This window comes from Gambusia affinis, linkage group LG12, assembly GCF_019740435.1.
Source record: "Gambusia affinis linkage group LG12, SWU_Gaff_1.0, whole genome shotgun sequence".
Classification (NCBI taxonomy): domain Eukaryota; kingdom Metazoa; phylum Chordata; class Actinopteri; order Cyprinodontiformes; family Poeciliidae; genus Gambusia; species Gambusia affinis.
Window position 1 is genome coordinate 15,144,074 of NC_057879.1, and position 144,179 is coordinate 15,288,252.

The 144,179-nt window shown below is 37.8% G+C and overlaps 1 protein-coding gene and 1 long non-coding RNA gene across 2 annotated transcripts; both read right to left on the reverse strand.

Annotated features, from left to right (window-relative positions):
• Window positions 1–30,215: 30,215 nt before the first annotated feature.
• cdh2 (cadherin 2, type 1, N-cadherin (neuronal)) lies at window positions 30,216–102,989 on the reverse strand. Its single transcript, XM_044134342.1, has 16 exons — window positions 102,643–102,989; window positions 100,303–100,411; window positions 60,246–60,454; window positions 54,868–55,035; window positions 52,126–52,281; window positions 50,839–50,983; window positions 50,438–50,610; window positions 49,285–49,422; window positions 48,655–48,840; window positions 47,243–47,496; window positions 45,490–45,632; window positions 44,278–44,511; window positions 43,153–43,386; window positions 42,775–42,914; window positions 35,872–36,036; window positions 30,216–31,787 (listed from the first exon to the last, which is right to left on the reverse strand). Exons 1-16 carry the CDS (start codon window positions 102,700–102,702, stop codon window positions 31,581–31,583), a joined length of 2,721 nt encoding a protein of 906 aa, XP_043990277.1. The 5' UTR covers window positions 102,703–102,989; the 3' UTR covers window positions 30,216–31,580.
• Window positions 102,990–130,946: 27,957 nt separating this feature from the next.
• Window positions 130,947–134,071, reverse strand: LOC122841565. Its single transcript, XR_006372403.1, has 2 exons — window positions 133,770–134,071; window positions 130,947–133,688 (listed from the first exon to the last, which is right to left on the reverse strand). It is a non-coding gene; the product is annotated as an uncharacterized LOC122841565 (long non-coding RNA).
• Between the last annotated feature and the right edge of the window lie 10,108 nt (window positions 134,072–144,179).

A 144,179-nucleotide genomic window follows, 5' to 3' on the forward strand; every position in this document is an offset into this window, starting at 1 on the left:
CTATAGTGCCACAAAATAGTCCTTCAAGTTTGTCACCTTTTTTTCACATCACAGCAACAAAGTTCTAAACTGTAAAATTAAATGTTTGTACAAACATAGATGTTTTTGAATATGTCTAAATTTTGTTATTAAATTAGTAAATAAACATCATCAAAAAGTCCAAGGAACACACAGATAAAGAATAAAACTGTCAACATTTTTAATACACGCAGATAAGGAATAAAATTGTGAAAATATTTAATGCAGGTTTAGGCTATAAAATCATATTGCATTCTCAGCTGGAATACTGAAATTAATCAGTAATTCATTTTAGGAAAGAATATTGCAAAATTGCCAAGTTTTAGAGAAGGCAGTGAAAAGCAGGCCAGAATGAAACAGTCATGTGGTTCTCTGTTCAAACATGTCCAAAAACGAGCATTTTTTTTTTTTTAATGCAAAGGTAAAAAACTAACCTTGGTGATAAAATTAACACACTGGCGTCCACACTGTAAAACATGGTGGAGGCAACATTACGCGTGGGGGATGATTTTCTGTAGCAACAACAGGGAAGCTGGGAGTGGTGGGAATATGGATGGAGCTAAATACAGGGCAACTATTCAAGAAAACCTGTTAAAGGACACAAAATAGTTAAGACTGATGCAGGACATGGTTTGATTACTAGTAAAACAACAAGCCAAAGATGCAACCAATGGAATTGTATTGATAAAATTATATGCATGTGTAAGGATAGTTCAGTGAAAGTCCAGATACAAATCTAACTTAGAATCTGTAGCAAGAAATTTAAAAGTGAAGCTGAGTTCACAGGTTATCCATCCTGAGGTATTTAGCAAAGAGGGTTGAGCAAAGAAATTAGTCTCTAGATGTGCATAGTTGGCAGAGAAATATGTGCAGCTGTAACTTCAGCAAAATGTGTTTTCTTTACTCAGGGGGGCTGAATGCAAATGCACATCACACTTCCCAGACTGTTTTGTTTGCAAATAAAAATTAAAACCCTTATATCCTACTTTGTATATGTGTGTGTGCTTGCGTGTGTCTGCCACATACAGACACACTAATAAATTACACAAATATTTATGGCTATAATGTGAAGATCTGTGAAAAAGTTCAAGATTTGAACAACGTTGCTTGAATATTTCTGGTTGACGTCAGAGGGAAGCATTGTGCTTTCAGTCCACAATTTGAGAAGAAGAACATCCTTCTTTGAGAAGAAGAACATCCTTCTTTGAGAAGAAGAACATCCTTCTTTGAGAAGAAGAACATCCTTCTTCTCAAATTGTCACCCATGCTGTGCTCATCACATCACAAATAATACAGTCCTCCATAATAAGGAGCAATCTAATAAAACGCTCTGAAAAGGTCCATTGCAGAAAATTGATTTTTTTTTTTTTCAACAGTAAAGCTGATTTTTACAGTCCCACTATCTGCCCTTCAAATGGCTTCAATATTGAAAGCATTATCTCCCACGTTTCAGTGGGACAAAACCACACACACTGCAAATGCAATTATAAGATGTAACTGTGTCAAGCTTATTATTTCCATGCATATTCTGACTCCAAACTGCATACATTTGGCTGCCTGTTATATTCAATAATGTGTTAGTTGATATTTAATGAGTAAAAGCACTGTTGAACACATTTAACAGCTTAAGCTTTTAGCATTTTTCTATTTCAAAATGGAGATTTAACCTAAAAAGAGATCTGGCAATGATTATTGCAAAGCTTATTTTAGACTGATTTCACTGTGAAGTAGGCTTGCTTCAGAAAAAAACAAAAACAAAAAAAAAAAACTATGCAAATTACAAATGCAGGAGATTACTTTTACCCAGCCAATTAAATATTTCCTATATTACAGACTTTAATAATGTTATGATTTAAGAGAACAAGAACAAGACAATGTCCAGTTTTCTAAACTCCTTCCACGTTAAATTCGGAAATTGTTTTGAATTCAAGAAACAAAATATGAATGAAGAGAGAGGGTCAGAAGCACACATTTTAAAAACCAATTGTGCTTCAATTCTGGAGTCAAATTGAATAGTTGGACAAAAAAACGCACATTCTGCAAATTTTACATCTAGCCACTTAATCCTACTTTGTACAATAAATAAAATGAAATACAAAGGCATGGAAAGGCAAATAAAGAATCCATTTCCTCTAACTGCCTAACATGCAATAACATAGCATTCCTCTAGTGCATGTAAAAAAGATGCATTTGCAGCAAAAAAAAAAATAAAAATAAAATCCTCTAATATCGTCATGTGAAAAGCTCAGCTCTTTCTGCTTGATTTAACATGAATACAGTGTAGGGCTAATCTGGTGACAATGCTTTTTGATTAATCAACTAATAATTAGAAAACTAAAGGTGCCAAAGAGGACTGTTTGTTTTTATTTATTTTTTTTAGAGAATTTGAACTAGCTGAAGTTAAAGTGCGCCACTTGAGGAGTTCTGTGCAAAGCATATTTACAAACAAAGGTTGTTTTTTTTAATCATAAATGCAAAGTGTATATATTTTTGTACAGCTTTAATTTTACTGCTCTGCTGGTGTTGTTCTTTCAGTAAATGCCGTGTTTCAGAGTCTGTACAATTCAGTTGACAATTATTCTATTACTAAATTACTTGCTGATAATTTCCATAATCAATTAGTCATGATTAAATGGATTAATTGTTTCAGCCATAAAAGATTCAAAAGATAATACTTCAGGAACACTTCAGAGATGAGAGTTTAAAGGTTTCGTGGCTCAAAGGAACCAGAATGAGGTTTGTTCCAGCAGATTGATCAATAAAGGAACATCTTACCGCACCTATAAGAAGATAACAGTTTAGAAATAGCTTAAAAGGTTTTCCTTCAAGAATATTGTTAAACTGTATCTCGTACACTCTCGTAATTATGTGACACTGAACACATCAGGGTAATGTGCTAGTTAAAGCAGGTTAAGTTTAAATATTGTCCTATAAAAAGGATAGCTAAAGTTTTCTTTACCACTACTTGACTTCTCCTCTCAGGTATTATTGTCGGAAGTCCAACGAAAAATTAAAAATTAAAAAAAGTGAGCAAATTTTAGAAGAAAGGGAGAAAAATTCTTACAAAATAATTTCCAACTACAAAAACTGAAAAATAATTGTATCCCAAACATTCCAACTGTGATGAATGCGTATTTATCATAGCTGCTGCAGAGAACCAAGAAAAAATACTTTAAGTACCAGTGGGTTCCACTTTGTATTTCTTCCTGGCATTAGTTTCAGTGGCAGCCGGTGATCATGGCAACGGCTAGTCTTTGGCGGGACTGCTCAGGTCTAGACTAGTCCAAGCTGGAATAGTAGACTGTTGGCTGCGGTACTGAGGCACTGTGTTTAATTAGGCCCGTGCTGCTGAGCTGCTGCTGTTTATTTCCCCTGTGACACAATGCTGATCTCCGCAGACCAGACAGGGAGCGCTGGATATAGTCATTCTGCACACACTTCCGTGTCTTCACTAACGGCTCTATAGGCACGAAATCTGCTCATACATACACATAATCTGTATGCTGTGCCAGTACTTCTGTTTGTGGCTATTCACATACCATCCTTTAGTAGAAAACAACAATTACACCTCAGCATCGTCAGTCTCAGCAGCATTTTCCAAAGTATCACCTTGTTTCACTCTGCAGTCCTTTCACATCTCTTTGGAAAACTTCCAAACTTCTTGAACTTGAGACAACACAGTTTATTTGTTATGCTTTTTTTTTTTTTCATTATTTTGACAAATGATCAATGATTAAATTAATTGACTGAGTGTCATCCTTCCTCTGAGGAAAGAAAATCATAAATGAAAGGTTTGATATTCTGGGGGAGTTTGCTTTTTAACTTTCTCTCTGCGATTTAGGCAACAACATCAAAACCGCTGGGATATGCGTGCACTTTGTGAAACTGTAGCCTGCAGCCACTTATCTTGGATTAGTGCAAAAACTTCAAGGGAAAACGTCAGCCTGAGGGGTGTACTACAAAGCGAGATTAATAGGTTTTGTGAGGAAAGTTGAGCTTAAAGCCACAGCTTTCGGTGTCACAAAGGTGGCTCTCTTTTAACCTGGCTTGAGAGCCACGGCCATGCTGGATGTACAAAGTCCTCTGTGCTCAGACTTTTGGATTTGAATCAGATTGAAAACACATCACGCTCTCAATGGTTCTTTTTTTATTTTTAAACAATATAGGTCCAAAGATTTATTCATGACCTAATATAAAACGTTTTGTTTTTCTTTGTTGCCAATGACAAATCATTGGGCTTGAAATTGAAATACTGACAAATGATCTTTCAGATACTAATTATAATGTTGGTTGCTGTTTTCCAAGTAGAAGTGGCAGAAGATTCAAATATCTTATTTTCATAAAAAATAAAAATAAAATATTGAGTTTTGTTTGCATTGTGTAACTGGATTATTATTCAGATGCTGCAGGCCAAGGTGTCAACGGCGTGTGAATGAACTGACAAGAATACCTAGCTTCATCGGGCTGTCACTATATCAGTACCAGCGAGAAAAGTTCTGACACTCTATAGCTGATGTGTGGTCTTACAGTGTCCATCAGTTTTTCCCAGCAACTCTGAGCTGTCAGTCTCTTTGCATGGGTTTTACACAGACATACTGTAGCAACAGTACCTACTGATGATCCAAAATTATTTAACTAACCTTCTCAAAATCATTAAATAACTTTAAAAAGTCTTAAATGGAAGTGTCCATATGAGTTTTGTACAGAAAGCAAAGAAAACCTTACAAACACTTTAAAGTTTAAGGAGGACCAAGATTTATGCATTTTTTTTTAAATACCTTGCATAACATTTGCTGCAAGCATTGAGTAGATTCAACCTCTGGCATTTTTATGAGGCTGTCTGTGGTCTGCTTCCATCTTACCTGATGATAGGACCCAACTTAACCATAAAAAGCTACTGCTTGATTTTTTTATTATTATTATTGGCTTGTTCTAGGAGGGATCACACAACCATCAATAACAGAATCCTATTGGTACTGTCATCACCAGGACATGGAACTGACTACTTGAATTGAAAATAAAATAATAAAACAACAAAAACAAAAACCTGAAAATTAAAATCTGATTTGTACCTAATTTGTTGACCACAGAATGAAGTGGAAGCATTTTTTCTTGCCTTAACTTTCTAGTAAACATGTGAGGGGAACATAACCACTACATTTAGCAATAAATCAAACTGATGCCTTATGATTTTCATTTCTGAGCCCACTAAAAGTCTATGGATACAGGTTTGCTTGTCCATAGAGGGATCTTTTTTTTTTTTTTTTTTACTGAACCATTCATATTGAGAACATGAGTCCATGGCTGTTTGCCAATTGTAGATAACAATATCTTTGAACAAGAAAATAATCTTACAATGAAAGATTTAGACCAAACAACAGATGCAAATATGATAATCAAATATCTATATTGGTAGATAGAATTATAACAAGATCTTAATATTTTTCATCAAACTCACCTCTTAAGTTTGAATTATGGAGGTGAGTCTTTAAAGCCGGACATTCTTTATTTATCTTTTTTTCTTTTTTTAAAGTAAGACAAGAGGTAGTATTTTTATTGTTTTCTTGTGTTTGACGGAAATGACAAATGTAATTGCTTGTTGGATTGGCTGACCCTTGAAAAACAGGCTTCCTTTCTCTACTCTACACAGTAAAGAATCCTTAGTCCACTTTAAATAGTTTTTCTGGCAGAATTGTGTATGCTTTGTAAAACAAAAAAGAAACAGTATCGTAGTGCTCAAGAAGCTACTTACAGTTTGCAAGCAGTGTGAGAAAACTGTGATGGAAAAATTGTTAATGCTAATGAAGCTAAAATTGCCATCTGCTTTAGAGTTTCCTAGCAGCATCAATCCATTATTCTATTTTTTAAATAATTTAGATTGTGCTTATATAAGCAACAGTTAAACATTTAATTAAGAAATGTTACTCAGAGAGGAAAAGAAGTAGCTGTGCTCTCTGTTTTTTTAATTAAAAGATAGAAACAATGACAGCTTGTAAGTAAGACCAGATAAAAACAGCCTATAACCACTGTGAGAATGCTGTAACTGATTTACGATTAGCCACTAATTACATTAAAGTTGTCATCTGCTTCAGAGCTCCCTATAAACATCACAAGGTTACATTATTGCTTTGAAGCATTTTGCAATCTAGTTTATCTAAAATATTTAGAGTGGTCAACCCTGATGCTGAAGTTCTGTACGCAGCAGGTTTTCTTAGAAATGCAGCTGAACATACAAAGCATTTATACATTAAAAACACAAAAGAAGCATTTGGAAGGCAGAAAAACCCTTTCTGGCAGAGCTCTTCATCAGAAATATATGAACATTTGTGTTTGTTAATTCATAGCACAAAGAACCATGAAAGCTTAAATTTGTAAAACACAATGCTAGTCTTAGTATTTTTTAGCTATATTAAGAAATTGACATAGAGGTGACCTGACATGTTGACATATAATATATAGATGATGAAGTATTTAGTGATATGTAAGAGATGGAGCAAAATAAAAATCTTTAATGATACATGTGAAGGATGTGAAACAATCAAAGTAATTTCAGGCTGAACCTGCCTATGATTTGGGTCTAGTGAACAGTCAGGTCATTTGTAGCTACCCATTTGTGTTCAGTATGTGTGCATAGTTAGGATAATAACACTAACTTGGCGCTGCAATCCAGCAGAATCACGTTTACCATGTAGACATTATAAATCCAAGGAGGTGCAGAGATGAGCTATCTCTCATACTTTTTGTGTGTTGAATATTGTATAGATTTCAAAATGTTTCAAGGGCATATATCATGACATCAAAAATGCACACACAAACTGAAAATTGAGGGCATGACACCTGGGAGAAGAGTTCCCACATCTCCTCAGTAGCCTCTAAAAATCAATCCTGGAAAAAGGCAATAATGTTGACAAACGTTACGTTGAGTCTCAAGATCGTTGCAGGGCATAAGCGCTACTGAGTTCTTTTAAACAACATGTTTAATTTAGAAGTGGATTCAGAGAACTGTTTCTTATTTATTCCTCTCAGTGGAGCAGAACAGAAGATCGGGTCAGCATAATACTACAACCAAATGAGGACACAGAGTAAGTTAGACTGTCAAAATATGTCAAAAGCAAACATTCAGTTTAACAATTTTAGCCTAGCAAGTCGGAGTGAAACTTCGATGATGGACAAAGTGCTTCTATATTTTTTAAGCTGTATTTTAAGAACAATTGCAGCCCAAGGCTTGACAGAAATCAGTTTGACTATTCTGGCACTAACCTAACAGTGAAAGTAGGCCTGGCAGACAGACCATATGTTATGTGCCAGATTTTGCTTTTTTTCACACTTGTGATTACACAAACAGATGCACAAATGTTGAGGAGGAAATGTGATTAATTTCCTGCCTTTTGGACCTTCACTGCTGCATGCCCTCAAGCTTTAATGTCAAGCAAATTGCTGAGTTTATATAGATTGAAAAACGATGTAGTCCCTTTCTCACAGTCCCAATATTATGGCATGATATCAATATCAAAGTCATTTAGGTCCTTTTCTGTTTAGATGGGTAGCCCCTCAAATCCATATTTCAACACCAGACACATAATTGTTGGCATTTTAAATTATATTTCTGTTTTCTGCCCTCTTGCAGACATTTTTCCTTTCTCATAAAATGAGAGGGACTATTTTTTCATGGTAAATGCCACCATGTGTCCTCTTTGGGCTGAATATATTCAAAAAATAATTCATGAGACACACTTTTACAGTGAGAATCCTCTTTGGCTTGTGATTCTTTTGCCATATGGATCCATTGTGTCTGAATGATGAAGTGAGTGAATGCAGCCAAAAGGACACCCAGAAACTCGTTTTGAAGTGCGCAGCTGTGTGCATATCAGAGGTTTGTGAGGCAGGTAATGAGGGAACTTCTTGTCACAGTCACCAATAGTAAACTCAGCTGCCTCCAAATCACAGGGCTAATGGAGAGATTCTCCATTTGGATGCAAAAAAGAAATACTGTTGTTCGAGGTTACAGTGGCATGAGAGTAGCAAAATGGGATGCATAATGGCAGATTTAGTCATGGTGTTAATGTATCTGAGAGGAGCTCATCTGTCACTGTGTGTAATAAGCTAAAGGAGATGGAGATAAGTTGCAGAGTCAATGTGACATTTCTGTCTGTTTTTCCTCCTTTTATGTTGGTATCTGGTTCTGTTTTTTTTTTTTTTTTTTTCACACAGTCTGCACTGGGTGACCATAAACTTTTTCATTTAGCCTTATCTGCATTGTGCCTCAATGCTGACATTCGGAGTAAAAAAAAAAGAAGAATAAGGTACTCAATTAAAAGCAGTTTTTCCCCTTAATGTTTACCTAAAATGTATAAAAACTTTAGAACAAGCCAATACACCTTCAGCAACTGTCCACTTGATCAAATGCATCTACTAAATTGCATTGCTTGCTAACAGAAACAATAAATCAGTCAATCACAGGGTAACAACTATTTACATTGAGATATCTTGACATGGAGATGACACCTTGTTCAAACCAAGCATCAGATTGTGGAAGAAAGGGGATGTTCCTACGTTCTACAGAAAATGCTAATCACAGATCTGCTGTCCACAGCAGTATCCATCTTGTCTTGATGGGTAAGGTTGGTATTACAGTAATGGAGTCAGGATTATTCTACTTGTAACACTTACTGTCATAGATGCCAGTTAATCTTCTTCTATTTTATGAACCAATGACTCTGATGAATACATTCAACGTCTTTGCAAATTTATGTCTCAGAGAGAAAAAGACACCTATGTATTTAGTTTGAAATAAAGGGCTTCTTGTGTTTCTTAGCGTTAGCATGTGAGTCATAAATGCAAATGACAAAAACCTCACAAAAGTTAATGTTAGTAGATTAACTTCTTTTGGATGTCATCATCAAGAATCAGCAATGATTCCAAAGAGCTGAAGTAACATGTTCTTAGTGCTAATTTGGTATATTTTGTGGTTTCATCCGATGTTGCTTCAGATTAGTTTATTTGAACTTTGGACATTTTTGGCCTTCTTCGTGTTATCTTACTGTCCAGCAGACAGACACACTAATGATGATTGTTCTTTCTCAGTTTTCCTCTTGGCAGAAAAATAATCTAACAGCCAAAGCAATAAAACGATAACTAGACGCCCAGCATATCAATGTTTACATTATGATTTGGGGAGACTTGCTTTTTGGGAAATAGACTCTAGAATATGAAGCCAAAAGAAACACATTACTCAAAGCTGTGGAGCCAAAAGTCAGTTAAACTATACTCTAAGGAACATCTTATCAGCAACTCCCACTGCATGGTTCTCCCTCTTTAGCAAATACAGTCCATCAACATTTCTTTTTGTCTGTTTAGTACAACACTGTAGAGTTAGAAATGATTGGAAGACGAAAGGAGAGCTGTGACAGACTTGGGCAAATACTCACAGCAAGATCAAAGCTGCTGAGTGGAGGAGAACTCTGTGTATGATAAATGGGGAGTGGCCAAAAGAGGGTACTGTATGAAAGATTTCACTGACACTGCAGTTCATGCAATGGAATTGGGGGGAGGGCACAGTTACGACCCATTAATCATAGCAACTAAAAGGTTTTGTGTTAGCATTAGTGTTTTTATTGGCTAATATAATAAACTTTGGGAATTTTAACTGTTTTAAAAGAAAAATAAAAACACTTCTCATTTATTATTTCGTGATTGTTTTCTTATGTGTTTTGTTACCAAAATCTGCCTGTTCTGTTACAACCATCCTCCACAGCATTGGAGTTGTTGGAGCTGAATGAGGCGACTCTTGATGTAAATTCAATATTTAGAAGTGTGGCCAACATGGGCTGAATGACTATGTTCACTTCCTTCGCTGTTATTGCTAAAACTACAGCAGACAACGATTCTAAAACAGCGTAGAAAATCACCGTCATCGTTCACAGCTTCTCCTTCTGTTCACTGATTGGTCTGGTAGAAATTCTATGGGAGGAATTCAAGTGAATGAGAAAAAAAAGCCCAAACTGTGCTGTGCATTGAGATTTGAATTGAGCAGAATAGTGCAGGAAGGCAATGGTTGAGCTAGCTTAGCACCTTGACAGGGATAATTATGCTCTCAGTGTAAGGATGTTGCAGAACAAAGTGGATAAAGAAAATGTGTTAGACCATGAACAGAATAAGAAGAAAACAACAAAACTTGTTTTAAAGAAATACACGTACTAAAAATCTGAGGGCCGGTTTGTGAAGCCTGTTAAGCAGTGATTTTAACTTGGATGAGCACTTACTTAAATTACTTGAGCCTGATTGGACATCGTCACACCTCCTAATCCTAGTTTTCCCTTAGAGGTGACAAATAAAGTCAAGATGCACTGACTGGATCTTGTTTTTGTGAAACATCCCTCTGCTGTTTTCCCTGTGTGGATAAGTTAACTCTTTAGAACAAAAGGGATACAAAATCTTATTTGATGTATAGTGAGAAGTTTCTATTCTTTCTTTTTTGTTTTTTTATTCTTCTCTTCTGAGTAAATTGTGTCTAATCCAGTGCATTGCTGCTCCCTATTAGGCTGTAGAGAACACAGTAAGCTATACAGTGTGTTTATTTGGATGACCTGTTACAACTTGAGAGAATATTGGGAGTGACATTATTCCAAAGAGGTGTAGTTTAAACTGAAAAAGAAGCTACAAAGCCACTGTACAGTCGTCTTCTGACATGACATTATATACAGACAAGGTGTAGCGTCTTACAAACAAAACCACCAGTTCTTTCAATTACGTTTGTGTTGCTGGCTGATCGTGAACTCAGCCTGTAAAAAAATAATAAAGTGATGCATATTCCTGTAAACTGTGTGTAAAAGTTGTTATGTATGCATCCAAGCAAATGGTGGACACTTCTGGGTCAATTGTAATTTGAATCTGTTCCCTCAATGTACAATTAAAACACTACTGAGGAGCGGTGTGCTCCAATTATATTTTCCCTAATGTTCAAACATTTCAACAGTGTGTACTTCACTCCCACTCAACATCTAGAGTTCTCCGACAGGCCTTAGGAATACTTCATCTGTAGAGCTTTTCAGAGTGCCCCAGATCTATCATCGCAGGGCCATTGAGGCTCATTGTGTGCATCCATTAACTGTATCTGTGGCAGACCTTTACAAAGGGCCAATCTGAAGAGGGTCACTGGTGCATGGGCCCCAGCCATCATAAATCTGGTGCAGACCAGAGATGAACCTCCCCTGTGTTCAACTGTGAGTGGTCTAATCAGTGCTACCACTTCTTGGGTGGGATGGTGGGGATTAAGTAGTTGATGGGAACTCGGGACACAGACACAGGGTCCATAAAGCATCACTCTTTTTTTTTTTTTTTGCCAAGTTCATAGACTAATGACTGCAGACTAATCATTCAGCACGTGTGTATTGCTTGAAGGTCAATTAGTTTTCAGTGCTGGGCAGTCCCAGTACCCATACAACCTTAATGTACACCATAATACAAGAAAGACTGTCTGGAACTTTTGCAAAATTTCCATTATCTTTGCTTTCCACATATTTTAACAGAGTGTTGCAATTTGGTGTACCATAAAGTAGAACATGGTACAGAATGTTTTGCACATGAAAACCAGAATCTTATTTGATGCTTCCATATGCAGCCCCTTTTAATTTGATAACCCCAAATACAATTATATAATCTAATTCCTTTCATATGTCATCTAATAAGTAAGCATATTCCCCTTATGGGTAATTTAATCTCAGTATAAAGTCAGCTGTTCTATAAGGGTTTCAGAGGGAGAGAGCATCATCAAGAAACACATCAGAAAGGTCATTGATAAAGTTGTGAAAAAGTTTAAAACGGGGTTAGGTTAGAAAACAATATCCTGAGCTTGTTTTGGGCACTGTCCCATCAATCATCTGAAAATGGAAAGAGTATTGCACAACTGAAAACCTTCTAAAGTACGGTCCTCCACCAAAACTGGCTGACTGGGTAAGGTGAACATTAATCAGAGAGGCCAAGAGGCTCGTTGTAACTCTGGAGCTTTACAGTTCAGGCGGGGAAATGGGTTGACAGGACAACTATTTGTCATGCACTCCACAAATGTGGTCTACACTGTAAAAAGTAATAAGTTCACTTTACTTAAAAAAAGTTAGGAAACCGATTGCCTCAAAATCTTCAAGTAAAGTAGCTAAAAATAACTATGTTTAGACCACTCAGATAAAGGCAGTAAACCTGAGTACCGTTAACTCAAAATCATTAGTAAAGTTGACTATGAAATGTCAATTATGACTACTTCAAATTGTGAGTTATGTCAATTAAGCAGTACTCATAAAAATAAGTTATGCTTACACGTTTAAGAGTTCACATTACTTGCAAAATATCAGGAAACCAATTGCCTTGATATGTTCAAGTAAGATGAACCAAAAGTGTTAAGTTATTGGAACGAAGAGCCAACAGACAACAGTTTGAATGGAAAAAAATATTTAATAATTAAACAAGTTTACCTTAAATACAAGGTTCTCAAGTGTGGTTACATACACACTAACCTGGAAACAAAGTTTTCCATAGACTTTTTTAGGGAAAAAAAAATGACAACTTTTTTTCTAGGGTAGCCTTCAATCTAATATTGAATCCTTCAAATGGCCCTCAGTCTTTAAAATTTTGAGAATCCCTGCTTAAATGTCTTTGTTGACTGGTGTGAAACAAAAACTCAATTCTCAATACTAGAGCCCAACATTTATCATAACATTGATAAAGTAAATAGTGAAGTAGTGAAGTGAAGTAATGTTTCTCCTCATTAACATAAAACCATTTAGTAGTCTGCAAATGCAATGATGCTCTCTCCAACAAAAAAAGAATCAAACAAGAAATAAAAATCACTTTTCCAATAAGGGTAAAGGCATCAACGTTGATCCATAATGTCACATCACATTCACTCATTGCATCAGAAGATTTTTGAGTGATTGTATTTTTGGTTTTAGGGATTTATGTCCAAGTGAGAAGCACCCTTTGGATGAAGTCAAAGGTGTACTTCAGTTGTTGAGGGTACTCCAAATTCAGAGTATAAATAAGTCCAAAGAGCAAGCACATGGCATGTGGAAGATTCCCAAGATCATTCATGACAAGACTTCCTTCCAAAATGATGGCAGTACTTGAAGACTGGAGGTGCAGTGAGTCAGTGGAGGCCTGCCTGTCCTCAGGAATGATGGTCAGGATCCCAATGGGGTGTGAGACACGTCTGGGTCTTCGCAGTCCTAACAACAATAAACACCACAATTACATATCAACATAACACTTCTTTAGGGTGACCAGACGTCCTCTTTCCCGGACATGTCCTACTTTTCAGACCTAAAAAATGTCCGGGGAATTTAAAAATCGTTAGGATTTTGGTCAACTGCCTCAAAACACATTACATAGCTTACAGTGCATTGTGATTACATTGCCACTCCGTTCCACTACTCCATTCCAGGTTTCTTTGTATGGCAAGAAATCGGTGCACATGTACACACATGTGCTACCGATTCTTGTGCTACACTAGTTCTACCCCACATCTCCCGTCTCCCCATCTCCACCCCCGTTGGCGCATGTGTGTCCATGATTCTACCCCCGCCAACAAAAAAAAGAAGTCTCCTCCTTTTCAGAAACCCAAATCTGGTGACCCTACACTTCTTCATCACGGCAGCTTCTCCTACAGTTTACAGCTGCCCTACCTATGGCAGTCTACTCATCATAAGCCTTCTATAACAGTACAGCGGCTTTTTAACCCGCCAACATCTTTATCCTTATCCCTTTTCCTTTTTTTGTTTTGCGCCCCGGACAGCGTTTTTGCACTGCCGCTCCATCTTGTTGCCACTAAATAAACATGATATTTTCGACTAACGTTAGTCCCAGGCATCGCTAAATCATTACACATAAAGTTAACCTCAAAACCTGGACTTACGGATGAATTATACGGCCGAGATAACGAATATAAGTTTGCTAAAAAACAGTGGGACTTACCGTGACAAAACTTAGCTGCAGCAACCGCCGTATTGTTGACAGTTCTTCTTTCAAACACGTCGTCACTCGTCAGTGTCCAATGCGCATGTGCGTTCAACGAGAGCTGCCGAATGATGCCGAGTTTTCTGCTGGTTATGCAGATGCGTTTTGCTCACTCATAACTCCAAGTTCGGGTTACTTGCTGCTGATAAGTTTGATTACTTGCCTCAGTAGAAAGTTGTCTTTGCTAAGTTTAAGTTAGTATAGTCAACAGAGTAAGCTGGAATGAGTTCAGGTCACTTTTCTTTTTGAGTACACTTTACTTTTACATTTTACAGTGACAGGGAAGAGTGGTAAGAAGAAAAACACTTTGAAAGAAAACCAAATAAAGTACTTTTTGTAATGTCTGACAGCTCATGTATTGGATACAGATAACATGTGGTGAGAATGTGCTCTGATCAAATTAGACCAAAATGTAACTTTTGAAAAAGGCGATGTGTGATAGAAAACTAACACTGCAAATGGCCTTGAATACACCATCAATGGTAAAACAAGGTAGTGAAAGCCTGAGGTTCATGTGGGAAGAAAAGCTGGTCAGAGTTGATAGAAAGATGGAAGTGGAGCTAAAACGACAAGAAAGTAGTTTGCTTTATTTTGCTTCTATTTTGTTTTATTAAAGCTCTGTCAAATTAAAACGACTTGTGCCAAAATCCCAACCACCATTTGTAAAATTGGCATACATTATTGCCTTGCTAGATTTGCTTTCCTGCTCTTGGAATGCTAAGCAGTATTCCAGAATGTTTTGGCATGCTTATAAAAGTGTCCCGCTAATTTGCATACAAGGCCTTGGGAATAGCTCATTTCTACATGCAATAGATCATTGTTTGAGTTCAGTTGTTCTAAGAAAAATCAGCAGGAGGAATTTTCCTTAACACTCACTATCTAACAGTTTGAGGCCAATAATTTACATTTTATGGCTTTGCATTTCTTTCTGCTCTGTACCTCCAGATTTGGAGGCATCTCAGTCAGCATATCTCCCACTGGAGTCTGTGGGTGTCCTCTTAAGCGAAATGAGCTCCTATTGGTCTTCCAAATGCCTTCTACCCACACACATCAAAACGCTCCCCTCTCATCTCCAATCGGTTCCTTGTAAATCCTGGCAGTCATTACAGTGTCTGAAACACAAAAGAAACGTTTCTACCTTAATACTGTCCCCGGGTGCACAGAGATGAAGAGCGGCTATTGGCAAAAAGAGAAGAGTGCCTCTGCAGAAGCCCCGGTCCTCCTCTTTTTTCACATCGTGAATGATCAAGCCTCAGAGGAAGATTCAAGTCGAGTGTTTGGAAGTTAGTGGCTTCTTTTGCTTCCAAACACTGCAGGGTTATTGATGAACTACAGTTCATCAATAAATCACTTAATTTCTCACATCAGTTATACAATTCATCATGTTTGGTGGTCGATGTCAAAAAATGGTTTTAATAAGGCTCTGATGAGATGAACAAGATCAGAACTCTGTAAGTATTGATGCTAAATTCAGGTTGACGGAATGTGGTCACCATAACAAATCTCCTTCCCAAAATATGTACTCCAACAAACATGTTTTACTACTGTTTTAAATCAGTCTTCAATCTGAAATTTGTAAATTTGATTTTAGCTTCTACCTCACAGATTTCCAGTGACCTGTCTGTCTCCAATGAAGTTCTTATGTAACACATATGTGCTAGACTAAACAAATTAAGCAGGACACACTTCAAACTGGTGTACTGAAGCAGTTTATTGAAATGCAAGTACGTTCTAATTTTCAATGTAGTCTATTGGTTACCATAGGGCTTTTATCCAGGGACAAATGTATTATGAAATAGATTGATGAAGCTCCAAATTTTATTTTCATCACAATAAATGCCATTGTGATAATTTTGCATAGTCCATACCTAGTGCTCAGTACCTAAGCATTGCTGAAGAGCATGTGCCATTTCATTGGAACTGTATTTTTTGATGACTGTCACATCTTTTAGCATGATAATCTGCCCTACTGCAAAGCTAAACTGGTTTAGGAATTATTTGGGAAGCACAAAAACAAGTTTGAGGTCCCAGCTTGGCCTCCAAATGACCTAGGAGTGAATAGAATGATGTATCTTTGGAATGTGCAGGATTAAAAGACTGACACATGGATGCCCCACTTATCAAGTTTCAGGAACTAAATGATCTGCTGCTAACATCTTGGTGCCAGTGTCCATGACCTAAAAATAGCAGTAATCAAACCACTGCTGAAAGACAAAACAATCTGGACAAATCACTACTGAAAATTTCAAGCCAGTCTCCAATATTACATTCATTGACCAGGTTAATAAAACAAAAGTAGAAACGTTAAATACCTTCTTAACAATTACCAACTGCTTTCATGTCTTTAATTCTGGTTTTTCCAGACTGAAACATCTTGGGTTCCATACTGAACCCAAGATGCTCAATCTTGTGCTCCAGTCTTGTCAAAGAGATAATTGACTTCTGCGTAAGTACAGGCTGTTACTGTGTGATTTCAGTGCAACATTATATTTATCTTTAGTTCAACTGATTACTGTAACATTGTCTTCACAGTTCTGCCTAAAATATCAGACAGCCACTGTTGATCCAGAAAAATGCTGCTCATGTCCTCACTAAAACTAAGCAATAGAGCAAATTACCCCAATTGCCTGGCTTAGCTCCAAAGTACATTAAACCACTTTAATTAAACAAACAATAAAAGAAGCAGATACTTATGAAAAGAGCATGACCAATGTGCAAATACGAATATTGTCCTTGATGATGCTGTACTCCGTAGACTGCTTCAGTGATCCACTAGTGGGATCAGCAGCCGAGATCCCCATCACCGGATACCTTCTGGTGACGGAGGGAGCATAAGTTGGACAAAATATGATCTGTTTGCATAGACGACTGAATTTTTCCCATTATTCATTTCTTGTGTTTGTAACATTGATGACTTAATAAGAAGAGGCACAGGACATAACCTGCAGAGAAATGAAGCAGACATTATGTTTTTGTGGAAATCAAAAACATATATAAAGAGAAACTCAACATGGCTTCCTGTTTGTGAATGTTTGGTATAAAATTTAGGTTCACTCATGCATAACAATGTGTTTTATTAAATGGCAGTCATATCTGGTGTAGTTTAAGGAATTTCCCTGTCTGCATTCAGTTGGAGATAAGATTATCCCTACTGGTGTACAATGGCTCATTTTACAGCTAGTAGAGATATTGTCAAAAGAGATTATACATGTAATCCCTTTTCAGAGTCTCTTCTGTAAAATCCACAGAATATACATTGTGTGCTGAAAAAAATGAGAAAACAGAGTCAATTTTTTTAGGCTTAGCAACTTAAATTTGAATTGCGCCGCTTGCTTACATGCTGTTGTCAATGATATTTGGAATCTTCGTCAGAAAGCTGAAGTGATTCTCTCCCTATCTCTCCTTCTTTGTGTATCTTCTTGCATTTTCAAATAAAAATGCTGAGTGACATCTTTTCCCTCAGGCTTTTACTTAAAATGGACCCGCTATGAAGCTACACTGGGCTTCAGAAGCTGTACAGTGACAGGTCTGGGTCTCCAAAATGACACCAGCTACAGAGGAGAAGCACTGTTTGCAAAAAAAAAAAAAAAAAAAAAAAACGAAACATAGAGCGAAACAAAGCAACTGTAAGAGTTGTAGTGCATGTCAGAGAGCAGACAGATAAACAGCAGAAACGTCTCAAAGAGGGAGAGCCGATCATCCAGCTTTTTGTTTTTTTGTTCTCTGCTCTCTGGTTTGCAATGCTGTGCCATATGCTATGTTGGAGCTTAGATCTAGAAATCCAGCAAAACAAGGTCATTCTGCAGCACTCCCACGCATCTCAGTTCTGTGACAAGTTGGGGACATACAGTGTCAAGAAAAAAATGTTGCCTTCTTTTTTTTTTTCCTTTTTTATCACACTTTTAAATTTTAGTCATTGAAATAATTGTAAGAGGATAACCTGTGTAATTACAAAAGGTTGGTTTTAAATGAGGAATTTATTCATTTTTAGGAGAAAACACTTTAAAATAACCCCGTGTGAAAAAGTATTTGCCCCTCAGCTTACTGCTGTGTGCTGGGTTAACTGGTATGTTTATATAAAAAATTGTCTGTTCAGGGATTTACTATTAGCTCCCTCTTGGAAGGTGAGAGGTCAGCATTCTCAGCAAAGCCTGCTGAGAGTGCTACGATAAACTGACAGCCACTTTCCTTAAATAAAATTCTGGTTTCTTAATGTCGTTTTCTACATAATCTATGCATCTGTGCTGATGGTAGAAACATTTAAGGAGGAACAGATTCACCTTTAAAACACCTATTATTACGGTGCAAACCACTTCAACAATTCACTATACAGAACTACAAATTAAAAAAGACACCAACATATTCAAAAACACACCGACATTAAGTAAGCAAATTACATATTACGAAAACATAACATCAACTGAGTACAATTACAAATTAGGAAAACACAACATTGACATGGAAGTCATAGGTTCCAGTGAGAAACCTGAGGCATTGCTAACTGGACGACACTGCTGGACAACTTTTGACTTTAGAAATGAAAGTTATTCTGGCATTTGACCTGACATTTGTTTTACCAGATTACAGCTGAAGCTATTTCACATCTGCAGTCCTCTGACTAGTCATGAAAACGTATACTCAATACAACAATAAAACAAGACAGAACACATGACACTACAAATTGCTTTCCAATCACAACACACACGCCCACACGCACGCACACACACACAGTTATGCAGTTAATGTTTGCAGTTTCCAATTTACACTGTTACAGAGCAGACATGCATGTTTTACTGTCACCGTACACCAAGAAATTAATTGGCATTGCTCATCCAATTATTGATTAATGTGTCCTAATGATGTCTCACTGTTTTCTATTTCAGGTACTAATGGACAGCAACAGAACCCAAACTTAGCATGTTGATTTTATAATTTCAATACCAGAGAATCTGCAAAAAAATAAATAAATATTACCCCTAAAAAGTAGCCTAAAAATGCAAAAACAGACCAGCATTTTCAATTAATTATGGCTAAAACTCCTACTGAAATAAATTAAATCAAAATGTCTTATTGAATGTTGAGCATCTCTTGGTGTTGAAAGGTGAAAAAAATTAACTAAAATTCTTGTGCACTCCATAACTGGTTGCCATATTTCCCCCCTAATCAGAATATATATGTATTGTTGTTTAGTCTGTATAATTAAACACAACATTGTAGACATGAAGGCATTCATGAGACCAAGCAGCTTCTCATGACACTTGTAGTTTAGAATAAAACTGATGGCCACCTCTTTTCATTTAACGCTTCCACTTCCCACTCAGGAGCTGACCCAGTTGGCACGTCTGCAGTCACTGCACTTCATCACTGTGCATGTTCACACTATAGAGACAACAGCACTGAAAATGATTGGGCACACTGCAGGCATGCTCTCTTCTTTGACGTGTTATATTGTTCTTGTTTGTGTCCATGACCACTTTCAGTATGCAGAGAACACCAATAATAAAGTCGCTTTGGATGTCTGAGCTCTGTGTTTGGGGCTTTGAAAGCATGGAGATGAATTATTCTTGTTGGCAGGCCTGCATAACTGCTTGTTTATAAACTGAAGCATTTATAGGTTTCTTAGTTTTGGCACCTCTATCCTCATCTGTCTTTTTTGTTCTGCTTTTCTTTTCACAGATGAAGTGATGCTTATAAGAAGGGAAACATCACAACATAATGCCAGGGTATTTAGAAGAAATGTTGGTATTCCATTATCTTAGAGCACATGACACCAGTTTTTCTGTCTGGTCCTAAACAAGCAATATTACAGAGCAAGACAAAAAGAACATATAACTTTTGAGTAATCAAAATATGCTTTCTGCTGCAAAACTCTGTGCACGGAAACACACTGGTGTGACACAGGAGTCAGAGACAGGTCTGCAAAACTGAATTCTCATGACATATTTTGCTGTCATGCCTCCTGCCTCTTATGGATGTTGTTAGTTGCTCACAGGACACCATTTGCTCTGGCATCAAATGTTGCTGTAGTCAGTGAATCACAGTTTTTGCACCGAAGGACACCTTGTACATACCTCAGAGACGGTACCAGCTGTGAGAGAACAGCAGCATTTATGCCCTTGGGAATGAGAACAAGTTGGCCTTTAAATGTCTTGAAAAATATGTGAAAACAACGCTGCAGCTTTAGAAGCTTCTGACAGGCTCATCAGCATCATTTGAGTCAACCTAACTTGACCTACATAAGTCTGGTTCAACTTTGAAAACAGTTTACAAATGTCTCAGGGTACTAAGTTTATCTTCGCAAACAGCAGCGTATACCACAGAACTGTCAATTTCAAACACATCTTGATAAAATATGTGAATAAATCACATATAATAGGATAATGGAGTATTTGAATGGATTTTATGTCTGTGCAAAACCAAAAGCAGCTAAACAATATTCCAGTGCTCCAAAACTGGAGCACTGGTTAAAAATAATCTAAATTTGTATACATTGTTGCCAATGACTGATAAATAATCTAATTGACATGTGTCAAACTCAACATCCGTAGCAATGTAGCTTTTTCTGTTACCATGTAAACTCCAAAAACTGAAGACTTTAGTTTTCAACAAATCTGCAAAACTCACTCAAAGTTCACACAAAATCTACAGATTCCCAAATTCTTTTCTGATTTTTGCCACATTTTTTTCTCAAAATTGGCCAAGAACATTGGGTGTATGTGACAGTTGCCTCAGCCTTCCTTGATGTCAAGTTATAGTCTGTAGTTCATACAGCAATTAATTAAAAGTCATATTTAACATCATACATTAGCACAATCATAAAAATAGCACAACCGGCCCTTTAAGAACATTCAGAATTTTGACATGGCCCAAAATAAAGATGAGTGTGACACCCTTGATCTAATTGTTTTGGTATTTGTCTGAGACATTTCCCTATTAAAAGATGAAATACTAAGTCAAATCAGAGCAATAAAATGCATTTTGCAATGTATTTATTCAAAAGGCTAAACAGCGTTTTAAAGAACCTCACAGAGGATGCCAAAGAGTGTTGCCAATGAGCAAACAGCATCATTCCTGGAGTTCCTTGAAGGGCACGTATGTTGACAATTTAAACAGCAGCTTAGCTGCAGTTTCGGCATGCTGAAACTACATTTAAATTACCTGCTCTCTGAGCTTATGTTTCTTTAACCAATTCTGCTTTATTTGTTTATTCATGATGTTCCTAAAAGACACCTAAGGTAAACTTCTCCTGTTTCACTTTATTCCATTTACAGTTACAGAAGCTTTATGGTTCAGCTAACCTTCACGGTACAATGGAGATGAATTGGAAAATAACAATTCAACATGTTTTTTCATGTTTTTACCTTTCTGTTAATTGAAAGCTGGAGTTATTCTACTGTCTGTTGTAGAGTACTTTGGAGCTGTTACTGATTTTTTGTTTTAGGTAAAGTCTTATCTTCCAGCAAATGTATATTGGACATAGATTTGTCTAAAGCCTTAAAGTCATCCAGAAACCTAAACTTCAGTTGGTAAATTGTTAATCACTGCTTTGTAGCATGCCCAATAAATTAAGTAGAATATTGATTCTTTTTTTTTTACTAAAGTATTAAGCTTGACTAAGCTTGATCTGTTTAAGAAACCAAATTGCTGCGATTAATAGAAAGGATCCAACTGTAAAGTGTGTCCTGCAATTTCCATTGTCTGTGTATATTGTTTTTATTTTTTCCTATGAATAAATTTCTTTAATGTCATGCATTTTTGGGGGTTTGCATAAATTTGGCTGCAGCAACATGCAGCAAACCTACATCAGCCCTGTTGTACGGAGCACCAGCTGGTCTTTGTGTCTCTCTGTGAGTATTCGTTTGCCCGCAATAAAATTTTTCCATGGAATAAACAAGTTGAGCAGGGAGTCCTCTCACTGTTTCAGGAGAACATTCTCCTTTGTGCTGTAAGCCACTTTTGCTCTTTGTTCTTTGTGCTAAAAATAATTGCTTGGACAAAAACGGGGAAGGAAAAGAAACAGGAATTTAAATTATTCTGGTAAAAGAGATGAATGTTGTATGGAAAAGTTATTGAAGATTTATTATAGCTTTAAAAAGAACAAAAAGTGTGTTTGATTTTCAGCTTTAAAAGCTTTATAAGTATATTAATAATAACCTTCCGGTAACATTTTTTACAAGAAAAAAAGCTAGAAATCAGTACTGTATAAGCATCTTGTTTAGTGCAGAGGTATGTCTTTTCACATTTAGAGTCTGAATTGTTGTGCCTGTTACAAAATACTTCAACTTTAGACAGATTTGGTGAAGAGTGTCTGTGTAGGTGCAGTGTTGGTCTAGTCTATTCTAATACTTGAATATTGTTTAATCTAAACCATTCCAAACATAGCTCTGGTTCTTGACTCATGTCCTGTCAACAGATTTTCCCACTGAAGCTGTAGTTCTCTGTGGTCCTCCAGCTTTACTAATGCCCCTTTGATCAGGTTTAGTCTATGGCCATATCTTTGTTGTTTTGCAGTTGTTCTATACCTGTTACATTTTTTAGAGGGATTTAAACTTCTCCACAATCCTAAGTCTGACATGTCTGCTGCACTCTTTGCAAAGAGCTCTTTGCTCTTTGTGCACTGGATTTTATTTGGGAGTATCAGGTTAAAAGGGTCCTTAATACAAATGTAGTCAGGTCAGCAGTCAGGAGCTACTGTGAATCTCCGTATGCTCGCGTACTTTGATTAAGGAGTTCAAAAGGACACTAAACCAGGAGTAAAGCTATCCCCACTGTAAGCTGCCCTGCCTTTGAAGCTTGTCTCTATTCAGCACTGAGGGCAAAGAGTGAAATCAAAAAGACGCAGGCATTTGTGAAAATGTTGATCTGAGAAGGAATTAGCCCATACAGGGTGAAAACTAATTTAACATCATCCAGTCACGGTGCAAATCTGCTTTACACCTTCTCAGAGCCGTGGAGTCAACTTCAGCGGAGGGGGAAAAAAATAGTTAAAGCTATTTATTAAATTATGGGAATTTGTTGAATTAAATTTTAAAGTCAAGCAGACAAAGGGAGTCTTATAATTCCCAGTTTATGACTGCTTACTGTTACCAGCTGACATTTGTCAGAGCTGACTGATTATTAGTAGTTCTGCTTTACAATAAAGAGCTGTTATTCACTCAATGACAAACTACAGATGTCAAACTAATAATAGGTTGATTAATGCTCAGTAAAATTGATGTTCACCCTGTAGTTTTTTTTGACAATGTGTGAGTGAAAACTGATGTTCTTTGAACTGACTAAGCTTTGGAGTTTTGTTCCCAACTTGGCTGATGGCTCATCACTCCGGCTCTGAGCCATGCACATAAATGGCTGACTACAATAGAGTCAGCAGACAGGAAAGTCAGGACAACCTAATGCCCTCTTTTCTCCTCCATACAGACAGTTATGTCGCCAACACCCTGTGTAATCAGCTGCACATTGATCTGAGAGCCATCTCCCCATCAGCGCATTTATAAATCACTGATCACAGAAGTCCTGCACTGCAGTAGGCACAAGACACCGTAGCCAATTTGTTACTGGTGGCAAAAAATTATCTGGTTATTGTGAGAATTTGGCCAGGAGGGACTCAAAGCCATAACGACAGCAGGGTGATGGGATGTCAAGTGTTTAAAAGCATGAATAAATTTCGAGGCTTTCACTTGTTTCCCACTATGCCCTCCCTGCTTTGACTTGCTTCTTTGCATATTCAATTTCACAGGAGAATAGAAATATCAAAAGTATTTCTTAGGAGTGAGCAGCTGCTAAATGTGAATGCTTTGCTTAGCCGTTTTCAGCTGTGATAAAGAAAAGTTAGTGAGTTTGTGTGTGAGTAAAATTAAATGAGGAAAATAGATGGTCTGGGTGTCTTTTAATGCGTTTCCATGGTTTATGATTACACATCCTTTTGTGGAGCAGCTCAGCCATTCATGCAAGAGAAACCACAGCAAGATGAGAAATGCCTTGTGAGCACTCACAGGCGGCAGAAAATGACATTGAACATTGGCGTACAAGCTGAAAATCCCCCGCTTCGCTGATATAGATCTTTCGAGAGGAAAGGCGATCATCTTTTTTTTTTTGTCTCAGAGTTTCTCGCACAGTCAACGTGTGCCCTCTCTGCTAGCTGTGACCACACCGTCAGGGGCTGTGTATGCACGGAGACTAATAGCAGGAATGGGTGGGCCCTGATAAATGAGAGCTGATGAATCAGAGAGAGAACAATATCAGCAGGAACGGAGATTTGAGCTGCTGGAGAGATATACGGCTGAAATCTACCACAAAACAAAGCGACGGGAGGCAGCACAATGCCCTGAAAAAGCATTTGTCCTCCAAGGATTTATGTTGTTCCTTTCTTAGTCACTCTTTAATGTTCCAGATGATCAAACAAGGATAATAGGATTAAATCCACAAAGTAGTTTTCAAATGATGATTTCATTTACACAGTAAATAAAACTACCCAAGCCTTTTTGCTCCGCATGAAAAATTATTTACCTGTACACCATATATCTGGTTATGCCATAAAATTGCTGGATGCTGTCTGGTGGGATTTTTATGCAGAGATCAGAATTCATGGTTTCATCAATTATGCCATTTTGCCCAGGTTCTGACCTAGAAATGCAGCTTCAAACCATCTTACCACCACACCACCATCATCTTCTGATCTATCTCATCTGTCTTAGTTTTGTGGCCGATGTAAATAGAAGCATTTCTTCCAAAAATGTTCAGCTTTTGTTTCGACAGTCCATGGATTCCACTGACTTCCTGGATGAGTTGCTGATATATTGTTTGTAGACCAGGCATTCCTTAAAAGCTTTTCTTCTGTTCTGTTTTTTCTACATTTGTGGATAATGTCTCACTCTGTAGTCCTCTGTACTTGCAACATTTTGTTTATCAAGTCCAGAGGACCCCAAAGTCTTCTGGACTCATCAATCCCTCATCAAAAGCATACCTGAATTGTTGCTTTGATTCTGTCATGCATGTTTGAAGAAAAATGGCCTTCTACAGTAATAATCTCAGTGACTGATTGTCATCGGTTCCTAAATTTCTAGATTTCCAGATGCATTATGTTTTCAGCTACAGACAATCTGCTTCACATTGTTTAAAAAAAAAAAAAAAAAAAAAAAAAAAAACTTCACGGCTCTCAGAAGTAAAATCCTCATTTGAACTCAGACAATTTTTGTGTGATATTAAAACCGAAACATTTTGCTGTGACACAAAAAATAATAAAATAAATCTTTAAGGGCCAAAATGCTTATTCAAAGCACAGTCGATCAAGGCTGGATGGAAGAAAAGCTTGATTGAATAACAGGCCTCCTTTTACTGCTTGTGTAGAGGAAATGCAAACACACTGATCTAATATTACACTTGGAGGACAGCTGTGTAGAAATCAAATTGATTGATTTTACACAAGTGACTGGGTCCATGCACAAATGCACTAAAGAGTGCATGTGCCCTGGTAAGCACTCGCTGTCATCTAGACTACTTACTTATTCATTCAAAGGTAGCATGCAGGGGTTGAGAATTCATATGAAATATGTTCTTGCTGCTCAGGGCCAGAAATTTCTATCGATGGCCTGGGCGGCATCCATCTTTTCAAAGTCCACCAAAGGTCACAGGCAGCATAACTCAGAAGCTGGTTTGCATTGGATTCTGGTTTGTATTCTGCATGTTTACCGACACCCCCACCCTCACCCACCGAGGCTGGGTGGCTCTCTCTGTTATACTTGTTCAGCCTTCCACGCACTCATACTTTCTCACAGACACGCAGGCTGGGGAGCCAAGGATGGCTGTCTTGTAAATCTGCTGCGGTGAGGAGTCGCCGGTGGAAGCATTGTTTCACAGTCAATAAAAGCAGCCCTGGGGTGCTTGTAAGAACAGGCAATCTGCAGCCATTTTCCCCTGGAGAACATCCCCGGAGTGCTCCGAGAATTACGAACCGACTTTTTCCTCACATTTGAAGTTAATACTTTGAATAAAACCTGGAAAAATAATAATAATAAAAAAGAATATCTACCAGCACATATTGCAGCATCTAATGAAAAGATAGAGGAGTGAGCATCAGAGCCAAGTTTCACTCTAGGAGAGACAACAAAGCACAGAGAGAGAGAGCCAGCAGCTGATAACACATTTATTATTTATTCATCGTTTTGTATTACTGAGGTGTTCGCTTGCTTCTTTTTTTTTTTTTCTTTTTTATTATTGTGCAGTTTGTATGTAGAAGGTATTCACAGATATTGGCAGAGCAAAATGGTGTCATTCCTACCCGACTTAATTAGCTTGGCAAATAATTTTCTGCCTATTTAAACATGCTTGCCATTTACTATTTTTATCCATTCTTCAGTGAGCTGAAATGTGTAAATGAGACACCGTTTTGTGCAATTATATCACCCGACCTCACTGCACCATCTTGCAAATACACAACGAAAACATGCCTCTCACACAATGGTCATTAATTACGGCTCAGGCTGTCAATTTCAATGATTATTATCCTCAAAACATTCCACATTGTTCCTTAATTTCCTATGTAATGCTTTCAAGCAGCACTCCTGACTGAAGCAGTTTCCACTCTTGCATTATTACAGACTCTCCCAGCACATATCTATAAAAGGGAGAAAGCTGTATGTTTTCAGTGCGGATATTGAGGGAGGTGTGCAGTATTCGCCTTTATGTCCTGGACTCTCTTAGATTGCCAGCGTACCTTCGGGGATAATCTATGTTGTGAAATTGAAGTGGGGTCCAGGAATATCAATTCTTTTCTCCACCCTCAGCAGGCGGAGAAAAAGAAGAAGAAAGAAACAAGACCTGACTGCCTGGTGGATTTGAACCAGTTGGGGCAATCTCAACATCATGATGACAATACAGCAGGGCAGGAGATCTCAGAGGCGATTTACAGCAGATGGAGTTTTAACCATGCGCTATTCTGATGCTGAATTTCTTTGCATTTCCAAGAAAAAGTTTAGCATTTAACACTGACATCAACAAAAAAAGATTCTCACATGCAACTTTTCTTCATAAGACCATCTCATTGGTCAGCGTTTAAGGGGGTTGTTTCCATCTTTTAATCTGTTTTTTTCAGCCAGTAAAACACCTTTTGTGAGATTATCTTTTCAGTTATGTTTCCCATTGAACCTATTTGGTATGGGACTGCTGGATAGCAATCATGGACCTCTCTGTAACCTGAAGAAAGTGACAGTGATATGAACAGTCACAAAGCAGACTTTGCACAAGCTCGATGCAATTTTAAAATGAGCAGCAATTTGACAAATGTTTTCTTTAGAAACTGAAGCCTACATAGCAAGTCCTTTTCAACACAGGCCTGCTTTTTCTTGTCCTGCTCCAATTTATATAAAGACCAAGGCTGCATGAAGAGCTGAAGGTAGCTCCCACTGTAAGCCAACAGGGAATTTAGAAGCAGTGAGTTTGGTGCCACATTATATCCACCGACAGCAGTGTTGACGTCATTTGTGTAAACATGTACATTTGGGGCATATGGGTGGTACAAGTAATTGGCCTGTAAAAGGGGGGCATATCTTTACTGCCATTCTGTTGTAGGAAGTCACTGGATAATGTTCTCTGTAGGAAAGGCAACGCAGGTAGATTGTGATAGCTTATGTGCAGTTGAAACCAGATGTTTACGTACACTGATTAAAAAGACACAAATACATTTTTTTCTCAGTCTGAAGTTAAATCAGACCAAATGTTTATGGCTTTAGCTTAGATAGAATTATCCAAATTATGTTCCAGATGAGCTTTGAGACCAGGTGCAGGTAACCATCGGAAAACAGATACGCTGACACCATAAAGGTATGGAACTGGCAAGTCTCAATACCATGGTAGGCTGTGCATTAATAGATGTTAAGACGACATGCTAACCATGTTTGTTTTTGTGCAGGCAAGGCGTTTTCTCCATGGTTACTAATGGTTAGGCATGTACCTATTCCATATAATTGAGAAACAATATTTGATATCTTTCTACACTTACTTATAAAGTATATGAACATTAATCTTCATACCTTGTAAAGTGTTCGCTGCAAACCCTTGATTACACTGAGGGCGGTCAGTCATTATGATTGACTGCTGCTATCTATCATCTCCATATCTCTCCACATTAAAAGTTGTACAACAAAATGACAAGTTGGGTTTGCATCCTTATCTGTTTGAGCAGCCAATTGCACAACACACTATGTCCATTTTAAAAAGTGAAATCAACAAAATAAAAGCAACATTAGGCTACCATATGTCTGTCTTTTGACAGGGTTTACAGGAGTGCATATGTTGTTTTGACGCATGTCATGGCGAAGTAGGGAGAGTTCTGAAGAGTGTGATGTCATGTGCAAAAGGTTAGAAAGTAGAAGTACCTGCCACTGCCTTTCATGCCCAAGAAATAGGGGGTCTTGGATTAGCTATGAAATTGGTCAGCATTGTCTTTATCAATCTTAATGATAGTAGACAGCTGTACTGGCTAGTACATGGAGATAGGTCCGACCATTCCCTTACATCTTGGATCGGAACTGTGTCATAGATTCATAGCCACTGCGTTGTTTTACCTGCAAGGAAGGATGGTAATTTCTAATACTGCTAGTATGTCCACCTGTATTCAGAAAAAGCTGCAGTGAACATAGTCAAAAACAATGTCTATCTTCACATACTATGTGTCGGATGTGTAAATAATACATTTCATTAACCAAGGAACTAACATTAGCATTGAAAACTGTTTACATCCAGTGTCCTCCTGAAGTCAGCAGGACATTATCTCAGAAGTTTCTTCTTGATATCATCCTGTATCATTGTCCACATATCAGTAAACGTCCTCCTAACCTCCACTTCAAGATAGAATAAAAACCCTTTAAAAATGCAATGTAACACAACATTTTTTTCTGGAGAAAAAGAAGTTGCTGTGAACAAGAATGTACCATGAGAAGATACTGGTAAACTAATAACTCCATGTTAAATAATTTTAGCTATGACTTCAGGGTGTTGGAAATGTGATCCACATTTATTTTCTTTTCCATTTTCACTTTTTGTGTTCCCTAGCTGCTGCCTATTGTTCTACAATGGACAGATGTGTGTAATTTAATAGCCCCCATTCACTCATCTAGGCCTCACAAAGCAAACAAGCAGATGTCTAAAAATGTCAAACTACTTCTTTAATGGTGCACAATCTACTCAAAGTATGTGCTGCTTCAGTGCACACATTGGAAACTTCATTAAAATGTTGAATCACTAAACACATGTCTGCTGGCTCAAGATCAAAGCCAGCAAAAGGGGTTAGTCAAAAGTTAACCTCTTCCATTAAGTGAGTGGAGACAAAAAGACAAAGGGAATTGCTTCTGTTTGAAAACCTCAAGGTAAAATGGAAGTGGCTCGATTGAGCAAATGTGAATCAGCTGCAGTAGAAACAGAACCTGGAGGTCAGACAGTTTGTTTTTTCAACATTAAATCTCGCTCTGCAGTGTAACATTTTGTGTCAACTATAGGAAATGGAGTGCAGAGCTGTGCACACTCTGAGATAAGCTCTGCACACCACAAGGTCACTTGAAAACAAGGGTTCAGTGGCTCTCGAAGGAGCCGGATGAGGATGTTTAACAAAAACACCAGCTAGCCAGAATTTGCTCAGTCTCATTTTACTTAGTCTTTCACAATTGAACATGTAAGAGAACCTAAAGCCTGAAAGGGAAAGAGGAAACAGGGGATTTTCATCAGACAACTGAAACTATTTCTCCAAGTGATTCTTGTTTTCTACCCTAAGAAAATACAAATGGAAGTCTTAAGAGCCAGCGTTGGGATTAGCAGACAATCTTCATCTCGAGGTCAAGTCTAATCTGACGGTGCCCAACAGAACAAATCCCATATAGCAGACAGGTGTGGGATGAGTTTGTTTTCCTCAAGTTTCTGCCCTTGACTGGGAGACACATTGTTAAATCTTGAATTTACAGCTTAGTTTACAACCCCAAAGCAACAAAACTACCATGCAAAAGATTTAAATATTTTTTTTTTTTTAGTTTTCTATAATTTTTGCAAACAAGAAAAAGGTATTAATGATTATCAGCACCTTTGGCAAAATGTCCTCCAGAGAGTTATTTTTATGGAAAAGCTATTGTTCTCAGACAGCACAACTCAAAAAGTAATTAAGCCTCTGAACGCTGTGTACAAGAAATAAAGAAACAGGGGCTTTTAGCTCCAAAATCAGCATTTTATTTGGATGATTGGGGGGGGGTCAGAGATGTATAATTTGTGTTCCAGTACACACCAAAACCTTTTCCAGTCTTAAAGCTGAATCATTAGTCAGTGCCCATTGGCATGTAACCCAGCCCACTCTCCTTTTTTGGTACAAATTCAAATGTTGTGCTGACAAGATCACTACTTTTCTTTTATTTTTTTTTGTCATTTTATTTTTTTTATTTCTTTTTTTATACAAAAAAAAAAAAAAAAACAACAAAAAACGTTAACTTCTACACATGTAATGTCACCCAGAATTGCATTTTTTTCCACTTTTAAATAAATTTGGGAAACAGTTTTTCTTCTCAAATTTTTGTTGTCATGAAAAGATAAAAACATGCAAAAAACTTTAATTTGTTATCCAAATTATACATTTACAAGTTTGGAACTTTTGCACTGCTTCATAATACTACATCCAAAGGAAGAAAAAAAAAGAGAAAGTAAAACAAAACAGTATGTACACACACACATCTTTTTACAGTGAAGTAAATGTTGAAAATATCAGATTATGACTAAGGCAAATTAAGTGTACATAGATCAGACCAAAACAGTTTTTGTTGCATTTGTAAAATACTACATCACCTCAAAAGAAAAAAAAAAATTGAAGGGAAAACAAACAAAAAAATGCTACAAAAAGTGTGATTTATAACTCCCTTTATTTGCAATCAGCTGCATGATTTTAATTTTTTAGTGAGAAACGCTAAAGGTCTATCATACTGTACAGTGCTGCTCTTAATCATTTTCCTTCTTCAAAACAGGAGCATTGGATAATCAAAAAAAAAAAGAAAGAAAGAAAAAAAGCACGTAGAAGCATACCAGAGTGTAACATACTTTGTTTGAAATCACTCCAAAAGTCAGTACCATTAAAGCCTTGAACATAAAACTAATCATTTAGATCCAAAAAAATGTACAAAAAGGCACGTTATATCCCCAGTGCTTCTGTACTGTGAAATTCAAGTTTAACTGAGCGCATTCAATACCGACAATCTGAGTGGCGACAGTCCACCGAGCGTCATTTCCCCACATTCTTCATACTTGGAGCACAGGCTATGCCTAAGCTTTCGACAAGCGTATGTATGCGTATACTACAACAATAAGCCTAGGTTGTTTGTTTTCTTTTTTTTGTGTGTGTGTGTGTGTGTTTTGTTTTTAGAAAAAAATTCTGAAATCAATGTTTATTTGTATTTTTTCAGTCACAGTTCTATCACTCTCATGGGAATATCAGAAGCTGTATGTGTCCTTCAATGGGAAATCTTTCCTTCTCTTCGTTTAAAAAAAAAAAAAAAAATCGTAACTTTTTATCCGTCAAGGTGAGCCTGCGTCTCCTAATCGTCGCTTCCACCGTACATGTCTGCCAGTTTTCTGAAGCGAGGGCCCCAGTCGTTCAGATAATCGTAGTCCTGGTCGCCCCCGCTGCTGGAGGAGTTGAGCGAGCTTAGGGAGCCAGCCGTGGAGCCGCTGCCCTCGTAATCGAACACAAGCAGGGAGTCGTAGGGAGGAGCAGTGGGGTCATTGTCAGCTGCCTTCAGTCCCTTTGCAGAAAAACAAACATAAAAACCCCATTAAGATTTATATTTAACATACAATGTATGAAAAAAACTCTCATCACTGCTTGATATATCAACTAAATAACTCCTGTTATACCCCAGTTAACATAGCCAAAAAAAAAATTTTTTGATAAATGCCAAGACAAAATCGTTGAGGTATTTTATTCCAATGCACTCACAAGCTTATGTACATTTCCTTAATATTTGATACAACTGCTTTAAAACTGTGTGACTTGGGTTAAATTCTTTGGTTATGTCTCCAAAAGCAATTTCTTAAATCTTTCTTAAATATTTCCACACAACCTTTCCTCATGATACCATCTATTATCCCACCACTGGTCCATCCAGCACAAACACACGCCTGCACACGCACACACACGCCCACACACACTCAACATAATGTAAATACATCAATAGATCAATTATTGTGCTGTTCTCAGGCTTCAAGCTTCTCAAATTTGTCTTCCAAATGTCATAAAAATCATTACAATCCAACACTTCCAATTTCCTTTTATCATACCACAAGACATGTCTCATTTAGTTCAATTAACGGATTCTCCATCTTAGAGTGTCCTTGAAGCTCATATTGGTGAGGAAATTACTGTAGATGACAACGCTGTTCTTGCTACACAGCCTTTGTCCAGCTTTTGTCAAAACTTGCTTTTTGACAAAAATTAGTTGATCTGTGCAACACTAAACCATGCATCCCAGCACTGTTCTGATCAGTAGGGCATTCTAACCCCCAACTTACAATTATACAATTTTAGAGGCAGACTATATAGCTTGGATTTCAAATGCTTATTTTTAAAATAATAATAAATAATAATAATAAAAACATTTCTCATGTGAGCCAACTCACATGAGCCTTAAGCTGGACTTGTAGACATCTCAGCTGCTGGATGTGAAGATAAGACCACAGAACCACCTGCACCAAGGATTGAGGCCACATAAACATTGCTCTCTCTCAAGTGCTACTTCTCACAAACAAGCCAATTTACCGTAAAACCTTTCAGCGGGTCTCCCTCCACTTGTTTAAGAAATGAGGTTCTTGCCAAGATTCATCAGACTCGCCTGCTCCTTGGAGAGCCCTCTGCTTTTACTCAGATCATCTTGATGTTTCTAGGATGTAGAAAAATCTGCTTCTTGAAAGCATGACTGGCAGCTTCAGATGCCTGGTAGAATTTTTCTCTCTCTCAATAACCCTTGTGACTGAGACCCTTGCCCTCCTCAGCCATGTCTGTATAGCTCTGATAGGATGTCATCTGCCATCTAGCTCAAAACATCTTTAATATTTTATAGATATCCAGCTCTATAAACCATAGATCCAAGCAAAGACGAGGGCAAGTGGGTTGTTTGCACACGCATGCGCATATCCAGTGTCATCTCGAAGCTCATGATGCAGGTTGGGAGTGGTTCTGTTTTGAAGATTGTACTTGACATTCCCAGAAATCCTCATAGCAGCACCAGAGGTCCTTATGGATTGTTATTGATTTCCAGCCTCATTCACTAACAGGACTCTGGAGACTTGATGGATTGCTAATCTAGGAGTTGAGATGTGCTTTGGCCATGAATCACTTTTGGATGCAAGCCTGGTTTCTTCCTCTTACCACTGGAACTGAGGACACTCGACAAATAATATGTGAATTAAAAGAAGTACATGAACATAACAGAAATGAGGCCTCAGCTCATTGGGCCTTGTCAAAGATTTATAGTTTCCGCTATACAGCCACTATAGTGCTGAAATGCCCTCAAATAAAAGATGGAGTGTATTAAAGTGCCTGGGCACTTAGCCATTATTTTCCACTTGTTAGCTTTGGTTAAGTATTTGCTCAGGGCTGTGATGCTTATCATTTTGTGAAAAATATGACAGATGGATAGTTCATTTCAATTACAACCGTAATAGCTCTGCGGGATATAGCCCTCTCCATCTAAAAGTGGCAGTTTCATAAAGTTAGTCAATAACTGAACTCAGCATTCTAATAAAAGATTTCATTATAACAGAGTTATTCCCTGTTGTAGAAACAATCACAGCCCGTAACTGTGAAATCATGAACTGCCCTCACATTTTGGAGCAGCTCCGTCCTGCAGATAAAGAGAAGTGCAATCAAAACCCCTTCTGCCACAGAAAACCTTGTGAGGGCTGAAATGAGCCACTATGTGAAAAAAAAAAGAAAAAAGAATGCAATCACTTCAAGTTCTCTGCCTGTGTACACCTGTGAACTACAGCGATGTGAGCAAGTTTGTGCTAATGTTTTTAATTTTGCTTTCCTCTGTGAGACCAGGCCAAAAGTTGACTAATGGAGTACTGTTTGTCCAACTAAGAAGTTAGCGTCCTTATGGTAAACATATGCTTGATTTATTTCTGTCCTTCTAATTTAATTAAGAGGCCTGAGCTCTGAGAGAATGTGCACGATTCAGGATTGAGATGAGACACTCTCCCCCTCACTCCCTCCCTTCCCAACTCCTCTTCTTCTCCCCTCTCTCTTGGCAGGCGGCCCTATCAGTTAGGTCATTCCAACTAAATGAGTACGCTGCAGCTACCATTACTTAGCTTTAGGAGTTGTCAATTTTGATACTCTAGACCGACCAACATGGGCATATTCAAGTGAACACTTTTTACACCTGAATATGTTCTGATCTAAACCAGCTCATTATTGCTGAGCTGGCTGTGTGGTTCGCGCTGCTGTCCACCCAGGAGGTAAGCATTCACCAGCTTCAGACTTTTCCAGCATTGATATGTATTTAGTGCCATCAATTGTCTTGCATCAGCTCCAATCACCTTCCCTTTCCCTGCTAAAGAACTACAACTCCACGGTATGATGTTGCCACTACTATACGTTATGATGGGCATTGTATTTTGGCATCAACGATTTTCAGAAAGGGTCACAAATAATACTTGATCTGTAAAGAGATTATCTTTACACGAGATCTTTACAGCTCCTCCAGAGTCAACATGTTCAGGTCAGACTTGCAGTTTTGCAGCTGTGCCATATACTTTCTATTTTCAGGTGATGAATAAGACAGTGCTCTGTGAGATACTCAAAGTGTAGGATGTGGTTTCATAATCTAAGCCTGGTTTAAAGTTATCTAAGGGTGAACTCTAATTGGGTCATTTTGGATTTAGAGGAAATAAGGGGCAGAATATATAAGCTTTCTGCACTTCAGATTTTTCTATGTAAAAAATGGAAACTAACAATTACCTTTCCCTTCACAAAGATTCACTACTTTGTGTTGACCCATCACATACTAGCCTTATACAATACCTCAAAGTTTCTTGTTGATAAATTAAATCCTTGGGCTACGTAAAAATTGCTTTTCTCTTTATATGAGCTGTTGGGACAAGTTTATAACTTGTTTTCATGACTCACAACCGGATGGGGGGGATGGCGCCCGGTTAAAGGGAACTGAGAGATAAATGGTTAGGCAGCAGAGCTGAAAAGAACGAGCTCTAATCTAAAAACATGGGCGCCATCCAAAAACTAGGAGCGAACTTCATTTGTAATGCAGTGAAACTCGTCTGTTGGAGCTTGTGAAAAATATATGACTCCTCTTTTCATTTTACATTCTCCCTTCATGCCGGAGTCAATGATGGCCTCAGGCAAACGAGGGCACTCTGAGCTGTGCACGCCGATAGAAAGACGATGCATTGCTGCTCTCATCTTCTATTACTATGCTGACACATCTCTATCTCCACTTTTCAGAAAGAGGAAAACAATTATATCCAAGTGTGTTAGTATCGTATACATTTTGGGGTTTGTAAGCATCGCAGCAGTGACAAAATTAGAAAGGTTTCTTGGTCTCTGCTGGGAAAACAAACAAAACAAAAAACAGCTCTAATAACTGAATTCAAAGTGTCTGTTTTCCAGCTAAAAGGCAGCCCTTGATGCTGCTCACTCATAAAAGTCTGTTTACCTAGGAAGAAATGTCATAGGACACTCATTCAACTCGAAAATGAAATTCAAGCTTTTCGACTGCGTTGCCATCTTTGGTCTCTTCCTCGGATTTAATTTCACCTCAGAGAGACCCGGCGTCAGTTGTTAGTAACTGTATTCAGCTAATGTGTTTTTACCTCATTGATGAAGTCTCCGATGTCTCCTGGATGGGGTGCTGCTGACCTCATTGGATACTGCGGCTCGGGGTGGAGGGGTCTCTCGTCTAGACGGCGGATTCCCACCGGCTTGATGGCATCAGGCTCTAACGTGTCTGGCTGCTGGAGCTGACTCAGGTCATAATCCTGGGGAACACGCAAACAGATGGAGCTTAGCTGAGCTGTGCGACAAGACCCTGAACCAAGTGAGATTATTTAAACAGATAAAAAAATATCCTGTGCTGCAAAGAGCGTGAAGACGTTCAACTCGGGGGACAAAAAATTTAAAAGTTAAATTGCAGCATGGAGAGTTGAGAGAACATGAGAGGGGACTTTAATCTTCTTTTCTTTAAGGGAACATGCCAAGGAATGACTTGACACATAAGAGCAGCCAGCACTGAAGGGGTTCAAGCTGAGGAGCACATCATACGCTGCAAACTCTCTGTACTCATGCACAGTGCAGCAGGAAGGATGTGCAGGCAACTATTTCGCTCTAATCAATGCCCAGACACGGGATGGTGGATATGCATAAGCCACTGCTAATCCTATTAACATTACCAAGGCAACCTGAATGGCTCGCAGTTTGTGCAAAGTCATGGGCAGGAAGACAGGATGAGAACAGAAGGAGGTGGGGAAAAGAGTTGGAGAAAGAAGCTGTGATGGAGAGCAGAGCAGCTGAGGTGAATGACGGCTGGATGGTATGAGGGCGACGGCAGATATGATAAAGATAATACCATTTGAGAGGCAGTGTGTGCCTAATAGGCGTGCATGATGGATTGTCCCTCTTTAAGAGATTTTCAGTAATCCATCCATCTCTAATATCCCACTTCAAAATTATCTTTGCTCAGCTGCAGATGTACATTCTCACAGTTACTCCCAACGGAAACAGGGATGTTAAAATAAACATGAGTGCAGATAAACCTTATGCACAGGAAACTCAAACGTTGCAAAGTAAGTATGCACACTGACTGTTATATTCATACATGAGGTTCACTAAATTGGTGGACAAAAAGTTATTCCCTTTATATAAAACTATAATAAAACAATGTGATTGTTAATACTGTTTTGGTTTGTCTCTTGGATGTGTTACCAGCTTGACAGATTTGTGGAGTATTTAACTTGTAGCCAAATGTTAGGATATACTCAGGACAGCCAAAAATAAAACTGGGATTTATGCCTAGAGTATTTTAAAAGGTGTCTGTTTATTCAGAACTATCAGTTTGGTAGATAAACCGGGACAGCCATCTTAAGAACATAGCGCATACAAACAGTTCTCTTTTACAAAAATTGAGATTGAACCTGTAGATGATGTATGATGAGTATGCCATCATACTCATCCTCATGAGTATGATGGCAAACTAATCAGGAATTGTGCAGTTTAAATGTTAAATTTACTGAACCTAAGTGCTGCACATTTCTGCCCGGATATATTTTAATGTTTGGCGAGTTGTCTTATTGAATGATGTAATAGTTCTTTCAAGATGGGGTCTTGCATGTCAACAAACCCTGCTCTTTTAATCTGGAACATGAAATGTTCACATTTCTTGTGAACGAACACTAGACCTCAGATATTGAGTTATCATGGCCTTTCAAAAGCTTGTTGTTCCCCATAGGTTAAACACCTACGAATAAATAACACATGATCTCAGGTGCAACATGACACACCCTCTCCGCCACCTTGTAATACATTCTTTTGTTTCAGCTGCAGCTGCCATGTTGTGAGAAAACTATGCTAGTCACATGGATATGACAGCCATTTGGAAAATGCTGTTTCACACACACTTTTATTTCCCCCCAGATTCTCACTGAGCTGATCATTTGTGTACATCTTGTAAAAAAAAAAATGTAGAAAGTCTTTGTTGCTCTACATTCTATTCTGCTTTATAAAGGAGTAGTTATAACATGTATATTCCTGCTGTGTTGTCTATTTTTAAAAAGTCCTTGAATTCAAACGTCAATTAATCTACTTATAAAAGTCGGGTCTGTTCAGAATGTCACACACAGGCTAATAAGCATGGTTGCTTTCTAATAGCTAGACTTGTTCCTTTGTTGCACAGCACTAATGCTGCTCTATAAAAAGCATACCTATGTTAAATCTAAAGTACCATAGCTTCAGCATTTTACTCATTCATAAAAACAGAATTAATGTAATTGTTTTGTGACATTTAATATAGGGCAGTTGTCAAATGTGTTCAAATTATAATTCCCTGCTTGCAAAAGCAACCTCAATACTATTGATAAGTGGTGAGTAATGCCCCGCAGACAGAAATTAGGCAGTTACTATGGGTGTGACGAGATCTTTTGGCACAAGATCTCACAATATGACATGGCTTTTATTGCAGAGCTCTATTTACTTGGTGTCAGCATGTAACTTCCTCTGGTGAATTAAGTAAGTGATTATCATGCGCTCAAGTTATTTCAAAGTAAGAAAAGTAGTTACAGCTTTGCCCCTGTTGTGTAGATAGATCAATGTCATACAGTCCAAGCTGATAAGAAACAGTGATTGACCGACAGTTGTTTACAACATTAATTTGGAATGTGGTTCAGAAATCATCATCTGAACTGAAGTGCTGATTCCATTTTTTAAAATGAGGTAAAACTGCTTACTGCTCTGGTTTATAATAATAATAATAATAAAAACATAGACCTTCAATATGTCTACAAGGAAAAGCAATTCCAAACATTTTACACAACAATAAAATCTATATCTTATTTCTTATATCATAAACATGCGTCTATGTAATTATGATGGAAAACTGAGTAGATATACTAACTTCAAGAAATATTTTAAGGTGCCAATTTCTAATATTCAAGTTCCATAAAGATCTGCATCAATTGCAAAATATTTTCAAATGTTATCAAACTCAGTAATACAAGGGATTTAGTTTTCATTGGAAAGGAAAAGGGGTGACGATAAGTTGGGAAATCCATTTGTCTCAACCGCAGTAAAAAGCTGGTTGTCAGCAGTGCTCAATCCAAAAAACCAAAAATGACATAATGACATAGCAACTCTCTGTGGGGAAGTGGCTTCTCAAACATTCTGTTCTGCTGAAATGGTTGCCCATAGCACTCATGAACCACATTGAAACATAAGCATCTAAACATCAACATTCCATAAACATAATCTGTGGCGAGACACATTTAAAAATGGGATCAAGTTAAGTGTTATGGGCTGTTAGAGCAGCATGAGGTTAATTTCAATACTGTAGAAGTTTACTGAAATGTAATTACAGCAAGCTGCAAACAGAAGTTGGCATTTGTTAATTTCATTTCAATGCATGCCCAAAAATACAACATTTATAAGCAATTAGCCATATTGATTGCTGTCATCTCAGATTAAGGGCCTACAAAAGGCATATTGGTGATCATTATGAGAGGAAACCAATTTCTATGCCAATAGAGGAGGCCAAACTGCACTTTCAGATAAATCTTACAAAACAATTTTGGATTTATCCAACTTTGGATGTTATTTGTAGTGGTAATATTATATCACAATCTGAGGAGAAGCAAAGCAGTTGCTGGTCATATAGTTGTTAAGAACTACCAAGAACATAATTTGATGCATCACTGCAGATTACTGTATGGCAAGCACAACATTTTATTCATTCATTAAACATGCACTCTTTAAAGCTAACCTCAACAAGCACCACCATTTCTACAGTTTTAAGAACCTCTAAAATGAGGCCAGAGAAAGAACTGGTGTGACCAAAGCCATCTTCTGATGTATGAAACATGTAGTAATGATCAAAGCAATGATCAAGCAACCTGAAAAAAAAAAAAAAAACACCAACACCATTTTATTTCTCTGGAAAGAACAAATCCACCAAAATTTGTAACCACTTCAAAACTGCTTAATATCATGTTTTTTTTTTGTTTGTTTGGTTTTTTTTTAGATTTTTGCCTACATTTATGTAAAATAAAATAAATTCATACATATTACTCTTGTAATATTCTTACCAAGAGTAAAAATAATGGTTCATCGTTTTTAAATGAAATTAATTAGAACATTAAGTTATTCCAGTGTTAGGTAGTGATATCCAAAAATAACAATGCTATCACTATATGCAAAAATAGTGATAGTATTGTTGTGAATAGCATCATTAAAATTAATTAACACGTTTGGAGGCCTTAGTCCTCGACACGGACGTCGCGGGTTCGACTCCCGGTGCCGATGACCTTTGCCGCATGTCTTTCCCCCTCTTCTCACCCGCTTTCCTGTCTGCCTACTGTCACAAAAGATACGAGCCACTAGCGTCGCAAAAACTCTTTGAAGAAAAAAATAAAGAAACAAAAAAAGTAATAATAATTAACTGATATTTAAGGGGGTAAATAAATAAATACATTTCAGAAATGTTTTGAACATTCTTTTGTCTTTTACAAGTTTATCAAAATTACTGTAGCTATACGTTGTAGTTTGTCTGCCAATAAAAAGCAGCCTGTGAGGAAACAGCTGTGAGCGTGTAGGACAATGGAGAGGCTAAAAGGACACCATTATTGGTGCAAAAACAAACTGCAAGGACTATCTTTCAGCAGACAACTGTGGATTCATGTCCTGTTTAATCTGCCTGCCAAGTAATTTCATCACTTTACCAACATCGCAAATAAACTTGAATGCTGCTTATGCCTTCAAAAGCTGAAGAAAATCAAAAATAAAGAAAATCATACCAGCCTCTGCCAACTACGTACATTCATTCAACTACTACATTCATCATAATACCATTCAGAGTATTTGCATGTCTAGATAAAATAGATTTTGGTGTTATACATTATTTGATTATCCAGCAGAATTACTTGTTGACAAATGACGAATGGAAACATGTGCTGGTCACCAGATAGTGTGTTTTTTTTGGCAAACTGCCCCTCTTCTCATTCTGGGGTTAAGTAGTTTAAATACACAGTACCACCTTTCTCATTTAACTTTCAGTAATAACATTTGGATGTTGACGAGGCAATTACTTCCTTTGGTTCAGTGCTATTAGAATTAAGTTACGATAACTGCAAAAAGCAAATCTTGTGTTAAATCAAAGTAAGCACAATTTCTTTTAAAATATTATAAATGCAATGGCAAGGCCTTCCTTTCTTTGAAGGGAGAAAACACTTTCAGAGAAGATTTTGATTTGATTCACTTGTTGCAACAGAAAAGGGGGAGGGAGAAAACCCTGCCTTTTTTCACAGCATGTCTCCCTGAACCCTATCAAAGGTAAATATGAATCAAATCAATCTGAGGTCATTTTAAGGAGATGAATCACCTGCCTCCCCCCCCATTTCTCCTTTCTCTAAAGGGAAGCTGTGCACAACCACTTCTCATTTTGCTATTTATTCTTTTTTACCATTTCCTGGGAGCGAAGGCTGATCACCTGCCTCCGTTTGATGAAATGAGGTCTATACAAAGCCGTACAAACCAGGACGATGACAGCGGCAACTAAAATCACATTCTGTGAGAGCACCCAATGGTCTGACACTTCAATTTCCTCCCCAGTGGGAGATGGGGAGAACAGAGGTGGGCATTATAAAGACTACATCGCTGGGAAAGTCGGACCCATTTTTTACCCAACACTGACTCCGCTTCCCATTCCACAGACTAGACCATTTTCTCCTGACGCCCTGGCCCCTCTCTGCCAAACGGGAAGCTTGTTTTCCCTCAATAAATCGCTGCACCCACTCATTTGCCTTTGAGGGGTGTTATGTGCCACAGTTTCCCTTTTCAACATGTTCTGGTCCACAGGTTTGTGCATTTTATGAGTGAGACTGAGAATGTTAATAGACAAATGGGTGTTCTCCCTCCTGCCTAATCACCGGCAGATGTGTAATGGCTTTCCAGTCATATTGTTACCTTAGACAGGGCTTCATTATTGCGCCCCAGCAGATGTCTGTCTCTAAATGACATCAGCTCACCAATTACACGTCTCTGAGGCTAATTTGGCACTGCGATGGGTCAGGCTGGGGTCTCCTGCACATTTCTGTTATACCTAAGCCACCAAAGCACTTCAGCCAGCAGCAGGAAAATAGCCCATTTGGTAAAACCCTGCCTTTTTTATGAAATGATTCCGTTCTGCTAACAAGGGGTTATTAGGACAATTGAATTCTGTGCGTGTCTGATCAGCGCAGGAGAATACAGAGATGGGACATTATTGATGCCTGTGGCACTGCATTTCTATTGTTTGTGTGCGCATTAGGGCTGTGAAGCGGGAAGCTGTTCCAGTTGACAAAACATTTCCAATACTTCCAGAACCAATTGGATCAAAATGTATTTGCCTTATTGATTCCAGCCTTTGATTCCCAGCTTTCTTTGAGAGGGGAGAGAAAAAGTCTTCCATTTTCAATAAAGAAATACTGTACAATAGAAAAATGTTTTTCAATGCGAGTGATTCAGAAGTGTATCTTGGAGCAACAAAAAAGCAGAAATATTACAAGAAAGAAACAGTGAATGTAAATGTGCTTGCAGAAAGTTTCTAAGAGGTGCTTTTTGTTCCCATGTCGATTCAGCCTGACTGCACATGTGTGTCAGAGATGGAACTTGAATAATTCTCCTCAACAAGAGAACATTTGCCTTGTATTATCTTTTCAATAGTGGTTTGAAGCTTTACTTGGAATGGTATGTTCCAAGAAAACATAGAAATAAGACTACAAAAATAACCTTAAAAGCTCTCTTATGCCAAGTTCAGATATGCTTATGATGAAACCTTAATAAAGGTTTCATCATAAGCAAACTCAACTTTTATTCTTGCTAAAAGTTCTTTTTTCTTTAACTTACTGATTGAAGAAAGATAATAGACCATGCAGCAACTGTTTGATTTTATTTATCGTTTTCTGTGGAGTTAAAGAAAACTGATCTAAGAATCAACCACTAAGAGACTAAGAATAAAATAGGATAGTAGTCCTTACTTGATCCTCTTCTCCACCACCTTCTTCATCATACTTGAGAATATTGTCTCTCACGTCATCTTCGGGGTCGATGAGCAACTGTTTGGCCTGACGCTCTTTGTCACGACGCTTCATCCACACCACAAACATTAGCACGAGAACTGAATGATACAGTAACAGAGAGAGGTCTCATGTTACAGTAAGGAAATAAACAATTTGCAAATTATTGTCAACATTTAAATCGGATCTGATATGTTAGGACCTTGGATGTGGGCCTGATCAAGGCTATCTATTTAGTAATCCGACAGTAATCTAGAGATATTGTGGATATCTTCCTTCATAATCCCTGTGTTCGCTGATGTGATGTGCAGTTTGGGAGGAAGATGCAGGGATACTCACTGAGAAGGATGATGATGCAGAGGAGGATGGATATAATGGCTCCCGTGCCCAGACCAGCGGCCATGATGTGCTGCTGGTCAGTGCAGTCTCCATTCATATCGCACTGACACACTTTAATCCGCAGGTATGAGGTATTAGACATGGGCAGGTTGCCCGAGTCTGTGATTATGATGGGGACCTCATAGATCCCACTTTCCAGGAAGCCAATCTTAAGGCTCATCTGAGCATAGTCACCTAAAAAAGGGAGGAACAGAGAAAAAAGTGACTGTTATGCGATTCTAAATGTATCCTTAAAGGAAAAACATTTGGAAAGGTGACAACCAAAATTAAGCAGCTCAGTGCGTTTTAATATAAACTAATATATTTGTTTCGGAGATCAGGTTTTTCACAGGGGATTTACTCCTAAACTCAGAAGTTGTTTGTCTAGATGCTGTTCACACCATGATTACACTTCTTTTATCATAAATATGCAGCATAAATTCCTACCTGGAAGTTGCATCAGCATATCTAATCCAAAACATGGTCAGGATTTGGATTTGAAGCTTATAAATCTTCTGAATACCTTTTGATAATGCTGCTTAGGCTAAATTCCCAGCTGCGATAATCCAAATGCCATTATCCTATTAAGATTTATTCACTGTGTTTCATCTCCCACTATCTAATAGCTGAACACATAACAAATGAGTTTGTCTGCTCATGGTTTTGTTTTAAATTGGCATAAATAATTAAAGCCTATTTGGTAAGATTAATAAATTACTAAATAGGTCTGACACCTCCAAGGTATGTTTTTACAAATGTTTAAACATGTTTTCCAAGTTTCATTCAGGCTAATTGAAGATTAAAATCTTAAAGCTTTAATGACTGAAACTGCTCAGTGATCAACCTTGTTTTTCGTTTTAAACTTTTATGACTCACATGCCCCTTCTTAAAAAACCCCCCCAAAAAACAAACATTCTTTTCTGCTTTATTGCAACAACTTCAAAGAGCAAATGAAAAAAGCTGACTCATCATGTCTAACATTCTGGGAATTGCAATTTGAAGATTAATTTAATCTCATTATCCCAGGGGGGTTCAATGGCCCCTGTATGGATCTGGCACAGGATTTGAGATTGTTCCATGTCTCACCGTTTAGTCTTGTAAGGGTCCAGTTCCTCTTGACGTCCTGGGGCCTGTGGGGCAACTCGAAGGCGAAAGGGCCCGCATTGGGGTTCAGGTCTCCATCCAGCGCGGTGATGTTGATGGCATTTGGCTCGGGTTTTTCACATATCTCTGCCTCATGGGGGTACACCTTTGGCGCATTGTCGTTGATATCCACCAGGTAGATCTGAAGAGTGCCTGTGCCGCTGGCTGGGATTTTTCCTGGATGGACAAATATCTTTAGTCAAATACAGGAAGGATTTCTGAAAAATACCTAAAACATTTCCCATTTCCAGATACATATGTAAACAAACGGATATCTCTTGTTTCGCTATCATTACATAGCAATGGAAACTAAAGTATAGAGTTTCTTCATTGGCACATTAAATCATGATTTACTCTCGTAGCCCCATACAAACTGTGTACTGATCTCAGACTTTAATCTCAAGTGAGGAGGTGCAGAGACAGAGGTGGATATCAGAACATTTGGTGTGTCTGTGTTCCTGAAGAACGTCTTCCTGATGAAGGACTCGGATAGGAATACTAAAGCATTCAAACAGAGCCCACTGTCGTTCCTCTCAGGCTCCTCTATGTATTCACCCAGCTAAGAGGCTTTTTTGCCATTCAGGCCACGCTCAAAGGAGCTAGTCATCCAATCCTGACCCATTAATGCTGAGAAACCTCTTTATTGGTAGAGTTTTTAAGCCTATTGGCCTAAGCTATGCCCCGTAGAACAGGGTAAACCTGAACAGAGGTAAATCCTGCCAGTGCAAATAGAAGGTGAAAACATCCACATGGTGGATGATTCTGGGGATTGCTAACATATTAACCTCCAGCTAAAGCGGTCAGTGCTGCTGATACACCAAGCGCCACGTTCATGATAGTGCTTCAAGCTTGGAGAACATCTTTGGGGCTTGTAAACAAGGCAGCTGCTTCAGGTGAAAAGCATTACAAAAGCAGTCAAAGGAATGCTGAGTGGAAGACTGACCCTTGAGAGCTGGGCTACATTAGACATCCACTGGGCTTCTGTCTGAAAAAAGGAGGCATTAGCTTCCCTTGAACACACGAGCAGTAATGGCCTTTAAAAAAAGGTGCTTGTGTAACAGTCTGAGTAAAACATCCAGACCATAAAACCTGTGCATCACATAAGCTCAACAAGGTATTTTTGGCAACTGCAGAAGCACTTGAATGCTTACATACCGTTGTCTGTGGCCAGGAATGTTGCATTGTATAAACTGTTCTTCACATAGGGCGACTCTCTGTCCAAAATGGCAATTGTTGAAATCCGACCAGTGTTGGGGTCAATCCTCAGCCAGTTGGCCAGATCTGAGAGCTTGGAATATCTGAAACAAGAACAGGAAAATACACAGATGTTTCATTTCAGTTTAGCTGTCCACTCTCATCTCTCAGTGTTGTAGAGATACAGGTTCCACAATTTATCTTATAGAATGTTAAAATGGTTAAAAAGCAGTTTTGTTTAAGCAGAAACCTTAGACATATTTTACAAAACTCTTCCAGCGACTTGCATCACCCAAATAAAACAAGCAGGTTTTTTTTTTCCATTTTTTTTTTTTATATCAATTGCGAGAAAAACTTCATTTCTAGTAGACTACTTTAAAGCTGAAAAAAAACGAAGAAAAAAAAACAAAAACAAAAAAAAAAACTTGAGCCAAGTAGCTATAAACAATTGTAAAAACAGAAAAGGCTTATTGAAGAACAGGACAAGCTGGCTGCTAAGTGTATCTTTAACCAGAAACACTAAAAATTGAAACATACTTTACTAAACACTGTTACTGACACATATTTCAATTATGGTGTTCCAGCCTCTGGTAAGGAATGGCGTAAATAAAGAAACTGAGCAAAGTAAACATATTGCACAAATCAAAAATATACATTAGGAGTTAAATATTAGGCAGAAAACTGGATGGCATGAAATGTATTTTATGTACTCTACAATAACTGAAAATGTATTTCCTTTTCTTTTTAACTTAAAAAAAATTTAACATTTATTTTAATCATATAAATTAACTGCTTTAGCAGACCTTATGAGGGTATGCATACGGTCTGCTTCCTACATGCACAGACTTTTTACAAAGCATTATTCTTTGCCATCACAAACATAAAGTGGTCGTAACACTGCATCTCAGTTTAAAATTAGGACAAAAATCACTAAATACATGATATAACAACTTTGTGCAGATTTCAACCAATTTCACTGTAACAGCATTAGAAAGTGATGTCAGCTCAATGTCGAGCTCGCTCAGAGCTGACACATTACACAGTGACACATGAAGCCATATTTCTAAGGGAGGAATTATTAAATCATTTTAGTACATCCAACCATGCCTTTAAAAAAAAAAAAAAAAAAAATCTTGAATAATTGAATTAACGGTTTTAACTGAGAAAAAGAATTGTAATCAATCTAAAAAAAAATTATGCTTGTTTTTCACCAAATGAACTTCCAGTTCTACATCAATTACTGAGACTTTAACTCAACTGCTTAGCATAAAATAAGCTTAGAAAGAGGCAGAACTTTAATTGCACAGCAGATTTTATAAGAAAAAATAGGATTCAAACATAAGCCAGAAAAAGCCAATATTAATTCCATTTTAATTGCATAACTGATTAATGCTTAGTACAGAACAAAAGAGTTATATTTTTAAGGTTGGTTTAGGAGAAAGAACTAGATTTACTTTCTAAAGCCTCCTTTTCTCAGAATTAAATATTAATTTATCATAAATGGTGCAAAGTTGGTTAAAGCAGAGACAGCATCTAAGTCAATTTAGCTCTTGAATTATATAGAAGCCCAAACACAAAAACCTTTGAGAAGCCCTGTTAATAATATAAAAATTGCTCTTAAGGATTATTATTATTTTTTTTAAATTCAATGTCTGTGCAGTCTTTTAATGACATTTTAACAATGCAGACTTTATTTTATCTGCATACTGCCTACCTAATGGTTTGCTGCATGAATCGATCTGGATCTTGTGCAGTGAACATGGTCAGCGTCGACTCGGGCAACATTCCCTCTTCCAGCCTGATCAGCTTAGGGTTGGGATCAAAGTAAGGACTCTCATTGACATCCGTTACTTTGATGGAGACGGTGGCAGTGGACTGCTTGGGAGGGTGAATACCTCTGGCCAGGGAAACCTCATTTCTCGCTTCTACTGTCAGCACATACGTTCTGCTGATTTCATAGTCAATGGGCTGGAAAACAGTGAGGACGAGAATAAAGACTTGGACTGAAAAGAAAAGTTATCACATTAGAATTGTGTTTATATGATATGAAGTGCAGAGCAACCTACAAAAGAACATTTTCATCAAGCCTGAAAAATACTAGGATAGCCAAGAAATGTGAAAAGAGATGCTATATCCTGTTATAATCAGTTCAAAGAAACAAAGCTGATATGAGTTCAACCATGTTAACATGAAATGTGTCTGCAGTCCGCTACTTCACAGACATGCTGCTCAGTCAACTGTAGATTGACTTGGAGAATATTATAAAAAAACAAACAAACAAAAAAACCACACTAAACCATAATTATGGTAAGTCAAATATAGTTTGTATGTATTTCACATCGTGGCAACAGAGCTATTCAAAGTGCTTTACATTATACATGATTAAGGTTTTAAAATTGTGAAGTTTTAATTATTTCTTTGCCTTGAAAGTGGCAATTAGAGCTGACTGAAAAATTTAAATGAAAAACAAGGATAAACAATTAAGAGTTGGATTTTATCTATGTACAGTTAAGCTCAAAATTATTCATACCCTTAAAGAGGTCTGTTTTTTTTATCTTTTAATTATACCAGCATGTTTCTTCTAACTGGACACAACGTTTTGGCGGGACCTAGCCAAAGTTTTGAATTGAATCTGATGGAGAATCTGTAGGGGGAGCTATACATTAGGGTATTGGCAATGAGATCTTTCAACAACAAAGACAAAGAACTTATTTCTAAACAGAAATCCTCAAAATACCAGTGGAAACATGCAAAAAGGTGATTAGCAGTATAAGAGGGACTGGTTCCTGTAACGTCAGAGATTTCGCCACTGATTCTAAATAATTTGACATGAAAGGCGTAAAACACATTTTTCTCTCAATTTATATTCATATTTCTACTATTCAAGCATGTCTTCTGTCCAACCATAAGACATACATCGGGGTTCCGTTAAATGAAATTTAAATTAAAATCTGTCAGGGGTAAGAACACTTTTAGCATTACCTGCAAATCGCTCCACACAAGTAATACACACATGGAAAGATGCTTTACTGCAATTATCGAATTGCAGTAAAGCATTCATTCTAGTAGCAAAATATTCAGTGCTTTGATAGGCTGAAAGGGTAGAAATATGAAGATGTCGCTCACCTTAACAACTGTTACCAGACCCTCATTAGTAATTGGATCGGTGGGCACTGAGAACCTGCCAGTGGGGTCGCCCCCGGTGATTTTATACACTGCATTCCAGGCAGGTGTGTTGGGCTGGTCCTTGTCAGTCACCGTCAGGTTGGCCACTATAACATTCACCGCATTCTCAGGCACCTCCCCAGAAAACTGCATGAATAAACCATAAATGTAAGGAAGAGAGACCCGTTAGTGATACTATGCTGTGCTCTGGCTCACGCAGCACAGCAGGACCAATCAAGGGTAAACAGACATCTAAGGTAACTTATCATCCGGTCACGGCGTTCTCATTCCCTGTGCTTCCCTGATAGCATAACAGCAGCATTACAAATTTCTGTGATTTGCGAGCACGGTAAGTGCCTCTTTCACTGAGGCAGACATCCCCGCAGTTGTACGTGTCAACATTTGGAGTAGGATATAACACTTTACACATGGCTGGCGACTTGTGTATGTGTATGGTTGCAGAAGTGCAAGGCAAGCAAAACCAGGTAAGTGAGCAGAACTGACGGTTGAGTGCATTCACCCAACGCTCGGATAAAATGTGGGACCTTAAGACTATTCTAGTGGAATCTCAGATAAGAGCTTGTTTCTTACCGTCTCAGCAGTAAACTCTGGCGGGTTGTCATTGATGTCAGTGACTCTGATGACAGCAGTGGCTGTGTTGGACAGGCCATACATGGGGCTACCCTCCATGTCAGTTGCCTGGATGATCAAAGTATACTGAGGCACTTTCTACAAGAGAAGAAAAGGAGAGTAAAATGAGATAATTGGACAGTTGGCACAAAACGATTTCAAATTAAAGTGTATTTATAACTTTTCAAAGACATAAGTTCCATATTACTTCACTATATTTTATTCTACTTCACAACTACCCCTAATAAGATAGCACTAGCAATGTACATTCACACCGTGTTAAATTATTTCCACAAAGATGACGCAAATGTGACTAGTCCAACATCTTAATTATGATGATAAATGACAAGTTTTTTTGCATAAATTTGATTTCATCCTCTGGGGCTAATGAGCGTTTGTGTGCGTGCGCGTGAGACACACAATGAACGGTACCGTAAAGGGGACAAATGACTCTCTTCACATTAAAAACCACTCAGGTGACGGACCAGTTGCTAGGTAATGAGAGCCAGGCAAATTACTTTCATGGTGGCGACTTGCGGACATAAAACGGTGGCCCCAGGGTGGGAGTGATTGAGCAGCCACCTCAGCCAGATTGCCCTCACAAGGCTGCAGCTACCAAGCTCCAGCTGTATACATCATTTTATTTATTTTCTTCAAACAGGCATGCAATCCCAATTTATAGAGAGAGCAGTAACCTTTGCAACAGGGGTAATAGAGAGAATAAAATGCAAAAAATAAAAATGTTTTAGGGGGGAAAAAAAGATACAAGTAAAACAAAATAGGTGGATAGAAAAACTGTTGCTTAGTTATGCATAATGCCTCTTTGTAAGAGTAATAAGTGTGAAACAGCCAAGCCAACTTCTACTTCTCATTTTGGTGGTAATAAGCAAAATTTGCTGTGGCTCATTAGTTCCTAGGCAGTTTGAATATTAACAACTAAACTCTAACCGCCTGTTTAAAAACGCAGCCCATTCATGCAGACATATGCACACGCTTCAGTGATAAAGAGCCAGAAGCAATTGGAGAAAATACTATCCATGATCATTATCGGCAATATAAAAGATATGGATTTTATCAATAAATGATTTAGCAACAAACAAAAAGAGTTAAATACCTCTCTATCCAGGCCTGCAGCCACTGTAATGATGCCTCCAGTTTTGTTGTTGATGGTGAACATATTAGAAGACGGACTCTCTGGATTCTGAGACAAGATCTTGTATCGAAGTATGCCATTCTGTGTTTTGGGGTCGTCTTTGTCGATAGATGTCACAGTCATAACAAATGTTCCTTTGAGAGAGAAAAAAAAAAAATAATAAATATATATATATTATTATTTTTTTTTTCCCCTATGTGACCTTCTAAAGTATTAATTGTTAATGAAAGCCCAGTGTTCATCTTTCAAACTCTAAAGTACCAAATGAATAATAGCTGTTCTGCTAATACTGCAGCAACATTAGAGCTGGAGGCACATGCATGGGGGGAAAAAAAAATAAAAAAAATGTCCAAAAGCCTTACCTGGTTTGGAGCCCTCTGGAACAGTTCCGTTCCAGATTTGGTGAGTGAACTCTGGTCGGTTGTCATTCATGTCAATTACGTTGATCACAATATCTATGGGGTTTTCCACCTGGTTGCCATTCAGGTCTACTGCATGAGCTCTCAGCTGAAGGAGAATAAAAAAAATTTTAAACACATGTGGATTGTAGAATAGTTTAAACAAGCATTTTCCAGCTGTAGATCTACTAATTGGGAGAAAAAAAAACCCTACATTATATGTTGCTAAACAAATACAAGTATTTGAATCTTATCAGCCCGCAAATCCTCTTGTGTTGCAATGTCTTATTTTGGTGTCACCTACTGTGTTCTTCACAGTCAGCCATTTTAAAAGCTATACAATTCTGTCATGTGACTCATCTTCTGTCATGCGACACATTTTGTGTGCAGTATTCATATATCCTGGTTTCCACTGGGAGAGCAGTGGAAACACTAACATTTTATAACAATCAATAGCATTGTGCTGTACTTAAGATCAAGAGATTTTAAACCTTTAAATTTTAGATCTACATAAATTACAAAGTATAATCTAAATATAACTGCTTGAGCTTTGTAAGCCACTTTGCTTTTTAACTTGCCACATGACTTAAGTCATAAATGTAGTTGTCATTCTAAGTTGCTGTTTTTAGATTTTGGCTAAAGAGCTATTATACCTACATTTATCTATCTTTAATGACTTGAAGGTAATTTTTGGCCGACCATTAAAATCCCTAGTGTAAAGCCAAACCTCACTAAATTATACACTTTCTCATAAGCTAGTAGTGAACAATGTAATGAAAAACATGAACATTCAATACACCAATTTACTGCAAGTTGGATGAACATGCCAATAACTATATATTCAGTAAATCAAAACCAAGAATCATGTCCTCCACTTTGTACTGATGGGCAATTGTTTAACATTCTGACAACATGGTAAAAAAATCCCAATAAAAAAGCAGCTTGAGAATTACAGGTCATGTTCTAGCATCTGACTAACTTTTTTTCCCCTCAAAATCCTCCAAATTCTCAGACGGATAAGAAAGATTTTCCTGAGAAAATCTGGTTTATATTGAGTCTGAGGAGATTGTTTAGGTTACACATGACCCTTGAGCACATGCCAACTGGCTGGAATGTACAGCATGCTAAGGAGAGAGAGCAAGATAGAGAGCTCACATTTCTCTTGATAAAGCAGTCCGCAAAACAACCTTGGTAAATCACATTGAAATTCTCTAAGTTTTTTAAAAAAAAGAAATGCCTCGTCTGACTTACATGAAAGCTAGGGATGTGTTCTCGATCAAGTGGTTTGTTGACAGATAGCTCTCCAGAAATGGGACTGATGGTAAAGATTCCAGTTGGGGGCTGGTCAGCACCTGGACCAGTCACACTGTATCTTAGGGACCGGTTTTTATCATGATCTGAGCGAATCTGTTGGCACAAGGGTACAATTTGAGATTCATTACTTGAGAACCATTCAACATAACTACATTCAAACTCTTCAACACATGACCCATATTGTTCTGACATTTTAAATTTCCAAATTCTATACTATTCCAAACTCAGTTTCTTTAATTAGGTTCTTGACATTTCAGAGCAGCTTAACTATCAACTGACTCAGTTAACAATTTTTTTTCTTCTTAAAAGCAAACAAATAAATGGATTCAAACTAACTGGCTTTATAAAACATAGTATCCCACATTAAATACTTTTAAAGCACAGTTTAGGCACTTTTTGACTAGACCACTTCAAACCAGTTCGGTCCCAATATTCCCCAGTCAGATTCATTTTCCATTGGCAAATCCTGCCTGGCTGTTCTTGGATTTTCAGCATCGAAGTGATATGATTGACATCTGACCACATTTATTGATTGGCTCATGATTTACGTCACTGAAAACTGGAAACAGCATTTAGCATTTAGCTGTGAACCGGGGCCATGCTGTCTGCTAACAGAGAGCTGCTCAGCACAAAGGAGTAATTATGAGTTTAATAAGGAGCAGCAGCAGGAACACACGCGGTACGTTTTGCAGCAGAATGACCATGATTTAGCAGTACTGCTAATAGCGCTTTGCTTTGAAGAATGGACAGTAATGAAGAAGAGAGAAACTATGCAGCAGTGGGCAGCATTTCCGCCAACAACGTGAAACACCAAAACTACATAATATTAGCTTGTGATGTTAATTAAATTTTTCCTTTGGATTAAAAAATATAAATACGCACACACAGTTCAGGCGTGGCTACTGGTTTACATCTGCTGAGTGCATTACAAAGATCCAAAATGTTGCATATTAAAAATAAAAACAAAAAAAACAGCGATACATTTTTAAGACAAAATGAAGTATTTGGGTTTATTTGAGTTAATCAGAACCACAACCTCGAGGTTCTCAATTGCTGACTGTCGCTGCTACTGCTCATGTTCCGCCCACAATAATGAGGAACAGACATTATAATGGAAAAGCTCGTTACCTGGGGTGAAGCTAAAGAGCACACCAACCGGTTAGTGCGCGACGTGCCAGTGGAAAAGCGCCTTTTGCTAACAACATGTAGGGTAGTAACTGTTTTAGTGATTTGTTTGTTTGAACCAGACCCACTTTAAAATCTCAGGTTCGACCTTATTCACCCCAATTTGAATAGCATGAAGCACAATAAAAACCTTGAGAAATAGTCCTCATTTGATTTAGTTTTGTGTGTGTGTGCGTGTGTGAGTGAGTGAGTTTAGCCAGCGAGTAAAAAAATACAATAAAATGGGTCAAAGAGTTGTGATGTAGCAAATCCAGATGAACCATGTTATTTCAATATAAATTTGTTGAGCATCAACAAATTGTGTCAAGTTTTAAAAAATAAAATAAAAAGCTAAGGGGGAAAAAAAACAAAAAACCTTTTAAGCCGAGGTATGTTTCTACACCCCCCTTACTTTCTGAGACCTGGAATTACAGAATTATCTGGGATGCATTACAACCCTTGTTAACACTGCATTAAATGCAAAATAAAATCCCTTTTAGAGAAATAGTTTCCATTCTAGGTCAGTTTAAAGTCAACTGCTGTTTAAGAACAAGTGTGCATGAACTGGAGAGTTCCTCCAATAATGGACTCCTGAATCCTAAGTGCACAAGAGAGTGTTACTGGAGATCCTTCTTCCCAGCAACTGTTGGACTAACAATCATTGCTCCCCCCCCAAAAAAAAAAAAAAAAAAAAAATTGAAGAAGTTTTGGCATCCCTGATGGTATTGACACATATTTATTTTTCAAATACATGCTGTAAATAGTCATTTTTTTAAAATGCACAAGTACACATTTTGTACATTTTATTTTTCTACACAGCTGTCACTTTGCTGTTCTTGCATCAGACTGTTCCCACTTTTAGACGATAAAGGAAATTTATATTTTTATTTCTCTGTAATGGGTTCCTACATAGTATTGAAGTTCTGTCATAATTGGACTTTCTACCCAGTTTTCCATGCAAGCTGAGACCTTGTGTGCCCACCCTCTTGAGCCAAACTGAGCAGTCGGGCCCTTTCCTCTTCCTGTTATCAGCAACTCCAGCCCAGAAACCTCCTTCACATATAGCCGGATTAAAAATAAAAACTTACATATGGCAATCTCAGGATTTTTGCACTGTGTACATAGTACACTGCTAGAAAAAGGTCTCTGCTCCTAAGCTGTCAGAGTTATTTGTGCAACAGCTAACACAGAGGACTGAATGGTTGATAAGAAATTGGGCTGAACCTGTCTTTGAGATGTGGAAAAGAGGACTTCAGGATCGTAACAGTCAGCCAACAACAATTATCATTTTGAGCTCTTCAGATTATAAATGCTTCTAAATAATGCAACACTTCACCAGTGAGGACTGCTCTGTGCACCAAAAAATGATACAATCAGAAAGATGACAAACATCAAAAATGTCCTGTAAGCAAGAGTCTGTGCAACCTCCAAAGTTGACATATCAAAAAAAGTGTACCATTACAGCTGAGAGACAGATGTCTGTGTGCATGCATGTGGTTGAGTCAAATACATTACCCGGACAAGCTCGTGCGGGAATGGGCCTCTGAAGTTCTCAGGAACATTGATTGGAGGGATGACCCAGTCTCTCTTTATGCGTTTCAAAGTGCTGTCCGCATTTTGGGATGGAAAAACTATTTCCTTGAAATTTCTGGACATGACTGGAGGGACGGCGAGTTCCTGGACCTGTCAAAGGGAAATGATTTAGTGATCATACATATGCAGTGGAGTGCGAGTACAGACATTTTAAACAGCCAGAAAGAATAGCTATGAGGCTGGCAGTGCCGATCTATGAGTTGTGGCAACAGACAAAAATAGTTCAACATTTTCACAGCTGACCAAGGAATTCCTAAAGACTTTGGTAATCCAGTGACTAATGCCACTTGTAATACCAATATGACATTTGTGGTCTGATAAAACATTATAAGATATACACATTCATGTTGCAATCACAATGAACGGTAATTGATATGCTTTAGATCTGAGCAAAAGCTGGCAAAATAAAATTAATGCACCAAGGAATCAGTTGGAAAATTTAATAGGTTTTCAGCTTGACTTTTCACACACAAACTCAAACATCCTGTATTCTTCTGGAAGAGTAGTGAATACACCTTTCAGTGTTATTGGAGAAAGTCAACCACTTTCACAATCAGTGAGGCGTTTAAATAAAGTTAGAAGCAGAACAAAAAGTAAGAAGCTGATTAAGGACATTACTCTGTAGAGGGCGTGCTGTCTGCTCATCTGGATTGCCACTTCTAAACAGGGAGTGAGACAGCAGATACTAGAAAGAACCGTCTATATCGTCTTTTTGGAGTGCAGAACATGCTGGATCTGGAATAGTTACCCGTCTTTTGAAATCTTAGATGTGATTTAAGGGAGCCGTTGTTCTCAAACTAGAATTGCAATGCAATTTAAGTTCCACGTAATACCGGACTAACAGACATTTTAAAACTGTAGCACAACACCACCATAACGTTTTCATGGTGTAGTGTTAGTTGGAAAAATAAAAAAAAATAAAAATAAAAAACAGATACAAAATGTTCTTATTCACAAGCCCTGGATAAGTGGTTGGAATCTCATTTTATTTGAAAGCTGAATCTTTAATAATGATGGTAAAATTCATAGAAATGTCCCCTGAAGCTGGAATCACCAACTATTACCTTAAAAACCAGATACTGCTGCAGTAAAACCAGTACAATAGCAGTTTTGATAATTGTGATCTTTTTAAATCTTTCACATACAATAATTTGAGTGTTGTGTTTGACCATAAAACGCACAAAAAAATCATTAGCTTATATATTTTAACAGTAGTTGGCTTAACTATTATTGGCAAACTTGTAAGCAAATCACACTTCCTTTCAAACTTGGAAATGAATTAAGTAGGCTACAAAGCCATTCCTTGTTTTGACCTTAGAGGTAAATGGATCAGATAGCCACCATCTTGGCAGCAGGTTTACTCTAGGCCACTTTTGTTTTCACTGGAAATTTCCTCTCCTTTACTTTGAGAGGCTGCAGATAAAGCTAAGCTCAGTGTGCCTGAAGAAGTCATGGGTCTGGATATTTTTACTAGCTCCAAATCCATCCAAATAAGATCACCTTGCAAAAACTGCACCAAAATGTTTATTTTATTTTTTTTTTGTACTCTCATATGTAGCCCAATGTACTATAATTGGAAATACACATATTTACAGTTAGAAATATAAGATGCACAACAGTTTCAAATGCATCTCTCTGTACTTTCCAACTGCTTTCTTCCACACATGGTGTTTTGGCAGCCTCATCTCTTGACCACAAAACCCTGATTAATACAGCTAATGGTGCTATGTTAGCATTTATTGTCCAGTTTGTTTTGGTGTCTTAGGTTGATAGCAAAACTTACATGCCAACTCTATATATAAATAAAAAACAACAACAAAAATAATAATAATAATAATAATAATAATAATAATAATAATAATAATAATAATAATAATAATAATAATAATAATAATAAAAAAAACACATTACAAATGTCAACATGCCACTTTGAAGATTTAAACTACAAAAAACATCCTGACCTCATTACAGAGATATTGACCCGTTCTGGAAAAGTTAATAATTAAAGAAAGCATCTTGGCAACAGACAGGCTTGTTTTAAGAGTTATTCGGTAGTTATTCTTAATCCTCATTTAGTCAAACAAGACCATCTGTTCTGGTCTTTTTTGAAGTCTTAAATTCAAAACAGCACATATGTGAGTGTATGCATTGAAATTGCTTCTGTAGCCTTACACTGGATGGTTTTAAATGGCAGATCTCTTCTTATGTGCTGATAAAACAAACCCACACAGATATACCAGCTTCCATAATGGATCTGCCATCCTCCCTCAGCCATAATGAAAACGATTTGAAACAAAGGAGGGTGGTACCTGAAAGCCAGACACAATGCACGCACATAGCTCAAATTGCCTATGCTGCTCCAGGGACTAAGACTGCCAGAAGAAAAAGAAAAAACAACTAAAAGTTTTAATACCCTTGAATTGAATAAGGTGGGAAAGAAAACAAAATACAAAGTCAATATATACAATTTGAAAAAGAACATCATACCATCTATTAACATTGACAAACTGTTGCTCCCTTTGTGCAACCTTCCTCAGCATCGTTTTAATATCTGAACACTGACAACTTGTTAGGTAGTCAAGTATGCCAAACTCCAACGAAGCGCCTTGTGCAAACACAGAAATTAATTACCACTTTTTCACCTTATAACATGAGTCACGTTCCACACTCCCCCTCCTCCAACATCTGGGGAGATGTCACAGAGCTTCCACTAATCATGTTTGAAATCCGATTATGCTGCTTTCACACACTGAAAATGCAGAGAAGGCAAGCGGACAGATAGCAAAGGAGCATGCCTCTGAAATATCTATTACCCTATTAAAATGGCTGCAAGTGAGACCAGTAATTATTTGGAACTTGCATCTGGAATGATGAATGGCGGAGAGGATGTGTTCAGCCCGACGCAGAACAGATCCATCTCTGGTGCACTGGAGGTCTGCACCCATCCACACTTAGCCCGCATTCTCCATCTTCAGATTAAAACTCTACTTCAGACTCCCAGAGAGTGTTGGGCTGAGTGATGGCCTGAATGTTTGTAAGTGTGTAGGAAGGATTAGGTGTGTGTGCATGTGTATTTGCCCTTTTAGAAAAGGGAGGAAAAAAAAAAAAACTGTCTTCCATTTCTTAACCCAGCTTGTTTTCTCAGTGTGGTAGAACTAAAGTTTAAATAGTGATGAGATAGAGGGCAAGGAGGTATGCACTCATATTAATGAGGATATTGTTTGGTTGCCACTGATTAAAATGTTTCCCAAGGCTGGCACATTAATTGCTTTATTAAAAACATGCAATTGCCGATATGATTAAAAGATGTGACGATTTATGACAATAATAGAGTTTGGAGGTGTGTGGGATGTTTATTGAGGAGAATAACTGCTTATGACATCAAAAATGGAAGAGGGGGAAAAGTTAGACCCCAATTTCATTATGACTCAGGGCGCATTCAAAGATACAGACTACCACAAAGTCAGTTGCCACAGGCAACAACTGTGATATTTTAAATTGTAGGTAAAATTCAGAAATTGTCTCTGGCATAAAACAGTCAATAAATGTAGAGACGGGACAAGATGCAAATCATAAATGGTCAAATTTCCCATAATTGGTCCCGGTTGGAGTCTGGTGGGTGAAATAATGAAACCTCAGAATTTCCTTTTCATTTAATGTATTAAAAACTAAAAACTCTGAAAAATTCACCAGCTAAGAGCTCAGACCACCATGAGTTTTACGAGTTAAATGAATTCAGGTAGAGCATTTTAAATTATCTTAGAGTTCCATAATTTCAAGTTTGACCCAAAGCTACATACAACCTCTATTAAAAGAACATGGAGCATATTTTCCTTTTTCACAGTCGTTAGAAAAAAAAAAAAGTCTATATACAAATCAAAACTCTCTGAAATCAGCATCAGCAGATTTGGACTTCAAAGAAAACCAGAAATTTGCATCAGCAAGAGATGGCTTTCCTGAGGGAGAAATTCACATTTCACTAACATGATACTTACCAATAGGAATGTATAAAGTAAATCCTTTGCATAACCAATGGGATAAAATCCCAACCTGAACCAGTTTAATTTTTCATCCAGCAGACCTGTGGTCTACAGCACTAATATAAACTATCAGTGTTCCTTTTATTTTTACATCAATGTAAATTCGGCACCCATTTTTTGAGATGATTTTATTACAGTTCAAACATGCACATTTCTATAAGCACTGAAGCTTATAGAAATGTTGATAAGTTGTTCCTTTAAGCACAACTTTTGATGTGCTTTAAGGAAAAACACATTGACGGTTGTAAAAGCAAGAAAGATTGCATTTGTACTTGTTAATTAAGACACCACATGGCCAATATTTTCAAATATTGGCAATGTGGCCAATTTTAGGGGCGCACTGATTTATCGTCCAGATGATTTACTGGCACAGATTTTCTCAATTTTTGGAGATCAGTTATTAACTGATACTTGCATATTAACCCCAGATCTTATCGACCTCAACAAAGGTTTAAAAATCAGCCACTGTCGTCTTTTGCTCTTGGATTGGTAATTGGCGGTCGGTGAGAAAACTGTAAATGGTGCAGTCCGAAATCTTACAGCAATAATTACTCACTTATGCAACATAATGCTTTCATTCATTTGTGTGATAAATCTTTAGTTAACACACAAATGAAAACATTATGGCTGTTCTTTTATGTGCATCATTGCATCTGTGCGCAGCAGAGATTGTTAAATAGGCATATTCAGATATCCACCATCATTAAGAGAGGTTAAATGTCTGAAACAGAGCTGGCCTTTAGCTGCAGCTTTCCTTCCAAGCATCAGCCCAGACAGACATGACATGTGCTAGGCTTTTTCTTTTTGTCAAATTCCACTCATCCTCTGCCAAATACAATGCTGACATGCGGAACAAAATCTAACAGATGAGCAGCTTTCTCCAGTTCACACAGATGCTTCCCATATTGCGCTGCTTAAAAAGAGGCGTGCCCTTCTCTGGAATACAAAGCTGTGACCTCAGAGTTAAACTTTACTTAAAGCTATTCTGCATCTGATCTTACCCTTCACTGACCATACTGATGTAACATTTGTGCTTCTGGTAAATTGACACATTCAGTTCTAATTAAGCAAGCATCCATCCTGTCTCATGGAACACCTGCTGCAATTCAGGGAAGCAGTCATCTGTGAATGTATAGCAGGCATAAAATGCATTATTTATCTGCTGTAAGAGCAGGGATGATCGTTTTGCATTTCCAGAGCATTAATATCAGGCATAAAAAACAAGCGACAGAGCATTACAGAGAAGCCAAGATTATTCACCTGTGTGGGAGGCATCATTTTGACTTGTGTCACCCATTGTTGCTGAGTGGCGGTGTCTACAGCCTTGATCAGCAAGGGCAAAGCAGGGGCTGGAGTGCGCTGAAGAGTCCTTGCAGCATAAACTACTCCGTTGTCCTCTATCCGAAAGTCAGATGGATTGTTGCATTCAAACCGCACCAGACCACCTCTGCCACAGCTGACAAACTTCACTGCAAGAGAAAGCAGCACAAGGATTTTGGTTTAAAATTAGACAAACAGAGGGAGAAGCTGGGAATATAGACAAAAGGACTGGAAGAGACTCGGTGAGACAGAAAGCCCACAAAGGTTTTCTGATACTTCTTCTTGCTTATACATTATTCACTTCAAGCTGTTGCCCAAAGGTACAGATCCAAACAGGTGAAGTGGAGGAAAAACAGAGGAGAACAAAGTTAAGGTAAAACAGGGAGTGTGCTGTTTAAGGTCTATTAAATATATGAAACCCCCTCAAAACAATATATTTAAAACATGTGGACAACAATGAATGCCTTGCAGTCTTAAGCTTTGTAAAAAAGAACAAAGTTTGAATATTTTAACATATGAAATGCTGGAAAGGTTTCAAGTTTTTTGCTTCAGCAAAGGCCATCGCATGCTAGTTTTGTCCCCTGTGACATACAGGGATGACTACGATCCTCTTCGAGATACAAGATTGGAGTTTGATGTTTATTTCATAAAGAGCACACAGAAATCCAAAACTTGGGAAATACACATCCAGTCACAGAAGACAGGTGGCTCACGGGGGGCTTGTGTCCCACGGGTGCCACAGCAACAGGGGTACAAGATTGTTTCATGTTACGACTGAGTGACAGTGCAACACACGCCACGTATAAACACACAGCATCCAACACACAGACACCTCATTTACATGTACAGAAATGTTTTGTTGTTTGGCTTAGAAAGATTATAACATGACCATATATCATTTGTATCAAGACTACACTGAAGCTGTCATGAATTATTAAACAGATGTGAAACTACTTAACAAAACAAAAACAAAAAAAGCAGTGAAGGGCGCATCATCTTCTTAGGGCCAATACCTTTGGGATCCAGTGATGTCTACAGAGTATTATCTGCACTTCGAGAGCATAAAGTTTCTCTGAGCTCAAGGAAAAGATACAGCCGACCAGTTTGGGGTTGGAAGAAAACCACAAGTACACCACATCCTGGAAGTATTACATTTTTCAAAGACGTGGGTAACCTTAAAGTATTTGCTGAATAACAACCTGCAGGTTACACAAAACTGCCATTCAGCCAAAATGTTGCCTTACAGCTCACAGAATAAATTTTATAAAGCTAAACTTTCGACAATGGAAATGCGGGGTGGCAGCGTTTTTATTTTAGACTATAATACTTGCCAGCTCCTTACGGTCTATTTCAGTTCAATTACCCGTGACCAATTAGCTTTTTTTTTTCCACCCTTTGAACTTGGCAATGCTGACATCAGATAAATGACTCTCTCTTTCTGATGGTTTGGCTTTTAAACCAGGTGCCTGTAAGCTCAAAGCCCTGAGGCAATCACCAGCCATCTCAAGTCAGCAGCAGATACTCAGACGGAGGTAGAATACAGAGTAAGGGACTGTCAAAATAACTCACAATGCAGCAGAAGGCTGTCAGAAAATTTAGGAAACTTCACAATTCTCAAAGTGGGCATAGTCTTAGACAATTTTGACTGCACCCTTAAGAAAAGAGTTTACTGCAAAAAAAAAAAAAAAAAAAGCGAGGCTGGCAATTATATAACATTAACATTCCCAAAAAGTAATGAAACACATTGAAATCAAGTAGTTACAAAAGGCATTAATACTGACTTCTTTTTGTTAAAAAAAACAATAAACATTACACTGCCTGCTTGGATTTTAATTGATTCATTTTAATACTAGAAAATACAGAACATAATTTAACTTGTTTGTTCTAGCCACTTACTTTGACTTCTTTTTGTTAAAAAAAACAATAAACATTACACTGCCTGCTTGGATTTTAATTGATTCATTTTAATACTAGAAAATACAGAACATAATTTAACTTGTTTGTTCTAGCCACTTACTTTGACTGATAATTAACTATTTATAAGGGAAGCAAAGAAAGAAAAAAAAAATCACAGTGTGAAAGCAGTTTTTCTAAAACAAAAAAAAAAAAAGAAATCTGCATGGATAGAATTCTGAAAAACAGTATTCATGCATCTGCCAATGGAAATATAGATAATTAAGCTCAAAGATTTCCAACAGTGTCAACACTCCATGTTCCCTCACCACCACCTTCCACTGAGGAGTGTTGCTGTTACTGTAAAAAGTACTATTTTAAGTACTGTGCATTAACTGATTGGAAAATAAAACTCTTTAGTTTTCCAGTTTATCAGCCATGGGCCAAATTAACTGATTTCAGTCAGTCAATATCAGAATGCATTTCAATAAGGAAAAAATATCCATTTTCATTTTCTGTTGCCAGGGTGATAAAAAGCTAAATATTTAAACAACAACATATGTCCATCGGTCTTAAATAGGTCAACCAAAAAAATGGCCTCATTCTGTTCTTGTAGTTTTAACTAAACTGTGTTCAGTTTACTTGCTTTTAAGAGGCTGTTCTATAGCCAATGTTAACAGCAAAAGCTACACTAATAATGTATAGGAACGTCCCACGTGCAATTATTCATTCTTCAGGCTCTGGTGGCTTAAAAAAAAAACCCCACACCAACGCCAAATAAGTGATTCAGCTGCAGGTTATCCATCTCCAGATGAATGTGCTCCCTAAGGTAAAGTGTGAGAAGAGATCTTGGTTGCCACACCCTGTTACACATGTCATCATGGGCAGGACGATAAAGGCTTGATTTGGGCAGAAATGCCGATGCAGCACAGAGAAGAGCTGGGGGGTTGGGGGTAAAAAAAAAAAAAAAAAAAAGGGAGCAAGAGGGGGAAACAGGCATGTCAGCAGAAAGGACTGTCCAACTAATGCCCTGAACCAGAGCCCAAAATTACCTCCAACTCAATGATCCCATTCACAGCTTGGAAGCACCCCCCTCCAAAGCCCTCCCTTGCTGGACAACACAAAAACCCCCTGTAACCTCTCCATGGTCCAAGAGTGCCTCTCTATTGTCTGCACATCACGTGATAACTCTAACTCAGACAGACACAAATAGTTTGCAGAGAAAAGGAGAGGGCAAGACATTTAATTTGGGGCACAGAATGTGAACTCTTCGGCTCCAGAGGCAAAGAAAATGTTCCAGAATCTCATCTTTAATTCCTGCCTGCCAACTGCACTCACTGGAAGCCAGCATACTGAACTTCCACTAATGTGCTGTTAATGCGACAAGACTGAAACCTCTCATGTGAGATCATCCCAGTATGCCATCATTTCATCTGAGAAGTGAGGTCACTGACAGTTGAGAAATACCCAGCATGGGTGTTTCATCAGCGGCTGCAGATATACGTGTACTAGTGCAAATACTCCGGTGTCAATCTCCTGACCTAACCCTAGCAAATCGTTCTACACTCCTGGACTGAATGCATAATTCACAAATGAATTTGACCAGGGTTAGTAGAGCCGGTCTGAACCTGGCAGTGATACAACAGAATATGAATCAAAGGCTCACACTGAATGACATCCAAGCCAGCACCACTGTTTATTCTATCCTGTTGAGCCCCATTGGAGCTTGCTCTGTGCTACCTCACTTCAAATTGCTGTGATATGAAATTCTAAGCTGGTTCTAAACTGGGGAGAATACAGCAAATTAAGGTCAGCATTCGCTAGCTATGCACAGACTTTTAGTGCAAACCACAAAAAAAAAAAAATAAAAAAAATATCCCCAACAGCATATTCTGTAATCGGCCAATTATTGCTTGAACTGCTAAAAGCACAATGTGCTAATGGAACACAAAGTAAGATTGCTGCTTGCTATGCGTAATTGCTCATGCATATGTTCTTTTTTAGCATGGTCTTTTTGTTGTAGGCTATCATTATGAAAGCATATTTTACAGCTTTAGGCCTGGTAAATAAAACAATTGTGTAACATAATTTTTTCTATTCCTCTTAATTAGAGACTTTTTCTAAAAGCGCTTCAAGTATGCTTTGTTTGTTAGAAGATCATTCCATCAGAAAAATACTGGAGTGACTTATGACTGAATATGCCTCTCTTATGATAGACTACAGTATGAAAAGCTATGATGAAGGTATAGTCGCGTTTTCCATAAATAACATTCTTCAGAGCCAGTAAACAGTTTGTAGTCCAAGCTTTACTATGAGAATGATGATAGTCAATTTTGCCAGTCTAAACACTTGAAGGCAGGGCCCTTCAAGTGCATGCATTTATAGAATGACATTCAATATGCAGGGGGGGATTTGCATAAAAAAATAAATAAAATCAGTTCTTTGTGCAATGCTGCTACCAATTAAGATAGCTGAAGAAGAATAGAAGCGCTTAGAAAATTATAACAAGCAGCCAGCTCATTTTTCTAACTTGATTGTAGTGACCAATCCTCAAGCACTTTGTTTCACTCCTAATGCTGAAAGATCAACTGGTGAATTCTGGAAAGGCTTTCAGAAACATATTGATATTGTACTGCTTTATCACAAAACACACATGATTATCCAAACCGGCCATAAATGAGAAAATTATGTTTTATACCAAATACAGATTTTTATGCTTTTAGGGTACAACAAATCGGCTCTGAGGATAAATAAACATTCCTAAATCACTTTTTATTTTTTTCAAATGACATCTAAAATTGTACACAGTTGTTCTTTAGGTTAAAATCATCTAATTTTAACAAATTCCTTTTTTTTTTTTTCTCAAATCGTTCCTTAGATTTGCTACACATCTTTACTAGGCCATCCTAAATACTGGAAAAAGCTATCCTTTTAAATTTGACCACTATAATCTTCCCATATAAATAGTTTCAAAGTACATTTCCTTCCTGTTGTAAAACAGGGCTCGCTTAACAGAAAATGTGTTTTTGTTTTGTTGGGGTTTTTTTAATAAGCAGCATTTGTCGTTTGAAAATTAGCAGCCTCTTTGGGTTTATAGTCTATATGAACACCAGGGGAAACAATTATTTAACGGCTTTGTTGAGTAAACAAAATGATTCTGTTTTCCATCACGCTGACAGTCGGGCATTGTGTGGATTAACATGCCACTGGAGCCAAGAACTGATAAGGCTAAGCTACATCCTTCTGCAGTTATCAGTGTATAGCTACCAGGAATTTGTTCTGCGGGTTATTGAGACCAGAGACTTGATAGAGAGGCTTTAGAGAAACATAATGATCACAATGCCAAGATGTCAACCGCTCATCAACTATGATAGTTGTTTTTGCTTCAAGCCATGCATATATGCGCATACATATTTATACCGTTACTTGACTGTACTAACTAGGTAAAAATCTATTATACAACATACGAGTTCAGAATAGCCTTTTAATATAGTAATACACAGCACAATCAAAATTCACATGGTTCTATTTTATCTCCACAATCTGTGATGCTTTTTAACATTTCAAACTTGTTGATTTTTTCGACCAAAAATACTTCTAGGATTTAAATTTGAATTTGTCAATGTAAAATGGATGATATAAACAAGACTAATATGAAAGGTCAATGGCCAGAGATGATTTAGTATTCAAAACTAGGACTTATTAGGTATAATAAATGCATACATTTTAAATTGTTTCTGTATTTCAAGGGTAGTGTCTACAGACCAGTGTTCATGGTCACACCCAGGGTGGGATTCAGGAAGATGTGGGCTCCTGGCCTAGTGCCCGTAAAAGTCTCCTATAATTCGAGCCCTATGAAATATGTTTTATTCCGCCCCCACTTTCCTCTTTCTCTATTGTTATTGTTTTGAATTTCACTTTATTCCCCCCATTCTCACCACATTTATTGGCATGAATGAAAACAGTTTAACAAATCAATAGGCAGGGGTCTATGTTTTCCATTCAAGTTTCGCGAGTATAACAATTTGCTATGAGTCAGGAGAAACTGTTTGATTGTCACCGTTTTAAAGAACTGAAAAATCATGAGCAAAACTAAGAATCTGATCCATTGAGTCACGATGCACCATTGTGCATTTTGTTTAAATTACACCATTCCATCTGCATCACGGAAGTCATAAGAGTCCTATATGCAGTCTTTAGTATGATAAATGGGTCATTCATACAACTAGCATCACAAACAGTTTCAGGATGTATGTTATCTGCTGGGTGGGATAAGACTAAGAACTAAAGCGAAAATGTTTGACCCAGATTTGAATCCGAGCTTGGATCAGCAGCACAAAAGGGCTGTTAGTTTCAAACTAGCAAGTCACAACTCTAGGCCAATAAAACTAAAAATCTAGTCGCCAGCCAATATGTGGCTAAATCTCTATTTTTCCCAAGACATTTAAAACAAACATCAAACAGTCTTGATTGAGTAAAAACACATGTTTACTCTTCTGTTAGTTTAGGTGGCTTGAACAATTTCCTTTCAATCAACATAACATATCCAAGAAATACATTTTCTTATTCAGATAAAAATACAAAAACATGACACAAAATGTAATGTTAACTATTCCAGGTCAGCATTATAATCCCAGGAATAAATGAAAATTGACTCCACAGCAGCTTATATAGAATAAGTAAAACTTTTTAAGGCCCCTAAAACCTCGAGGCTCTGGCCAAAGTCCAACAGAGGTGATAATGCTAATTTTAGAAAATGCTCCTGTGCTCTGTACATCCATCACTGCAATGCCATTGGGTTGTCACGGTGCCATCTCAGGCATTTTCAGCAGGACAAAAAGTTAAACCTCATTCCTGACGTCCTGAGGGGAGGAATATGTAACCATAAATCATTCACTTTCCTCTAACAAAAACTGTTTAAATAAGAGGTAAAGCCTTTACTTTCGAATTATTCAGAATCTTAAAATAATCTGTAAGAGCACAGGCCGTTCCATTTTGACAGGGGGAAGTGTGGAAGACATTAAAATAAATGCTTTGCCTACATTAGATGACGAAGCAGGTATTACATTACTTGATCTTTTATTTGGAAGTTAATACTAAAAAGGCTAAAAACAAGTCTTCAAGGAAAGCAGCCAGCTGGTTTATTAGCTTGTCACCATGAGCCCCCATTCCTGTGGTTTCAAGCTGAGCTGATGTTTTCAGAGGAGGCTGATCATGAGGGCCAGGCTCTAAAAGTGCCTCAATGCAACCTGTAATGTCACATTATTGGGCTCTTTTGATCTCCAAACCATAGACTCAAAGCTATTTAGTGCCTCCCCTTGATCATTTGTGTCAAAATACCAACACGAAAATCAAAGAGGCAGAAAAACATTCGGTGACCAGGGATGAGATAACCTCTACTGGCATTTTGACTGAGTCTTGCAAGACTTTTTAATGGCAGTAGAAGATGTTTTTCAGACGCTGAATTGCTATGGAGTGGAAATGTAGGGATGGGCTGCATGTTTGTGCTTAGAACTGTGCCAATTATTGTTTCTCAGAAAGCAAAAACACAATAAGTGCATGATGCTGCATTTGCTGCTTGCAAAGTACGTACGTACGTACGTACATACCTACATACCTACATTTTTAAAACACAGGGAAAGCAAGCGTGTGTTCAGAATGTGGTGGGTTGTAAGACAGATGTGTGTGCAAAAGCATTACGGGGTTTAGCTGAAGCTTGGAACATATTGTATCAATCAAATCCTGACCACTAACATATTGGCTGTGCATGCAGCAAAGAATTAACAAATGGCCTCATTTTGGGATTAGGCAGCAGGAACAGCTGATGATAAATTATTCTACAGGAGTGGCTTAACAGAACATGAAAAACCTCATACAACTATTATATGTGAAGAAGCTTACCGAGCTGTTGTAACTGTGGCTGCAAAGACGAAAAATTTCCAAATGAAAATAAAGCTATTAAAATGTTTGAGGGTGGGGAGTCAATTTCATCTCCCTCAAATCAGTCTGAACCGTTTGTCCATGAGAGAGAGAGAGAGAGAGGAAAAAAAAAAGTCCTAAATAAGACTGGCATTGAATAAAGTCAAACTGTGTTGTATCTCTGTATATGCACATATTAAATAAAATACGCCAAACACGTTCCCAGACAATTAACAGACAGACATGACCTTTACTGGGAGACAACAAGCCACACACTTAATTAAAACTTTGATTTGCACAGGACAAAAGTTTCCACAAATGAACGTTCAAGAAGACAAAGCTATTTCCCAGGAGATTGACCACAGAGCAACCCATTTGTACGTTATCAGTTTTGATAAGATTAGCACAGCTGTTTATTAGAATGTGATTAAATTCTGACAAATTGCCTAACCTATTGTGTCAGCACTTGACAAGGAGTTCATTTAATGCTGAAAGGGAGCGGATTCAACCAATGCGAGTAATGACCACAGGGCATGATGGGTGCCGATGGCCTCTCTTTGAATGAGATGTACCCCCCGAGCTAATGTCACTCTGCCCCCACACCTTCACGCATTCATTACAACAAGAGTAACCAGCCAGAATAAACATGATGGTGGAGATAGGCAAAAGTCAATGCGGTGTAACAGGACAAGAATAATATTCAGTTTTATATGCACCACTTCCCGCAGCCTCTTTAATGAGTTGTGTTTACACATACGCACGTGAGTGGAAGTTAAGATGCATAAATAGGCACAGAAAATAAATAAATTGAACAAGACATACGGAAACTAGAGCAACTAGGCCTACGAGGAAGTTGAATTTTGTTTATATAGAGCACAACAGGCTTTCTATTCCAAATTCTCCATTGTCATATTGACCACTTGCAATGTTAACTTCTGATGGAGAGACTCACGCTGGAATACCTCTGGACAACAGGGCACACTGGGAAGCAGTCACTATTCACTGTTACAAACGACTTTCTAATGTACCCACAATGTCTTAAGAGCAAGTCACACAAAACTCTAACCTCTTACAGATGTCATGAAAAAAGAAAGTAGCCACAGCGACTATAAAATGGTTGGTTGCTGTTAAGTCGGAATTTTAATACTGACACGATCTCTACTTTAAGATTCTATACTGTTCCTCATGCAGGTAATGGCTCCCAGCCAGCACATAATAAATAAAAATGTACATTTCATCATGTGAACATGTTCATAAAAATATTTTCTAGAAATCTTAAGTCTTAGAAGCTCATTTTTTGGTCTAGACTTGAAAAGTGTTAAAAATCTAATTCAATACCATTTCTGACTTTTCAACACTGCATGGAGTCAATTGTCACTTGCCTGACAAACTTTATATATGTACGTATATATATATATATATATATATATATATATATATATATATATATATATATAAATAAATAAAAGGATGAGCAGGTTTTTATTTATATCTCTGTACTTCAAAACGTCAGGCTGGTTGTGGGGGTTGTCATTGCCGTTTAATTGTTTGTCTCAATTTTCTTGAAGTTCTCTCCAAGTTTCTTCAGTTCTTCAGATGAAAAGCTGCACCATAACATAACTGAGAATTAATGCCATCCATGCAACCAATTAAAAGTGTTTGACTTCAACTTGCCTGACAAAACATGTATTTGCTTATCTGACATAGTATGTATCATTTGTGTCATTTTTTGCCAGTTAACCTCAAAAACCATATCATATTTCAGTTGTCATTTTGGGTCTCGAAAGCAGAAGAATGACCTCCTTGGTAGATAAGCTACCATTTTAGATATCTTGATTGTTCATCTTCACCTGCTTACGTTTCAGGTCTGTTAAATCATTTTGTACTCCAAATTTGTTAATTTGTAAAATAGTTAGACATTTTACAGAAATTATGCAGATAAATTTTGGTATAAAAATTCTTGATGGGATTCTATTACACCCAATTTCCATAGATTTGTATTCTAATTTCTAAACTTAGAAAATAGCATGTTACAAAAAAAAAAAACAAAAAACAAAAAAAACATTTTAAAGACATTCTGGTCTTTAATGAGCTGTTTGATGTTGCCATTATCATTTTTAGTTTATCTTGTATGACATTCAGAAAATGTATTGAGACAAATTTAGAAGTTCACTCATTCAACAGCTGAGATCTGCTACAAACAAAAACTTCCGCACTTTACCATATACACCCCGGATGAATATGATTAATATGTCCTTAGGCAAAATAAGTTGCAACCATATTCCAGTCAATGATGACTCAATACTAAAGTACATGCAAGCGACTGCTGATGAAAAAGACCTGATCTATGCTCTCTGCCTTAATAAGAAAGAGAAGTCTGCCTGTTTTGCATAGCTCTGTCAATCAACCACAAATGCAAATTACAAGCTCAGGTAAAGACTGACACAGTTCACTGCATCCAATCACAAACGTAACCACACACACAAAACCTCTTCCCTCCTTTAATTTATAGTTTTTTTCTTGAAAATAAATATGGATTTGAACATATATTTATAATTCATTCATGCAGCCAGCTAACATACTGCGTTGCTGTATTTAGTATGGATAGCCCACGAAATTCCTTCTCTGCCTTCTGCTTTCAAGAAGTCAGGGTATGGAAAGAAAACAAAGGGGAGGAATGCGAATCCTGCTTGGCCAGGAAACAAAAGCGGCAGACAAAGGAAGATGAGACTGGCAGCCTCTGGAGAAGACTATAATGCAAGATCTATGCTGCGCTTGTGTCTCTCAAGCTAACGAAAAACGATTTGAGTTGCACACAACAAAGAAAACATAGTAAATTCTGTTTTTTTTTGTTTCTTTACACTGAACTGAATTGTTCAGATGTATGATGATTTGGAAACTGGTCTACCTTCTAAATTTAAAGACAAAACATTAATATATCTCAGTGTATTTTTTGGAGGTGTGAACCAAACAGTGTGACAACTGCTTACCTATATTTTTCTTTTTACTCACATGCCTTAAACTACTCATCACAAAGCACATCAATCGCTCAGAAACACCTTTGTAAAAGCAAACTATGGATCACTTTTCTTTTTTTGGAATTGAAAGGAGTTGTGAAAATGTCAAAAAAAATTCATCATCGGACGATTGACGAGAAGGAAAAAACATGCACAGATGGGTTAGGCTAGCTGCCAATATACAAAGATTCCACATCTGTAATTTCACTTGTGAATCAATATGTGCCAGATTCAGTTTGGCATGCAATTATCCAATACTTAAAGAAAAAAATTTAAAAAATAACAGAAGGAAGAGTAAGGCTGGGTCCAACACTTCAAGCAGAAGCTTTCATATCAGCACTCACATGCGTTTTCAAAAATGTGGCAGCTTGTTACTAAAAGAAGTAAGCAAACAGAGAAGTATTCAACATTTGTATATTCATACAATCATTGTCTTAATTTGTTAACCAAGCCAATTTTTTCTCCCATCTTTGTACTTGGTTGATTTCTGAAAGGATAAAGCCAGTACTTTGATGCTTCTGACCGCTAACTCACTTTGACCTGATTGACCCTCCCCCCACATGTAGTTTGTGCTTAAACAGATAAGCTAAGTAGACTAAAAACACGGTTTATTCTTTAACTGACTGCGAGAGTGATATTGATCTTTGGCAAAGCAAATAATTTGTGTTCCAAGGCTGAACATGAAACCACAAAAACAGAAAAAAAAAAAAAAAAAAAAAAAACTGCTTTTAAAATGAGATCTGCCAATACTTGGGTATGGGGTTGTCTCTGTACAATGTTCAAAGCTTGGCATACAACCCTAAATGATTAAGATTGATCATCTTCCAAACAATCTATAAAGGTACAGTCATTTTATAAAAGAATAAGACCCCAACTGCTCTAACACTGAACAGTGAAGCATGGGAGTTATCAATAAGAGGCTCATATTTAAACAAACAAAATTGTTCTGTCTCACCCAGGGGGATTTAATACTACACTTATGAAGAATCTGCAACTTACTTGACCTTTTGAAATTCCTCAAACAGAATGATAGCTTCAGATGCTTCAGTAAGTTTGCAGTGCACTGCCTGACGTTTCAGCTCTCACTCTGTAGGACAGCTTGCATAAGGGCTTGTGGATGTGCACTGGTACTTTTCTATGCATCTGCCTCAGTCAAAATGCGTCCAAACCATGTTTTTGTTTTTCATCTAGAGGGTTCTCTTCAGATGCACAGTAGTTTTAAACATCCAGCACCAGCTGATGTTTAACCACTTTTCTGATCAGCTTTCACTGTTCAGCTAAGCCACCACCACGGCGGAGAGAAGCATCGGCAATGCTGTAGTGCAAAGTTGTGTGCCAATTCAGGAAGGTGAAAACGGATCACTTAATGGGTTTTGGCATAAATGACTTTAAAATAGATTTTTTTAAGAATTGATTAAATTGAAATAGATTTCGACATCTGTGGTGATATTTCTTCTTTTAAATGTTTATATACTGTGAAATTCACCATTAGAACATATCAGCCTATGCATAGCTGCAAAGAATTCTCACACTCTTATAATTTGGTTTAAGCTACATTAATATATTTAGCATTTTTAGATCCTAAAGGCAAAAGAGAAATTTTTTGATTGTTTCAAATATCTAGCTGAAACACAACTCCTTTGCTGCAGAAGCACTTTCATGCGTTAAAGAACAAGCAGGATTTTTGAAAATCTCTAAACAACTGATATTTGCAGTCTTTGCATCATGATGCCTCTCAGACTAAAAACATCAGATGGCAACGATTAATCTTGGAATCAGTCCAGCACAAGAATAGTCTGTCTCGCATGCATGTTGTGTTGCTTGAGCATTACCATGTGTGGAGTCAGGCTGTGCGAATGGACTATGTGAGTCGAGAGGCCTCTTACTTCGATGTAATCAGCTGAACTGAATGGCTTTAGAGAGGGGATCTGTGCAGCTGTGCTTTATTCTAGACACAATGACTCCCAGATTAAGGAAACTGGAAGGAGAGAGGAAGAGAATAAACGATCATAGGGATGGAAGGAGTTGGTGGTGGTGAGGGGAGGGGAATCCAAGCACATCTGTCCTCAGTTTGTATGCAGCTATAACAAAACCACAAGTAGGCCCATGTACAAATCTGTCTCTGCTTGGAAAGGCCGCCTGCAGAAATGTTTCCAGACTGTGGCTTTTTAACATGAGGGCTCGTGGGAATACTCTGTCGCCTCTCAGTGATAGCACTGTTAGTCAGGGTCACACTAACATTGACAGTGGTGGCACAAAGAAGCAGGTGGCGCAACATGTGAATCAAGGGAGGCAGCTTTCCATGCTACCATGAATCAAATTCAGTGTTGTAAGATGCAACAGAAATATGTGGTGCCATCCAGTTTTACTAGCTTAGGATGTCAAAACAACACAGCGATTCATTACAGAGCAAGGATATTCCTGTCCAAATATGCAGATCTCTTTGAAATCTTCCATTTTGTATGATTTTCAGGCTGTGAATTAGGCTTTCAAAATTTCAAAGTGCAAGTGATCATGTTGCCTCCACTTATCATCCTTACTAACCAATTCAAAGATAATAGGATACTATCTGGAGGGAAGGGAGGTGTTAAGTTTTCTGTGTGCCATCCCATCATTCTGCTTCAGTGAAACCTTTCAGGCTAACAAACAACATACAGGTTCACAGAGTGTTATGCAAACAGAGCAGAGATTCACCAGGAAGACATCCTACTAATGCTGGGAGTCATTCAAAGGACTTTGTATTCCCACAGAAAGTAAGCGATTAAACAATGAATCACACTCAGTCACCCGAATCCACCAACTAGTTCTTTGGGCAGCCTTATTTTCCCAAAAAGAATGTTCAATTCTATGCATTCAATAATTGGTTCTATGCATTCAATAACTGATAATGTATCAATGTATCACACTGATATATTAGGGGATTAATGTATCAGTGTGATACATTGGATACATGGAGGCAATCAACCTGCGGTTCTGTTGAAGTGTAATGGAAGCCTAGGCTGCTTTGATACTTTCCTTTAGATCATCTTTATTATTAGATCTGGTGTCTCATCTTTGCCTTGACGGCACCCTTCATATTCTCTGTGGTTTCAAGTGTTCCCAACTTTTTTGAATAAGTCTGAAAAGTGTGGGATGCACACTTTTTCAGCCCTGCCAAGACAATTTTATGCAAAAGCTTTATTTGCTGCAATTATCGCTGCAAGAACTTGATTCTGCAAATCTGGAGATTGAAATGTTTCCATCTGCTTGCTTTGTAGAATAGATCAAACAGAATCCAACTAGAATGAGCACATTTATAAACGTCAAATTTAAAGTCCTCAAGTAGATTAAACTCTGCACTTTGATTCCATCACAAAAGGTTTTACATTTAGGGTCCTTAATCGGCTGGACGATTAACCTCTGTCCTAGTCTCAGGTGTCCAACAGGAATCCACATTTAGTTGAACATCTTGGCCCACATGAGTTATCTATTAACATAAAACTTGTTTGTTATGCATAAAAACTTATACATCATATTTTTCACCTAAAGAGGTGACCATTTTTTTCTCATGTGCAAAGTATGCACTTTGCATTTCCTAATGCATTTGAGAAAATCTTCTGATTTTGGAGACTGGAGCTCCTTGCAATAGACAATCTCCTTTTGGATTTCCATTTCCAAGCAGCAGCTGCACAAACACCAGCTTTTTCAGCAGACTTTCTCCTCTTCATCAGTTTGGTCCTCCTCAGTCTCATTTCTACTTTGACTTATTTCAATGTGATTCGGTTCAAATTAAGAGGGCTGAACATCGCTGTGTAAAATAATCTGTCCTGGTTGAACAGAGCTAGAACTGTAGCATCTAGCAAAGGACGTCTCCTCAGTATGGACTACAGTGTAAACAACATGGTGACATCAATGTGACAAATTGTCACATGGATGTTTAGTTTTATACAGCCTACAGTATGTTTACATCAAAAATGTTTCTCAAAGTCTAATACTACAACTAATTATGATTTTTTTTAAGTAATATCCAGCATCCCATCAGTTTTTATGCCCCCATCTCCACATAATTATGTTGCCACCATCTTAACTGTGAACAATCTTCTCGGTGTTGTAATTTCTGCAATAAGCTGCGACTGCGATGCGGATAATACACAGCTTTTTACCAAAGGGTTTTGAAAGGCTGGCCTGCTGCATGAGGAAGAGCACTGTACAAACTCAAGAGTGAAACAAAAGTTCCAACACTGAAGAAGATTCCTTCAGTGGTTTTAGTGCGCAGGAGGGAGATGCAATCGTTAACTTTACTTGGTGGGCTATTGGATTTTTTTTTTTTTTTTTAAGCACCCATGTTACAGGTATGCATTTAAAGTTTAAAAAATAAAATAATCTCCAAATATGTTTCAGCATCGACACCTACAGCTCATAGACCAGTGTAGCCTACATGTAAAGTTTTTATTTGTTTATTTATGTTTTTAATTTCCAAGATTAGTGAGTGCGGCTTATATTCAGGTGTGTACCATGGTCTATTGTTGAAAGCATTTGGTTGCACTGGATTTTATTTAGGGGCATCAGGGTAAAACGGTCTATTATTATTCAGATTTTTTAAATTTGTTTTTAAAACCGTATGTAGTTTCTTTTTTTTGTTTGTTTGTTTTTAAATCTATTTCATAAGCTACATTGTGTTGGTCTTTCCCACCAAATGCCGATAGAATAGATACAGGTTTATGGTGGGAATGTGTCAAAGTGAAAACATTCAAGGAGGTATGAATATTTTTTGCAAGGCACTTAAGTTCTTTGTTGGAAATAATTTAATTTTTTCAGCCGAGTTCTTGCATTCTTTAAAACTACATCACTTGGCCTGCAGATACAAGTATAGTAATTCTCAAGACTTGAAATTGATCCTATTTTTTCCCCCAAGAGGATGAACACCACAAGAGTAGTGATGGTGCCTGCATCTCCTGATCTGCAGGGTTTTTGTTTTTTTTATTATTATTATTATGTGCATTGCTTCTTATGCGAGGCTTTTCTCTTCTCTTATCCACCTTCCTTTGACTCAGTGGAGTCAGTGTATGAATTAAGTTATCTTGCCAGTCCATTCCCCATCAACTTAATCTCATTATTTTCATTGGTTGAGGAAACTCTGTACAGACAGGAAGGGTGTCTTCTATTGTCTTTAACAGATATGTGTGTGTGTACAGCAGATGTGTGAACATGCTCAGATGAATCTAGCAAATTAGGCAAGCTGACCAGGGGTGATGATATAAGCATTCATTTATTCCTCTGTTTCATATCTCCAATGGTGAGGACACAGGTGCCGGAGAATTGATATTATCCCAGCTTCAACTTCATTTTCTCTTGGACCAAAGAGGACTTATGAGCCAATATAAACAGACAATCAAGATGTATGACCAAATATCTCAGGTTATATGATTTCAATAACATGTGTCTATTGGGCTGCTTTGTTGTAGATGAGGGGAGTAAAACAAACTTTAATATCCCAGTTGTTAGAACTGCTGAGGATGAGAACGGAGAGCATTTAAGGTTGTAACTCACTGCGTCTATCTCTCTGTGGTTGTGCGCTGTAATTCTCATGCTAATTTCACATGTGGGTCTAAAAAAAGGCTGACACAGCAACAATAAATAACATTCAGTTGACACTTTTACAACTATGCTCATTGCCACAATGCCAGCACAGAATTTGCAAATCTCAAATCCTTCCCACAAGTACTTTTTTTTAAAGCAAAGCATGACTGTAACCAATTTTGAAGGTTATTCATCAGCAATAATAATTGTTAGAAGAGTTGAGGTTTTGACAAGGGTGATGAAAGCAGCAAAATATGGCAAATATGTCATGCTATGAGATCACAAGCTGCTGGCCAGCTGTGTCTGTTGATGTGAGGGTGTACCGCTCCAGCCTATTCACCATATGGTTTGAATCAAGCAAATCTGAGACTTTCTGAGTTTAGAAAACAAAAGTTTCATGTATTTGCAAATGTCCTGTTTATTAAAAAGAGTGAAAAAGTCATCTTGAAATCTACTTTGACATGGGGGAAAAAAAGCTGATTTACTTGTGCAAACACAGTTTTAGTTAGTGGAATAAAGAAAAGATGTCATGAAACCAAGCAACTGTTTTGACCTGGAAAAAGAAAAAAAAAAGAAAAATATTACAATGAGTGTCACTAGCTGTATAATCCTATCAATATTGAGTTGTTTGCTTCATTTTACAACTTGTGCATCATTCTTGTGGCTAAAATCGCTTTCACAAGATGTCAGAGAAGTACAACAGCAGCTTTAGGATATCCATCTATCTATAATATCCGAAACAAGTACCAGGAGAACAAAGTATCCAGTCACCTTTAGACTCAGATTTGGATGACAAACCGTGTCTTCCGACCCCAGTTTCTATGTGCAAAGACACTTTTTTCCATATCTAGAATACTTATATTGATGGGTACAAGAGCAACACTTCAAAACTTCTTGCATGGACTCAAATTTAACAGGGTGCTTATACAAGAGTGAAACATTTCTCTATATTTGCACACATCATTTAAAGAACAGTCAAAGATTATCATAAAATATTACTGTGTGTGTGTAAATTTACAACATCAGCCAACAAGCTAAAACATTAACCATGCAGCTGCAGATCATGAAGAGGAAAAAGCTTCACTTATTGAGCATAAAGGCCATTTTTACTTTACAGAACATTATTCTGTTAATGCTTTTCACAGAGCAAAAAGCAACATGTGTGCAAGAAAGAGAGGTGTTGAACTACTCAAAAGGTGAAAGCCATTATGTTCAGCTGTCCAACCTCCATTACTTAAGTGTCACAGAGGGTTCTGTTATGTTCATTAACACTTCACATAAAAAGATAGAAGGTCAGTTGATTAAAGCAAATAAATATCATACTTCAAAGTCTTTTTGTTGGTCTTTGAGAGGAAGGAATTCTGGTTTCCCTTGCACATTTGCAAATACTTTTGCTCTAAATCCTTAATATAGGCCATGTTAGAATCAGTGTTGAACTACTTTCACCTTTAAAATACACAATATAAAATAAGCATATAGTAGGCAACTTGTTGTGACCATTTTCATAATTTTCTAGATGCCAGCAGTCAAGGTAATGCAGCTAGCTGGTTATTATACAAATAATGGTAACTGTTCCCCTGTCTTAAATGATGAATGGGACTTCAGTTAACTAAACTAATATGTAAAGTAGTGTTCATACCATTTAAAACTATAGAGTACTTGTCCAAATGCGACCATATATATTAAAGTTCTGGTGGAAAATATAAAGTACATCAAACCAGAAATTGTTAATTTATACAGCTGGATAAAATATAGAAATGGGTGTTGTCCATGAACCTCAGAGTGGTGCTGTATCTTACAACACACATCCCCCATCCTTTGTGCACAAGGACAATAACATCATCTGGGGGATTTAGGGGGGTCTGCATGCCTGAATGGATGGATCTGGTTACCTTCTCAACCTCTGCTGTAGCAACGTATAGTTGCATGCAAACAGGTTTATTTTCTTACACCTGACAAGTTGTCTCAGTTACATAAATACCTCAACCTACTACCAGCTTAGATGCAAATAGAAAAACATACAAAAAAGTCAAAGTATAAATTTCCACTTTATCATATCTGGAATAAAAACAACAACAAAAAACAATTTTTAACAGAAACCAAAAAGCAAAACTCTGCAGTCTTAGTATGAAAAAAAAAAAAAAAATCAAGACGGTTTTTTGTGCACTAATTTACATGATGTGGGTGTAAAGAGGTCAAAGATCATCCACATCACAAATCCCTTTGAGTTCAAGCTCACAATGGGCAAGAGCTGGATGCTTTTAGCCTAGCGGCAAAGGGGAGAGTGGCGTTACTCCATCCCAATTCCCTGCACCTCCACAACATCCTGTTATTCACAGTGGTTACCACTTGAAAAGAATCTCACAGTGTGCACTGTAACCTGAAGCGGTCTGCTGCGTATCAGGTTTTCACCGCATAAGGAGAGATGGAGAAATCGAAAGAGAAGGAGGGGGAAAAAAAAAAACGTTCTGAAACAAAGACAAAGGGATAAAAGCTGAGCTTGGCTTGTAGTTGCTATATTGTGTTCTGGCCTATGGTGGAAACTGTAAGGCTCTTTTCAGGTGTCGCACTGAAAAAGCTCATCTATTAAAAAAAAAAAACAACAACAAAAAAAATAAAAAATCTATGTCCTGTTCTTGCAAAGTTATAAAGAAGGAACATTTTGCTTTGACTTCTTTAAAGAATATTGGCCAACAGAAGGATTCGGGTTGTTTGTTAGCTATGGGGGTATTGTATGCAAACCATGGAAGTTTGAGGCCAGAAACTCCAGCTGTCCCTCAAATGTTCAATATGCTGGTTTGTAGATTTTTGTTTAAATGGAATAGATATGCATGGCTTATGCAGATGGAAAACCAGCAGGATGATCAAATGGTGACGCTTCTACTTTGTGTTATGTGCTGGAAGGGGATGAAATGTCAGCTGCTGAAACCATGGATACCGAGAACACCTGTGGGCAGTGTCGAGTAAGGACCAAACATAGAATTATTTTTTTGCCTTCTTTTTCAATTTTTCTTTTGAAATTTCTCATTGTATTTAATGTAACAAATGTGTTAATCTCATTTTAACTTTTATAAAAAAAAGAAAAAAAAAAGAAAAAAGAAAGAAAACTCTAATTTTGACCACATTTGAATATATTCAGTGCAACTAACTCAGTGTGCTACAGTCTGCTTGGAATCTCAGTCATAGAGCACACAACCATGGGGGGGACACAATAAGATACCAAACATAAATCGGGTGTTATAAAACTTAGAAATGTGTGGCATCTCTCATGCTGGTCACAAATCAAGCTGAACAGAAGAGAAAACTTTGCACAGTATCCCACTGTTCAGTTGGAAACGGCAAAAAATATTTATCCATTCATAATAAAAGGTCCCTGTAGGCTGCTCAAACTTCATCAGCTGGAAGCAGTGATGGCGGCATTTGTGCTTTCAACATGCAGACATGCGTAGGTGTGAAAAACGCAACATTTCTTATTAAACAATAACAACTATATGAACTGCATCTCAGAGACCTTTAAGCTCAAACAAAGGTTTAATAATAACTAAATATTACAATGGGAAAAAAAAAAAAGAATCTCACCTGGGATTAATGAATGAAGCTCAATAGGAAAAACAAGATTTTGAGAAAACCTAAAAGTTCCATTTATTTTTGATTCAAAATAAGAACAGAAAAAAGATTTCCATTTATTATTAGAAAATCAATCATATCTGTTTAAAATTTAATGTTATTTTTCTTTCTCAGTATCTGTTAGTGAAAAGTTTTCCACTTTATGACTGACCAATCTATATATTTTGGATATATTTTAATCTAGATTCATTAAAACAATTAAAATCCTTAATTTTTTGATAGGAAGATGCAGATGCCAACTTTAGCATTAGTGACCAAAGGAATTATCAGTGCTTAGAAATGCACATTCATCTAGATTTTACATAAACCCACCATCCTTCCTTTTCCAAACCATAAAATCGATAGACTGAAAACACCACTCAAACATAGTGGGTTGGTTTTGATAAATAAGTCCAAACGTGAGTTTTGAGAACAAAACGTTACTAGAATTTCGTGCCCATATTTATCAGTCTGGATGAAAAATACAGTGAACACCAACACAAAAGAATGACTTTGCTTCACCAGTTGAATCATTACTACATGTCAGCTGCTGAAACGTTTTGCTGTCATTACTTATATCAAGCCAAATTATGCTCATTTTCCTGTTAAAGTGGCCCAGTGAGAGCTGAGTATTTTACATTAATGTAACATATGGAAAACACCAAACTGAGAAATGGCGGTGCCCAAGGTCTGGATTTAAAACAAGGACAGACAGTTGGCCTCTTGAGGTGTGACAGCAGCAAACTTGTATGGAATTCAATTCCTTTTTATGGCAGCAGAATTGTGGAAAAAATTGTCGAGCTTCTCTGGTAAGAACATTAAAGTTTTTTTATGGCTCTGCAGGCAGAGAGCAGGTCAGTTTAATGAGAGGCAATGTCCAGCCCTTGCTCCTCCTCATCTTTTACTGCATGCTGACTTAGAGCACACATTGGACCCTCTGCCACATTAGGCACATCTGGCCCCTCCATCTACAAACATGGCTCTTAATAGGCAATTACAAAGTCCAGAGACGAGGAATATGCTTGGATTTATAGTTCCAATGTATCAGAACCAGGAATCCCCTGTCCATCAAAGGCACATTAGGTTATATGAGACAGGAGGCCACTCAGACCTAATAAGCCTTATCCTTTGTAGAGAATGGCCATTACACTTCTTCCTTCCATGCAAGCCTAGCCATCAGCTCCCAGTCTAAGAAATTAAACAAATGACTGTCATCCTCAGTATTACAATTAAAGCTTAGAATAACATGAATACTCAAGCTCCTTAAAGCTAAACTCCCTCGGCAATGGAAAACTGAATTATAAATGATTTGTAAGGCAGACATCTAATGTGCCTGTTTTGTTTCATCCCCTCAACACGAAAGCTATATGTACAGTCTGATGGTATGAAGCAGCTTTCTTTGTTTGACAGTGCTATTTGAGTTGCCCCAGACAACCTAAAGCAGGGGTGTCAAACTGCAGTCCTCAAGGGCCGCTGTCCTGCAACTTTTAGATGTGCCTCCGCTGCACCACACCTGAATAGAATAATTAGGTCATTAGCAAGGCTTTGGAGAACTGATCTACACAAGGAGGAGGTAATTAAGCTATTTCATTCCAGTGTTTTGTACCTGTGGCACATCTAAAAACTGCAGGACACCGGCCCTTGAGGACTGGAGCTTGACACCCCTGACCTAAAGCGTTCGTCAAGTTGAACCCATTTTATTTAAGTTCATTTCACTCTTCCCTCTCTTTTGTTTGCAGTTGGGGGTCCTGGATTTTATTCTTTTATGTACTCCCCTCCCCCTTGGGTTCCAAAGGCAACCATGTTATCTATGTCAAATCCATTGGCGACAGCCTGAGGGAGTCAATATGGAGCCATTAGATCCTCCACTTCTTCTGCAGAGTTCACAGGCGGAAATAGCTTGAACAATCGAAGAATGAAGGGAAAATACAAGAGAAAAGACAAAAAAGGGTTGCTCATACAAATAAAATCAAATGTTTTCCACCTGTATTAAAACTTACCAAAAAAAAATGTTTTTAGCTAAAAAACACTTTTTTTTTTTCTGTGTGAGATTTTTGGATTCTTTTAACATTTTCTTAACATAGAAAATGTTTGTTGATACTTTCATTTTTGGATCTAGAGCACTTTTACTGAAGAGCCTTGGTGTTGAAAGAAAAAAGAAAAATATATTGCATAAATATAATATGTACAACACAACCCCACCCCTACCTTTAGTTCTATTCTTATTTTTAAAGATTGATTATTGCACAATAACCTACAGAATGGCTCTTTTATGGCAATATTAACATTATGCTACAGAGCTGCTAGATCTGTATACAGAGAGCTCTAGGGAGGTGGGGGCAGTAATTTTTAAACAGTATCTCAAAGAGGTTTTGGGGACGGGGGATAACATTAATAGTTGCTCAAACAACGAATCACCTTTTCACACAAAGCTCCGCCTTGGAGCTTCAGTTCCCAGTCAAGCGTCTGCCCCCCACAGAGGACCCATCAAACAACTCAGGACAGGAGTGTCCAATTTTAGATAAAAAGAAAATGCATTAAATTAAATTAGGAACACATAAACCTATTAGGAAAAAAGAAACTTAAGACTATTAGCCTTGTTGACTAACAAGAGCTGCTCCATATAATTACAAGATTGAAAATATTCTAGGCTATCAACAGTTTCTTAAATATTTATGCTCCATGACAGAAAGAGGATGATTGATGTTAGGATTACATTATACTGTAGCGTTGTTATTAATTAGGCTACATTTTCCTTCCTGCTCTTTTTGAGCTTTAGAACTTGGCTGTTTTCATCAGGTCTAAGCTTGAAAGAAAACTAAAGTGCATCCAACTGGCAAAGTCCTCAAGATGTTTTAACCAACTGAATGCTGCATCCAAGCTGTCCATTCTAACTGGAATATTACACAAACTGAACTTGCAATGACTGTTATGAATGACTGTTCAGCTCTAGTTAAATATAAAACTAAATAAATAAACTTTTGTATTCCAGTTAGCTCTCCTGCTGAAACTGCTTACTGCTCCTGTGTATTCTCCCGAGTTACTACTTTAAAAGTTTGATATAACTTCCAGCGCTCCAAGTCTGCATAAAGCACAAATATTTATTTTGTGTTTTCTCATTTTCAACTCAAGATGGTGATGCAGAACGGCAAAGTGCTCACTCTACAGCAGCCCACTTCACTGACAGCAGGCTTCTGTCACAGCCTCAACACATTGTTTAAACTTCAAGTAATCTACTAAATATACAGAACAACAACAAAAATGTATGTGTTTTTTGATTTACTATTTAGGAGATAATATGCATATATTTGTGTGCAAAGGGTTTTGGCTGACATAAAAATTTCTAATTAAATTACACATGACCTACAGTTATCTGTACAAGTGGCATAAACATGATATGTGAATACTAGATCAGACCCCTCTAACTTTTTTTTTTTCAAATTCATTCACTTCTGAACTAAAGGAAAAAAATTTAAGTAGATAGAAAAAAAAAAGATGCTGCCAAGTACACACACACCTACCTCATCTTCTCTTGCTTTTCCAGTCTTTTTTTATTATAGCAATTAACACTTGCCAACAGCCTCTCACTCTCCTGTTCTGAGCTGCAGGTGTGAAGAGACCAACGTGTGACCTGATGAAAGGCACACTGCCATTGCGCTGCCTAACAGTCATTTCCCCACACTGATGGGCCTTTCTTTATTTAGCGTAGCCTAAGGCGGTATGCTCAACCACTGTGCAAACGAACACACACCCACAGACACCCCAAAAATAAACCAGACCACCTGCACGGTCCATTGGCCACACATTAACCACAGAAAACCAGTTTTCCCCCCACCTGACGTGATAGCAAGTCTCCAAACTCAACACAGGAAGGAAACCGGCGAAGGCAGCGCATAGCATCACAGGTAAAAATATGAATCACCACTTGAACAGTACTATTTCTCCCACTCTTCCGCTTTTGCGTCCAGCGGCCTAGACTCCAGAAGTGACAGTGAATACTAACAATACGAGCTTGTGTCTCCTGGGCTCTGGATCTGCCGGTGCACTGTGGAATCATAAATGAGCGACCCTGACAGAAAACACACAGGCTTATAGAGAAGGGGGGAGGAGACGGGGGTGAAGGATGAGCGGCAGAGGAGGCAATGAATTTAGAGGTTGGGGATTTTTGATATGACAGGGGGTAGTTATTTGCTGGCAGCAGCAAGTCCTTTACCAACAAAGGGCCTTTCATATTTCCTGTGAACAGACACAGAGACTCCCATTAATCCCAGAGGGAGGCCTCATCCCAGGCTTCTCCCCCACACATAAATTACACTTCTTATGCCCTTCCTACCATTACTGCACAGTGTTTACAGCATAAAGAGAGAAGGAAAGAAAAATAGGAATTAGGCAAACAACCTTAATGTGTTAGGGCAGCCATAAAACAGTTATGTCAACACTAACTCATAACACATGTGCCAACATTTACTTTGCGCCATGCCAGTTGGTGGCTTCCGCTATCTCTTTGTCACTCCTCCGACTGTTTTGCTATGTCTCATTTGAATGAGTCATCCTCATATAGGAGGAGTGGAAAAAGTGTTGCCCAGCTGTCACATTTTTTTAAACAGATGAAACGGGCACAGGACATGCCAATCCCCACTTATCCTGCACTGAGCGGAGTTATACAGTGGCACACAGCTGCCTGTGTACACATGCTTGTACCCCCTCGGTGGTTTGGTGGAAGGCGTAATAAGCAACTGAGAAAGCATCACTGTGGCTAAGAGGCATGTTGAAAATGGGATTGCGAGAAGTGGATGGGAGAGAGAATGAGAGGTCAAAAGTAAAAAAAACACAAGCAGTGTTTATTCATGCCCCGAGTCTGAACCGCCTTATTTCAAACAGACATGAATCAATGGTTGTGGAATTGCATTTTCCGAGCACTGTGTGGACAGAACAATAAATAAAAGTCAGAGATCACTGGATAAGCTGAGGAGAGGATACACACTGCAGTGTTCATGGAAGTTTTTTGTTTTATTTTTTGTATAAAATCTGTTTCCAACTGTTACAGCTGAACACCTGCTACTGTACAAGTATGTAGACACACATGTCTAAAGATGCATAGAGAAACAGGCTGGTGACCAAAGTAGGTGAATATTCCGTTGATCAGACACTTAAAAATTTTATCCATCAATATGAACAAAATAAGCCCAAGAGCTACCAGGTTGCTCAAACCACACACACATTTTCTCACACTACTTGTAGCAGGAAGCAAATACATTTGAACCTAAAATATGAAATGCCTTAAAGATTTGGATAAAAAATTGGCATTTCAAAGTAGTGAAAACAATTATAATCCTTACATATGCAGGCCCTCACTTCTTCGATCTTTCAACAATAAAAACGTACAATATTAACAATATAAATATATAATAGAACTTATTAAAGTTGTAAGAGGCACAAAATGTCGATGAACAATCCTCATAACACACTTACTTGACTTGAGGACATAGTTGACTCAGGAAATTCATTTACATAATTGTACTTCATGGCTGCATAAGTCAATGCTATAAATAATTGGCCCAAACAGCAAAACTGTGACAGTGTTGAATGCTTGTTTGGACTGTATGCATAATCAGAACAGGTCCTAAAAGAAACAAAAGTAGTTTTTATTGTTCTTCTGCTTATTTCATTAAATATCTACCACTAAGAAGCCATAAGTCTCTGGTGTGCTTCAAGGATCTGCTCCACTTAGATTGTGTTTATGACTGTTTAAAAAAAAAAACCAAAAAAAAAAAACCTTCCAGATGCAGAACTGCAATATATTCTAATTACGAGGATGTGTGCAAGTGTCTTGACAGTCAAAATTAAATAAAGCTAATACACAGCATGACAGCTCATGAATAAATGTTCTCCCTCAATCAAATCGCCAATCTCTCAACAGATGTGGAGCAGAACAATGGGTGCCACTGTTGCCCCATTACAGTCACTGTGCACAAAATAAAGCCTGGTATAGGCGGAACAAAACAGCATTTGTGTCTTTAGACCTCAGCTTTCCTTGACAACGCATTCTTCGTAGGACAGTGGGGAAACATTCAAACAGGATAACCAGTTTATTTTCTTCTCGTTCCGACTACTTATCAAATAACATCTACTTTAAAAGACATGATGCATCCGTATGTGGAGGGATGGTTTGAACCAATACTAAAACGCATACCATCAGACTTTTGGTATACAATTACTTTAAATGTTACATAAGCATCCCTTTTTAAAGGAATACATTAGTTTTTTGGTTTAGAAAGATAAATTTTGGATAAAGAGACCAAAATCTCTACACTTTCCTAAAATCCTAATGACTAATGGATTAAGGTGGCCGAGCAGAGTGCCCACTGCACATTGCTGATTGACAGTTCTATCAGCCACTGACAGACATTTTAAATTACATACTACATCAAGCAGAGCATTTGGAGAGTGAACAGGTTAATGGAACTAATGTCTCAATCCATTACTAACACCCATAGCCACAGTACTGTTGGCTAGGAGAAAAAAAAAAAAGAAGCCTGAAGCTGTGCTTTATATTAAATATTTTTTTGCAAACAACTAAAATGTGAGTTTCTCCAAGTGATTTCCTGTCTTTTTTCACTTCTGACAAATGTTGGACCTTCAAGGGTAGTGCTGCCATGTGAAGTGCAGCATTTGATTTCAGATCACAAAATGACCCCGCTGTAAAGAGCACAAGAGGAAAGTTGGTGCCTGGATAGAAAATGTAGGACTTATTTTCACTGCTTTCTTTTTGACCGTAGGGGAAATTTATTTTTAAATAATAATAAAAAAAAACTACACAGCTGTTTGAGACCCCCATGGTATAATAACTGAGTTAAAAAAAATACATATTTTTTGTGGCGTCATAGAATTTAAGTTAAAGACAAAAATTATTAACATATTTGCAATAATTCAGAGATTATTGCAATTATGGTCAATGTATTGAAACTTAAATAGAATTAGTATTTTTGCTAGCATGTCTGTTGTATTTAGATAAACTCAAAAATTAGACACTATATTAAGTTTTACCATTTTGCTGACCTTGCATACATTACAGACACTCTTAAGCTCTTATAACTTAAAGACAGTTTTAAAACAGCACCCCTTTTTATTCCAAACCATAAGATTATTTGTGAGTAAAAATATTTCTAAAAACACACAAGTTTGTCTTGATTGAAAAGAGAAAAGTATAGCAGCCTGCTCTGAGACACCTGAAAAGCAGCGCCCAGCAACATGTGGAGTGGTGACCACCATGTTGCTCTGTTCCATACAGCTGGAGTCTGTATGGAACTCCTCAACTTCTCTGGCATTAAAATCAAGTTCAACTGTCTAAAAAGGTAGGATGGACAAAAATTGCATAACAACTTTGAAACTTAAAACTTTATTTTTAGTTGACCCATACGCCTGAAGACAGGGAATTAAATAAAGTGGAGTGAATTAAAATAATGTTGCTTACTGAAATTAATAGAATTTTATATTTGAAATTCAGACTGGTCCCTATAACTCAAGATAATGGTAGTTTCTTTCAACAGGCAAATTGAAAGGAAGCTTTTACAAAATGGGATATTTTGGACCAAAATATGCACTCCTACTCATATCCTGCCTTATTACAACAACCTCAGATATATATTTTGGTACAGACTTTACATTTTAATAAGAACTCCATTTCAGGGCACAAGTAATCTAATCCTGATAAACAAATGAAGTCCAATAACAAATAGCCTGGTCAAGAATACAATTTTTAAAAATTAGCCCTCCTTACATCTTCTAGTTTTTCTTGCCACAAATGAACACTTCAAAAAAATTTCTAAATTATTTCTAAAGAGCGGCTGAAGGATTTAGTAATCTTTTTCTGCTCTTCAAAGTATTGAAAGAAACTTCCAATGAGGTACATATATTAAAAGAAAGAAAAAGAGCATAATACCAGTACTCATGCTTTTACAACCAAAATGGAAAAGGGGCACTATAATTATAACACATTTATGTTGGAAGCTTTTAGTTCTTATCTATTGCTTATTCCCATTGAGAGGGGACAATGATACCATGTACAAATGTAGAACCACTTTTTTGTTCCCACTACATGAGCCAGAGATAACCTTCTCCAGAGTCAATAAAAATGGTTTTAGTTGCAACCCATAAGGGACCGGGTATGATTATAAAAAACAAGACAGCAGGAAAAATATCATCATAGTATGTTGATCCAATATAAATGCATGCCTCCCACCAGGATTTACAGGCTTGGAGCTCTGGGGGAGGACGGAGCTGAAATAACATGGTGCTCCATCTTTTCTGTCCATGACTCCGTTTCTCCGCAGTCCTCACCACATTCTTTACATGCTTTGTTTAATTCAAATGCACCCCTGCCCATTAATTTCCCTAGCTTCCAAGTAAAAGTACAAATACACCTCCAAACCAACATTTACCTAACTACATGTGATTAAAACAAATGTTATTTCAAGCATTTTAATTGATAATTCTAAGAGTTGAACTACAGGAGATTATATATACACATATACATACATAAATATAACAACACAAACTGAAATTGAGCAACTTCTGAAACTAATTTAAAGAAACCTTACCTATTATCCTGAGTTATGAAGAATCACTTTGGGAAGAGTAAAGAGCCATCTGTGCCTGAGGTTGCAGACCCCTTCAATGCAATAAGTACAAATTCTGGCAATCTTCTCAAAGAAAATATTTAAGAGGTTTATTGGGTTTATGAAAACAAGCAGGCTAAAAGGTGTCCAACAAGAACTACAACCATGTTGTCAACATTTCAAAAACCTAATAGAAACTTTATGTTACTATAAAAGCTAGTAGACAGTTGCAGTAAATATTTAGATATTCACCAGAAATCACAGCAGTCACAAATTGTGGCAATGAATCGGTTTGATGATATGTTGAGTGTAATCGCGACAGGAGGAATTGAAAATATTTTTACGGAGTGTTTAAGAGGAAATAAAGAGTCAACACCTTAAAACATCGGCAACAATATTTGCACCACGGAAGCTAAGAAAAGAGCACATCTTGGCCAACGGCGACAACTGATAATTACCTCCAACGTCTGTCAGCTGTAGTTCTGTAGGTGAGGACATACCCAATAGGCAGTGCTAAGCAATATCTTTTTAATTGACGTAGACACACACTGTTGATTTTACGACATTTCTTATTCCTTTAAGCTGAAACAACAGTTGTTTAGTGGAACCCAATTTGCTTGCTTTGCAGAGGACTGATGGGAAGAAAAGTTTTAAATGTTCAAAGGATTTTGTCAGTCCATCATCAGTTAATGTCTAAAGGTGGGCAATTCGGCTCTCAGGAACAAGAGTTCTTTTTATTGCCAACATGTCAAGACATTTCAGAAGTTCATTCAGGCTGGGAAAGACCAAGTGAAAACAAGATATAAAGTGGGTAACAGGAAGGCTTTACGAAGAAAATGTTTTCCGTTTTATTGTTTTGTTTTTGGGTTTTTTTTGAGTGTTGAGCTGGAAACACCGGCAGTCTTTTGAAAATCTTAAACATATGGGCTCACATTTTATAAATATCACAGGTTTTAGTTCCAACACAACAGCTAAAAAGAGACCTTAAACCACAGTTCATGTATTGCAAAAAGGAGGATTTACCCCTACGAATCTGCAGTTTGTATATTGGACAAGACCTTTCATTTCCTCTCTTTTCCCCCTTTGGTCAGTGGTGCCCAGAGTCGGTCATCAAGTGCCGGCATCCTGCGTGTTTTAGTTCTCTCTCTGGTTTAACACGCATGCATCAAATGATGGCTCATTAGAAGGCCTAAGGAGAACATTGACTTGCTGAGGAGATTGCTACAACCACTGAGAACTAAAACCTGCAAGATGCTGGCCCTCGAGGACCGACTTTGGGCATCACTGCCTTTGGTGTTGACTAGTTAAACCTTTTCTCATTCTTTATCATAAATTCACTTTTGGGTATTTTGGTTTCTTTTTTACCAGATAATATTAAAAGCTGTTTGGACAATAAAATGTCCAGACAGTTTTAGGTACAGTGCTTTTGAAGCTGGTACCACAGCTGAATGTTAATGAATATATGCCATCTGGATCAATAACATGAAAGTATCGAATAACTTCTCCAGTGCAGCTTCTCTATTCATTGGGGTGAAGGACAAAAATGTATTTCTGCAGCGTTCAATCATATTCCACTCCAAAGAATTTACCCCAGCAAAAACAGGACGTTTTCATCGACCGTGACACTTGCACTCACTTCTTAAATTAATCTCTTCAGTCACTACTTCATTGCATCCCCCAATTTTTTGCTCTGTTGTTAAGCTGACCATACAAATCGTGTGTCCATATGCACTTTAAGTTGGTTTATTCCTCAAAGCATTTTGAATGAAACCTCATCTTAACATCTATATTCTTCTTTCAGGCATTCTGCAATTTATACTATAATTTCTCTCAAAACCCTTTATGACTGACTGCAACTCTATGCTCTCAGAAAGCTGGTCAAACACTGCTAAAAAGTAATTACTTTCATAAAGAAGAGATGCCAAGAGTAAAGTTACCCCCGGGGTTCGATTCAAAAAGTCCAGTTTCTTAATAAGCACAATTCATTTTCCTCAAGGGTCTGGCTCTCTCTATCACTAGTGGCAGGCGTGAAAGGTCAATAACCTTTCCTCGTAGCCCTCATATGGTTAGCAATGCCATGAATTACTGGTTCAGGCAGTTATTCCAAAGTCTTCAAGTCAATTGAAGGAATCTTATCGTCTCCAAAGGTCACAGTGCTTAGATCACTTAGTGTAAAAGTGAAGAGCTGACATTGGACATATACAAGATGGAGAGAATTATTATTGTGAGTAATCAAACACGGTGTGTGGGGGAGGATGAGGATGCTGGTAAGCAGCTACAAATTGTGGGTATAAAGCTGTGAATGGTCTAATAAAATGAAATACAAAGAGCAACCGACAGTACATTGACAATTCAATGAGCGAAACATGTAATTTTGTAGAGCATTACATTGGAGTCAAAATGAATAAACCTAAACACAGTATTGTTAAAATATTAAGTTAGACCTACATAAAATATAAGAATTATCGACATTGCTTCTTTATCACAGTCAATGTGTTCCAATTATTTAAAAGGCTTTAACTTTAGTTTCAAGGAGAAATTATTGTATTTAAAATATCAGAAAAAAGTCATTAAAGAGATATTTGATTTATGAAAATCTAAATATCATAAGGAATTGAGTAATAATTTAAGGTTTAAGTTGTTAGTCAAGCATCAGAAAGTAGAACAATTCGACTGCAGTCACAAGAGAAACTCCAGTGGAACAAACATTATGCCACCTTCCCCTATATTTATTCACGTTACTCGTGGATGTTTTGGTGTATAAAATAAAGATGTTTTGGAAATCAGTAGATCACCAGTCTGCAGCAGGCAGATCCTTCAGATGAAATGTCTCCCCTCCAGTCACTGCTTAGGTAGCTTTGCTATGGGAAATAAATTGTCAATTTGCTGCACGGCCTTTAATGTTCCACTAAATATCGACAGAAGAAGAGCTAATATAAACGCAGACGATGCTGAACACAAAGCAATATGTAGCTCCCTCCCATAAAAGGTAGAGGAAAATGGAGAATGGAAACTGCTTCAGGTCAACCACAATATCTAGTGATAGCATACAACAGTGTCAACACAACCTGGTAGCTGTAGATCACTTGAGACAAGCAATCAGGAAGGTTACATAAGCTTATTTGAAGAGCCATCAGATTGAAAGGAACGAGAAATCATTGTTACCAGTAACCAATCTGCATCAAGACTGAACCTAGATTAGTTTGAAGTAAATTGAAATCAATAAAATTGTCCTTACTTGGCGTCTTAGAGCTTTCAATAATTACTAAACAGAAAAAGCCATTTAATTTTCTAGTTTTTAAAGGACTACTTTGTGTTCTCTGTGAATCATAAATTTGTGAAAAAATACAATCCAATGTCGAGTTTCACAATGCTCTATTCAATATCTCTACGACTATCCTTCTAATTATGAAGTATTACAATATTACACACACATAATAAAGCTTTCTATATTTGTGCAATATATAATCCATTGTCGTCATATTGTATCCACAATATCAATGACTGTTGCAAAAATGGAAAGTTCCTTTCCCACAAAGAATGTAACGGAGTACGAAAAAAAAGTAACACCAAGTCCAACTAATGTCATTCACAGAAAAACTGTCTACATTATTGCAATGACGTATTTGCCCTCTCCACCTCCTCAAATAAAAATACCAAAAAAAGACAACCGTGTTCTGTAATAAAAAGAAAAGCAAATCAGGGATAGAGAATCTAGGTCTCCAAGATTAGAGAGGTTGTCACTCAGAGTTCCAAAGACTTGAATTAAGCAAGAGGGGGCAGTATTTGTTTTAGTGATCAGGGCTAGAATAAACTTCCAAAAAATAGACAGTTGCAAACCCTTGGCTTCTTTAAATCAGGACTGGAGAAAAAAAAATATTTATCACGGTCTACCAATGAAAGGTAAATATTTTATAAATTTTCTCATGCCTTAACTATTAGCTTTGAATAAATGAGCATTTCCCTGTTGCTCCCTTTATATGCAATTCTTAAATTTTTTGACTTTTTTTTTCTCTTTACTTTTGTTCTTTTCCAATAAAATACATTGGATTACATCACATATAGAGGCTACTTTACAAATAAACTTGCTTTGCCAAGGGCCATCAAAATCCATGAGTTCTTCAAAGCCAGCCATGAATCAGAAAAATTACCCACACAAGTAAAATTTAACATTGCATGCATGACTGAAGTCATGAAGCAAACAAGGTCACTACAGGAAACAAATTCAGATGTGGGGAAAAAAGGAAAAAATGCTACAGTATTGTCCTTGAATTACCCAATTACACCACATCAATCTTTGTATAGCGCCAAGGGGGAGCACTGCTCCTCAACTCCCATCTGCAGGGGGGTGCAGAGAAAGAAAAGGGACAACAAGGAAATAAGTAGAGGAGGTGATGGAGGAGTGAATCAAAGACAGGGTGGATTGAGAATGGCTAAAGATTAGTGACATCAGAGGCTACTGTCCAGAGATAGAAAAGAGGAAAAATGCTTAGCACTGAAATTGAAGCTTGTGCTGGAACACAATAGTTGGTGTGGCCCGCAGGAGGCAGACGTCGCTTCCCAGGCAGGATATTGGCCTTTGTGAACATGGCTACAGTATCTGGGTCAATTAACATGTCCCTGCATCAAATTTCTCTTTTATAGTCAGCAGAATAATGCCGTTCAAATTTATGCAGACTTTTGAACACAGGATAGCGTTTAGAAAATCGCAACCGTGTTTGTCACTTGCATACAGAAAAAGGTTAAACACACAAGGCAAGTGCTGTCTCCATTTTCTCCATTGGCACAAAAACCCTCATTAATATGTTCATCGGAGTATTAGCTTGTCTGACACAGAGCACAAAGACATTGTTGTCTGCCTGCTAACTGTCATACACAGCTATGGAATAGGTACTGGTGTTCAATCTACAACTCCCAGGTTAAAAAAAAAATGCTTGCTTGTCTGTTTAGATGTTAAATGCACTGCCATATGAACACAACAGGTACATTAAAGAGAAAAATCAGTGGGGGGGATTGGGAGTGGCTGACTTTTTAAAGTGGCTGCCAATTTAACACTTGAGGATACAGCTCTGTTCACACCCCTGGCTTAACATAATGAGCAAAACAAGTACCACTAAGAGAGAAAACCGTGGGCAAAAATCGAAGTGTTACTACACCACACAGTAAAAGACATGGGCAAATCTTACTTAGTTAGGACAAAAATCTGTGAGAGAGAAGAGGAACCATTCACTTTACAAGCTAAAAGAAGGGCTGCCCACACAAAACTAAACAATCCACAAATCTGCAATGAAAACAGTAAATTATTTACTCCCCAGTGCTGATTTATTTGTCTTTTAGGTCCAAGTTGTGTATTTTCTTTTCAACATTGGTTTGAGCATTTCACTTGTGTGAAACATTATTCCTAGACACATGAAGGCACATACAGAAAGTTAGGTCAATGAAGTTATTTATAAATGACCTCATTATGTAGTGGGGTCATTATGCACACTGTGTCCCTCAAATTAAAAAGAAAAGAAATAAATAAAAATAATAATAAAATCAGTCACCAAGTATTACATTGGAAGCTTATTTAAGCACATGGGAAAACCAGTTACCGTAGTTGAAGTGTTTCTAGACGAGTGTGGAAACAGGTGGGACAAGGATGCAGATAACCTATAGCCTAAACTCCTTTGAACAATAAAATATCTATTAATTCCAAAATTATATTCAGACTTTGGGTAGGGCCTCCTGACACAACAACCCATAAGTGAAAACTCAAGTTACATTCACCCAACCTGAAACAAGAGTCTAAGGCTTGAGCAATATTTTTGCAAAGAAGAGTAGACATTTGCCTTCAATGTGAATTTTTAACTAAATGGTTCATGATTTTTACAATACATAAAAAAATAAATATTCTGTCTCCAGCAGTCACCTATGCTTAGTGTAATGCAAATGTGCACCAGTCTCCCCCCCCCCATAACAATGTGAGGATAAGCATGTTAGATAATGGATGGAGAACAGTTCAAACTAATTCTTTCCAGAAAGAGTTTTAGCCATGTTTTGTCAAAGGTTATAATCAGTGCCATTTCCAATTCTTGCATAAAAGGACAATAATTCAAAACCACAAAAAATTGTTTATCAACTGAAAGCAGAAACTGGACATCTGAATATGTATTTTCTTGGCAATGCATTGATTTTCTTTTAGAATTGTTACAATGGTACAAAGAACATGACTGGTCAACCTCTGTGCTCTGCTGCACCTTCAACAAGCCAGAAAAGGAGCCTTCTAATCTTTATGTGAACAACTGCGTCCTTCCGTTTTTCAAAAGAAAATTTTTTAAAAGACCAATGCCGCCAACCTTAAAAGAAACCTTTTATATGTTTCACTTCATCAGCTGAATTCACATTCACTTAGCAACTGCCAAGAATATACAAGAGTGATATCATTTTGACCAGGCACATTATGTAATTTTAATTGGCGAGATCTCTAAACACAATAAAATAAAAAAACATTTATATTTTTTGTTTGTTTGTTAAACCTAGAGTTAACAGAGTTACACAGCTGCAGAAAATCTGTTGCCAAAATATCTGTCTGCAGCATCAAGAGCTTTCTGAACAGAGTAAGCTAATTATATTTCAAGGACAAATGCACAACACACAAGAGAGGGACACCTCAACTAAAGTGCAATGTCAGTGGCATATGGTCAGGAGCCAATGGCAAAGGCCATGGCCTGGAGGTAATAAGAGTGATATGAGCAGAAGTGATGACAAGCTGCAATGCTGATATCTGCCCACCACAAAATACTTTAGTATTGACACTTGGGCATTTTACCAACATTTTCCTGCCTCCAAATATGAAGTGATAATTGCTAGACCAAGGAACAGGCTGTCAAATGTCAGATAATTACAGTACACAGGTTAAGCTCCTGAATGGGTTTACAAAGGATACACACTCTAGCCAAAGATCAATGCATTTATTATGCAAACATGTTTGCGTAATGGGAAAGCAATGGAAAAGACAAAAGAAAAAAAAAGAAAAAAAAAGCATTTTAACCTGTGAAGCATCTCTGCTTTCTTGGGATACTGTAGGCGACGCATACAAGGTTATTTCAGAGTTTGTACAGTGCCAAGATTCAATTTGTCATCACAATATGTGCTACTTATCCAGGCCACTGTGTTCCAAAGAAGAGCTAAAAGGCAGAGTGACAGTGAGATAAAAATCAAATTTTGTAATCTGGTCACAGTAAAATATAAAACAAATTCTATCCCACCATGCAGGGATGCCTTAGCTGGGAATTGGTTCACAGCCTTCATTACAACATATTGATCTGAGCAAACAAAGACCCTGGATTCATTGATCCCCTATCAAGAAAAAAAGGGAGGGGGAAGAAGGATGAGGGTGCTGGGCTACTCTTGGAAACAAACTTTTGCTCAAAGTGCTGCCTTAAAAAGAAATAAGAGCTTTAGTATGAAGTACAATAAAACAAAGAAAATAAGAATGACCACAGGGGTTGCTCAAAATGTCCTATGGTGACAAAGGAAATATGTGAGACATGCAGCAGCTGCATGAGTCTCACGGTGACTCACATCCCCCGTAAATCTTTTTCATGTGTAGCACCAGTGATCCAAGAATATCCTCTAAAAAAGAATTTGAACCATACAAAGGTCAGTTTGAATTTAAAAGGTCAGTTTGAATTTAAATTATTTAACCCTAGTGCATCAGTGCAATTCCAAAACAAGGTATTGAAAGCAAGACATGTTTTTTTTTTCCTCAAATCTGCTATAAAAAAAAATAAATAAATACAAATCTTAAGGTCCAAATTAGAATAAACTTGCTATACCACATCTAAAACCGTCTCTACTCTCCTCTTATTTCTGGCCTCCCTTTCTTCCTGTAGGTGATATATGGTCTAGCCTGTAGGTCACAATAACTTCAGGTGACAAAAGGTCATGCTTATGTGGCCTGTCTGTTCATGTGTCAGAACCTCCATTAATGGCCTCTCATTCATCCATACTTCACCAGAACTTGTCTCAGTTTACAAGATTGGGTCAAACCAGGTCATGTCTCACCAAATACTGGGGCCTCTTACAAAAACTAAATAAAACATGTGAGGGGGGCTGGGGGGGCAGTTTCAGTCAGGATCACTGAAATGTTGACAAAACAGATAAAAAGAACTGGGAAAAGTGAGAAATATTAATTTGCTTAACCATATTTATGAATCACCAATGATTGTCTTGTAAAACCAGAGAAATTTAGATTATTGAAAATGTTTACACAACAAAATATATTCTAAATAAGGACAAACTGCTGGGTATATTTAAATGTACAGATCTCTCTAGTTGATGTTCACACTGCTGACTTTGACAGTAATTGCTTGAATTATTGAACTGGTTAACTGTACATTCCCCCCCCAGCACTACCCCAAATAACACAAATTTTAGGAGCTACATAACTGGACTCTCTTGCCAGTGTCACTTTTAAAACACTTGAATCAAGGCCAAAGCTATCTACAAGCATACTTTTGTCATGGTAAGAGCTTGTGTAATTGTCACTGATACAAGTAAATGCCAGGTTATGAGGGGTGGAGGGAGGGAAAAATTAAATCAGAATAGAAGATTGGGGGTAGAGATGCCAGAACGGCGGAATAAGAGAGCGTATTAGGCTCAATTAAGCTTTTGGGCTTTTCATTAACCTAGATTTAGGGAGGGGGAAACCCCCGCTGAATAATGTGCCGACTCTGACTTGCTCTGCTTTGTGAGCTTCATCAAGACCGGGAAAAAAAAAAGAAAAAAAAAAAAAGAGGCACAATGTGTGTCAGCTTTCTAAAGCCACCAAGAATTTCATTAGACACCCAGGGGCAAACCACCCAAAGCTACAGCATACCTTAAATTAAATGAAATCTAGTAAAACAAGTCACTTTCATCAAACAGCTAAACTCGATAAAAGAAAATATGCTGATGTGTGAACAGTTTAGCTTCTTTTAATGAAACTACAAAATACTGATGTTTGGTTAGATCTTGTCACTCATTAGGAGAGTGATCACATAAAAACTTGAAAAATCCTTTTTTTTAATAAAAAGAAAAACAAAGGTGATTCTTCTTACTATGAATGGGCAAAATAATTTAAATTTTAATTCACTATTCAGTGGTAGAAATTGTTTTGGCAGAAGTTACACAGAAGGCAGAATAGCTGCAGTATTTGGGTTTTTCTTGGTCTAAAATCTTTAAAACTACTAAATAAAAACCAGGAAGGCCACCATGCGCCCAGCCAAAAGTAAAAATTTTGTTTCCAGCCAGCAGAATTTGATTACCTCCACTAACTGGCTGCCCACAATTACTATTATCTAATCTACAGGATGTCTTCAATTTAGCACATACAATGTCTTCTGTTTACATGCTAACTGCAACAATTTCCAGGCCTTGCAGGCCACAGGATGTGTATTCCCTTAATCAGCTGGGAAAAGAATGGCTACAATTAAAAGTAGGGAAGATTTCTAACATTTCACCACTACCACGTCTACCATATTCTTGGGATGAAATGCAATATAATAATATGAGCCAGGTGTTTCTGACATCTTACACAACCTTGTGATAGTATTACACAGATGCTCGGGAGGATTCTATTTCAAAAGAAGCCAACTGAACCAGCAGGCAATTGATGGCTTCTCATCAATAACTCAAGAAGACATATATGCATGCTGAAATTAGCTGGGAGTGTTATTTATAGCATGATAAAAGCTCAATGTTTTACTTAGATATATTTAGACTTGAAGACGTCTTTTATTTTGTAGTTGACTCATCATTTACTATTTAAGAAATGGCAAGAAAAACTGACCAAATGCAGCTGTGTGTTGCTAAAGAAGCCGCGTTTTAAAAAATTAATTAATTAAAAAAAATTTTTAAAAAGCCTACAGCAACTCGTCAAAAACGATACCAAAGAACAGCATGGTGGAAAGAAAATGAGGAAACTTTAAGAATACTCCGCACACTGTGGGGGCTTTTGTCTTTCAAAACATGCTACAGGAGATCCTCATTAGAGAATAGAGTTTCATTAAAATCAACCCACGCTGCTTTGCCCTGCTGCATTACAATGATACAGGAGTGCCCCTCACTGTCAAGGAAATCTCCACACAGCAACAACTCGCTGGGGGAAGGGCAGCGAGAGAAAACGAGTGAAGGGGTGGCAAACAAAAGAGAACCTGATTACCTCTGGTCATGGCTCATCCACGAGCCAACACAGGGAAATCCATCACCTGAAGCATCAAACACAAACTTATGCACTAAGTAGAGCTCAGTGAAAGCAGTATCTACCCATTCAAACCACAATCTATCCTCTCCCTCCTTTATTCTCTAGTCTGTGTCACATCCACCCCCAACCTCTTTGACTCACAATGACGGCAGCGTGTAAGTTTTAGGCTCACACTGTGAAATCCAACACAAGCGGGAATGCTTTCTGGTCCAAATGACCTCAAGGCCCTAACCACTCTAATAGCACACGGGTGATATATTCTAGTTTTTATTACCGTCCAGAGACCTGCATGCCATTTTACGCAGCTGCATCCCTATATGGCAAATATTGGACCAAGAAGAAGAAGGTCATATCTGCTTTGTTGCATTTCAGTTATCCAAATGCTTGTAACAGAAGGAAAAAATACATTATTTTTCAGTTTAGCTAACAGTTTTATTGCAACATGCATTCTGAGCCCAATTTTACTGTTAGGCTTAGCAGTGTAAAATGCAATTGGGCACCAAATGACTCAAACAGACCCTTAAGGCGAAACAGTGTCAACATTTGGAAAAAAGTACAAAAAGTGATGCTTGATATTTAAAATCTGCAAAAAGACTACATTTAATTAGGTCAGGAATACTGCTAAGCAACTGCATAACTTGATGAAGCTATGAAAAGCTTAACTAGAGTATTTGCTTAATTAAAAAAAATATCAGAAATTGTTTATTTTCATTCTTTGGAAAAAGATATATCTCCCCAAAGCAATCAGGAAAATTTTCCCCTTTTAATCAAAGCCAGAGGTTGACACTAAAATGCTCACAGTGGTGCAAAGAAAGAAAAAAAAAAGGGAGCAACCATAAAGTTTAGCTGAACACTTAACAGTCTGCATACGTTTCACCCCGCTGTGAAGCAAAGGGAAGCAAGCAAAAAGGGCCGGCATGTTGTGAAGTTGAGCCCCAATCGAGCTGCTTTACAAGGCAAACAACATGACGTGCAGCACCACACAACTACACTGAGGCTAATTGTTTAAATATGTCAGTCTTGTTCAGATCCTCCCCCTGAAATGTGACACATAGAGGCAGGCACCGTTGACGGGTATGCCAAGACAAATACACGCTCGAGCACAGACGTAATAGGCATCCATCGTGAAACAAAACCAGGAATATTTCACCACTCACCGTTGAAAAGAGGCCATCCTTTCTCTGTGATATCTGGCACCACAACTGTGTACAGATCTTCAGAGAAGCCGGGATTGCATGGTGGGGCACCCCTGGCCTCTGCTGCAATCTGCAATGTGGGAAAAGACAGAGGGGTAAAGTGGGTGCAAAAATGAGTCATAAATCAACCTTTACGAACAACAACAAAAATGCCCTCCGTCTGAAAAAAAATCTCCTGGTCACATTCTGAACTTCTCATGGTTGTACAAAAGCATCTGTTGTTTTTATAGAGGGGGCCGCAATTAGGATAATGAGGCCAAAAGGGTTAAGCATTAGCCAAAGAGCATGGCTAGGCAAGAACAAGCCCCATTTGTCCCATAGTACAGGGGCCCAGGAACAGGGTAGTGGTCCGTCAGCCCCTGTGATCAACACACTACCTCTGGACAAACAGTCTTTGCTTTGATGTACAGGAACGGAGGAATAAAAGCAAACAACAGCAATACACAAAGTGGGGGAATAAACATCTATGTGCGAATGTCTGAGCAAGCACATAAAAATCACAGTACTTTTCATTTCAAAGAAACTACCAAATAATGACTGATCAATATACTCCTTTATGTTTTTTTTTTTTTTATTTTGTCTTCACATCAGTTTTACAAAATATGTAGAACTGCAGCTGGAAATTAAAGCACAGAAATCGTCAAAGTATATATTTTGTGAAATAAAAATCCAGCACAAGCTAACAGAGCATGACTGAGGAACATGCTTTGATGTTTACGTAACTTCAACATTAGAGAAGGAATGATCAGGGGGTTTTTCGGCTGTTTCCCTTTTACGATTTTATTTTTAAGTCAAACTGTGGATCCTAACATTTTCCCCCAGCAAATAGAACATGTGAAAAATGGTAAAAGGGGTTCCAGGTTCTTAATTAGCATTAGTAGTAGCAAATCCAACAAAAAATGAAGGACACATTAATGTATAAAAGCAAATATCACAAACCTTATCTGACTGTTATAAAACTTCAAAACGTAATGAATGACATTGGTTGATATGTTGACTGGCCAAAATACTGGGAGTTCTTCATTTAGATGCATGTAACATAAAGGGGCAGAGGAAAAGAAAGCAAAAGTGTTCAGAATTTGATTAGCCAATAAAAGGAAAATCTGATCTACTCTCACCAATTTTTAAGCACACTTTATGTGTAAAAATTAATACATTGGGAAACCAGTTTAGATGTTCTTCAAATGCTCAAAGTAAAATTTCACTAAAACTGCAATGCAAATATTTCAACAACAAAAAGTAGATTTATTCAGACAAATGAAATACACTAGAGAGAGCAATGTGCTATATGTTGTTACTTATTTGATTCATAAGCATCATCAGGAGAAAATTAGCCAATTCCGATCTCTGGCCTAAAGATCAGTGCAACCATAGTCAGCATTAATTCTAGCTCTTTGACACACTGGTCTTACTATTTTCCTCTCGTTTTGAAATGTACTTTCAAGAGAATGTGAAATGAAAAGAGCTTTGAAAGAAATAAAAAAAAGGGCATTGTGCCACTTGCCATTCTTAATCAAAGGAATTTAAATGGAAAAAAAGGCTAAAGAAAGGGAGGGGGAGCAGAGCCTGGCTCCCTATCCAACAGCCATGGCAGCAGGTTGCATATTTCTGGATCTAAATGTTAATACAATAGTCAGACCTTTGAGAGAAGGCAATTTAGGTTACAAGGATGGTAGAAATTAACTGAGCTGTTCTCCTTTTATTCAAGGTACATAAATGCTTAACCCATTGGAGTCCAAAATCAGTCACTTTCACAAACCATACAAGTTGCCAGCTTGTACATCCGCTGAATTGTTCAGCTTTACATTGTTAATAATTAGGACTTTCACACCAGAGGGAGAGCGTGCTTACAATGTATCAAACTGAACAGACAGCAAATCTAAACCAAATAATAATCGAACAATATCTAGGTTATCGTGGGTCTGCCCCATCAACTTCCAAGACAAGATTCAACCAGAGAAACTTCGAAATTAGGCTGTAAATTTTAAGTCGTTTAACTGAAATAATTAATTCAAACGTACTCCTCGTTTCGGCTTCTTGTGAGCAATCAATAAAGCCGGAGCCGCTAGCGAGTAATTGCCGCCCAAGCTAGACTCCGGCGACTTTATTGTCAATTTCGGTACCCGACCCCGCGGTGCTTTCTAACTACACGCAATATAAAGTGGCTTCCGAGGAGCTACAAACCCGTCCCGGTTCCTATAACTCAAGAAGCAGCAATGGAAAGGTACAGAGGAGGAAATAAAAGCGACTAAACTGTCCGGTGTATAACTCCGCTCTAAAACCACTCTGCAATTACATTACCTGCAGTCCTGCTAAGAGCAAGAGCAGAAGCAGCCCGCTACCCTCGTGTAACGAGAACATTTGTACGCCCGACACTCCTTTTATTTTCCCGCTTCGGAATCCGTGGAAAATATGGGAAAAAAATTTGGGATAAATAAAAAAAAAAATAGAAGAATATCCTTTTGGCTCAAGAGTGGCCTCGGAAACGCTCCCCGTGAAAGAAAGGCAGCAGGAGGAGAAACGGTGTCGGCAGCATGTAAGAGCCTCCTCCTCTATCTGTCTACCCGGTCCGTACTGAGGCAAAGCACTGCCTGGTACTGAAGCTGCTGCTGATCCCTCCCTCCCATCCAGTTCGACCGACACAAAAACAAAACGAGTCCCGGCCACTAGGCTTTTAAGACGTCCATCTCACTGTCTCTCCCTGCTGGTGACACAGTCAATTTCTATGGAAAGGGGAATTGTATGGGATAGACTGAGAGGGGAGTCTTCTCAACAATTTTTTGTTTGTTTGTTTTATTTACTTATTTTTTCAGAGTTTTGGGCATTTTTTGGTAAATCAGTCAAGATAAAGGGTAAATAAGAGCAATCTTGCTGCTAAGAATTTAGCGCCCCTATTCCATCAATTGAAACCAATTATACCATCTTTCAGGAAGAAATTAAATGTCTGCGACTGACTCGCACAGAACATCACATAATCAACATGCCGTCTTTATTTTAGTGTCAGTCTGAGGGCTGCCCTCTTTTTGCATATTTTATTTAGCTTCTCTAACATGCATTATTTTTTTATAAGAGTGCTAGACTCATGTAGAGATACAAAGAGAAGACCAAAATAAACTAAAAAAACAAATATCTTTACAACGCTTATATGTGATTAATTTTTTCTCTCCTGTATTTGGATATATCCACATTTTAAACACAACATTTCAAAATTATTGCTTCTAATTGCACTACATTTTAGCCTATATTGTTTTTCATTAAGATTCCATCCATCAGCTCCAGGCTCCTCTGAGGAAAAATGTGTTTTGAATGTCACAAGCATCAGTAATTCCGGATTCAGTCAGTTGTCTGCCAGCCTGCATAAAGAGCAGCCCAGACCCTATTGATCATCAAGTATACGATTCTGATCACAGCCTCCCTTAGGTAATTGCTGTTTACTGCATGTTTGATCTCAAGGATTATTAATTATCAATGATTTGGAGCTTAATCTTTTGTGTGCTAACCCTTCTTTTTTGCCTGTGTCCTACTACAGGCACAGCCAAGCAAACTGTCTGTTTAAGAAACAAATCAACACTGGAGTTTTAAAATTTGCATTGTATTGATTTCTGTTTACTTAAGCTCAGAATTTGTATGTAAACCCTCCTTTGTCATGTTTAGCTAAAGTATTTAATAGTTCCCTGATATTGTCTTTTAATGTGTTACAGCTTAATGAAGGTTAAATTACCAGGCCTGTACTTCTGACACCTACCCATTATGAGATGACTCTATGGGATAAATTGCATCTGTGACACAATAATAATTATTTTAAGCAAATAGACAAACACATAACCAAAAGCTGATGTTCGCCTTGCCTCCTGGGTAAATCCATTGTTTTCAATTATTGGCGTTTTGGGGTGCAAGCAAGTGTGATGAGATTTTGACCCCACTCCTACAACGAATCAAACTTTCCACTCCTGAAGCCCTCTTATAACCCCAAGCATACTGTAAGGCATCCCTCTTAAATTTGCAGTAACTATCCACATGTATACTCACTGAGCCAGCCCAAGATAAAAAAAAACAAAAAAAAACAAAAAAAACCTAAAAATAAACTTATAATGAAAAATGCAATACTCAATTTAATAGAAAAAACTCAGTACGTTCTCATAACTAAGTCCCAATTTACAGATTTCAATTTTTTTTGTCTTCTTTATTAAATTAATTGTTTTGATTGATATTGATATAATATATAATGATTACACTGCTGTGTCTACATGTGGTCTAAAATTAAGTGTCTTCTGTAGGCCTGAGATTGACTAATGTCTAAACTGGGTCTTCATGTAGTGTTGAAATTAGGTCTACTACCCAAGATATACAAAGCTTGCTTAAGGCTTAGGCTGCCACTGCATACATGGAAAGGAGTGACTAATTTTCCATTAAAGTAGAAACTTCACCCTCATTTCATGTTTTAGTGTAACCAAACTTTTATATGGAAATGAATGCAAATACAAAAAGAAAAAAAAACAATTTACTTAAATCAAGGCAGTTCTCAGATTGATGTTGTTTCCATTGCATATTGAAACTTGACAAAATCCTTTTTTTTTTTTTTCGGTCTATCCTAAGGCAGTCGTATTCAGTGTACACCTCTTTTGTTTGCTGACACAAATTTGGGCAACAGATCAAGATGACTGACCTGATGATAATTGATATAGCATTTTGTACAAATTGTTAAATTAATATAATCTAATCTAATTGAGAGTGGGATCAAAATGCTCCATCTCTTTGATTAATGCAGAGGCGGTTATCTTTCATCAGTACTTGTCTAGGCAGGGTGGGGTGGAGGCGTTTGTGGGAATCCAATTTGGACTGGGTGCATTCAGTCAAACAATATCATGCTGCATGATTCATAATACCAATCAGAGACCCCTGTACAACCTTGCATGCAGCATGTACCTTAATTTGGCATTATGCAATCAGAAGTGGGGGGTTACCATCAAGGTCGCTATGCAGACTGAGGATAATATATTCTCTGGGCTGTCTGTGCACAGACAGATAATGTTGTTCTGCTAGCATGTGTGAGGCCACTGCATGATGCATGCCGGTCGGCATGCTGACACTGCACTTGACTCTTATAAGCACAGGTGTCCGAAAGCTTGTGGCCTGCACGGGAGCCCTCGATAGCAAACCTTTTAGTCTGCACAATTGGATGTGGTGTGAAGCGCTGCGGCACGGTGGCCTTGATGGCACTGGAAGAAAAATGGACGAGGTCAGCAGCACTTTCACATCTGCTGACTTCGTGTTGATACAGGAATATGACACAGAACACCCTTGGCTCCCACACACTTCTCCAAAGTAGTGCTCAGTCATTTCTTTTCAAAGCTAGACAATATGCAGTGAAATTCCTGAATGTGCCTTCTTTTTTTGAGTCTATTGAGACCCAGATGCAGTATTTTGAAATCTCTCTCAAAAAAAGGAGGACTATGATTTTCCTTTTATATAACTACACAAATTTTGACCCTCTTCGAAAGCTGGCTAATTACCTTGTCACAGACAATCCCATCTAAGTCAAAGGTTGCTTTGGAACAAATTAGTGCGTGGAAAGGAGCAACCCGGTCTTCAAAGCCTTTATCAATTTCAATCAAGCTTCATTGTTATGCATTCAATAAAAGATCTCAGAGGACCACTGTGTTGCTCTGATTATTCTCCTCTCAAGCCAAATCGACTCATTCTGCCTTCTGTGCCATCTAAACAATGAGGCCAAACAGAGTTGTGACGTGTATGAGGGAGCAGGTATGGGTAAATCCATGGTTTGTTTCCTTATTACCTTTCATCTTTCATAAGAATTTAAAAGGTTACCTCGTGCCATCTTGCACTCACCAAATACAGTCCATGCCATGTGGGGGGGTGGGATTGCATTCTTGCTGGAAATTTCTGATTGTATTTTTCCAAAAATGAAGTTCCAAACAATGTCGGGGAATGCAAAAAAAAAAAGGAACTGAAAAGAGAAAACATTTCTGCTGAGTGTTTCTCTGTAATTTCTTGTGAAAGTCATGTCAGTAAAACAGCTTGGTGCCGCCCCTTTGTCGACAAATGAAGGCAAAATGCTGCTTTGCAAGCAGCTCTGGCAACGTCTACTGAGTCACGGGGCTTTAACATGTGTGTGTCTGCCCCAATTTGTAGACTGTAGCTTTTGCTGGGGGCCACATCTGCCTGCTGTGCACTGGTGTGGCTCACAGATCTAATAGTGATTGATTGCCTGATTAAAGTAAATTGTGTTGAACTCCCAAGCAACTCAAGAAGAGACGAAAATGTATTTAATTATTGCCCCAATAAAAGTGTGGTTATTGATTTGCAGACATGGTTGTGTGAAAACAGACAGTTGTCTCCACTATTGTATCTATTCTAATCCCTTGTTGGTAGCTCTCGCTGAAAATTCTTTCCGAGAAGGGTTCTCTTTCACGGCTATTTATTTTTCCTTTTGTAATCTTAACTGACCTAAAACCGTACATGTTCAGTCTGAATCAGTTTGTCAGAAAGTTAAAGACAAAAAAAAAAAAAAAAAGAAACAATGCTTTTCAGAAAAAAGGAGATGTTGAGTTAAATGTTTTAGATCTAACTAGTATTTAAATAGGGACCATGGTAATGGCCTGGACAATCAGAAGGCTGCATGGAGCCATGTTATTTTGCCCACCAGGAAGTATTTCCAATTCAGATTTCTACCGGGAACCATTCTCTGACTGGAAATACTTTGCATGTGAATTAACAGATGAAAATGTACTAAGTCCCATGATCTTCATCTTCGATGATTAATGGTGACTCCTTGAATGGAAAATCTTGTTAATATGTTCCAGCTGTGATAATTCTGGTTAGAACATCAAGGGTTCTACCATGCACCCTCCACCAATTCATACATGGATTAAGCCTCTTTACACCACCAAAAATGAAACTAATCTAGATGGAAATAACTATTTTTGTGTTCAAATTGTATAACAAACTGAATAATTGCTGCTCTGTCAATAAAATGTAGACCACACATTATTTGTTTGGATGCAGATTTGAGAACAAATTTTAGCACTGTGAGGATGAAGAAACGGTCTTCATCCTTACAGTCCACATGCGTCCCATGACTGGAGAATGCTTTCTCCATCTGGCACAAGTTCTTCATGAGCAGACTAGGCTAAAAGGTTGGAAAGCACCACAGTCAGAGGCTTATAAAATCATACTTGGCCAGAGCTGCTCAGAGTGCCCAGAGGCTCTCTGCACTCTTGGATTGTGCACTCTTGCAGAGAGACGCGCTCAGCTGTGTCTTAACTTTGCCAGAAAGCTGCTAAAGTCCAGTTTCAGTGTCTGGTTAACTTTCTCTCGGGGGAGTTCACAGGTCGTCAGACAAGAAACTTGAAACTAACTGGCTATGCAAAGTTGCTGACGTGAGAAATGCAAGAGATCACAACCCCTGTTACCTATGGTAGAGTTGCAATGCAGGATAATGTTAATTTTATACTTTCTCAATAACTCTCTTCATTTAAAGCTAACAACATACTTTCTGTAAAATCTTCTGTAAAACTATGCTTACCATAGATGCAGTTTGCCGCCTATAGAATATGACTTGTCAACATTTATAGTGTGTTTCTCTTGTGCTGTTCAGTATGTCCATTTATATTTTCTGGGTGGTTTCTTGTCATATTTTTTTCATGTTTTTAGCTATCTGAGACTACAATGTAAAATTAGAGGGCTTGTTGTTAAAGGGATCCACGATTAGTTGAAAATGTTGGCCTAAATATGTTGTAATTTTCCTGTTAACTAAAAAAAATTGTCATATATAAATTCAAAAATCAAAATCTTTTGTTACATTTTTCATCAATGAAGGTTGCCATTTTTTCACCTTCACAATAGATGCTGGGTTGATGATGCAGTTGGGTCTGTTCTTCACTGGAATATACAAAGTAAATGGAGGAAGATTAACTGTACTTGAGTTGTTTATATTGCATTTGACTGGTGTAAATTTAGACAATGTCACACTGCATCATTGTTGGCTGTAATAAAAAAAAAAGTGAGGTGAGTCTGGATCATTTTCCACATGAATATAAAGAAGAGAGCAGGAGAGAGCCAAACACAACTTCCAAAGGACAGACATTTGTGCCCTCAAGATTTCTCTCCAGAAGTCATTTGTCTGAGCCGATAAAGGCTCTAAAAGGTGATCGTTCCCTTTGCATGCTAAAACCAACTGTCAGCACGGCAGTTGGGTTAAACCCACTGGCAGTGGCTAGTGAGCGAAAGACACCAGGAGGGACATTAGACAGGCAATGCTGGAAGCTCTTTCAAATGATAACGGAGCTATTGCTGCCAAGCATATGCCATTTACCCAGAATGCATTGCAGCGTAGACAACATTGTGATGTCCTTGTGACAATATTGTGACAATACTAAGTGTATTATTACTGCATTGTTTTTACATCTAAAATATTTATTTCTCACATAAAGTCCCTTTAAAATGATCGTGTTATTCTGTACAGATTTGTCTTTTAAGTGAATGCAAAATATTACAGACTATGCAGCCTTGACATGAAATTGTATTGTTTAATTATTCAGAATGACAATTTTGTCATCAGTGATATATTTTGTGTAAGCATTGTCTTGTATCGTACATAACGATATGCAAGTACATGCATATGAGTGTGCATAGCAAAGCATCACATTAGTGACAACCTCATGGTGGGAGATTATTATTTTCAAAGTGATACATCACACTGTTTTTTTCTTGCGGGGAAAATATTTTACAGTACAAATCACTCCAAACACCCCAGATTTTAGTGTGATGCATCCCTACAGTACAGTATTCGAGGCTCTTTGAAATTTGAGTATATCAATTTGAGTCATCAACATTTTCACTTTATCATTAGCAATTTACAGGAAAAAAGAGAAGAACTATGATTTTTGATAAAACAGCTTGTTGGATTTTATATCTGAAAGACCAAACAACTTTCTGTAGCTGAGAGCTTGGAAGCGTCTACATGTGGACTGATTTTGCTGCTGGTAAAACTTAAGGTCTTTTTTTAAAAACATCCAGCATTTGTATAAAAGGTTTAATTTTGCAAGCAGTCAAGGAATGTAGCATAGCTTGTAATGACAAGAATGAAGAGATTGGAGGTTACCTCAGCATATTAGTTTTTTTTCTCATTATCTTATTGCTTTCAGTTGAGAAAATGTAGTTTTCACATTTGCCACATTGTTTTAATACCATTGGCGAAGTAGCCTGATTACGATAATGTGTCAGTAATTGCTGTGGGCTTAGGAGGGTGGCAAAAGGCTCACCAGGTCTCCAAGTATGTCAGACTGTTTAAAGAGGTAGTCTGCTCATAAAAATGATTAAGCTCATGATGAAAAGCATGGTAAGAAACCCATGACTGTACAATGATCTAGGAGCAAATGACACATGGAAGATTAGGATCCTTTATAATGTGTGTCTCATATGCAAGAAATCTAAAAAATGCTGATAGTAAGAATGCAGATTTTAGCTGTGGTATAAGCTAAATGAGGGTCATTATGGATTTTACAATTGATAGTATTATTGATTAGACATGCAATGCAGCCTTTTAACGAGACGTAAAATAGATGATTGTAAATTCTGGAAATTAATACTTTTTCCCACACTCCTATCAGTACAGTATGACTTTCATATTACATCTTAGTGTGAAAGAGATTATCCGGTATGTTAAGCTCCCTACACAAATCATTATGTTTTTCTTTCTTTTATTAACTTAGAAAAAAATTACTATTGTTTTCACATGAATCTGAAAATGGAAACTCATGACTACCAGCTATACAGATGCCATACATTGCTGTTGCTCTTGTCTGCCAGCACTGTGGCCTCTGCTGTTGCCTTTTATGTGCCATAAACTAAGACAATACCTTTTGAGTACAAATGAATGAAATAAAAAAAAAAGTTTATTTGAAAATAACATTTATTGCTCTTTTGTTTTTTAGCGTTCAAAGCAACAAGAAAATGGTGATGTATAAAATGTGGCATTTGTGCCCAGAGCAGCAGATGTTAGTGGCAGGTTGCTCAGAGCAAAGAGAGCTTCATTTGGCTCACTCAGGAGGTGATCATGAGACATATTTCCTTTATTCCTGCCCTCAATACAGACATGTGACTGCTTTCCTAACCATCATAGGGAATGGACAAGGGTGAGTTTGATGCTGAGGCATTCACAGACAGTGCTACTTCATGAAAATTGTACTGCCAAAACGTTTTTCTCAGTCAGAGGAGAGGAATGATTGATTAGTGTGACTCAGTGAAAGATTTCTTTTCTATGCTTCTTATTTTAAACTAAATTTGGGTTATATTAAACATACAACATGTTTTTGGACACACACACACATGCAGACGCCCACCCCCCACACCTATATATATATATATATATATATATATATATATATATATATATATATATATATATATATATATATATATATATATACAAATCAACATATTTATTCCATTGAGGCTCATTTGTCAGATTAAAAGTACCTTTTTTAAAATAGCAACATTTAAGTGCGTATCCAAAATACTTATAACTCCACATTTCTGCTTTAAAATTTTTTTTTGTCTTTATTGTTCTGATGTATTATTCTAACCAAACACATTGTTTTCCTTAGCTGATTAGAAAACCATCATAATTAAGAGAAATAAATGCTTGAAAACATCATTCTGAAATGTATTTTTTAATGTGTTTGACCTAGTGGAATTGAGTTTCTGAATTAAATGAAATTCCTGATAATAGACTTATTTATTGAATATGACTGCATATCTAATAAGCAAAGATACATGGTGCACCCGTAAAAAACAATTAAAATAATATTTTAGAGCTTTACGATCAATTTATTTTTAATTAAATTTAGCAGATAAGTAATATACCAAGTCATGAGTAGCTTGGATAATGACATGATGCATGAATTCACAAAGGGAATGGACAATTAATAGGACATATATATTTTTTTCCATAAAAAATGTTTCTTTTTTTGTGGGAGTACATTGCATGTTGCCACTTGTGAACTTAAAAAGAACATCCAAACTAACAATGGAACTGCAACCACTGTTTGTAAGCAAAAAGTCTGTCAGGGGAACTTTATATGTCCTATGTTATTAGAACTCTTTTGCATTTGTCTGGAGATTTTTTTCTTTTGAGCAGCACAAAAGACTAAGTCCTCAAAATAACATTGTGACAGTGACATAAGCACACTTGAATAATAAACAGACTACTCATATGGAGAATATGGAGATTTACATAATCACTGAAAGGCTGACTAGAACATAATGTGGTTCAAACAGTTGATGGGATTTCTCCTTACTGGATACATAACCTTAAATACTCATAACTTATATTTAATTTGAAGCTTTGTCATAGCTATTTTTTTGTTTTCAGCTTTTGGCTTTCTCAACTTTTTTCTTTTATACTTTATTGTATATTTTCATTTTATTCATGGAAGTAATTATAGCAATTGTGAGCTACAAACCTGCACACCACAGAAAACAAAAACAGTTAATGTTATCATGCATGCCCTTTAAGTATTTGCATAAAAAATGTTTAAAAAGTAATATTTTGTATAATGCGTATTATTTTTCAGCAACACAGTTCCTCTCCCACATTCCATGGTGTCTAATTGGGCATCATTGATTTATTTCCCGATGATGCTAGCTTGGCCATGTCTTTGCTGATCCTGCAGAAAAATATCAGCCAGGCTGACTAACAGGCACTGTTCTGGCTATACACACATTCGCAAGCACACCCAGACAAACACACACGCGTGCACGCTGACACACAGAACTCCCAATACAACCAATGAATGATTATGTCAGCGAGCTGGGAGTCAGTCAATCTGCTGCTGCTGTGCCCCTCATAGCAGAACTGTAGATTAGCGCCACACTGAAACAACATACAGGCTGTGAAGGAGGTACAAGAGAGTGTTTGTACCCATTACACAGGGGCTCAAGTGAGATCGTAAAAAGAAAATAAAATAAAAATAAGATAGGATCCACTTCAGTTGACACAGGTCTAGGGATGCAGGAGATCTTCTGGGTCTGAGTAGCCATGTGTCACCTTGGGCACACTAGAGGAGGTGTCCGGACACAAACCTGCTGGGCCAGACGGAGTGTGAAAAAGGAGACAGGCTGAAGGTTTAGAGGCAGAAACTCAGCATCCAGTTTTCTGCATGCGGCATCTGGGTTTGGAAAAGCAAAGCAATAATAAAGGGAATTTAAAAAGAGAGGAAAAATTAAATAGAAAGAATTTGCCTTCCCAATTCTGTATGCGGCAATGGAAGGCTTAGGAAGAAAAGGATATAATACAGACAGAGCTTTGAAACCAACTATGTCCTCATTTCCTCCCTTGAAGTCCTGTCCTCCTTTTGCCATGCATTATAAACGGTTGATTATGACCATGACAGCTCCTCAGGTGTGCAGTATGCTAGATTTGTTATTCAGCTCACAGGCATTCCTACCCCCCTCTCTCTTACCACCTGCACAGACACACAAACACCCAAGAACAACGTATTGCTCACAGCTGCTGTGTCAGCGGGATTCTGGAACCAGAGATAGGGGATATTACATGAATCAGTCGTATACAACTTGCATCCACGTTGCTTTGATCCAAACTCACAATTTAAGCTGAGCTTGTATTATTTACTTGTTTTCGAAAAATCTCATAGCCTTGGTTTGAGCTTGGATTGGTTTCATTTTGGAAGTATTACTGGAGACCGCCTACTACACATTATCTGGGCATTTTCTGACTATATTTATAGATGGGCTTAAGTCCAACACTGCACAGATAAAACACTAGGGAACTGAAGCATTAAAAATCTCATCATGTTGTGTGCAGTGATAGAGATATTTGAATTCTCATATTCAGCTCCTCTATATGTAGTCTAGATATATTTGGGGAAACAACTGTAAATGGACAAAGGATAAAATGAAAGGTTTTCATATACATTGCTGGGGCAGAAGCTGAATCACAAATTGTGAACCAGTTTGTTGGGTGGGCATTTGCAATGAGAGCAGTCAGGTCGAGGATGTCCTAACCATTTTCTTTTAGTTTTTAGAGTTCATATTTGCGACCTATTTTGTGGTGGCCTTAACATTTCTGGTACAAACAAAACACAGCACACTCATTTCCACCAAAAAACTAATCTTTTGTGGTAAACTCCAGCACTGGAGTGGTCTATATGCAACCCATGACAATAAGCAAAGTAATACAAATTGGGTTGCTTTTAGCAACAATGGTTGCAATTATTCTTGAGGGAACCATATTTTGGAGATGTACAGAGGGGTGGTGGTTGCAGCATATTACTTATTTTCAATTGAATAAAGAACTTTTTTTCCACCCATCCCTGGCTACAGACTGCACAATGCTTTTCTAGGTCTGTTGCCTGGTGATGTACTATTGCTACAAAATGGCCCAGCTATAAACTATGTGAAGTCACCTTGAGATTATTTTTTCCAGAACTGCCAGTAGTGGAAATCTACAGCTGAAGAACCCCTTCACTGAAAACATCAGAGACTTAACAGTCATAAACAGTTTTAAATCTTCAAGCAAGGACAGATCCTTTTAAAGCCTAACTGCTTTGATGACCAACTTAAATTGGCTGGTTGGTCATTTGACTGAAATTAACAAGCTCTTTTGAGATACTCTAAGCAGTTTCATTTTGATTTAGTTTACTTATATTTTTTGGAAGTGATATATATGAAACCCCGAAATGTCCCTTGAAGTCAAGTATGACAATAGTGCCCATCACCAGCTCTATTCAGATGTAATTGTAATGGTTTGGCTTTTTTCTCAGTGATTTTTTTCTTTTAAAATACAATTGTGAACAAATGAATAAATCAAAGGAGAGGCCATCTGAGAGACACTGAATGAAATAAGCAAACAAAGAAATTTTAATAAATGTGTAGAAAAACTGTCATTCTCGAAGCGTTCATTTTCCACATAGTATTTTTTATAGAGTGCTTATTATTTCAGCATAGCTCATGGCTGAGCTCACTAATTTGCTCCTGCTTTAGTGTCACTCTTGCATATAACTGCAATCAGGTTGCTGACAAAGTATTTCTTTTGGCAGAGCTTCTTTCTGACTGTTATAAAAAAACGAGAATATAAATAAGTTGAGAAACTTTCTAAAAATAAAAGTATTGCCTCTTGTCTTTCTGTGAAAAGTGGTAATTTACACAGGGGGATTTTTTTGGGCTTCACCTTTTAAATAATATTGATTTCAATGAGTTGGTGTCCCCATATTTGTCCCAGATATAATTACCCTAATCCAAGTTGACAAGGTTAATTTAGCAAGGCCCAAAGTACACTCATACAGACTGCTGGCCTTTCAACATGCAGAGTCCCAGTCAACTTTAAATTAAGGTTCATGTTCATTTCATTATTTTGCCTTGAAGTGCAGCTAGATTGCAAACAGTAGATATAGCCGTATTAAATGTGATGCAATCTGAGTAGGTTAACTTAGCATTACACCCCCATAGATTAAGACTGATTGCCTAGTCTTGCACATGAAAAGGTTACATCAACCTTCAGCTTAAACTCTTGATTTTTTTTTTTTCTTTTAATTATACAGTGAACAAGTTGTGTACATGTTTGCACCACAGCTACAAGGTCAAAATCTGAACTGGGTATGTCACTGTATTCAATTTACACCATCTTCTTAAGGGTCAGAAATTATTTCCCAGATACACATCATTATGCCTGTTTTTCACTTGTGCCTTTAGGGCCAAACAGAACCAGGCATTCCATTAAGTGGTGGTTTCTGTTTAAAATTTTAGTTGCATAGTTCAGTTATAAATTACATCAATATTATTTTTTTTTTTATTTTGCTTATGATTATACTTTTCATTTTAGTAGTGAAAACAAAAATTGCAGTACAATGTAGACATTATGTAAATAATCTCTAAGACAAAGCAATATGGAGTTTTGGCTTACATTGACAATGAACCTTAGGGATACTATTTAAGCATCTGTTAGTGAGGATGCCAGGGCTCAGACCCCTTAAAGTAAGACTGAAATTGATACTGACAGAGAGGCGCTCATGAATGTCATGGGCCCCTGAATGTGATGACAAATTGTATTGTGGGTAGAGTTTAGGATTCTGGTGACAAAGTGTCATCTTGCATTAGTTTGCTGAAGATTGGCGGATCAGGCTAAACAAGGTGGCAGTGAGGTGGAGAGAGGCAGTCAGCAGATGAGTCTCTTCACTCCTGACAAGCTTACACTGCTCACGCTCTGGAAGAGCCTGTGGAGCCGAGATTTTTTTTTCTTCTTAAGTTTTTGCCTGTTTTGCTTCTGACTGAACTACAAAATTCAACAGTGCCATTTTTAGTTGTTCGATCTCCTTTAGTTGTGGAGACGAAAACAAGGAAAAAAGTATATGGTTTTGAAAAAAAAAAAGAAAGAGAAATATGAAATATATCATGGAGTGACTGTGAGACGAAATTTAAAAGTTCTTGTATTTGTCAAACCTCCTATTCAAAGTCAAAACATTCGAACAAGTATAACATCTCTTCTGTGCATCGTCATATTTGAATATTAAAGTATGTTGCAAGAGTGAAGAAGGTTTCCAGCTGAGATTAAAATTTTTTTTGTCACATGCGCTTTACTGTTGGCAATTCTAGACTTGGCTTTTATGTCAGTTGCCTTTATAATCTAACCTAAGTAGAGTTCCTTGGAGGTTTGAACTTCTTCACCTTTAGTCAAGTACTAAAATTATTCAATCAATTATCATTTGGAATTTTTAGTGATTCACCAAAGCAAAACCGTACACAACTGAAGTCAGTCTAAAGAAAAAGAAAGACTTGATTTTTCAAAATGTTAAAATCTTTTTTATGAATAAAAGGGTGGTGTGCATAGAACCAAATATTGTGCAAATACAGCACATATCCTTCTGCCTACTTGGCTCATTCATATACTAAAATAATAGCCCATTGCTTTTTTGAAAATTGCCAGAGCTATCAGACTGGATGGGAAGCATTTGTGAACGCAATCATGCCACAATTATTAGACATGTGATGGCCGTTCAAATATGTACATATGTTTCAATTTAAAGAATTACATTTTTACTTGTAATGTATATTAATGGCAACTTTCTGCTGGAAGTGAACCTCAAGTCATATCTCAAATATTTTGGTGTACCTCGGCCTCGCCATTTCCCTATCAACTTAGGAAATGCATAGGCACTGCATGAGGCTACCATCACCATGTATCGAGTGTTAACTTGCCTTCACACATAGTCGTATATGCCTACAATGCAAACGGCTACTTTGGATCACCTTGTTTCACATGTTTTCCATCTCCACTACACTACTAGTTAAATGCAAACAGGACTTTGTGTGGCTTTCATTCAACAAGAATTTCCCCACAGGACAACTGTGGACAGAGAGACATTCCAGAATTACCATGATCCGTTAGCTTTAGCTTATCTTTAAATATTTCCAAAATATTATTGCTGACTTGTTCACAGCGTTACTTGGTCATCAATAGGCCATTGCTGTTCACAATTTTCTAACAAGTCTTGGAGCTCTTCTCAAAATAGATGTACTTGCACTAAGATTACATTAAACATGAGTGCTCTTTGTTTACTAAATAGGAGCTTCTAAACACATTGGATTTTGTTTAGAGGTATCTGAGTTAAGGGAACTATACACTTTGATTAAACAGTTTCCAGATTATAAATAGTTGAAAACTATGTACCTATGAAAGTACTGTACACAATACAGAGTTATGCATTACTTTGGCTTAGTTTGTCACCAAAGCTATTACCGTAATATTTTTGCAAAACAAGTATCAAAAACCTTAAAACTAATGACATTTTTCTATCAAGGTGTCTTTAACTTTCTTTCTCACTACAGAATTGAAACATTTTTGATCTCATGCAATTCTCCTATAATCAATTAAATTTTATTAGTAGCACATTTTCAGTAGCCTATAATTAGAAAGTCACCTGTTTGCAATTGATAAGTACTGATAGTATTAGAATGGTTGATCTTTGGGATGTGTTATTTCTAAAGTTTAATCAGAGATTATAAATTCTGAGAGCCCTATTTCGTTATGACTCAGATAATGATGTCAGTTTGTCACACCAGCAGAGAAACACACCTCTCATTTCTTTTCATCTGACTTCCAATGAAAACCATGTGTTAAAACCCCAAACACCTTTATACAGCATTTCCTGCACAGGGGGAAAAAATGACAAAACGGTAACTTCAGATTTGCTAAATCTGTTGTAAAAACTGTCTCTGTGCCAAGTCACGCCTCAGCATCTCTGTTTCCTGTATCACAGACACAAAAGACGACTGAGATCTGCTCATCCTTGCCGCTGATGCTGATGGTAACGAATGCTATGAATGGAATGCTGAAAATTGCCCTTGCAATATTATCATGATAATTTAATTTGTATTCACAATTTACAGTTTGAAAGGACAATGAGGAATCTCCTTGAATGCCAAGTAGGGGAAAAAATGTGTTATCTTATATGAGCTAATTAGATTTCTTATGCGAACACTGACATCTTAAACAGGCTTCCTCTACCAGTGTCCTTCATGGGACAAACTAGTGTTTATGATTACCATTAATCCTGCCAGCAGAGTGGAAACAACTTGTTGTTTGTGTATTGTAATAGATTAACCATCACTGAAAAATAATTTGCTGTGTTAACCTTTTGATGCTGACTTCACTTTGAGGAAGGAAAAAATCTTGCTTAGGCCTCCTAAATTGACAAGATTATGAAAGAACATATTTTTTATATGATCAAATGTCAGACACTCTATCAAGAATTTTTGAAATTGATTGGATTTTATTATTTTAAAATGGAATGTGACTTTGTTAGAGACGTTTTTCTTTAAGAACAAGTAAAGTTAAAGAGAGTAACACTAGGTATGACAGAGTAGGCTGTTCTACCTTTTTTTTCTTCTTTAGACAACTTTCTTTTTTAAAGATGGAAAACAAATACAGAAATAAATACTGTATTTTAGTTGTAAAGTAACAAACATGTTGGCAGTGGCACATCGGCCACAGGATGATAGGAAGTGCTTGATGAGAAGTTGAAAAATTAGCTGTCAGCAGTATTGATTTGTCAACAACTTTGAAATCATCGACCCATGCCCAACTCTGGAATGCATTTCCTCTTAATTTACAACTGGAATGTTCTGAAGCATATATATAGAATATAACCGGTCTTCCACACTCTTCCATAGAAATCAATGTGTCCTTGTTAGCAGAAATCTAGCTGGAATGTGATCAACATCATGCTGGCCCCTTTAATGACTTCATCAATTTGACCATTTGGTGGTTTGTAATTTATTTGAGTAATTCTTTGTTTACAGTAAATGCTTTTTTATGTCATTGGGCAATATGGGAGATATTTCATGCAAAATCTGCTTTATCAGTCCTTGAATATATATTTTTGGTGTTCTTTGAGCATCTAGGAGGGGAAAAAAAAATTATCTCCTGGTGGTTTATAGATATCTTTAAATTCTTTTTGGGTTAGAATTTTCCGTCCGTTAATTTTATCTATTCCCTACTACAATTTCTTGTCCATTACATCAGTGCATTTGCTGTGGAACTGCTATACAAGGTCATGGATTTCTGAGTAATATGTTTTGTGAATCTGCCATTGCTTTTTTTTTCTTGCAGTGATTTTGTAGTCCAAGTTTTGTTATGCTGAAGTTTCAAACAGACAAGTCAAAATGTTCAGTGTTAGGGTGTATTGAAGGGTTCCTTTCATCGTCGTCCGGCATCTGAGCCTCCGAAGTGTGGTTAAATTTTATTTTTTTCAGAAACATACCCACATCAGTGGGGAAAGTCCGTTTGCAGAGCCCATATGGATGAGTGCTTTAGCAACCTCCGCCGGTATCAATGGATTTTCCGAAATACTTGTTCTGATTAAGGAGTCAGTTCTTTCTCTCTATGGAAACGAGGGACTCAGCAAAGTGGTAAGTTCCATATACCCCTAAAATGACAACAAGGCTTATTTTAGACATTAATTTTGTTTGTTGATAATGAGGTCCTAGCCATTGGTTTGATCAACTCCTTCCCACTGTACTCTTCTGTTTTTTTTTTTTTTTTTCTTGTGTCTACCAGTCAAATGCAACATAATAAACAACAACTTGGATAAAGTTAGCCTTCCTGTGTTTACTTTGTAGGTTCCAGTACAGAATGGACCTTACCGTGTCATCAACACAGTATTCATTGAGCAGGTGGAAAAATGGTGACCTCCTTGGGTGAAAACTATAACGAAAGATAGAAGATTTTTGAATTAATTCTGAGTACTTGCATATCACAAAGAGCGCTTTTTAGTTAATAGGAAAATTGCAACATATTTAATGTAGTCAACATGTCCAACTAATCACATGTTCAACTAATCAACTAATCCATAATTTGTTTTTAATCATGGATCCCTTTTAAGGAGGCTTTTTTTTTTTCACACCTCTGTATATATGCCATGACAATTTTGTAGCATTGAGTTAATCATAGTTATCAGAACTTTTGCAGAACATACTTCTATAGTTCTTCAAATGTGTTTGATCTCAGTGGGGCGAAGCTGGGCATGCTAAGGAGTTGAGTAGAATATATCTGAAAGAGAAAGAAAAAGGCTAATGCTGGTCTTGTTTTAGCCCACATGACTGCCCCAAGATAAAGCACTGCTATTAACTGCACAACTACCCTCCAGGTTATTATTTCAGAGCTTTAGAATAATAACTGCTAGAGTCAGACTACAGGCCGATTAAATCAAAGACTTCAACACTGAATCAATATAGTGTTCCTGCATTCACTATTACTTTCTTAATGGAAAACATCAACAATTATTGGCACTGCAAAGGAGTAGGAGTAGGGGAATTTAGAAACAGAAATTGTAAGCACATTTCCTTGTATCATAAAATGCACTGAAAAAGTATTTGCCCCCTTATAGATTTCTTCTATTCTTTATTATTTATTTTACACTTAAATGTTTTAGGTCTTCAAATAAATGTTAAGAGCAGACTAAAACTAGAATTAATAGAAAAAGGGATTTTTAAGTGATTCATTACCAAATTAATGAAAAAAAAAAAAACAAAAAAACAACTAACTTTCAGCATACCTTCCAAAATGTCACCCTTTTGTTTTTTTTAGTCCACAGAGAAATTTTTCCAAATACTTGGTAGTCATCAGAATGCTTTTTGGGAAAATACAAGGCAGGTCTTTATCATTTTAGTCATAGAACTCTCCTATGGATGCTATTTGTGTCCAATTTAAAAATTAACACTGACCCTAAATGGTCCAAGTGAATACTGCAGAGCTTTAGATATTACATTTTTTTTATGACCTACTGGATTTGCTCTTGTTGTTATTTTGACGGGCAAGCCATCCCTGGGAAGGTTTACCACTGCTTTTTTTTCTTTTTTTCTTTTGTGGATAATGCATTTCATGGTAGTCCCAAAGCCTTGGAAAAAGCTTTTTAATGTTTTGCCAGACTCATAGATGTTAATGATTTTATTTTACACCTTACTTAAATTTCTTTAGATTGACTCATGATGTAAAGCTTATTTCAAATTATCAGATAGGTTCAAATTAATTGATTTGTTAATTCTACAGGTTTACCTGTGCAATTAATCTGGGATAGGTGTGCCAATGGAAAATTCAACCTAAAAATTGGGTTAAACACAATGTATTCAGGATTTGACCAGGGGAGCAAGTAAATTTTCCACACAGATTTTACAGAGCCAGGTTGGTTTGTGTAGCATGTTTTCTTATCTTCTAGTTTCAACAACTAACAAGAGCTGATATGTTGCTAGTTTTGATTATGTTTTTCATAGAAGCATTGCACTTTTCAGACACAGGTAGTACAGTCAACAAGGTATGTGTAAAATCTTCAGTTTCACTCATGAGTATCTCTTACAGGCCTTGATTGAAATCTTCTTTATGGAGCTCCTTCTCTGTCTGATATTCTGTTATCACAACAACATTTTTCAGCTAAAGCATTTACAAATGATCTTTGGAGCACTGGACTGAGAAATATTTAATTTAATAAGCTCCAGAGATGTGCAGTTCCACCAGGCATTTGATAATCGCTGCTGTCATTAATCCGGAATACCTGCGTTAGGCAACCCCAAATGGCTGGAGAATGCAGCATTTCTTTTGAGCTTGAATGTATTATTTTAACCCTATGTAAATTCTGGATTTCAAAGTCATTAAAATGGTAGCAAATGTCATCATTTCACCCTTAAGCAACCAATCAAATAAGCCATTAACAGCCCAAGTTGGTATGACATTCATGCATATGAATATTTGAATATTGCATTTTAAATCTAGAATTCTACATATTATAAACTGTCAATAAAACAATTGTAAAACGTTACAATCACAAAAAAAAGACTTAACATATAAAAATACCTTAAACTATAAAGTCTACAGAAATGTATGCCTTATATAGGTCTAAAATGTGGCAAAAAATTTGTCACTCAAAGTGCAAAATAAATCCTCCAAAGTAATTGGACTTTCGGTTACTATTTGATGTCATGTTGAGGCTTTAATTTTAGCTTAAAATGGCAGTTATTTTGGAAGGATGCAGGCCTGCCAGTGCTCCACACGCCTCCACCTTGTTAACGAGCACTGTCTTTGTTGTGCTGTTTGTGAAGTTTCTGTGACACACTGTTGTTTCTTGGAGAGAGGTGATTCTTCGTTTCTTCTGACAACAACAGAAACAAACGAAACAAAGAAAACTAACTGTGTAAATTGCTGCCCGCTCCAGGTCTTTTCATACAGCAGAACTGTACAAAAAGATACAGCACTGCAATGCTGTCATTTTTTGCAGACCTAATTTGAACGCGTATACATCTGGACATAACTGACAATAAGAGCTACAGAGAAGAAAACACACCCACACACACACACACCCACACAGCATGCTGCCAGTTATAGAAACATAGAGATGCACATTTTCTTACGTTAAAACTCATCTCCAGAATATTAGGCTTATGGGACACTGCTGTTTAAAAGTATTTGTGTATACATAAAACAACATTTTTACAATGAGAATTTTATTTTCATTTTTTTTTTTTTTTTAGATCATGTAGCATAGTATTAAGACAATGGCTGAGTCATTAATACACATGTACATATAATAAAATCTTAAAATCAAATTATTGTTGAAAATCAAATTATTATGAAATTATTAAGATTTGCGCACATTTGCAATGGAGACGGAGTTACTGCAAGATGAACCTTCTTTTTACTTTGGTTTAGGTTACATTTGAATGTGCATATTTTCTGCATAATATCTGTTATATCTCAAGGACTCCCTTGCTAGAACAATAATTTGATTTTAAGATATTATTATATGTACATGTGTATTAATGACTCAGCCATTGTCTATATCTATTCATTCCTGTTCAGGATTATAGAGTCTCTGAGTCTTCGCCACTCCAGTAGCAATTCTCTGGCTGCTCCACTGTGCATTTTTGACAGTATTCAATGTTCACATTCTTCATTCACATTTATTTTCATTGCTGGATAAAGTGTTTATTTGCTACCAAAATGTCTTAATGTAAGAAAAGGCTTGATACAATTAATAATTCAGTTTTATTTAGTAACTGCTTCACCATTTTTTTTAGCAACTACACTAGCAGATTATAACTAACGCCTAGTCCACACACACCTAGATCTTTTTAAAACAATGAAATGAATAGACATTTAAATGTCTATTCATTTCAATAAAATAATACCATCCACACCTGATCAGCTTAAGAAAAGTGTTCATTCACACGATCCAGCTGAACTGACTAATGAGCAATGTTTTAAACATGCCAAACCTATACAGGCCAGTGTAGGGCACAGATAAAACCTATGTCAGCCAATCACAATCCTTCAAAGCAACTACCACTTCCTGTTAGGAATAAAACATGGCACCAGTAGATGTGGACAGAGAGGTTGAACTACTTTTACATACTGTGTATGCACTCTCTCCTTTGCAACTCTACAAAGCAGTTAGGCTTATATATATATATAAAAAAAACAAGTAAAAAGTAAATGAACACATGCAAACATCAACATCTCTCTGATACCAGTCATCTTTCCTCTACTGCAAGGCCAAACAATAGCAATGGTCACATATGTGATGTCAGTGCTGCACTATTTGTTGCAGACTGTGGTGTGTTTCTGATGTCTATACGCAAACGCAAAAAAGGAGAATTTGTAAATCTTCACTTTGGCCAGAGTTTTCATTTTCAATTGTTTTTAGTGCTATTAAACAGAGGTTGCATGTGAATGAAAGGCCAATTTGCATAAAAATCTAATCGGTTCATCAGATAGCCAGCTACAAGTGAGCAAGGCCAAATGTTCCTGTTCATATGACTATTAGAATTGTAAATTTCTAAAAATACTATTTCCATGCTGAGGAGTAGGAAAATCATGGTATAAATATTTAATTCCTCTCAGTGTATATTTCTTATGGGAATGTGTCAAGTGAGACACATTCCCATGCATACAATGATGTTTTTGTCGTGTACCTAAAAGCTCCGAGCAGACTTTACATGAGTAACTGCAAGTCTAACTAATAGCAATGATGTGGAGGTGTTTTTACCTGCTGCACAAAGTTTTCTGAAACAGCTGCATACTTGTTTGATGCTGCAGCAATAGCGTGGTGGGTCATGGCCCTCAGAGATTTAATGAACACTGGGAGGTGACTCTGATAGCTGTCATTCAAAAAGTAGACATTTGAATTCATAGGCTATGCCTATGCAAAATAGTGTGTTTTTCTTTTGCCACACATCATTAGTGACATTAATTTCCTGGTGTAGGTAACTGCTCATAATTACAGGATTTCTCTTATTGAACTTTGCTGATGTTTTTACTAAAATGAAGAATATACATTATTTGTATGGAAAACATTTTTTATTTAAAAATCTGCATGCACTTTACAGCTGCAGTACGTAACGTTTATAAAAATACATATATTTTTACACATTTGTTGAAATTGTCACTATGTTGTGACAATATGGTATGACACAGGTAATCTGTAAAAAAAAAAGAAGCTCCTTTTCCTCCCCCAACTACTGACTAAAAACAACCAATCAGAGCCAGGAGGAGGGTATTAGCACCACCAATCATTCTTGAGTACTCACCACCCATCACCCCTTTTCCCTTGCTCTTTGCATCACTACAGCTTCTTACTGATAGCAGAGTCTGCCAGGAATGTGCGGGCTAGTTAGCATAGCCACTGAGAACAATCAGTTTTCCTGCTATGTTGTGTTCAGCCATTAGGACATTGAGCAGTCCACATACAATTCTGATTGGCAGCACAAAACCTTTGGCTCTGATTGGCTGTTTTTGACTGGGAGTTTCTTCAGGCAGCAATAGTAGCATGGGACAAAGGTGGAGGAGCTCACGGTGAGTTTTAACAAATATGTGAAAAAAAATAAAAAATAAAAAATCAAATGCTGCAACTTTAAGTAATCTGTACCAGTGCCTCTATATTGAATTCTGATAGAAACTATTTTCTCCCACTGTAACATTTATTAGTGTTGTTTCATAAATTTGCTTAAAATGAGACAAAACTAGGAGATAGTTGTTCTAGGTAGGTGCTTGTTATGGTTATGAAAGTAACTTTTCTAAATGTAAATCAAGTTGTTCTTAAGTATAACCTTAATGACACAGCAAATTTGGTATGGCTAAACTTACTAGCTTGTAATTCATTCACAGTCTCCCCATCATCAGTAGCTTTAACTTATATAATGCATGATGTTACTCTGAGGCAAACCTGTTAACTTTGCTATTTGTGTACTAACAAAATGTGCTAGCTTGTGGATGGGAACAGCATAGAAAATACTTGAACAGCATTGGTTCTGTATGTCATCCTAATGGGGCTGGGCATCACATCATTAAGCCTCCACATCTCATAAAAGGCTCTTACTCACTGTCATTTGAGAGAAAATGCAGTCTACTCTGCTCTACACTATAGACTAGAATGCTGAGTATTTTCAGTGCTGTCACACTGAATTGCTGTAGTGCCCCTTCACTCTTAGTGAAGCATTCAGTCTCAGTATATAATGTTAAAAGTGTTAGGGGGAATAGCTCTAAGTCAAAGACCAGGTATTTTTTATTTTTATTTTAATTTTTACCTATTCTCAGCTTTTGCATGGGCAGCTTTTCACCTTTTTAACCTGATGGGTTTAGAAAAAAAGCAAGCCAAAATTAGATCAACTGTTCAACTCTTGACTATTTACGGTATGGGGTTTTAAACCTAACTTGTTTAGTCAAGTGCCCAATATCCTCATGCCAGTCTAAGACCACATTTCAACATTAAACACATAGCCAGAGGATTGCAAGTCTTTGCAGGATATTTGCGAGGTTTTTTGGAATCCATATTGAACACAGGCTCTATTGTCAGATGATGTACTCCAAAGGTTCTAGCATTGCTTTGATGATTGTGGTTCATAATCATGGTGGAAACCCATTTGTGTCCTGGGTGTCACATTGAGGAGATTGGTAACAGTAACACAGACCATCCATGTCATGCACCAGCAAGACATGGCCATACTAAGGTTGCTCATACTAATGGCCTGACTTACTTCATGTGAAATCCCTCAATAAATTCTGATGGATGTAGCCTTACACAGGCCTGGACAAAAATTATGACTCCTCTAGAAAAGATTGAAAATAATTTTACCATAACAACATGTAAAACTGGTTACTCATCTGATCTTCACTTGGAATTGTTATGTCGTGGTGGATATTGAGATCTATAATTTGTCAGAGTAAAGATTAAGTTGAATATTTCTTACTAAAAAAACAACCCTCTGAATTCAATAGAACAACAGCACACAGTTATATACACAATGAACAACTTAGCATTCACTGTGTGTATAGACGACGTGATACACTCTCTTTGTTTTGTGCAGTATACTGTATGTGGTCCTTTTCAAAAGCATGGTAAACTATTCTGAAGCCTAAATTTAGAGCTAGATTATCATCAAAGCTGTTCTAGTAATGGAAACAAAAACAACAGGCCGACTGTAGAAAATTACTTTTTGATAAGAGAAACAAAGCTTCTTTTGGTGTCAAACTGTCACCGAACAACAGTGATTAAGTTCTAAGGAAATATTTCTAAATTAAAATGCAGATGCTGACACACAACTGACAGTGTGATTCAGATGAAAGTAACAAAATAAAACAGTATTGTTTCTCACCTCACATGGAGAATGTACTTACCAGTTTTTCCAAGGTGCATGCAATCAAATGATGCATATTCTGAAAATAAAAGTTCCCCACCTCTACAAGAGAACAAACAGTTGAGCAGAGTTACAGCTTGTAAAAAAGCCTGCATTTTCAAAATACTTAACATTTAGACAGATACATTAGCATTACTCTGCACATAAAATGAAATCATACTAAAAGAATGACAGGTATTGTTATTTTTAATAGAACAGAAAACCAAAGCAGCAATTACAAATTATTGCCTTGTGCTGATGGATTTGATCTATGCAAGCTAAACTATAAGACTATTATCTCACTTGGCTTTTTGTTTTAGCAAAGCTCAAAGCTATACTGAAGGCTTTCCTCTTGGAATGGAAAGCTAAATCGAAATCATGTTCCACCTACTGAACCTGTGTTAGGAGCTGTGAAACCAGATGACATAATGGCCCAGCTTTGAAGAAAATCAAAGAGTCTTGTTCAGATGGATGTACAGAACTAGAGTGGTAATTACAATCCAAGCCCTTTGAACTTATTCAAAATGCAGGAAACAAGATTAACTAAATTCTAAACATATAAAAGAAGGTGGAATATACACATTGCATCCTAATATCTAAATGTCAGTAGATTTCTATCAGATTTAATTTTGTGGGGTTTTTTCACTACAGTTTTATTAGACGGGCATCTTTCTCAAGCTGAAGTTCAAAGCACAGCTTTGACAGTCAACACATTTATCGACAGAAAGGAAGTGCTCAGAGCTGAGTAGAACATTACATCATTCTCATTGGCATGCAAAAATGCAGACAGTGTTGGGTTTAGCGCTAGTTGCTTGATTGCACTGTTCATGGTAAATTTCCTGTGAAAACACTAAAATCAACTGTAATCAGAAAGCAGGTCAGCATGAACCAGGAGCTGTCTGCACAAAAGCTTCTTGGTATCCTGCATCAATACCACATTCCTCTCAAACAGTTGAAAGAGAATTTATACAAACTGTATCACAGAGTACTCACCATTTGTCACCTGAAAGGGTTATAGATTTGGAAAGTCTATGAATTCAGTCTGTATTTTCTTCTTAATCTTTCCCCATTTCATTCACCAAGGACAAACTGTTTTAAGTGCAAGTTCTTTGATTTTAATTGCTGTACATCTGGAAACAACGCACACTTAATGACGTGCTTGGAATGTTCAATTATTACACTTTTAGTTTTCATGAATGAGCAACCTTGAGCATGTTACCAATTTCTGAATCCCTTTCAGTCATTGTTGTTGGATATGGCAATGTTTCGCGTATACTTGAAAATGTTTACTTGATCACATCAGATGCAACTAGTTGTTAAAAGATGGGTTCTCTGAAAAAAACATTACATCCAAAATATTTTCTTTTTTTTTTTTAAATGTCATTTCAAGTGTTCCTTCATTAAGCAGCATTTGGTTAATGTTAAGAAAAAAACAAACTGAAGTAGAGCTACAAGGCAACACACATATAATATCAAAATAATTTGTTAAAAATGTTTTTGTTAAGATCTGAAGTCGTTTGAGTATGTTTAGGTTTTTATTATTTGTGTTCCATTAGTTCTGCCTTGTTTCTATTTTTTACATCAGTTCCGTCTCAGTGAGTCGAGTTATGTTTTCTTTATCCCTCACTCCTCAGCCTTCCTTCTGCTTTCTTCTCTCACACCTCCAACCTGTTAGCTCATCAGCTCAGGTCTTCTTTCACCAAATAATGCAAAAAACTGTATTTTTAAAAGCAAAAGAATAATAGAATAATGAGAAACAGCAAAAATACATGAGGAACTGATCAATTAACCAAGAAACACGTCACAGCCAGCATGCCTTGGTAAAATTTTCATTGAAAATTAACATAATGCTAAAGAGTTGTAAGTTTTGTTTTGGCAAGTCTTTATAAACATTGTATTTTATTTTATTTATTTTTTTAAAAACAATGGTTGCATAATGAACAATGAATAGAATAGAATAGAATAGAATAGAATAGAATAGAATAGAATAGAATAGAATAGAATAGAATAGAATAGAATAGAATAGAATTATTTTCTTGTTTCACAAATGAGTAATTCATGTGGGTCAGCAGCAAATTGTGAGGTCATACAGGGTAAAATGTTTGCTGACTGGGAACAGTTGTGTGTGTCTGCATTGACCGGGTGAGAAACTGGCTTCACCCCATCTCTTGCAGCCTGACAAATATGATAATATTCAACCTTTGTGTGACCCTGACAAGTCAGATATAGAAAACACATTGATTGACATATAAGACCATAAATAAGAAACAATAAACATCCAACATGTCTTTAAGTACACACTTCAATGCATATTAGTATATGTTCTTTACAACTGTTTTCTTAACATAAAAACCCCCAATGAGTTTATGTACGTTATGCAGCTTAGAATGGCATTTAAAGTCAGCATTTATGGTGTAATTATCTACTTTTCAACACTTTGTTTTACTATATCAGTTCTCTTTGTTTCACACACATTCAAAAATAGGCAAGTCTAAAGCAATTGAATGGCATAATGTGCGCCGAATGAGTTGATTTTAAAATGGCTGTTTAAGCAAACAATATCCTATGGGACACTAATGCAGTGTTAGCACAATAGCAGTCTCGTAACATTATGGCAAACTCTGTGATGTGAAATGTTTTGCTGTTCAGAATTTAAAAAAATACATGCATATATTTTTTCATAGTTGTCCTGTGGAAGTTTTCTCATCTTGTGGTGTCTAATTCATCTATACTGTTCCTGACTTTTTTGATGTTAAACTCTGCAGTTAGAGTGCAAAGGGCTGAACCAAATGGTGAAATCACATTTATAAAAATATGTGACCCATATACAGTCAAGTTGAGTTCCCAACACTGCAGAGCTTCTGCTCAACCTGACTCCTCGCTCTGTCAGTCAAGTCCAAAGCCTTGTGGCTGAATTCACTAACAGCCAACAACAGAACTGAGAGTATTGAAGCAGTGAATTGAAAAAAAAAAAAGAGACATGGCACAGAGCCATATGTTTCTAACATGGTCTCTGTTGGCATTTGATACTAAAGTAATTCTGACACAAGTTTAGAGACAGTTCTCAGCCCTCAATTTCCCAGTTGTGGATTTCAGTCTATGTTAAGCGGATGTGGACTCTCATAGCACATATTTACCAAAAGTCAATTATGGCTGTATCTCAGATGTGGTAACACATCTCAAATGTGTTGTAATAAATTGTAATACATTTCCCTGTAATTTATTACAGCAAAATGTATTATATCCCTGTAATTTATTTACAAAAATATAAATTTTACTGACAAACAAATTTAGCAGATAGGAAAGTTGCAATGCTCGGTAATCGTATGTCAGATTTGTTGCATGGAGCAGGTTCAACACATTAGTAAAAGTCCTTACGAAGCAAGGCAACACACATATAATATTAGCAAGCTGCAAGGTAAAAATTAGGTTACAGAGCTTTGACTTTTACTCTTCTTTGAAAGATTTATAAAAAAAAAATTCTACAACAAATATGGCAGTTCAGCATTTTTGTCTTAATAGAATGTAAAAAGAAAGTTCTAATGTACTCTAAAAATAGAGGATAAGGTACCTTGCAAATTAATGATTATTTCTTGAACTTTTCAAATTTTGCCACATAACAACCTTGACTTTTGCAGTACTTTATCAAAACTTCATATGATAGATCAACTTAAAACTGTGAAGCAAAAGACGAAAGGGTTCATGTTTTTCAACATGTTTCACAAATATCAGAAAAGTGTGGTTTGCATATGTATTCATCACTCCTGGTTTGTAAGACCACCTTTAGCTTTGATTATGGACCCCTTGCAATGTAACGTCACTTGTGCAAGATCCCGCCCTCATCTCCCTGCTGAAGAACAAAAAGCTGCTCTGTGGCAATGACAACTGTTGTTTTTAGCTTTGAAATTCAATATAATACTTGATGTAATGCACTAAATCTTAATTCAATCTGGAGAGACTCACAAAGAGAAGAAAATAGCAGTTAAAAAGATTTAATGGTACAATTCTTTGGCGCTCGGACCCGGCAGAAGACCCCGAGCCGAGGATCGCCGTGAGCAGGCGGTCTGCTCGGCGAGCTCGGATAGTCTTCCCCCCGGGACCGAATCTGGTGGTGGAGCGGAGCCTGGAGATGGGAGAGCCCGGAGGATCCTAGAGTATGTCCCTCATGGTGAAGGTGGAGATGGGGAGGAGGTGGGGTGCAGCTGCTGACGAGCAGGAAGCCCGAGGGTAGCTTGAACTCTTGAAGGTGTCCTCGGACGACGATTGGCTGGAGCGGCGTGGAGCCTGCATCGGATTGGCTGAGGCCCGTGGTGATTAGATGATGTGTTGAAGCTGGTCGAGTCTCCCAGTTTGAATTTTCGCCTAAGCTCCATTTCAATCTGGAGAGACTCACAAAGAGAAGAAAATAGCAGTTAAAAAGATTTAATGGTACAATTCTTTGGCGCTCGGACCCGGCAGAAGACCCCGAGCCGAGGATCGCCGTGAGCAGGCGGTCTGCTCGGCGAGCTCGGATAGTCTTCCCCCCAAAAGAGGGAGCCGGGCCGAGGCCTGACTGACCTGCAGTCTGACGGGACTGATAGGCGATGGTTGAGGCCTGCAGTCTGACAGGACTGATAGGCGTTGGTTGAGGCCTGCAGTCTGACAGGACTGATAGGCGTTGGTTGAGGCCTGCAGTCTGACAGGACTGATAGGCGTTGGTTGAGGCCTGCAGTCTGACAGGACTGATAGGCGTTGGTTGAGGCCTGCAGTCTGACAGGACTGATAGGCGTTGGTTGAGGCCTGCAGTCTGACGGGACTGATAGGCGTTGGTTGAGGCCTGCAGTCTGACGGGACTGATAGGCGTTGGTTGAGGCCTGCAGTCTGACGGGACTGATAGGCGTTGGTTGAGGCCTGCAGTCTGACGGGACTGATAGGCGTTGGTTGAGGCCTGCAGTCTGACGGGACTGATAGGCGTAGGTCGGGGCCTGCAGTCTGACGAGACTGATAGGCGTCGGTCAGGGCCTGCAGTCGGACAAGACTGATAGGCGTCGGTCAGGGCCTGCAGCACGGCGAGACTGATAGGCGTCGGTCGGGACCTGCAATCTGCCAGACTGATAGGCGTCGGTCAGGGCCTGCAGTCGGACAAGACTGATAGGCGTCGGTCAGGCCTGCAGTCTGACAGGATTGATAGGTGTCGGTTAGCCTGCAGCCTGCCGAACTGATAGGCGCCAGTCAGGGCCTGCAGTCTGACGAGACTGATAGGCGTAGGTCGGGCCTGCAGCACGGCGAGACTGATAGGCGTCGGTCGGGACCTGCAATCTGCCAGACTGATAGGCGTCGGTCAGGGCCTGCAGTCGGACAAGACTGATAGGCGTCGGTCAGGCCTGCAGTCTGACAGGATTGATAGGTGTCGGTTAGGGCCTGCAGCCTGCCGAACTGATAGGCGTCAGTCAGGGCCTGCAGTCTGACGAGACTGATAGGCGTAGGTCAGGCCTGCAGCACGGCGAGACTGATAGGCGTCGGTCGGGGCCTGCAATCTGCCAGACTGATAGGCGTCGGTCAGGGCCTGCAGTCGGACAAGACTGATAGGCGTCGGTCAGGCCTGCAGTCTGACAGGATTGATAGGCGTCGGGTAGGGCCTGCAGTCTGCCGAACTGATAGGCGTCAGTCGTGGCCTGCAGTCTGGCGAGACTTGTTAGGCGCGAAGTGCGTTGGCGGGGGCCTGCAGTCTGATAGACTTGTTAGGCGCGAACCGCGTTGGCGGGGGCCTGCAGTCTGATAGACTTGTTAGGCACGACCGCTTGGTGACCTGTGGAGGATGGAATGGCTGCTGTCGAGCCGAGGGCTGAGGACCGATGGTCCGGCCGGATCTCCTAGGCAGAATGAGATGTTAGAAATGGCGAAACGCTCCACCACCATATATGACGAGATGCTCACCTGCAGAAATGGAACTTTGAGCTTCGAGTATGGTTGAGAGATCCGGTCTGATGTAAGACTAGAAGGCTGAGGAGGACCAGCGACAGAGCTGAAGGAGGGAAGCTGTGGGGACGCCTTGAACGGCGGCAGAAGTTGCGGCGCCTATTCTAAAAGAATGGCCCGAAAAGTGACTAGGTGGAAGACCGCAAGCTGTTAACGCGAGTCTGAAGTGGTGAGTGAACCAGTTAGCAGTCCAGGTGAAGCATTCAGGTGTGAGAAACAGAGATTTGGATCCGTGGCAGAGTTGATGTCTTTGCATGTGAATCTGAGCATGGTGTGAAAAGCGCAGAACGGACCGTCCATGCGTGCAATAGCACGCAAACCTTTTGTTTTGTTGTGTTTGATGTAAAGGATTGTAGTGGTCCGCAAAGAATTTTTAGATCAGATATAGATAGATCTCATGACGAACTGAATACTTTCAATGCAGACATGAACTCACTCAGCCCAAGAAATCCATGGAAGGCTAGGATGCAAGCGCACGGAGGAGCGCTTAGGTGTAGTAGGAGAAAACTCCGGAACGGAGCGCAGTGATGAGACGCCTAGGTAATGGGAGTGATCGGTCTCCGCTATCGGAAATAGAGGAGCTATGCCTAGCAATCCCTTTGGAAAGAAGCTTCGCAGCAGAGTTCGAGAAGAGGCTAGGTGATTAACTGGGTTTCTGTAGCTTCATGTGAAAACTGATGCCCGCGAGCGGACTGCGGATGGAGGATAGCATAATCAGTGTGATAAAAGCGAGGACTATGGATATATTATCAGGGGGGATAATTGATAGCAGCGCGACACGGTGAAGGTTTGCCAGGCGTGAGTATGTGAAGAAGTGGAAGTGTAGATGGGGCGAAGACCAACTTTATGTAGTGGCGTGATGAACGCGAGAGGGAGTGGAGAGAGCCATTTATTAAGCATCAAATCTTCGAAGGCTGGCGTTAGCTCGGGTTGAGCGTCGGTAGCACGGCATGAACAGCGAAACCTGAAATTTAGAACGGGACGGAGGGTCGGCGATAGCATTGTATGACCGGACACGTGCTGAGCTGAGATGATGAATGTTGTTGACAGCTTGCCAAGTGCAGCGGCGATTGAAAGGCATAATGGAGCTAACGGATGGGCGGCCTTTATTAATGCTTGGATTATGGCAATATTATCGCAGCGCGCTAATAAACGCATTCTGCTCCAAAGACGGCCCCAGAGGCAGGAAGCTATGGCAAAGGGAAATATTTCATAAAATGAAGAGGATTCAGACTGAGGAAATTAGGATGGCCACTCCGGCAACCATTTACCTTTTAAAGCCCCCAAAACTAGAGGGCGGGGCGGCGTCCGTGAAGACTGAAGTGAGTCGGTCGAGAGAATGTCGCGTGGTGGGGTGTGCGGTCTGTGAGACTTGATGGCCGTAAGCTTTGTTGTCTCCCCACGACTAACAGCCCTGCGCCTGATTACTCTTCTGCAAGGAACACATCCTACCTTCACACATACAACATGACACAACGCAGAGCCCGTAGGGTGTCTCCACCAGCTGCAGGTTTGAAGAGGGAAAGCCTGGGTTACGTTTGCAACCGACAGGGAGGGACAACCGATAACAGTTTTAGGTACATGCCAGGGAAGTTAGATCATGTAAGCTTTATCGCAGGCGATGTGTGTTGCCACAAGGTTAATATCGCTGATTTCCCTCGTGTGTTTGAGGAGGAAAAACACAACTTCCACAGCGCTCCGATGTAAAGATGTAAAACAAAAAGATTTATTCCACTGTATCTTGTGTTATCCTTTCATAAGCAGTCAAATCTTAAATAATCCCCACAAAACCAACTACGGTTGAAAACCCGTGGCTCTGTCGATTCTCGCTTGCAGCGACCTCGCCTTTTCCCCTTTCTCTTCCCTTCCGTTAACACCAGGCACCTCGCCTCTTTTGCATAAATTACTAAGTGGCCACTGAAGTTATAAGGCATACAAACTAAAATAAAACACTTAAAACATTATGCATTTAGATACATGCAATATAATAATACTTCCTAAACCTCAACAAATTCTCTTACTAAATTACTAACTAAACGATTAAGTTTTTTTTTTTTTTTCTTTTTTCCCTCCTCCGATAAAAGAGGAATTTGTAAGTAAAAGATTGCACCAAACTCGTTCGTTTTCAGGTGTGTTTCATGTGTAGCTTTAAAAGAATCCCCTCTATTAGTAAAAAGAGCTTACAGAAACATAGTGCTGTGATTAGGAGACCAGCGGCAGCTGGGCTGGAGGGCAGAATGTGCTGAGATACGAACTGGGACTTCTGACAGAATTTGGAGCGAGCTAAGCAACAGAGTAAAGAGAGGGCTACAGCGGCCTGAGCGGGAAATATCGGAATGAGGTTGACAAAGAGCGTGCGTCATTAAATGGCGGGCCGTGAGAACCCCGGCTCTTCTAACTAATTGAGCTACTCTAGACCCTGAAGATGCCAACTGACCAGCAATAGGAGGCGAGATAAACTTGAATTAAAGGTACTGGTGCGCTGACGGTGACATGATGCGTATGAAAATGAACGAATCAGGAGTGGGTACGTCTTACCTGACGGCGCCCGATGGGCACGAAGTTCAGTTGATGAGGCTGAAGAGCCAGCTGCGAGCTGAGCTACGCGGAGGTGAGCGTAGTGATCTGATTTCGGTTTTCTCCTGGAGGTGGACTGGTAGAGAAGATCGGGCAACGGATCGAGTCCGTGATGGGACGAGGAGGAAGAGCCGACGTGCGTCAATGGAGCCACGGCGGATCGTGGAGACAACCAGCGCTTGGCTGCAGGTTGACAGCACCAGTGAGCCGTAGCAGCTGACCACGGTGAGCCGGAACGGGGAGCCAGGCGGATGGCAGAGGACGCCTGCGTCATCAATGAGGGAAAGACATCAATGGAGGCCGAATGCAGGCTTGATGGGGTGGTTAGATCGGTGAGGAATGACTGGGAGTCGACAGGAGCGCAGCCGGAAGGTGAGGGACACTCCCTGCATTTGGTTCTGAAAGAGGGCTAAGATAATCGGAAGGTGCGCCAGCGAGCTGAATTGGGGACTGCAGGACAGGGCTTGCAGGCGGACGGGAGGCAGCTGACTAGCTGACTGAATGTGGGAGAGGTTGGAAAGCGCATACGTAGAATCGTAGCACGGCTGACGAGCAGGAAGCCCCGAGGGTAGCTTGAACTCTTGAAGGTGTCCTCGGACGACGATTGGCTGGAGCGGCGTGGAGCTCCGTACCGGATTGGCTGAGGCCCGGCGTGGTGATTAGATGATGTGTTGAAGCTGGTCGAGTCTCCCAGTTTGAATTTTCGCCTAAGCTCCATATGTATGCCTGATATATAAAACGAAAAGGAATGCATTTGTTTTCTACAAATTGTAAACACTACGGCAACTAGATAACAAGATCAGAAAAAAGAAAAAAAAATAGCAAGGGAGAACAAAGTATTTTAGATATTCTTGCTAGACTTTGACAAACTTAACATCAGAAATTACAGCTGATAAACTGTTGGGAAAAAGCCATGGATTTCAAACTAAAACTGGAGTGAACTAGAGGTTACTCATAACAGCATCTCAGTATTGAGTTTTGGTCCTCCCTGACCTGTAGATCACAGTAATGGAGTAGTGGAGGCTGTGCATGCTGAAACAAAGAGGCCTGAGCTCCTTAGAAGTTTAATGGTTTTTGGCAGGTTCTTAATTATGGCACTGAGCACTCTAGGGCAATTGCATATTTTCATCTGATCAATACAATGTGGACGTTTAATAAAAGCTACACGAAGAGCCCCAGTCAAATCAATTAGGACATAATAACATATGGTTGCAGATATTCTCTCTAGAGTTTTGCAGATTTGCATAATTCACCTCGATTGTCAATGTTATTGTCATCACTTTTTCAATACAACTGCCTTCTAATTCAATGACTTGCATGACGATTGCTGCTGCTGATGAGAAAAGCTTCATGTCCTTCACTGGGTTCAGACACTGTGCCTGGAACAAGCCGCCCTTGTTCACTGTGCTGTTGTAGGAGTCTTGCACGGATGCACTGATAATGGCCTGATGACTTTTTGTTCCAACAAGTTCAGCAGGTCAGACGTGCCATCCATTTTACTTTGGTCAGAGCTGGTATTGATCTTTCCTAAGTGTTGCTTCTTTTTCTCTCTTAGTCGGGCTTTCTGTGGCAGTGTGAGAAAATACTCTTCTCTTTATTATCCACAGCACTCGCACCACAGCGCTTTAAATCCAGAAAAGCCACAAACGTACTGCTGTAGTGCTGCAGAGTGATAAAATGTCAATAATCTGCAGGTAAATTTAAGTCACAGTGAAATGACACCAACATTTGCAAATAAATTGTATTCGAAACTGTAAAAAAATATTAGAAAGCACCAGTTATTACAAAATAGCTCATTGTTTAAAATACAGACTGTAATTTAAGTGCTATTGATGCAATTGGAATGCAAATGGAAAACAATGTTGTTCTTTTTATTGCTCCCAAAGCAGACAAAATATGCATTTTAAATTGTCTCATTAGAAAAATGTGTAGTTTTGCTTGATTAATCACTTCAAAAGGTGAATCTATGAACAGAAATAGAATTTTGCACGTTGTCAAACTAAGATAACTTGAGAAAAATGCATACAACGAACTTTACCTGTTCAACACTTGCCACTACTGTTGAAATTATCAGGTTAAAATTACATACATAGACGTCCAGCAATGTCAATGAAGTGTCATACATGGAGCTAAAATAACCTCATAATTCACAAATGCACAGATCAAGATTCACAAAAGCACAAGACGAGATCCCCAAATGTACAAGAGATTTTAGTGAAGAAATAAGACCATAAAAAAAACAATTTTAACATTTTTCCACATATAATGTACAGTTCAAATGAAAAACAAGCAAGTGATTTGATTGTTTAGATTTGTCCTTCACTTGACCTGATGTCAGTCTCCACCTTGACACCTTATTTCGATTTATTTTTATTTTTTTTCTGGTTAAATAATGTTTAAAGAACTGTTGATCAAAAAGAACATCTGTTCTGTTAGCCATTGTATCAGAAGACCTTATGCATCTTCTTGTACAATGGGTACAGATGCATAAGGAAAATATGAAAATGCTTGATCATACAGTAGTATTGTGTGTAACCCCAGCTTAGTTTTGACTATTTGGTTTTAAGAAGTTTTTCCTGTACATCGTTCTCCCGACAGTCTATAGGCGAGTTGCAGCTGAAATTTCCTGACCAATTGCTGGCCTTGTTTAGATAGAACATAAACTTCAAGTTTGCACACTGCCAAAGTTTCAAGGTGGTGGAATTTTACTGAAATGATATACTGAATATCTGCAGAACATTGAATGCGTAGGGAGAATGCTAACCTGAGGGCATAAAAACAGCAGTGATGAGGATCTGGAGACAATCATACTGTGTGGAAATCAGTGCCAAGAGTTTACTGTATGTCAGGATCGCCTGTTCACCATGAGCTGCTCACACTTTGTCCACTATGGAATATTTAAAAAAAGTGAAAACAGTAGATCTATTTAACATTCTTTTTTTGTTTTTGTGTTATTATACTTAAAATACAAAGACATAACTATCATTATATTATTTACACACAAACTAAACATGAACATTTACACATTAACAAATTGGAAAGTCAGACCTTTGCTTGTTGATAAAACCTAAATCCATGAATATTCTTTTTTTTAAATGGGCCTTAATGGGATGGGAAGGTAAAGGTTAATCTACTCCCTCTGGGACAACCGCGCATACACCCCCTCCCACCTACGCACACACACCCACACTAACACTTCTGTTAAGGCTAGGTGGTTTCTCTGCTCAAAAGTGTGATGTTGTGATTGCTGATGATCGATGAAACCAGCTGGCCTAGTCACAGATCACAGATGAGGTTTATATGTGGTATCAATTTTGCAACCACTTTTTTGTACAAAAACATTTTTGTACCTACAAAAGATTTGTAGGTACAAAAAGGTTTAATATAAAAGATCATTTGTTTTTCTAGTTCTGATGAGTGTTTAATTTTCTGATAGGTCTTCATTTGATGGACTTACGTTACCTTTCACTATGTCAGTGTTCTTATAGCATTCGTGACAGTCTTCCTCTATTTTGTCCTGTTTTTAGTGCTGTTCTTCAACATTCTTGTGCACTGCTCATTGCTGAATATAAAGTGAAACCCCTCCAAAACCAATCATGTTTTAATGTAAAGGCATCCAAGACCTTTACTGTAACCTTGTGACCCATGAAACACAATAAGTCATCAACTGACTGTTTCTAAGCCTCCTATCTCAAACCTTTCCTTTCATAAACTGGGTGAACTGAAAATTCTGTATCCAGGCCATTTTCACAGCTGTTTAAGATGCCTCCTAATCTGTCATTATCACCCCGCCTTTCCATTCCCACCAAAAAAGTCTTCCAATCAGGTATGCACAAATTCCCTAAAACCCTAATTTTGTTAATTTCACAAAATAATGGTTGTAGGGACACTGGTGAATCTGAAATCAGGTTAAATACAAAGGTCAATTTACAGCCCCCGTGAAAAAGTGGAACGCCTTTTAATACTTAATGTTTTTGTTGGGCATCTGGCACAAAAATCGAAGTATTAATGTGTCAGCACCAATCCCACAAACATGTTCATTTTAGCTAATAAAATTGGAAAACAAATCTTTGTCCAGCAAATTCTCTGCATGCAATAAGCTATTGTGTTGGTGCTATGTAGGTTTGGGTAAAATTTACTGACAGTTAAACCCCTGATTAAACCCCTGTTTATCAAGTCTAAATATACAAAGAAATGCTATGAGTATTAATATCTATTTAAGAAGAGACAATGCATAATTTTTGGCATGGCTCATTGTGTAGATGTGTCAGATTTAACTTATTTAAATCTGGCACATGGCTTATGGTATATTAATTTGCACTGAAGCAGGGCAGGGTTGCTTTCCGTTGCCTTTTTGCAGATCCTTTTCTTCATGTGATCAGTGCTCATTCCCTGCGACTTTCTGTATTTTTATATCTAAGTCGGTAAATTGACTTTTTAGTCTTAACTTATTTAGACGTCTCAATTAGCTATTTTTTTTACAAACCTCGGATGTAAATTTTATGTCAAGATCCTCATTAGAAATAAATTTACTGAGAAAAATTGCGACGTGTTAAATATGTACTTTTCCCATTCTTCATGAAGTATCTTCCTATTATGTTGAGCAGAAACCTGAGACATGTTCAGCACTAGGCAGAGAAAAGGTTCGCTGCTGTCCCCCATGCACAGGCAGCTGAGACAGCCAGCACCACATGTGACTTTGAGAGGTTTTACAAGACCTCATCCGGTCACACTCTTCAAGGTAGACAGAGATAGCATCCATCAGCCACTTCACCTGTGTCTAATGGCTCACTGCAGACAAGTCATGTTTGCCTGTGTGTTTGATGTGCACATTCCACATGCCCACCTACTCTTTTCAGAATATCAGCAAGCAGCACAGTGTCAGGGCTCGCAAATGGATTTCCTAATCCAGTTGTTTGCTGGAACTTCTTTCAAGCCTGGGTTTTGAAGCCCAAGCCAAAAATGTACTTAAACACAAGCATTCCCTTAGACTCCCGTCATCTCCCTTACCCCCCACGCCAGAGCTGTCACTGCTTTTTTGAGTGGCTAAAACACTTCCGTGACTGAGAGACATCCATAGAAGGAAAGATGACTACAAAAGGCAAGGACATCACAAAAGCTCAAATAATGAGATGTCAAACAGGGCAGACTGTAATTGTTAATTGCATTTATTCTGCCGCTTTTGGAATAGAGCCATGATGCTTTCAAAAATATAAAGTGGTGTCCTCAACATGTTCCAGGTTGAGCCTTTTAAATGAACCTGAGAGATAACTCCTGAGATTCAATAAGCAGTACCCCCGACAGTCTACACATGGCTGTGCAAAAATAAAAAAAAAGAAGACAGATGGATGAAGTCTGAATAGCAGAGTTGCATGCAACACAAGCTTTTTAAAATTGGTTTTAAGTGTTCTGTTAGTCTGACATGCACTGACATGTTTCTCCATTAAAGAGGGGCCACATGCACCTCCAGGACGGGGGTCCAGCAGTTTGACACACTGTACTTAAACGTGAGACTGTTTTATGTCAGCTCTAAAACACTCCCAGGATGTTTGTTATGCAGCTCAGCCTGATACGTCCTCTTTAAACAACAGATAAGATGACCTTTTTGAACTCTTTGCCTCCTCATTGCTGGCAGTTTCAGAGCATCTTAAATGATTATAAATGTTCCCTGACAATCGGAAGTTTGCGGGGGGAGTCCTGTCAGCTTCATGCCTCTCTTATCAAAATAATAGGACTAAGCTTTCTTATCTGAAGCTACTGCACATCACTTTTTAATTCAGTCCAATAAAAAACTGTCATTCATTTCCCTTTTATTTCTCTCCAAACTAATTCCTGCTCTGATAAACTCTCTGGATCGGGATATTGACAAATAAGGCTCCGCTCGGAATCGACTTTTCTTTATGGAAAATATTTTATGTTCTGATGAGAAAATACCTTCCCACCCTCAAACTATCTTCTGTCAGACACTGATAATTAGTTTTATGGTTGTAATGATTATCCTCTTATTGTTTTACAATTATTTGTTGAAATTTTGGTTGTTTCCTTGTGTACCCTAATTGGACATTTTTGGACTTTACAAATTTAAAACACACTGCCCCTTTTTGACCTTGACAACTTTTTATTCTGCAGAGCCAACTTGAAAGATAAGATGGATGGAGTGAGTGACTAGAGCAAATATGATGTGTGACGTGACTGAGTTTCAGCAGTGAAGTAGACTTTTCCCCCTGAGCTACAATATAATTCAAGAAAGCCTTTGTTTCCATAAGTTGCAATAAGGAGAAACCTTCCTTTTTACTGGCACTTTTCTCAGTAATAAATAAAAGAAAAAAATCGTCATCACATTTTTCTTCTCAAAAGCCTAACCCAAAGAAGGTAGAAAAAAATACCCTTCCTTCACTGTTTAGGCTTCTTTGACATTTCTTTATTTCCTCCAGCTCTGCCTTCTCCTGGGCAAAACATCAGTCAATATTCCACCTGCATCTCTCGCTGTGCTGTTTGTTTTAATGGGTTTAGTTGACAGGTGGTCAGAGCTGGCATTCTCATATTTTAAAGAAGTCATCCTTCAGGTCTTTGGAGCTGAGCTTTGGTCATCATCTGAGGTAAAGCTACTTAAACAGACCACTGTAAGCCCTCACATTCAACAACGTATGTTAACCTGAAGTAAAAGCCCTTTAGATTAGAAAGCTTAGCTGAGAAAGGAGAAAACTGACTCCATGAGGTATTGACAAACACAAATCCATCTTGATCCTCAGAAAACTCAGTTATTTTTTATTTTTTTTTACTGAGTATACTTACTCAGGACTCAGGATTAAAGGAAGAGAGCCATACGAACCAAACTGTTCCTATGTGAAAAAGTAACTGTCCCCATAAATAAAAAATAATTAGTTGTGGTTTCCATGCCAGCAACAATTGGCATCGGCGCACATGAATTTTGACCAACTCTACTTTATAGAATTGCTTTAATTTGGCCTCAGTGGAGGTTTTGGACCATGAACAGCCTGTTTTATGATCATACCAAAATATCTAAAAACAGCAACAAACTTGGCAATGGTCAGTTGAAAAAATGTAGAAGTGAAATATATTTTAATATTTCAAAACAAATATTTCAATTATTCTAAGTTGCAGAAACTCTGCCAACACCGGAAGGGTTTAACTACTTTCTGCCATCAACTAGGGAACCTTACAAAACCTCACATCAAAAACATTTGCAGGAGATCATTAGTTTTTTTGTTGAAATAATACTATAGACTCCACACACACACAGATAGATATTTTATTGATCCAGATGGAAATTTTGTGACAGTCATTACTCCCATTCATTCAAACAAACAATTGGCAAGCTACTTAGTCATAACTGAAAACTGACTAGTTAGCACTGTGTATAAATGTTACATGGAACATATTTGTAGAAATGAGATCAAAATTTTCATACTAAGTAATGGATAACAGGATAACAAAACAAAGGCCTGGCGTGATCTGAAGTAAAGGGAATAGAGAAAGTTAAACATATCTGTTTTCTGACAGTTCTGAGAGCAGAGTAGATATTGTCTGATCATAGATTTTCTCTCTCTGAACACACCAGAGCTTATAGCATGTCACATAAATTTTATACAGCTTATAATCTGTTTCTGATGTACAGTATGAGAGTGACTCTCCTTTGACTCTGCAAACAAAATACATGCACACAGAAATATAACAACCTACAAAAAAACCAATAACACAGAGTTAATCTTCTACCATGAATTATATTTACCTTAATATAAAACATACTGCATTCCTGATCCCGCAGTGCCATTGCCAGCAGGGAGTGAACTCTGTATAATTGGTTGATAAATAAACAACCTTGCTTTTAGCATTTCTTCTTGAGGTGCTGAATGACATTTTCAGAATTGCCTTAACATAAAAAAAGACATGCATTAGTAAGTCTGAATATCTGATTGCTCGGTTCTTAACCTATTCCAGTATTAAGAGCACTTTAAACATGGTCATAGCAACAGTGTCCTTAAGTGTATTCACAGCCACTGAACCTTTCAATATTTTACATGCAACAGCCACAAATCTTTATGTGCTTTGCTGGGTTTTTATGTAACGTGGTTAAGAAGATCACTGAAAAATGATGGGTCTAAGCCTTTTAAAAATCTTTAAGGTTAGCAATAAAATCTTGAGATCAATCCTAAAACAATCAAGAAGAAAATCTATAACTGGGAATGTATGTTCACATTTCCCAGTACAGTATCCATCAAAAAGTTGCTGCATTTTTAATGGTTTGTAGGGGATGTAAAGCTTATTTACCTAACCCAATGGCCTTACAGTAATTCATATAGCCTAATACAAGAAAATGAATTACCTTTTAATTTTTTTTTTTTTACATAACTTAGTTGCATTGGTGCACACACCTATAAACTACCATATTTTCCTGACTACAGAGGGCACCTCACTATAAGCCGCACCGGGCTATAAGTCGCTGATATCTCAGCCACTCTCAGTTTTCCACAAGGACAGAGCCCCAATAAATCTGCTATTAAGGACGCAGCCCTGCATCTCCAACACTGAAGCATGGATTTGTTCACGCTGAGCTTACGTGCAGCGGCTATCAATCTGTACTGCCAGATCGATCAAAGCTAAACTTAAAAGCGGAATCATACGAATTTCTTCGTGTGGTTTCCATAATGAGGGGGTAGGAGTTTGAAAACATTTCGCCGTCGTACCTGTTGCTAGCATGTGCTTTTTCTAAATGAAAATGATCACTTTCTTCTTTGATTTTCAATTTTGACTTCCTATGATTCACTTCCTCATAAAGAGCCCCCTGGTGGTTGAAAAAATCAAAAAATCCACAGAAAAGGCACAGCGGGATATAGGCCACATGGTTCAAAGCGTGGGAAAAAGGAAGCCGCTTATAGTCTGAAAAATACTCTTTTAATTGAATTTCAGCACTTCTTTAGTAGTATTAGTCTATCATCATCCCACATCTTGACTCAATGTACCTTTGAAAAGTTCACTAAACCTATCAAATTCTGGGTACATCTCTTGTCACATACCTCTTGAGGTAACCCCATAGATCTACTGTCAGATTATGCTCTAGTCTAGACACATTTAATAACTTT

Bases quoted from the DNA above. Each gene is read 5' to 3' on its own strand.
- cdh2 (XM_044134342.1), bottom strand. From the start codon at position 102,702: ATGTTCTCGTTACACGAGGGTAGCGGGCTGCTTCTGCTCTTGCTCTTA. The intron at 43,387-44,277 runs GTGAGACATGGA...TCCCTTTTTTAG, and splicing joins GACCCTTACAAGACTAAACG to GTGACTATGCTCAGATGAGC. The intron at 42,915-43,152 runs GTGAGTATCCCT...TGTATCATTCAG, and splicing joins CTGCATCATCATCCTTCTCA to TTCTCGTGCTAATGTTTGTG.